The sequence below is a fragment of the Chaetodon trifascialis genome, chromosome 6, assembly GCF_039877785.1.
Source record: "Chaetodon trifascialis isolate fChaTrf1 chromosome 6, fChaTrf1.hap1, whole genome shotgun sequence".
NCBI classification, from domain to species: domain Eukaryota; kingdom Metazoa; phylum Chordata; class Actinopteri; order Chaetodontiformes; family Chaetodontidae; genus Chaetodon; species Chaetodon trifascialis.
In genome coordinates this window covers 26,852,372-26,978,439 of record NC_092061.1, presented here as the reverse complement: position 1 = coordinate 26,978,439, position 126,068 = coordinate 26,852,372, and the positions used below count along the sequence as shown (strand labels likewise).

General features: G+C 41.1%; 5 protein-coding genes across 7 annotated transcripts in view; 3 read left to right on the top strand and 2 right to left on the bottom strand.

Moving 5' to 3' along the window:
* Positions 1-4,434: 4,434 nt before the first annotated feature.
* Positions 4,435-33,145, bottom strand: stxbp1b (syntaxin binding protein 1b). 3 transcript variants are annotated; one of them, XM_070964799.1, is made up of 20 exons: positions 33,050-33,145; positions 26,367-26,416; positions 26,139-26,220; positions 22,639-22,715; positions 22,220-22,298; positions 20,825-20,928; positions 19,659-19,807; positions 19,305-19,389; positions 18,526-18,656; positions 18,105-18,212; positions 17,827-17,887; positions 16,983-17,048; positions 16,647-16,727; positions 14,686-14,824; positions 14,295-14,404; positions 13,249-13,350; positions 11,981-12,066; positions 11,631-11,785; positions 10,715-10,847; positions 4,435-5,454 (listed from the first exon to the last, which is right to left on the bottom strand). In XM_070964799.1, exons 1-19 carry the CDS (start codon positions 33,084-33,086, stop codon positions 10,741-10,743), a joined length of 1,809 nt encoding a protein of 602 aa, XP_070820900.1. In that variant the 5' UTR covers positions 33,087-33,145; the 3' UTR covers positions 4,435-5,454; positions 10,715-10,740. The 3 variants fall into 3 exon arrangements, with proteins under 3 accessions (XP_070820900.1, XP_070820899.1, XP_070820901.1); XM_070964798.1 differs by having other exon boundaries at positions 10,727-10,847; XM_070964800.1 differs by lacking the exon at positions 10,715-10,847.
* A 2,727-nt stretch (positions 33,146-35,872) lies between these two features.
* On the top strand, positions 35,873-72,521 carry niban2b (niban apoptosis regulator 2b). The gene is made up of 14 exons (XM_070965091.1): positions 35,873-36,000; positions 46,871-47,001; positions 48,937-49,065; positions 49,159-49,264; positions 50,428-50,595; positions 59,782-59,897; positions 62,154-62,258; positions 62,760-62,922; positions 63,996-64,183; positions 64,315-64,470; positions 68,376-68,489; positions 69,780-69,887; positions 70,202-70,313; positions 71,543-72,521. Exons 1-14 carry the CDS (start codon positions 35,946-35,948, stop codon positions 72,442-72,444), a joined length of 2,553 nt encoding a protein of 850 aa, XP_070821192.1. The 5' UTR covers positions 35,873-35,945; the 3' UTR covers positions 72,445-72,521.
* Positions 72,522-78,359: 5,838 nt separating this feature from the next.
* On the top strand, positions 78,360-80,878 carry LOC139332811 (alpha-(1,3)-fucosyltransferase 7). Its single transcript, XM_070964920.1, has 2 exons — positions 78,360-78,432; positions 79,494-80,878. The coding sequence occupies exon 2, from the start codon at positions 79,532-79,534 to the stop codon at positions 80,588-80,590; it is 1,059 nt and encodes a 352-aa protein (XP_070821021.1). The 5' UTR covers positions 78,360-78,432; positions 79,494-79,531; the 3' UTR covers positions 80,591-80,878.
* A 6,406-nt stretch (positions 80,879-87,284) lies between these two features.
* On the bottom strand, positions 87,285-112,314 carry npdc1b (neural proliferation, differentiation and control, 1b). The gene is made up of 9 exons (XM_070965092.1): positions 111,915-112,314; positions 99,983-100,150; positions 95,400-95,489; positions 95,117-95,311; positions 93,282-93,348; positions 92,039-92,120; positions 91,505-91,584; positions 91,278-91,377; positions 87,285-88,213 (listed from the first exon to the last, which is right to left on the bottom strand). Exons 1-9 carry the CDS (start codon positions 111,982-111,984, stop codon positions 88,142-88,144), a joined length of 924 nt encoding a protein of 307 aa, XP_070821193.1. The 5' UTR covers positions 111,985-112,314; the 3' UTR covers positions 87,285-88,141.
* Positions 112,315-122,833: 10,519 nt separating this feature from the next.
* abca2 (ATP-binding cassette, sub-family A (ABC1), member 2) overlaps positions 122,834-126,068 on the top strand; it is a 111,299-nt gene continuing 108,064 nt past the window's right edge. Inside the window, exon 1 of the mRNA XM_070965090.1 lies at positions 122,834-123,288. Coding sequence (XP_070821191.1) covers positions 123,223-123,288 — 66 coding nt within the window. The 5' untranslated portion in view covers positions 122,834-123,222. The remainder of the gene's footprint in view (positions 123,289-126,068) is intronic.

Below are 126,068 nucleotides of genomic sequence, written 5' to 3'. Positions count from 1 at the left end.
ACCTGCTGCACCACTGCGTCGCCCTTATGTTGATCAACTAACAGAGCCAGTGGAGACAGCTGCATAGATTAAAAGAGAGCATGTCTGTTATGTAAGACATGCAAGTGAACAATGTGTATGATACAGTTTAGCTGGTCACACAGGTGGGAAAACACACACAAGGGCAGGAAGTGAAGTCACTGAAACTAGAGGAGAGGTGAGTATTTCAAAATAAAATAGGAAACAACAAATGAATGACTTGAAACAAAGGAAAAACATCACCTCAGGAGGAGAGCGGGACATGACAATGACAGAATACTCAATGCACAAAGGTGAAGAGAAGAGGGGGCTGAATAGCTCCTCTGTGCCCAGAGCTCCCCGACAGGTTAATCCAGCCCTGCTCTCTGTGTCAGCTAGTAAATGTTGCACTTGATTTAATAACACAAGTTAATTTGCCTTGGAACAGCTGTGGAGAAAGAGTAATTAGTAAGATAGTACTTTTGCATTTCTCTCATCAACACAGTCAGGGGTAGCAGTGGTCCTCCACATACGCCGGGCTATTGCTCTCTTTTAATGGAGGAGGACAATCGCATCGATATCGAGCTGTCTTACTTTCCTTTTTCCATTAGCAGCATGCTGACTTTGCCAAATACTGACACTGCAGAGTTTCTACAGTACTTCTTTTTTCATCTATGTGGAAAAAATATGAGGGATGATAATAGGAATATTTGTTGAGAATAACTGATTACGTTAGGAAAGCATACATGTCAAATCTGCATTTTACTAACTTTTCTGACCTTTAACAAGATTATGGACTTAGATCTAGTCACATTTTGAGTTTGTGAAATGATGTTCAGAAATGATGTCAAAGCCTGTGGTATGCCACAAACAATCCTTGGAAAAATGTGTTTGTGCTGTTGTTGTAAAATTGAAATTGTTACGATGGCAAGGATTTGAGCACAGATTATATTAACACAGCAATGAATATTGCGGTCACTATTAGGGGAAAAACAGATTAGAGCTTTTGGGATGTGGATGCAAAGCTATTGGTTTCACCAATAAGCACCTAATTAATAGAGACTGTAAAACACTGACAATGAGCTCAGCACTGGAAAATGAGGTTTATGGCTCATTCCTATGGAAATGATATGAAAATTCATCCAGACTCCAGTTGTCATAGTTTGCTGTGTAGGCCTTTATTGCTGTGCTAAGCCAATATTTCATTCAGACCAATACAGTGACACAGTCTGACTCCCAGCTCCAGTTGGGACTCTCTCTGGATGAGATTACGTTTAAGGATCAGCTGTATGTTGCTCTTTATCAGCAGTGGGCAAATTAGCAAGACATGCCTTTGCCAAACTGTCACTATGTCCTCATCCCTGAGGACTATTCTTGTGAACTCCGTTGTGTCTTTGTGGTACTTTTCAAGCTTCTGTTGACATCCTATGACTTAATTCTTGACATCCTATGACTTAATTCACCAAATATTTTAGCTTTTTTTCTCCACATATAATGACTTTTTTCTTGAAATGTTAAGATTTGGTTATCCAAAATCACCCACTGTCTTACTCACAGCAGTGACCCTAACACGCCATATACAATCACAGGCACCCACCATCTAGAGGTTGGAAGAGTAATGAACCTTATTTCAGATTCTACAGAGACTACACTGGAAAGGTACAATCCATTCATTAGGTGCATTCATTGACTAGTTCTGATAAAAAACAAGATTTGAAAGATCAATACAAGACAAAAGAACTTGTTATGAAGGACAGTTAGTACAGTGGCCTCTTGTGAGAAACACCAAATACCTATGAAATCTTAGACTGGAACAACTGCTGCTGACTCTGTCGGGAAACTGCAGTATCTTTACTGCATTCCCACTTCAATATAGCTCATATGTTTAACATACAAACATACGTATATGGCAATTCACGAGAGAAAACAAACCTTTGTTGTCGGGGGAGATTTAGAGAAGAGGAGCAAATAATGAAACTCTAGCATTGTGGAATTCCCCATACATACGTACTTGATAAGATGTCCATGTTATTGTTGCATAAGCTTGTGTTGTGTTCCACACTGTGCTACCTCAGCAGAGGTAGACCTGTTCTTTCTCTGGAAAACATTGGTTTCCATAGCATTAAAATGACTCACAACATCTTATAGTGCCTCTCTGCCTGCGGCCTTGAGCGGACTACAGTGTTGCATAAACAGAGCTTGTACCAGATAGATAGCAGTGCTTTATTCCCACAAGACCTCTGAAAGGAAATGTAATGTCTCATCTGTTGCTGCTTCATCCTCAAGAATAGTATTCACCGGGCTGGTAGAATACAGGTCTGTGAGGATTTCTGTTGTTGAACACTGACTTCTCCAACCACCCTTCACTGGTTAGACATCCAGGCAGCTCGTTGCTTTTTGGTTCTCACTTTTTCCTTCAACAGAGAAATCATTTTGATCAAAACATCAATGCAGCTTTAGTTGGAAATGGCTAAAAATAGTCGACCACAGCTGACTTCAAAGCTTTCATGATCTGTCCCACGCTTCAAACAGCTTTCACCAGCATTTGGCAAAGGCTCCCTCCAGTGGCTTTGTGGGGAATGACAGCTGCATACAGTGTAATTCCATAAAAAGTTCTAACTGTAATATATCAAAGCAAACAAATGCATTACACAGCTAAATGTGACTTAAACAGTATTCATGAGCAGATATGTAATCTAACGGCACTATTGGTGTAAAGTAATCAAGTGTAGTTTCATGCAGTGGTTGAGGTACTAGAATGACTTAACTTGAGCAGCTACTTTATACATGTACTTCACCACATTTCATAGATAAATATTGTGCTGTACTTAAATGACAGCTATAGTTACTGCTTACTATCATGGTCACACTAACCCATGGGGGGCAAGGAACAGATTTTAACTGCAGCCCCTTATTGATACTGTAGGATTCCTGCACTGCATTGTGCATGTATCCTATTGCCCTTAAATTAATAATAATGATGACAGAAAGGATGATGATGATGATGATGATGTGATTAAGATTCCTCCCTCTGGAGGCTATCCAAGCATGTCCAAACACAGGGTAGACCCAGAACCTCAACATCCCCTCAGGAGGGCTGGAAGATGTGGCTGATGAGAGGGAGAAGAAGAAGAAGAAGAAGAAGAAGAAGAAGAAGAAGAAGAAGAAGAAGAAGAAGAAGAAGAAATCCCTTTATTTGTCACAGCACACAGGGAATTACAGGGAACTACACATGCCATGCAAGTGAAATTTGTTCTTTTAACCCATCCTGGAATGTCGTTCCTCTGCGGCAGACCAGGAGCGGTGGGCTGCCAGCCGACTGATGCCCAGGGACCCAGTGTCCTTCCGTGAGCATTGGTCAGGTGGTGATCTTCTTGCATGTTTTTAGTGGGAGTATTTTTATGGAGGACACCCCAGGTGAACACAGTGAGAACATGCAAACTCTACACAGAAAGGCCCCTTTCCTCGAGCAGCAGGCACTGAAGGCATGTTGAAGGACACGCCACCAGCGCCCACAGCGGGAATCAAACTGGGACCTTCTAGCAGTGATGCGACAGAGTTACCACTTGTTCCACCGTGCCAACATCTGACCTGATCTGGACCTGGATAAGCAGCAGAAAATGGATGGATGGATAATTGCTGCACAATGAAAGCAGCATATGCACCAAGCATATCCACACTGTGCCTGATTGGTCATCCAGTCTTGGTCATCCAGGTAATTGTGTGGATCAAAAACACTGACTTGCATTTGGCATATGAATCCATCCATCCATCCATTATCTATACCGCCTATCCCTTTCGGGGTTGCGGGGGGCTGGAGCCTATCCCAGCTACAATGGGCGAGAGGCGGGGTACACCCTGAACCGGTCGCCAGCCGATTGCAGGGCCACATGCAAGGACAAACAACCATTCACACTCACACTCACACCTACGGACAATTTAGAGTCACCAATTAACCTAATGAGCATGTTTTTGGTCTGTGGGAGGAAGCCGGAGTACCCGGAGAGAACCCACGCATGCACGGGAAGAACATGCAAACTTCACACAGAAAGGCCCCGCCTGACCCGGGGATCGAACCGGCAACCTTCTTGCTGTGAGGCACGCGCACTACCTGCTGCACCACCGTGCAGCCGGCATATGAATCATTTTACTTTTTATGCTTTCTTAGTATTTTTCCTATTCATTATTACATTTATTCTATTTGAGGATAGAGGGTGTCACATGCTATAAAGCCCTTTGAGGCATATTTGTGATTGTGCAATATAAAAAAATTAATTTTACTTTAACTTGAGTAAACATTTGAGTCATTTTTTCCACTACTAAAAGTTACTTCTTCCAGTATAGTGTATGTTCAAACCTTGCACTTCAGAGCTCATAACTATTTCATATTCATTTTGACCTCACAGAGGAGACAACAGAGTTAAAGAAAGCTAAATGAAGAGTTTAATGGAAGCCACTTTATTAGCATAATGCCGCAAGTATTGTTCACTGATGTGGACATAAAAGCACAGTCTTGCCATAATACTGACATCTGTCTTCATACACAGTGGATTACTAGGCATAGACAATCACAGTACAACAATAACCAATGACAACATTATGGTCCAACACAGGGAACCAAAAGGAAACTGAATCTCTAAAAGAGAAAAGCACACTGCCAAAAGCAATTTTTACTATTGAGAAAATGCACAAACGACAATCCAACTATACTGTATATTTTTCTTTTAAAATGCTTGATCTACAGCTAACTATCAGAGTGGTTTTATGTTGGCATTTCCAAGGTCAAACACATCATTGTAAATCTGATGATCTGTACAATAAAGCGTGGTTGCAATGTATGGAAAGCACTACATAAAAACTAGCATGGTCCAACAAAATAAAAGAAGAGGAAGGTTATGTATTGGTAGGGGAGATAATACAATAGAAGTGAATACACAGATAATGCATCAAATCCACAATAATTCAATGAGAGAGACTGTGTTGTTGTGTTATAACTGTAAAGCAGTACAATTACTGTACCAGTGTACTCTTTAACCAGTTTTCATTTATAGCCCATAGTCCCTGAATCGCTTCCAGTCACCTAAACTAATTCACATACGTTACTTTTCCAAATAAACATCCCACAATATGCAATAGACAACATTCAACACAATTCCACTCTTTTCCAATAAACGGATCAACATCAACATAGTCATGAAATTCAACACATGATGATGTGATTTAAAACACAATTTGGTTTATGAGTTAACAGCAACTGAGTAATATACAAGATCAAATGTATATTTATTGTGTTGTGTCTGGGGGAGGAGAGGGGGAGGAGGGAGGAGTCAGTTTGGTATTACTGCTGTATGAGGGCTGAGGAGGGAGCTACAGGAGCTTCTTAACTGGTCTGCTCTTCTTTCTCCAAGTCTTTGAGGGCTTTTAGAAGGCGAGATGGGGTGAAGATTTCAGTTGATCCTGAAAGACACAAGAGAATGTATGACAAAGTATTAGTATAGGTTTACTGATATTTTTAGAAATGTTTCATGTTTCACTGACATTACTTTTGCTGCTCAGCTTAGATCAATCTAATATTCGAAATCATCCTTCTTTTTTTCATGGGTTTGGTCATCCTTGCAGTCAGCAATATTATGATTGTAGTAATCAAATTAATTGCTAAAGGAACAGTGACATGACAAAAGATGAGCAGATTTAACCAGCCCAGTATGTCTTGCAAGTACATCCATGTTGGAAATTCCATACCTCATGATTTAAATCCAGTGCCAACGTTTGGTGCCTATAAATGTAGCAAGCCCAAAATGAAGGGCAGTGGAGACTGGAGAGTGCATCCCATCACAGAACTGAAATTAATGTTCCCTGTAAACCTGTGGTCCACACCCTCACAAGTGTTTTCACTTGCGTTGATGTCACTCATGTCACTGGTCCATAAGTTTTGTGACATTACATAAATAATTCCAAGTATAGTTACACTCTGGTAAATAACAAAAGTATTTTTCAAACTGTCTAACATCCATTTCACTTTACTGTGGATGTATTAAGAAAAGTGCATACCATGTTGCATGATGGCACCCCATCCGCTTTAGAGAAAGATGCTCATCAGGAACATATGACAAAAAGCTTTTGAGGATTCTCTGTTTTTGGGGCCCATACAGCATGACCATAATAGTTTCTGAGGGCTTGCAGTTACACACTGATTTCCAGTTTCAACTCTGATCAACTCTACTGTATTGTGAATGCAATTTTCCACTGAGGGATTGTACTCACTTTCAGCTTTAACTCCAATTAAAGTGGCTAAGATAATTTGCGTAAACTGTTGGCTTATTTACAGCATGGCATGTTTCTTCAACTTTGAACAATTGCTCTTACATTTCACTAATTGCCAGATGCTTATATTTTTATATCTACCATAGGCATGGCCTATTCGACATACAGCACATTCAATATTGCATCAATGCATTGTACTATTTTAACAAAATTTTTAGTGTCACTGAAGTTTTGTTCAAATAAATCAAAATCCTAAACTCTCCATGCAGTATTTAAATGATAATGGTGACTGTGCAGCCATGTTGGAAATGTGAGCTTACTTAGGTACTACACAGTGACCATGAAGTAGTTTCCACTTTACATTCATTCAGAAAACCCTGATGATACTGTATACATAAACCTTGGTAAACTAAGAGAGTCATGAAAGATTGCAAGCTATGATTGGTTAGAGGTCCAACATGTAGTGTACCATCATCTAATCTGACCAACTCTAACAGTGTGATCCCATGTGACTGTATTGTCATATGGCCTCTAGTTGGAGCAGGTTTTGTAACCTACCTAATAATCTACCTTTCCACCTCAATGTCAGCAAAACTGTATGTGTGTTGTTTTTCAAAGTCCCAGATGTTAAACTGTTGAAGCAGGAGACTATCAGTAGTGCAAGAGTTTAAATGTTTGGGTATAAATTAATAGATCGACAAGTTAAATTCAAAATGCAAGTTAACAACATTGGGAACAGAATCAAATTTTACACCTATGAGGTACAATCTAACTACCACAGCCTCAGAGTTGCACATCAGTGCCACCACTGCCTCACACATGACCCTCTGTCTTCCCAGCTGGACACAGACAGGTAGGACTAAGTTACAAAATGAAACTGAACGTGAAATTAAACTGGGAAAACATGGGCAAATTTGTCAATGTATGAACTCACCTACTAGACCTAATAGCAGAGGGGATTGTAAAATGCCTTATAGACAAAGTACCTTCAGGCAGTCCGCCTTTTCCTCTGAGCAGCACATACGTGTAACACTACAACCACAGACCTGAGAAACATCACATCTCTCAACTTCTGACACATGGTGCATTTTGCTGTCTTGGCTGATCAATAATAAAGATGACAACAATACAATGTCACAATACTTTCTGTATTAAGACTTTGGGCTCTATTTTCGACTACGCCGCTGGCGCGGGGCAGCGCGGCATTAAGTCAGGTCCGCTGCGCCGATGGGGCGTGGCGGCGCAGACTTTGGTATTTTCGTGAGCTGCGCCGGCGCATCTCCTCCCCCTTCTCATCTCAGTCCCACCCAGCGGCGCAACTCGGAAAGAGGGAGGGGAGAAGGCGTGGAGTGGGTTTGGCACAGCAGCTCCTCGCCTCACCTTTAAGAACGCCGCTGGCCAGGTGCATTTCGAGGACGACTGAGACCCCACAGGAAAGTGTCCGACGCCCAAACTTCTCCCAGGAGGAGACTGACGTCACTCATGTCTCATGACATCCGTTTGTTTTACTTTACACACCCGTTTGTATATAATGTTTATTTCTTATCTGTACATATATATATTGTTTTATACTGTGTTCTATATTTTGTGGTATATTTTGTTTATATATATCTTCTTAATATAAATATTTTGTTTTTATATTTGCTTTTTGTATATATAGTTCTCTCTCTTTTCTTTCTTTTCTAATTTTATTCTAATTCTATTCTTGTAAGGAGCACTGCAACAAAAACTATTTCCCCTCGGGAATAAATAAACGATTTCTGATTCTGATTCTGATTCTGATGTCTAAATATGAGGTCCTTAGATGGTAAATCTTCCTCCTCCTCATCATCCTCCTCAAAGCAATGATGTACTCCATCTTTGTAGATAACGTTAAGCATTACAATGATAACATTTGTATTTGGAATGAAATGACGTGGGTAATAGCGGACAACGATCATCACTTACGTTTTTTCCATGTGTCTGTCTCTCTCTGTCTCTGAGTGCTCTGAGATAGATGCAGTATATATGCTCTGTAGGATGTCACAGCTGTTTCTGGTTGGCACAGCGACGTTAACCAATTAGTTCGCATCCCTGTTTCACCTGTGTACATTCAGTCAGGGTGAGTGACCATTACGCGTGCCGAACGCGCGTGTATGTGCTGACTTAGACAGTTGCATTAAATCGTCGCTGTTGCTAATTATTGATCGCAGTGTGCGTTCGATGACTGACCGAGCACTGCTGAAAACACCGTTAAAACCACACTGCCGTCTTGTTGACGGTGTGATATATGTCGTCATCAACCACGTTTTCAGTGGATAGCTGTTATCACCTAGCAGCCGCCCATCCAGAGGGGTGTCCCTCTGAAAGACTGTAGGGATGCTAGAATTCGCCGGATGAACGAGTCATGTGCCGACCCGGGGAAAGTGGCATATACGTTTGTCACCAGACAATTTGAGTCACAGATCACCAGACATCCCTGTTTCACCTGTGTACATTCGGTCAGGGTGAGTGACCATTACGCGTGCCGAACGCGCTTTCGATGTGATGAGATACAGATCAAAATATACAAATTTAGGTCTGACTGTATGTGCTGACACAGATAGTTGCATTGAATCGCGGCTGTTGCTAATTATTGATCGCAGTGAAATGCCAGACACTGTGGAAACCTGACTGTGAGGTGTTGGTGACGTGAGCGCACGACTCCGCCATTTACGAAATTCCACTTGCGCCGCTGGCGCACAGAGTTGACCAGGTCTGAGGTGGCGAGCTTTCAGCGCACTTTTACGCAGATCGAAATAGTCGAAAATTCCAATGCGCCGGCTCATTATGCCGACACCTCCCCTCTACTGCGCCAACGCCCATCCTGGCGCACCTCTGTACCAAATGCGCCGTGCGCCTGCCTGCGCCGCTCGAAAATACTACTGCGCCGGCGGCGCAGCGGCGGAGTCGAAAATAGAGCCCCATCAGTTTAACTAATCAGCATGCATGACATTCTGAGACAAAGCTACAGTGACATTTCTTCCTGTAAGGTCATGGCTGCACAAGGGGAAAAAGTGCTGGAGATTTGTTTTGGAAAAGGGAATTGTGCTACTATAGATCCAAAAAAGGAAGACAAAGAACAGATCACGATGGCCCTGGAGGTTATGAAAAGGGAGGTGAGGTACAACACGACACCAGTCAGACAGGAAGATACATGAAGAGAAAAGCATAACAATGAAAGGTTTTATTCAAAGACTGAGCAACAAAGATGAAAATCAGAAGTTATGGATTGCTGTTGCATTGAACTGTGGTTTGAGGGAAATTAAACCCCCTGGTTTGATAAAACTTCTTAACAATCTTACTGGATAAAAAAAATGAGTGGATCTCACACTACTGGCAAGGTTTTTTCTTAATTAACAAATTTGACATTCAACATCTAAGACAAATATTTTCTGTTAAATTAGGAATTCACACAATGTCTTTACTCAAGATTAGTAGATGTTTTGACCGACTTAGGTTTTTGGCTTTTTTATTTACTTACCTGTGAAGAGAATATAGTGTTGCACATGTCACAGTTAAATCACTGGCTGCAGTGCTATTGCTATTACACAAGCATATTTCATTTTTCATATTGGCTGACCCTGGGGCCCAAGGGTTCAAGATGCAAAATGACCACAAAGAGATGAATTATTACATGGTTTGTAATGGTTTATAGATCAATTGATTCCACACATGAATTGCACTCTATGGACAAAATGTTTTGTTTTTGTTTTTTTTTTTGTTTTTGTTTATTTTGGTCTGGGGCTGCTTTTCAAATTTTTATCAATTTAGGGATTTCGTATGCCTGAAAATAACTAGTTCATACAGAATGTCGTCCAACTTAAGTCAAAGGTGATTCCACAGTATCTCCTCGCAATGTCCACACTGGAAGTCTGCCTTCACAACCTCTTCTGGTTGCATCCAACCGCCTCCCAAAAACTGTCTTTGCCATCTCTTTGCATCTCTTTTCATTATGCCATGATTTGCACAAATTGGAATCACACTTTCAAACAGTCTCTCTGTCCCGTCCTGTCCTGTCCTCTACTCCAAGACACCTTGGCAATCACAATGTGAAGTGGATGTGAACATGAAGGATTGGTGGTTTTGGAAAATTACTTAATTTTTCAGACACGGTGCCCCTAAATCAAAGGTCAGAAAGCCATTCAGCTACCCTGCAAGAAGTTCTGGAGCACTGACTCAGTTGTCTTGTAGATACAGCAACTTTAGCTTTTCTTCCTGTGCTTTATATAACTGATGGATATGGAACATTCTTCCTGCTAATACCAAGATATGAAATACGAGGACCAGGGTCAGTTTTTTCACAAACTCAGCATTTGAGTGTCATTGAAAATCATGGACAACAAACACTGAGAGGATCAATGGTTCAAAGGTAAGACAATGGGTAGGTGGGTTGTGCTGAGGGAACACGGGGATTCACAAATCACATCTTTACTTGTGTATTTACTTCCAAACGTCTTTTCATTGTGCAGGCGGCTCTGTCTCCTCTGGTGCAGCGTTGGGGTCCAGGAAGTCGGGGTGCTGGAGTTCCTTTAGGTACTTAGGCGGGGTGAGAATGTGAGTGGAACCTACCAGGGACAAAGGCCTAGAAGGTCAGCAAGGACTGAATTCTTGCTTATAACAAAAGATACACTTTGGACTGGTCACAGTAAAAAAAAAATAAATAAATAAAAAAAAAATCACAGGGGTCTTTACTGAATAGTTCCAAAATGCTGCCAGATAAGAGGTCAGTACGACTACGGGCTTAAAGAAAGGTGAAGTGCTGATGAGTTTGCAGGTTCACTTCACTCTCTCTTCCTGTTCCTGACACTGCATCCATTCACTGAGAGTCACAACAACATATCAGCTCTCGCAGAGAATGCGATTAATGCCATTTCACAGGAGTCAAGCTCTGCTCAGTCAGCAGCACAGAGAGCATAAATAGAAGATTTCAAAACAGATGCATCAGCAAGATCCGAAACATTTATCCAGTTTTTATCCAGCTATGGCAGGACACCACCAAGTCATGCTGAATCAAACATGCAATTGCCATTGAATATAAGAAATATGTTATAAATACTAGATCACAGAGAAATACTAGAGAAAAACCTGTCGAATTCAGCAGTTCAAGATGAAGCAGAAATTACCCTTTAAATAAAAACGTTGTTATGTTACGGATGTTAACACTTTACTAGTCAAAACCCTTCTTCAAAATTGAGAATAATAATGCATTTTGACTATTTTAAATTTTTTTCAGCAGCATGACAAAATATGAAGAGGTACTCAACTTGACTTAATGTAGTATTTAACTTCTGTAGGACTTCAGGGACTTGCGAAAAGACAGCTTTACTCTTTCTGTCTAATGAACTCACCAATCAGAGCCTCCCACTTGCCATTGGCCTGGGTGACCTCATACACACAGCGCATCTCACTGTACATCATCCCTCCAATAATAAAGACGATGATCCTGGGCCCTGTCTTCATCTCTGTGGGGCCCCTGTTCTTGTGCCAGTTACCATAGCGAGCACTGCAAGGTGGAGAAACAAGGATATAGATAAACATTTTCTCCAAACATTGAACAGTAGTGATTTTTCCCTTGAGTCAATATTGTAAGACTCTTATTTAATAAATACTTTACAAATAAAAACAATATTGATGGAGCCATTTATTGAAGCAGTGTGTTACCTGAAGTGTGGCCAAAATGCACTTAATGACTACAAACCTGGATGGAGCGCTGGCTTTGGCAGATACTTGTCGCTGGGAAATGTATGGGTACTGCTTATGGTCAAGTTTGTCCTCAATGGCATCCTGCAGGAACACATTCAAGTTACAGTTTCAGCTAGCATCAGAAACAGCCTCACTTCTACTTCTCTCACCAAAAAGACAGCCTAAAGCCATGTTCAGACATTAGTAAGATTAGATGAATAATGATTAAATGATTACATGATTCACTGCGCTAGTCTGTGATTTAACTCATTGTTCCAGACAACATTCTAACCACCGTGAAAATATAGGAAAAAGCCAAAGGAAATAGCAGCGTCTGCCAGTAGCTGACATTACAGCAACACATTTGATGAGCCCTTGTTCTCATCTTACCCTGCTAAGCAGCTGGATTTGCCAGATCACAAGATCACATGAGATCACACAAGCAAAGAATCCAAGCTTCAAGTAATGCATTTGTGGCCAAACCACAGTTGTTCAGACCAATCAGCATCCTATGCAGGGTGTGTGTTGACAGCACCTGCTGTTGATTTGAGCAGCACAACAACAATGTTCCTAAAGAGGTTATATGTTGTATCAACACTGGAGAGAGAGATTTCTTCACTCAAAGAAGAGCAAAGAACAGCACTACAGGCTTCTCTCAATGGAAATGATTGATTCGTAAACTGCAGTCTTCACCCATCAGATTAGGAAGAACATTTTGGACTGCAAAATACAGGGACGTCACTCCGGACTGGATTTAAATAAAATGAGGATCAGCAAAAAAAATGGTAGGTAATTATGTCTGAAACTATTATTGGGGTGGGGGGTGAAAATGTACTCACATGCACTCATATGCATGCAGATAATGTTGAAATCATTCAACCTCCCATATAGGAATAAATCCTGTTCCAATAGGGCTTAAGCCTCATGTACGGGAGGGGGACTTATGAACATAAACATCACAAACATTCATCTTACTGAATATGTAATGATTTTTAAAATGTAGTCTTTCAGTTTGAGAGCAAAGTACAATAAGTAATAATCATCAATACCAAGGAAGTAATGCATGCTTCAAGAAAAGAGTTTGTCTTATGAAATGAATAAAGGATTTCACAAAAATGACATTTTAAGAATCAGCACTTACAGTAGAAATGTTTAATAATATTATATCACACTAAAATGTTGTTACTGTAAAATGTAATGATACTGCACTAATCCCTGATATTAGCATGTAGTCATACTGCATGCCGTATGGTAATGCTTGGACATGTAACACATGAGAAGTACCTCAATGAGATCCTTTACGAGGGGAGTCCACCTGGAGAGCTGGTAGGTCTGCTCACTGATTCGCTCCTTACGATCAGGCTTCTTGGCTTTCTTTGGGGCGCCCTGTGAAGAAATGACAGTGATCCCTCGTGCTCTCACGGTTTACACATCAGCAGATCGAGTCACTGACACAGTTAAGCAGTGTTTCAGTGGTTTAGTAACAAATGAGTGTCAGAGACACACATCCAGGCTCAAACCATGCTTTGACAGAGAAAGTTCAGGTTGCTGCTAGAATGTCATCTGGAATCAGTTTTGATGAACATGCTAAGAAAACATGCTTACAGGAGTCCAAGGGTTTACTGTGCCCACCACGAAATCACACCGCAGTGTGTTTTTTCTGTGGGCAGTGCACAGTTTGGCTTGCCTACTATTAGGGAGCATGTGAGTACAGCTGATTAGCAGGGTCCATAGCAGGTTTTCCATTTTGAGCATGTGTGGGTTTCAATCCAGAGAATCAGATCTGTTTAGGATACATTTTTAACCAACTTAAACACTGAAAGAAAGAAACAACACAGACAATCAAAGTTGGGTAAAGTTTCCCACTTATAAATGGACACAATGTTAAAAAAATACTGATACTTGGTGATATTTGATATTTTCTTGTTCTTTGAAAAGACCAAAACAACAGTGAATGTATCCTAATAACAAGTTTTGTGTCTGTATCAAAGCCACAGAGGTCCACTGTCGTCAAAAACATCAATGAGTCACACTGTTGCACTGGGTGACATGTTCTGTCATTACCACTAAATCCCACATATACTGTCCTGCTTCTCCAAATACTCAGTAATGCACAAAAAGTGGATTAATCCACCTTCTGTGCTGCCAGGTTGAAGATGTGTGTGAAGCATGCACGTTTTACAACTTCTTTGCAGCAACATCTGTATTTGAAGCAAACTTTTAGATTGATAAATCTTTAACAAGCTTTCCATTTGGAACAGCACCTGCTCGTGATTAAGGTTCATATGGTTCATGAGAAGACATTGAGGTCCTGGGCCAGGACGGCTCACCTCTGCGACAATGGGAACGCCCATGTGGGCCATGTTGGAAATGATGTCACTGTCCTCTGGTGGGATGTTGGCATGCTGAAGGAGCTTACACAGGTTCTCCTCAGTCACGCCTGACACACACATAAACACATACAAATAAATGCAGCATAGACTTTCAGTTCATACAACACACACATGCATGAGAGCATGCAGTTACAAATACGGTATAATGCATACAAGCAGGAGGAGATTGGAGGATGGATTAGGACTAAAGAAACAAAAGAACAAAATATGAATGCATACATATTAAAGATTCTATAGAAAGATCTGAGTGGGATTTTCTGCATTTTAGTGTAGAATTATCCTAATATAATTAGGTGAAATGACAGGAAGAGGGCAGTGGATATCTGACCGTTCTTAAGGAAGATGTAGAGCAGGATGATGCGGATCTTGTCAGACACACTGACATTGGCATCCAGCAGAACAGGAACAATGAGCCTCATGGGATCCTTGATCTTCTCTCCCTCTGCATCTATGCCCATTGCCAGATCCTTAAAAACAATGGAGGACAGAAGAGGTCAAAGCTGTTCAAAGCAGTTCAGTTTTAACAGTACATTGCAGTGGAGGCTTCTGTGTAGAAATCACGTGTAGAGGAGAGCCAAAATAAACTCTCAATGCTGGTCTGAATTTAATTCATTTATCCATTTTAAATACTTCTTTACAAACATGCTCTACACAAACAGCCATGCAGATGAATGGACCTTACTGACAAGAAACTGGAAACTGTCACTTTTACTTTTCTGCTTGTGTAAACATTTGATACCATGGGCTCTATTTTTGATTCCGCCACCGGTGTGGCGTGGCGCAGGCGCGGCGCAAAGTCAGGTCCTCTTCATCATCTTCTCATCTCATCATCAGAAGGTGTGGTGTGGGTTTCACACAGCTGAGTCAAATTTTCACCAATCACAGCAGCTCCTCGCCTCACCTTTAAGAACACCTGGCCAGGTGCATGACAAGTTTCAAGGACAACTGAGACCCCACAGGATGGTGTCCGACGCCCAACTTCTCCCAGGAGGAGACTGACGTCACTCATGTCTCATGACATCCGTTTGTATTACTTTACACACCCGTTTGTATATAATGTTTATTTCTTATCTGTATACTGTATATATATATTGTTTTATATTCTGTTCTATATTCTGTGTTATATTTTGTTTATATATATATTCTCAATATAAATATTTTGTTTTTATATTTGCTTTTTATATATATAGTTCTCTCTCTTTTCTTTCTTTTCTAATTTTATTCTAATTCTATTCTTGTAAGGAGCACTGCAACAAAAACAATTTCCCCTCGAGGATAAATAAACGATTTCTGATTCTGATTCTGATGTCTAAATCTGAGGTCCTTAGATGGTAAATCCTCGGCCTCCTCCTCCTCCTCCTCCTCAAAGCAATGATGTACTCCATCTTTGTAGATAACATTAAGCATTACAATGATAACATTTGTATTTGGAATGAAATGACGTGGGTAACAGCAGACAACGATCATCACTTACGTTTTTTCCATGTGTCTGTCTCTCTCTGTCTCTCGAGTGCTCTGAGATAGATGCAGTATATATGCTCTGTAGGATGCCACGGCTGTTTCTGGTTGGCACAGCGACGTTAACCGATTAGTTCGCATCCCTGTTTCACCTGTGTACATTCAGTCAGGGTGAGTGACCATTACGCGTGCCGAACGCGTTTGCGATGTCATCAGATGAGATACTGATCAAAATATATAAATTTAGGTCTGACTGTATGTGCTGACACAGATAGTTGCATTGAATTGCGGCTGTTGCTAATTATTGATCGCAGTGAAATGCCAGTCACTGTGGAAACCTGACTGTGAGGTGTTGGTGACGTGAGCGCACGACTCCGCCAGTTTACGAATATCCACTTGCGCCGCTGGCGCACAGAGTTGACCAGTCTGAGGTGGCGAGCCTTCAACGCACTTTTACTGCGCCGTGCGCCTGCCTACGCTGCTCGAAAATACTAGTGCGCCGGCGCTGCATCCTGCGCCGCGCTGGCGGCGGAGTCGAAAATAGAGCCCCATGTATTAATGTGAGTGAGCTTAAGATGTGAACTTACACGCGTTTATTTGTGATGTCTCACTGAACCTAAAAAGATGTGCATCATGTCTATTAACACATAGACACGAGATTGATATCAGTCTTGTGGAAAAAAAGCAAAGAATCATATTACCATACCTACCATGCTGCCACTGGTTGCTTACACTGGAATGTCCCATTGAGGTAGGTTCCCTCACTTTCCACATGATTACACATTGTAGAGAGGGATCTAACTCTATAACAGAGGTGCCTGTGTGACTTACTTGTTCTACACGACAGAGTTTGTCTACAGTGCCTTGGTAGCGGTTCATACAGTCCTCAGCCAGGTGGAGATGGGTTGAATACTGAGGTCAGAGAGGAGAGATGCTGTTAGTGAGTTTCACACAGAGAATCAGATGCAATCGGATGAAAAAAACATTAAAAGAAACATGTTTTTTAGTTTTCATATAAACACTGGAAATCTGCAAAATAAATTTCTGAACCTCTGCACTCAAAGTATTAACACCTGTTTAGCATCACATGTCACAGATTGCGTCATTTCCTGTTCTTGTGGATTGTTGAAACAGTGTATAGATCTACAGTAACACTTAGGCTCCTACCTTGCTGAGTTCTTTCTGATACTGAGGCATCTTCTTCAGCATTTGAGACAGTTCCTTCATGGTGGTCTGAAAGATCAGCATTAATTAGTATTCAGGTTTATGAGTTTGTGATTTCATATCACCACAATTTGATGTGAAACTTAATTTCTGTGAGTGTGTCAGACATGGCCTTCAGCAGGTTCGATGTTTGTCATGATGAACATTTTAAGGCACAAGATACAAGACATTCAAGCAAATAACTGCTATTCTTCCATTTTTCATGTAATTATGACACATCAAAGGTGTATTTAAATGATAGTGCCATGCATAGTTCTTTGTTGGACTTCATGTCACGTCATGTTTGTATCCACATGATGAATGTCTAAAAATTCACTCTCACTCTCTTTGAGCTCTGCGTTTGGTCCCCACCAGCTCCTGGGAAATATCTTGCTCTGTGTTCACCAACTAGTTTCTGTGTCTGTCTGCTGAACAGGTAGTGTTCAGTGGGTTTTTAGACCTTTTTCTCTGAGGGGAGCAACAGTTCCAGGTGATAATTCTCTATCAGTTCATCACTTCAAGCAAGCCCTTTCACATTGTCACATTGTTTTCACATTATCACTTGGTACATTGTTAGCTGAACATATCGATGGTAGACACACAGTATATTTTACAATAAATGTTTTCCTTCCTATTGATTGAGTGTCTTAACAAATGTGTTTTCTTTTCTTTTACAAAGTACAGTACAGTACTTCTCTATGATACTTTATCTCTACTTGCACCACTGTGTGACTGTCTGAAGGACAGTCAGAGCTGAAACACAGTAACAGATCCTGAAACCAGAGCAGAGCGTCAGTGTGTCCTCTACCTTTTCTCCAGTATTCATCTTTTTGCTGGAAGAGAATTCTTTCAGAGAACGAGTCACAGCCCTGTGCAGATGAATGAGACAGAGACAGAAAAGGACAAGGAAAGTCAGGAGGAATGAGTTGAAAACTGAGAGGGCTGTCTCTATGGAGGAGGAGAGGAGCAACGCTCTGCAACAGCTTTGTGACAGAGCTGTAGGTTTGTGACAGAGGATGTTCCTCCTGTGGTTGTTTATCCATTCCATGACTGCGTATGTGTGATTAGAGACTCAAAGTCACTTACGTTGACACCTCAGCGATGTGTTTGTGTCTCAGAGTCAGCCACAGGTCGTCATCCTCATCCAGCACTACCTCCTTTGTTCTTGTCTCTCCCATCCCACTGGTCTCAAAACTGACAGAGAAGGCAGGAGACATTTACGGACTATATGTTTACATCTAAGAGAGTCTGTTAAAGCAAATACAAGAATATGTCAGTTGGACTGAAATGTTTCTCCAGTGAAAACTGGCACACAGGCTTAATGTGATTTTGGGAGTGAGGCTGAAGGCAGGGACAGCCTGGCCACCACTAAAATATATAACCCTTAAACAAAGGGACAATCAACAAAATATGAAAAAAAAAAAAAAAAAAGACAAATTAAAATGAGAGTTGCACTGAGCCCAGTGACTCCCTGCAGCTGTCAGACCTCCATCAGTAGCATCTTTACCTGTAGACGTCGTTGTCGATACCCAGCAGGTCATAGGACATAGCCTGCAATGTGAGCTCATGCAGGAGAGGTGACACAGGATCAAAACCACGATCCAGAATGAGCAGCTGGGTACGAGACTTGTCCGGACCCTGAAGGAATCAGAACAGACACAAAACGCTGATATTTTATTCTCTTTAGTTGCTGCTCATCATTCAATATTGCTAAATTCCACACAATCCAGTTAACTGTAGTGTGATCATTTTGCTAACCACACACTTCAGGTATCTACACTACTTCCCATCCTTTACATATAACATAACATTACAGCTGCTGAGTGAAAACACAACATCTGCAAAGTATCAGTTATTAAGAAATATGAGGACAACCCAAGTTTTAACCGGAGGACTGTTGTTCCATTTGAAAGGCTCTGTAAACCAGTAGAGGACCATACAATCTTTCAGATGAAGTTGACACACAAAACCCACAAAATATGGAGCACATGGGATTTATTTAGTGTTAGACTAACAGACATACAGAGTCGAGTATTTATGCTTGAAAAATCCATTAGGAGTGGATCAATGTAACCTGCTTGTTGTACCAGGTTTGCTGGGGTGGTGTTGGTCTGGATATGACATTATGAGTGCTGATAAATGTACACTGTCACATTGAAAGTGTATTTCCTGCACTTTTATTTCATTTTAGAATTACTAGACAAACCCCATGATCCAAAATGCCCTACCATGGTGAACCCTCAGTGATGTGTCTCGTTCTAACCAGTAGTAGTCATTTAACCCTACCTCTCCCATGGTGGGGTCATCAGCCTTGTAGCCGTCCAGCTTCTCCTGAAGCATCTGGGCCAGAACTGCACAGTCTTTGTACTCTCTGAACCAACACACAAAAGAAGTTGTAAGTTTACATTAACAAGTACGGTCTCCATATTTAACCAGTTCAAAATAAAGGCTGATTTCACCCAGCAGTTTAATTAAGGTCAATTCAGCCACTCTTTGGGAATGCACAGTGGTGTCTTGTACATGCGAGTTACTGTGTAATGGGGTGGGGGTGGGGGGGCATTCACAAAATATATCTCAATACAGTTCAATGTGTGGTCCTGAAAACTATACTATTGAAATGGTTGGCCTTGATGGTCTCACCCTCTGTAACGGACTCCAGGGTACTCTTTGAGAGTGGCACAGAGGGTGGCAAGCTGCTCAGCACAACGCTCCAGCATGTTGTTCTTCACGTCAGCCTTGAAGGGGCTGTAGAAGTCCTGAAAGGCATCCACTTTATCCAGGGAGAAGACCTGGCAGGCCACACCAGGCCAGAAAGAGAACATGAGAGACAACATGAGGCACATCCCTCCTTCATCCTTTCGACTCTCTTGCAATAAACGATTCTAAATCCATATATGTTGCCATGGTCTTTATTAGTGAATAGATTTTATTATACTCTGCTTTGAAAAAGGATTTTTAGTGTTCTGCTCTAAATGGTGCTTTATCTTGTCACACATCTTATCTGTACTCCCATTGGCTGCAGAGTATGAGCTTTGGTTCCATCATCCAATGAGGTAACAGGAAGAGTGGAAAGCAGGGGGCAGGGCTGGTAAAATGTGTTTCTCCCTCTTTGGATTAAGACTGCAGGACAACAGCAGAGGATTGAAGGCTAATGCTGATCCCACACAAAACACTGTTGGTGTGGTCTTCTCCTCCACTGTCCCTCCCTCTGTTGTGGAACTATTTCAATATCAGGCTCGTGGTGGGGAGGGGTCATCAATATTCTCTCATTTTGCATTAGAGGAGAATATTTTCTTCAGCACAGGTGGGGGGCCTGCGGTTCCCCCATCTTTATATTTTAATTTAGCCTTTTCTTTCAAAGTTGCCAGTCCACAACCAACAGAACATTGGTCCTGGACAATTCTGCTACAGAATACTTTCAAAAATTCTCATAAATGCCGTCTTTGATGTCGGGCTACTCATGCCACATGCTATGGGCCCGGTTTTCAAAAGGCAAGTGACTGGTGAACGGTATTGCCAAATCTCTACCAGTGGACACATTTCTATCTTTTCAAGATATATGCTGTTATACTGCCCAAACCCTAGTTCACACAGAGGATTCAAGTCATGGAAGAAGAATACTCTACACACAACATCTCACCATGAAAACAAACTCCAATCAAAGCAAAAAGAAAGAGCCAGGTTCCTCTACAGGATTTATTATATACACAGTTGACTGAAATCCTTCCAAACCACATCCACCATATCTGAGGTAGATGATTATGAGTAGTTGACGTGGTCTGATCCCAATCTAGACAGTGTTTTACCTGAGATTCATAGGGCAGAAAGGCGACGTGGATCTCAGTCAAGGCCTTCATGGCTTTGGAGGCGCGGGACTTGGTCAGCAGTCCAAACAATGAGTCTGGGATCGCTGCAGATTGACAAAAAAACAAACATGGTGACTGACTGAGAGAGACAGTTGCTAGATAAAAGACTACTACAGTAAAGTAGTAAGTAAGACTACTTCAATAGTCACAGGGAGTACTCCACACCCTGTGTCACTTCTATGGAACGAGAGGGATTTTGTCAAGTCTGAGAAAAACATAACCCTGATGATGGACAGTAATCTCAGGGCTTTTAACAAAAGCCTTTAAAGTTGGACATGGAGTTTGACAGAAGGTATCTATGAGGAGTTGCATTAGGGGAAAAGTAGGAGTAGCATCACTTGATCAAAGTCACCTTGAGGTGTTTGAGGGCTCTCACTATTCCCGGTACGAATGGAATGTGTTAGTAACATGTATCTTAAGGTAAATTGAGACATGAAGTAAAATCTACAGATCCAGTTTAAATAACAGCTTGAAGAGTTAGAAGGGTTATTATCAGGAACCAAACCACCACACAATGTTTTGTAATACTGTGAGGAAGGACTTTACAACTCTGAAAAGTTATCACAGATGCAATAACTTCATCGTTCATCACAAGTATTCAAAGTAAATAGTATTATATACTATATATTTTTCATGCAGACCTGATGTCAGACTGAAAATGGTCTAATTCCCAAGTGGATATGAGCAGAGTCATGATCGGCTCTGGTTGAGTTGCCCACTGTAATCATGGCAGGAGAAGAATGTTTTTGAGGCATGCAGAGAGTGTTAACTGTGAAGTACAAGAAAACTTGAGTGCTTGTTAATTTGTGGAGCTTCATGGTGCTTCCAGTGTTTGGGTCCACCATATTTTGCATAGGGTCAATTCCTGGGTTTACTGAAACTAGGTCTAACTGTCCTTGGGTCAATTGGGTTTATTTTTTGAAAAATTAAATTAAGATTGTTGGATTCTGCACGCTTTTCATTTGTCCATTTCTGATGGGGTCCCAAAATTTAATCTTGCGACTCATCCAATTACAGCACAGCCACACACTCCAGCTGTGCCCAGCTGTCAACAAAGAAAAGCCAACACGTGTGGATTCTGACATGGCAGAATTTATAATTAGTAGTCTTCCTGCAGGGATCAAGTTGTTGCCTTAGCTTTCTTCCACTGCTATAAGCTATACAGTATGTTTTATTTCAGTGGGATAAACATTCAGTGTGGTTTAAGCACAAGACTCTCCAAACATGATTTTCATATTTCAAAGGAGAAAACATACATGTTCAAGAAGTCTCAAGATTGAATTTGAGTTTAAATGTTCCATCTATATTTTGTGGGTGTGGAAAGGATTTACTCACTATCGGTGAAGAAGACGTGAGCTGCTCGGTACCTTGGAGACTGTGGGTCTCTGAAGTCATCAATCAGACCCTCGACAGACTGACAGAGCAGAGGACACTGTTTTAGTTACAACTGTGCATGTGAAAGGGAACAGTTTAGACATTTTTTATCTATGTCCAAAAGTTTGTGGAAGAAATATTGAACACAAATCCAGAGTGCTGACATGACATTTAAAAGAACAAGAAAGGAATCTTTATTACTGCCAACTAACCATAACACCCTTAGGAACTGCATTTTGAAGTATTCAATTGACAATAAAGTGGCATTTCTCAGTGGCTGGACAAAACGGCAAAATGCTTTAGAATGAAGAAAACGAATGAGACATCAACAGCTGTATGTACTGTACCATACAATATAAACAAGGAGCTATACCATTTACCTCATCTGAGGGTGTGAGCAGGTAGATGGCCTCCATGCTGGGCAGGGGCTCACGCCGCTTGGTTATATCTTCTACAACTGAAGAGCACAGGCAAGTTCTCATGCATCAGCTTGATTTGGCAACAGCTGTGTTCTCTGACTTGAAGTTTGTAGGAACATCGCTGCTCTCAGAATACTCAGTGTTAATGCAGAACAGGGACTGATCTGTCTTTGACTCACAGCAAGTGTTGTAAGGTTTTCATTTCTCAAAGCACAAAAGAACGCTGGAGGGATACTACAGTATCACTCTCGCTGTCAAATGTCAGATCAAGTTTTGAAACATAATTTCTTTGTTGAGTCCTTTGAAAAGTAGGCTTAATACTTGTGTATATCAGTGCCAGTAATGTATGTAAATGTGAAACATGTTGGCATTGAGGGGTGTAGTGATTCAACCTTTAGTTTAGCAGTTGCTTGGGGCTGGGCTCTGGTCTCTTAAATATGCTTTCTGGAGCATCACACTCCTTTATTAATGACACATTTCTGTTGCTAAGAGACCCTGAAATGAAACAAAATAATTTACATTCTTTGTTTTCAGAAAAGTTTAGTGGAACCCCTCTCACCCCTGCATGAGGCAGCGGGGGCTGCTGCATCCAGTGTGTAAGAAAGAACACTACCACAGGTCCTTCATTCCAACAGCTGTCAGACTAACTCCAACATCATGTAAAGTACTATTGTTATTTATGTTAACATTTGCTAAAATCCATTACATCTGTGTAAATATCTGTGCAATATTACATATTTTTTAGTGTGTTGTGTATTTTTCTTCCATGTGTAATTCAAAATTTTTCATTTGAGAAACTGAGCTATCTTTCTCAAGACAATAGTCCTTTTATACTCTTCTTTTTCTATGTCACTCTTTTATTTTTGCTGTCTGTAACAATTTAAATTCCCCAGTGTGGGATCAAGAAAGTTTTATCTTATCATATCTTATCTCATCTTATCTTATCTTTACAATTTCGTATAGGCGTAGCCCTGCAAGAGCTGTCGCTTAGGGTTAGGGGTGAAGCTGAGTCAATGGCCCACTGCTACAAGTCCTACAAGCAGACAACACACACAGTTCACCACCCCGTAAGTGAGAAGCACAATAAGGCAGGGAGGTATGGGCTGTGTCATGGTCATGTCAGGCTGTGTGTGGAAAAAAAGTGAAATTCACACTCCCTTCACACAACACACCTGTTGCTGTAAGAGAGGGCAGCATTGCAGATTACTGACATCATGATGGCATTAGAGGACCCTCCAGCACATGCGTAAAAGTGCTAGATTCGACAACATGTCAGGTGCCGTCTATCACATTAAAAACTGAATGAGTCAGGGAGGACTCAGACACATCATGCGGACGGAAACTGTTGAAAGGTCTAAGATGCCGCTACACAGATCATCATCCCTCTGAGGAGGGCTGTAGAAGAGCATGAGGCTCTCGTGGACTGTGCCTGGACTCCTGCTGACAGACGCTATTTTTAGTCACGCATTGTGAGTGCCCTTTGTAATGAAGGTGCTGTGTTGACAAAGTCTGCACTGGCCAGAGATGGTGAGATGGTTTTCCCTGTTAAGTTGCTGTACTCCCATCCTCTCTAAGAGAAAGGCAGGCCAATGATAAGGACAGCGTGCATGGGTCACTCACTTTCTTAGCTGACGTCAGGACTAGCAGGAGCACTGTTTAAATGGATGCCTCGTGGCTTATCAACAGGAAGTGGACGACTGTATCCACATCCAGCCTGGCTGGGGACAGCTTTGCTCTCATGGTGGAGTTCAATCCCACACCCAGTTAAATTAATCACTAGGTGGGGGTGCAGAGAGCTCTTTTGCCAATTTACAGTGAAAAACAGTGTTTGCAAATGCTTTGCGACTTCCATAGTGTGAAACAAAGCTTTCTCTTGGAAGGGGGTCATAAGGATTAGATCATCTAAACTGAACAAAACCCTTGTTCTCTTCTTCTGGAGGGACACAGGACATCAAATTCCCAGAAGCTCTGTCAGTTCTGCTATCAGGGCTGTTATATCTGTCCTGTTTTGTGTGGGGACCATGTGTCTATGTGAAAGAACTCATAAAATGCTCAATGGGAGCATCAGTGGAGTGGCTGAGAGGAAACTGTTCTTTAAACAAAAGGTTCCCCTCATTGCCCCTGATGCCAGCATTTGTGAGATGGCTTGGCAGGCCAAGAGGACACTGGTTGCTGGCTCTTGCCGACCGTACAGAGCTTGTTGGGCCACAGCCAGAAGAGGATATCACGGCAGAGGAAACAGGGTGATTCAAAATAAAGTTACAAAGTGCACATCATTGTAAACTAGGACTCAGGCTATAGTGCAGTTAAACCATGGCTTAAACTTTCCTTTCTTCAGTTTCCTTTGAACATAATAGCATCCATATGCCTCTGTCGAAAGCCATCCATTGTCGCCTGGTTTTGACAAGGAGGCGGCGGAGAATTCGCATTAGCCGCGCGTTTGGCCATCAGGTGGTATTTCAGGCTGGATGTTCTACCTTGATAATTCAGTTCACATCGACAATACACACAGACAACTTTGGTCTTGTCAGTCGACCCATCTGGAAACTTTTTGAAACGAAACTTTCCATTTAGAATCTTGTTCGCATCCATTTCGGCATTTTGCGCTTGACATCCACACAAACCGGTAGCTTACTCTTTGACAGCTAGCGAGCAGACAAGACCAAACACGTGCGTGGGCGTACCTATTGTTTTGTTTCCGGTTTGTAACCGGATCCTGTAGTTGTTGGCCACAGCTTATAAAAAACTACAAGTTCACTAGTCACAAAGAGTGTTAATCTCATGATAAAAAAAAATGACGCCGTTAAAATTGATATATATATACATATATATATATATATATATATATATATAGAGAGAGAGAGAGAGAGAGAGAGAGAGAGAGAGAGAGAGAGAGAGAGAGAGAGAGAGAGAGAGAGAAGGAGTTACTCAAACAACACTCACCAATAAAGAAAAAGAGGTAGAAGGCACAATACCACAAGTTAGAATTTTTACATTTCTGTTTGAATACAGATAAAATATAGATACATTTGAGCTTTAAGGTGTTGGTAAATATCTTTGCATTTTGGAGTTTGTTCTGTATGCTTAGGTGGGCTAACCACATCCTAACTCCAGCTCCGTACTAAGCAGATATGAGATATTAATCTTAACAACTCACTCTTGGAAATGATATGAACAAAGTATGCCTTTAAAGCAACAACTTCATAAATACACATTACATTAAAAATTATAGATTGACTCTATATGAGTTAATGTGACCCACTGTTTCAACACAGCGTCCACTATTATTCCATTTTCCTTGCGTGAATATCTGTAAATATTTCAACTGAATTCATTCTAGAAATCAATCATCCAATATAGATCATTTCAGCTGAACTGAATTTTACCCTGACTGAACTTTATTAAACTGACTTCAAAACTACAACTGCAGGTACATAACATGACAGGGTTGTTGTACTTACTGGTGATTCCCTCTGACATGATGTCTGTCATCTTACAGCAGGAGGAAACCATCCTCATACTCAGCTTGTCCACCACCAGCACCTGTAACACAGCCACATGCAGCAGGAGCCTTTATAAGGGTTTTATTTTGATATCTTTAGTGATTTTACTCATATTCAGTGTCAAGATCACAGGGAATGATGTCAAACTTTAGCAAAATAACAAGATCGGAATAACAAGACCATTACCTTCCATTTTCCTTTTTCTCTTGCTTTCTTGATGACATCATTCATTATCTCTGCACAGAAGGAAAAATGTAATTACAGTTCAGTAAGGACGTATTATAAAACCCAGACTTCACAAAATCACGCTGAACAGTTTTCAACAAGTACTACATGTATGAAAACAAAAATAGATATATGAAAATGCAAACTTGATAACAACGATAGCAATGATAACTTGATAACAATTTTCTTTCTGCAGGTACATATCAAACTACGACGGAGAAAACAAAAGAACTAAGCAGTAGTCAGTGACACAGTGAGCATAATCACTGACATCGCTCGTTGTGGTTGACTTTTTCAAAAGATCTCCACAAATAAAGCTATCTTCATTTGACCACAGCTCCATGTGTGATGACCCCTGAGCAGAGCCCGTTGCTGGTTGGCATGGGGAGAATAAGCAAGTGGGGACAGAAGAGCAGGGGGAGAGAGAGGACAGGAGAGAGAGAGAAAGAAAGAGAGAGAGAGAGAGAGAGAGAGAGAGAGAGAGAGAGAGAGAGAGAGAAACATCCTGTCTGTATTCCACATGGATTCAAGCACATGGAGTAAGGTACTGTCTGACATTTTTTACTTTCAGCAAACCTCCAAACTACACCTCCTCTGACCGGTCAAAATAAATTCTGTCAGATGAGTTATCGCAGGGAGTTCTCAGTTTAGGTGCCCTCTCTCATAGTATTTGCAGTTGTGGCATTATTAAAAACTTACTAAACGGATCCATTGTCAGATCTCACCGAAGGCTACCTATAGGCTAAAGCTGGCATTGCACCTGAGCCAGCTCCACTTGCTGAAAAAGTCAAGGGGAGTCGAAGACTCCAAAAAGCTTAAGCAAGTGGACATTTGAGCTTAGATTATTTTATTAGGAAACACGGAGGTGCTGTGCCAGAAAAGCAAAAGTACCAACACTGATTGATTTTAACATGGACTCTTGTCCAGAGTCCATGTCCAAAAACCTTCAATTGTCTTCTTAGGAGTTCTAAATTCTCTCATTTAATAAGAGAGTGTGAGAGCTACTGAAAATGTCCTGTAAATTTAAATTTATTTGGCAAAAAATGTGATTCTGATTCTGATGCTGACTGTTTTAAAGTTCACTTTAGCACAGCCTAATTAACCCAGGATCTGCCCATTTCTCTCAACCTCTACACACTTTGTCTGAATTAGTTAGTGAGAAGCCATTAGTTTGTGGGGACTTGCACCGTGGAAGAACAGTACATAATTTGACTTTGTGATGTTACAGCAAAGAAAGCTGGAATAATTATTGCAAGTTTCTGTAAAAATGTAATCATTTTCTTTACATAATGTAGCAGGAGGATTAGAAGCATGGATAATTCTCTCTGTATTGCTAAAAAAACCCAAAACCAAACGATATTTCTGAAACATCTGTATGTTTGTAAAGTACATCCAAAAATCATCTCGCCCCTGAGCACTGAGCTGACACAAGCACAGAATCTCATGACAACCTGATTGTGCAAATCCTTTTCCACAAGCAGCTGGGAAACAGAGGGACAGATGAATAACATGATCTCTCACGAGGAAACTGGACCGTCACAGCAGGGAATAATACCACGTCCACTGTAACATAATCAATAATGGATGGCTGAACTTATTAGAGATGAGTCAGTTCCTGAGGTGTGAATCAGCCTGATGTTTTTATGACAGATTCCAGCACTTCACAACTTCCTGTCACTTGTGTTGATGAACAGCGTCCCAGTTTCCCCACTGGAGGTTTAAGCCTCTGTCCAGTTTGTCAGGCTGAGCACGACGGGACTCGGTGCTAGGAGGGACAGGCCCACTGCAATCACTGCCTCTAATCTGCTCCCAATCCTCTTACCCCATCCACCACTCCCCACCGCTATTTCTGGGCTGTTTCTGTGTCAGCGGACGTGACGTCACAGGAAAGCAGCGTCATTCGCTCACACACAACACACACAAAGATAAATACACAGACAAGCAAATAAGTCAACATGTCCTGTTTCCACAGATGGCCGGGGTGACATTTCACTCGAAGAGTCAAAGGCTTCAAGAAATATTTATAGAATTTTTCACAAAATATTTACATGAAGGTGGATCAGACATTTCTAATTCCACACAGTCAGCCAGACCTGCCTGTCCGAGGAAAGCTAGCAATGACAGTAAATGATGTATGAATCAATGAATGGTCCTGTTTATCCAATTATTCAACAGGATTAAGTGGGAGTGCCCATGAAAGCGTGGGACGCCTGACAAGCAGATTTCACAGGCGGGATAAACAACAACAGGCTGCTGCTGCTGCTGTTGATGTGTCTAATACAGCTTTATAATGTGTTATGACAGTAACTAGCAGTAACTACGTAGGCCAGCAGCTCCTCTCCTCTGGCCTACACGATGTCCACTTTGCTACATACTGCAGGAAAAGCAGATGATGGAGGAGGAGGATGCACTGTCCAATGAGACATTATTTAAAAGACTGTCTGTATTACTGTCACCCCTCCAACCCTGCCACAAGCACTGCTGTGTTCTTTGGACATGTGCACAAACTGATACACATGACATCTACAATCATTTTTCTGTATTATTTCATGGAACCTGCAGTCATGTGAAGGCCCATTTGTGCCAGAGAAAGACAGAAAAGATGAAAAGAAATGCACTTTGAACCAACAAATACTCCGTCTTATTGGTTTGACTTACTCTAACGATCCACTGGATTTGAAATCCTGTTCAACCAGCTGTCCAGTAACGATTGTACATCTCTGATAAAGACAGATTAGTGTTGAAACATCGGTCTATTTGCACTATTAAAGACAACAAATCAATCAGTGCGCACCAGCTCCTTTTTTCCCTTTGAGATGAAAAAGGTTTGCAGTGATCACTGTGAAGATCCATCAAAAAAAAAAGTTTCTTTGTTTTACTGCTAAAATGTAATCCAGACAGCATTGTACTTCTTATGAAATGTATTTGCAAATTAGATGTATAGAAACATAAAACATCTAAAGATACATTAACACATGTACACAGGGTACATACTATATATTGCTAAACTCATAATCAGACTGCATTATGGAAGTTCATTTAGGATTTCTTCAGCTTTCAGATATATCTTGAACAACTTCAGAGAAATGAGGTCCTGAAGGATCAGTAAGATCCTGAACTCCATGGTAGCTTTAGGCCTTTGTATTCAGACCAGTGTGTCGGTGAGATTTTTTTAGTGACAGATCAAAGGATGAAAAAAATCTCCTCTTGCTGTCATATTCCTCCATCAGGGTACATTTTAAAAATAGTTCCACCATCATCTGTCCTTGTGTGACATTGATCAGGTTCAGCATCATTAAGTATGCTCTAGTTCTCTTACTTGTGTGCTGAAGCCCGCAGAGGACTCCTCTCATTAGAGCTCTGTCAGTGACAGGATGCTGCAAAGCAGGCTGCACTCAAACCTGTTTGCTGAGCATCCGTATGTGACTGTCAAACTGTTATCAACGATGACTATGTTCCTGACTATGACCTGTTTTGTTGTTGTTTTAATATTCTTTGATTATTTTACCGAGCTCCATGCAGGCACAGGGGCATGCTGATCCTGATCAGTGAGAGAACTGATTATTGTATCATGTCACTTCTGAGGCAACACACTCCCTGAGATGTATTGTTTGGTCATATAAATGTAGTGCCATTCTAAGAAACACAACTGAGGACTCAGTGATCTTTGGGTTACTGGGTTGCCTGTTTGTGTACTAAAAAATCCAACAAGCCCTAAACAGACAACAGAAATTTCTGTCTTTATGTGTGCTTGACTGAACCAGAGTCAGTGTTGATACTGATCCCAAAAAAGTTGGGATGATGTGCAAAACATGAATAAAAACAGAATGCAATCTGCGTCTTTTCAGGTTATAATATAAATAATAACAAATTTGTAATTATGTTCATGGCAGAAAATGAAAGGCAATCATAACTGTTTTGTGGTGTCAAAACTGGGATTTACTTACCTGAGAGTTAATATCACCCAAACTATTAAAAACGTCATCCCAGCTTATTACTACAACCTCCTCTCAGAGGCAGTTATGCAGCTCATAAATAGGTTGACAAAATAATCAATATCCTTAATTGGATGCATCAACGTTGTAAAAATGACAATTTGACCTAAGTTTTTGAATGTGTTTTGATAAATTGTATTTTCCCACCTTTCTTCCTATTTTTAGCTGTTCAAGAAAACCTTTTCAAAGCTCATCTGGAACAGCAGCTGTCTGAGGCCCAGACCAGACTTTCCTTGTTGTATTTACCAAATAGCAGGGCTGGACTACAACTAACAAATCTGATATGGTACTTCTGGGCCTCTAAAACCAGAGAAGGTATGTTTTACGTTGTTAAGAATCATCCCCAGCAAGGGTCACAATGGAATCCCAGTCAATTACAGTCCCTATTAACTTCTGTATGTACTCAGATAGAAAGTAAGAAAACATTAATCAAACAGAATAAAAATCACTTCCTGAAAAACACAATAATAATTTGGCACCTTTCATATTTGGGGGGAATACAACAGTTATCTCAAGTTCGTCAGTTTCTGGTAACAAAAACTTTTGGTCAGGCAGACTGAGACTTTAAACCCTGGACTATCAAAGGTATAGCTAAGGTGTCTGACCTTGGTAATGGAAATGAATCTGTGCCATTTGAAGAACTTAAAGCGTAATACAGAATTCCTACAAAGTAAATATCTTCAGCTCCAAAGGTTTATTATGTCCAGGCGACACAGCAGTTCCAAGCTTCCCCTCTGTCGACCCCAGAAGACAGGCATGGCGAAGACAAGGGACATGTGTCTTTACTATGAAATCTGTTTGTAAACAAGTGCAAAGAATTTGAAGGTATAGAAAGCAGATCTGAAAGAGAACGTCACAGAGGAGGAACAGTCAGAGGCTCACTCCTTAGCTCAAACCCAAGCAAGAGACACACACTCCAAATTATTACAATTTAAATGGCTAAGCAGACAGGACATCACTCTGGCAAGGTTACACCACTTTAATCCGAATATTCTTGACACATGCATCAAATATTACTACCACAAGGGGTCTCTGTTTCATTGTATGTGTGAGCATCCACAGATCATGCGTTTGGAAAAAGGTGCTGGATCTGATCAGTCCAGATTGGTCCAGAGGTGCTGCTTAATCCAGAATGATGAATTATGAATATTACCCACTTCAAAAAACATAAAGTCCCTACACAATGTCTGTTTTTTGGGAGGCCAAATGATGAATTGTCTGCTCGTGGGAAAGGCAACCAGCGGATGAAAGGAATGTTTTTTACTTTGCATGGAAAAGTTTCTATTTTACTTTTTTTTTTTTTTTTTTTTTCACCATTTCCGGGAGCCTAATGCCACAGAAAGTGATGGCTGAAATGATTAACTGACCTCACTGCTAACAGGACGGTGTTTTTCTCTCTCTCTTATTTATTTAGTGAATATTGTTGTTAAGTTTAACATTGTTTAAACAGATGATGAGAGTGCTGTGACTGAAACAGTAAAACTGCTGGCCAAAAAAACAAAACAGTAATCTGAAGATAGTGAAATGCTCCGTATAGCTGAGGAGAAGTGCACAGTTGGTGATAACTCTCTGTGGGTCAGTCACTATGAGCCACTCCTGTCACATGACATGTAGTTATTTGATGTATGGAAATATAAAAATACTGATTAATGCTCTTTAAATATCAATGCTTTCACCACAGGCCATCTGTCATGAGTGTGTGACAGACAATGACTGAACCTTCACCTGCTGTCACCAAGACACATAACCTTAGCTCAAGCTTTCATGATGTGTTATTCATTGAAAATGAAATGTGTGTTAAAGGTGCAAACAGAATGAGCACGATCTCGTTTGTTTTAGCAGATATTCATTTGTTTACAAAGTTTTGTGGAGCTGCACCTATGGGAGTAGCTTTTTCATCTGACAGACAGCTGCAGCAAGGCTGGATTACCACCCTGGCAACGTGGCCAGTTTCTTCCACAGATGCCTTTGAATTTAAGAAACCCTGTAGCAAACCTTTGCGTGTTATTATCAACGTATGATTCAGTGCCATGTTAGCTTATTACCATATCTACAGTGCTGGAGGAAATCCCATTTGCCTTTAGTTCTCGTTCTCTTAAGTCTCGCCTTGCCAGAGCTGTCTCCACAGCACCGAGGACACGTCTTCTTACAATGACTACAAATGTTTAGTTTAACAATGGACCACTGTGTCCTGATGTTGATATACAGGTGATATCAAAGCAAAAGGAAATTTATTTGTTAGTGAGGCAGTCACAATCCGATCGGACCTCCTCCTCTGAGGATGATGTCAAAGCACTTAATCCGCACAGACAAAGATTAGCGAGGTAGGATTTGCACCAAACCAGGACTCCATGCTCTTGTACTGTATTTCATACAAACAATAATAACGGCTCAATGAACGATAGAAACTTCCATCAAAGTCTAACAGAACATCACCCAACAAGTCCACCCCATAGCTGCATAACTCATCTCACTGACAGCGCAGTCTGGAGAAATGAGCAGGTATCGAGCGGTGCGGCTCAGATGCGCCTGTGCGTCTTTGGCGCATCGAGCGTCCCAAAATAACAAGTCTGACCAAGAGCTGCATTGACCTCTATTAGCATCAATAATGAGGAAAATAAACTTATTAATAAAATAAACAGTTCTTACTCTCTCCAACAATGGCTTTTAGTCCAAGTGGTGCCATGACGAGCCCTCTGCTGCGTGTCCACCTCTCCACAGACAACTGACCGGTGCTACAACTGATGTCAAATTTACAACAATAAGCAACACACTCCCATTTTAGTTATTTACAAAATAAAAGCCTTCCGTTTGGAATAGAGGACAGTGCCACTGACAAAAGAAGTAAATAATATTCAATAAAATGTAAAAAGTAAAATACATTAGCACAGTATTTGAGTGAAAAGCCTGTTGAGTGTTTCAACAGTGAGACATGAACATTTTGACGTTTTGAAGTATGTTCATTCTTAAACCTTGGGCAGGTGTGACAAAATAATGTCAACTCAAGCTCTGCTTTGAGGCTTTTCCTGAGGTTTCAGCCACATCTCAGTCTTCATCTCACAACTGTCATGATATGACCTTATTATAGAACTTGAGTTACATGACAACAGGTTGCCATATATGGAGTCGTACACTGACTGCTGGGCCATGTCCTGACTATATTCAGTAGGTACTTAACACAAATCATTCAATGGCCAAGATCTCTGCTGGTACAACTGCAGCTCTCCTGAGAGGAAGACTTCATGAACAAGACAAGACTTCCTGGACAAAAGACTGAACAAACAGCAGAAACACACAAAAGTCAAATTTGAAATACCTGTTCACAATTCTTCAAGAGTTTTGGTGGCTTTACATTAGTAGATCTTAGATGTGTCTTTCTGAGGCTCCAGTTCTGCTGGAGGCCAATACAGGCCAACAGGCTTTTATTCTGAAGACAACATGTCAAAGCCGGAAGCATAGTGTGTGTTATTCAAGTCTGACTTGCTGTGCCAAAAGCTATTTTATGGAGCACAAATAAAAGTGTGTGTGTGTGTGTGTGTGTGTGTGTGTGTGTGTGTGTGTGTGTGTGTGTGTGTGTGTGTGTGTGTGTGTGTGTGTGTGTGTGTGTTTACCATTTCATATTTAAACACAATATATAATGATTCCACGGTGCACCTGCTGGAAGTTGATGAAGTTTCGTGAAAACCAGGGCTTAGTAATGCATGAGAGAAAGGTACGGAGCAGAGTGGGTCATTAAAACTTCTGCCTGGTGTCCACAGTTACGACAGGAGTCTTTCATGAAGGAGCGCGTTTCACTGGAGAAAAGTGACAGTTGGGTTGGTGTCCATGAGAGGGCAGCAGAGGAGAAGTAAAAAGCACATCAGCTCTTCGATGAGAGGAGGAGAAAAGCAAAGACCCCCTACTCTTTCAAAGGGGGGAAAAATGTGTCCACAATGTTTCTCCAAGCAATGTTTGGTTTCACAGATTCCTGTGCGGACACATGATTAATGACTTCAGGAGAAACATCCAGAACACAGAAATAAGGTGCTAACACATCTGGAGTTTTCAGAGAAGCCTGGTGGGCTGTATCAATGCACTGATGCTGGAGGGAATTACAGTGTTTGAATTTGATTGAAATTTCAGGGCCAGATTACTGTAACCCATAAACTTGGGGGTCCAGGGCAAAAATGAGCCGTGGGTCCCTAATGAGCACCTTCTGGAGTCAAGAGTTTTAAAATGTAGTGATTCATCTTCTTATGCTGACATCTTAATCTGTCTGTGAAACTTCTGGATAACTGTCAAGGCCTGCATTTAGTTCTCTAATTTCTGTGTCTGTTTATGTGGATAAAACACCTCTTTTTATTTAAACAAATACATTTCTACAACACGGGTTGCACGGTGGAGCAGCAGGTAGTGTGCGTGCCTCACAGCAAGAAGGTCGCCGGGTCGGGCCTTTCTGTGTGAAGTTTGCATGTTCTTCCCGTGCATGCGTGGGTTCTCCCCGGGTACTCCGGCTTCCTCCCACAGACCAAAATTTGATTGGTGACTCTATTTCCCCTATAGGTGTGAGTGTGAGTGTGAATGGTTGTGTGTTTGTGCCCTGCGATCGGCTGGCGACCGGTCCAGGGTGTACCCCGCCTCTCGCCCGTTGACAGCCGAGATAGGCTCCAGCCCCGAAAGGGATAAGCAGCATAGAAAATGGATGGATGGATGGCATTTCTACACACTAAGCTCTCCAGCCAACAAATCATTGATAACAGCTGGAAAATAGTCACCTCTAAAAATCCATTTTATGGTCCTGCAGGTAGGCCTGGGTTATCTGCCAGAAATGTCCTACTGATCACTATGAGGATTTTCTTGCTGGTGACATTAGTGAAGTAGAAAATTGCCATGGCAAACACCCCATGTTAGGTAGTGCTTTAGCAACCTGGTAATGTATGTCATACATCATGAGTATCTCATATGTAGAATCCAGTCATTTTAACTGAATAAATAGAAAACTTCTGCCAAAGAAAGAAATGGTTATGAAGGATTCAGCGATTCTCCATCAGAACTGTGTTCCTGGCAGGGTCACCATGAATCACCATTTAAAAATTTGTGTTGAGACATAAAGTTGACAGAAAGTAGCTAGCAGTAACAGTAAACTGAAAAAATAATTCCTGAAAAAGTCAAGTAGTTCAACTCAGACTTAGGACGTCAGTATTTCAGGTTTGGCTGCAGTCCTGGTAGAGGAGCATTTTCGAATCTAAAGCTCGTATCTGCCATTTTCCCAATATGACCTGAACGCACCACCCTGGAAGGTGGGAGTTCTCCTATTTTAAAGAGGGTGTGTCTCTCCGAGAAACTGCCGTCAGTTTGCTACTCTGCTGAAGTTTTTTCATGCCCATACCTCCTCGGCCTGAGTGCTTTCTACCGCCCGTCTTTTCAAACTTCAGTGAGTTCAGGTTCATGTTGGAGAGGAGGTGAGAGGAGTCTACAGCTCTGAACGGATTTCCTGCGTTTGTCTCAAGCGCTAGTTGTAGACCACACCAGTAGAGTCACTCTGGGACGTTGAGTTTCATCCACCATGGGGGACGTGATTTCCAGTCACCTGGATGAAGCCAAGCGGGAGATTATCACAGGTGAGGAGCGTTTTGTGGAGGTGTGTTTGGTGCGTGCTGTTATGGCCTTTTGGCACATGTGCGTTTTTACGCAGCGGGCTGTGTGAACTGTTCTACACAGCCCACATGAGAATGAGATCATTTTACCAGGATGTTAGTGTGACTCTGGCATTTCTTAATGTTTTTTTCCACGTTAAAGATTTCTTGTGTAGGCTTCTTTAATCGCTTGTGGAGTCAGTATCGATCTGCTGTTGCAGTAAACGCGAGGTTCAGAGGCAGCAGAGCAGGGGACAGCATTTTGAAACACTGGGACTTAAATGTGATCAATTTTGAAGGATCCTGGACACAGACATATAATCAATGTTTTCTGACTTAAACAGTCCAAAACAATGATTCAATTATTCAACATTTCCCTGTTCATGTCATTCATCTGTTTTTGTGACTATTTGTGATTTTTTTTTTTTTTTAACTGTCCCAGTACAAACCCTTGTTGGACTGTCCCAGAGTCTCCCCTACATGATAGCCAAAAGCTGTTTTCTCAGTGCTTTCCTGTGTCAGTAATGTTTCTTTTTTTTTTTCTTGTGAGGAGCAAAATTGGATTTCTTAATTTTTCTTGGCCTGGAAATTGCCTCGTTTTTTAACCTGAGTTGTGGAACTGTGTTACCTAAATATGAAAAGTAAGTGGCAGCCACAGTGATTAGCAGTCTCTAACCATTTTCATTCGTTCACTTATCAAAGTAAGAACCATGGAAAGATAGAAGCTGCGCCCATATCAGCCCCAGCTCTTATAAATGAGCATTTGACCTTGTTATTTGGCCTGTTTGAACCTGCTCAGTTTCAGGTGAAGTCAGATCCTGAGCAGAGTTGACTGTAGCAGATTAGGAACCGTACAGTGTGTGCAGGAGAGCTCATGGCAGCCAGGCCGCAATCAGCTGATAATTCTGAAATTTTAAACTGAATCTAGGATCTTAAAAAAATCTCAGATGTACTTTTCCTATACTCACTGTTTGGGTGGAGTGTCATTTCAAGTTTTTCAATACTAGTGCTGATATGATACTTCTACTGTGAATACTGTGACATTTGACCATGACTGAAAGAGCTCTACAAACAGGACGTGAGTTGCCATGAAGTGAATGGTCCCCAGAGGTTGAATCTTGCTGACTTTGGAGAGGATCAGATCAGATTGTCCAGATACCTGCTAAACCAATGACGTTTGAATAAGCTTCTTCTTGAACTTTGTGTGTGGTGCTAATTGGCATTTTTAGTTTAGCAGGCTATCAAACGGATGGTGAGCATTAAACATTGAATCTACTATGCTAAATGTTCAGACTGTGAGCTTGTTGCCATCTCCATTTAGCTGCTGACTTGGCTTTAAACTGTTCTTATCTTGTTTCCAGTTTACAAAAAAAGCCCATTCATGCTTAATTCAAGCAGCCATGCAATACGTTTTCCTAAATCAAATCATGTTATAATGGCAAAATGCTGATTCAGATCAGAAACTCTTATATCAAAGAACACATAAAGAAGACAACTTATTTTCAAGACATTAGATGTCAGCTTTTGGTACTTGACACCCAACCCCAATACACAGAGAATGAGAGGAACGGGGGGTCAGTAGGGGCCCAAAGCCCAATTTTGTTAGTCCCAAGGGTTGTTCTGACACTGGCCAGGCCTATGTACTGTAGATTTCTATAGTTTAACACTTTCAAAATAATTACTTTATCCCATTGTCACTGCCTGTTGGCCCGTTTACTCTTCAGATCCACTGACTTTTCTGTGTTAAATTGACTTTCTTGGTTTCTTCAGAAAGTTTTACGACACATACAGCTGACTACTTCTCAGGAAGAAGAGGAGAGAGAAAGCTATGTTACAGGCCAAGCAGCATCTTTTTCTTCTAATGCTCTGAGTGGCCAATGCAGAGTGAGGTGCGCGCGCATGTATCAGATGTGGAATCTGAGGAATGCATGAAAAAGCGTGTGTGTCTATGTGGCTGCATGGAAACCTCCTCCAGACCTTGAGCTGCACAGCAAGCACCACACAGTCTCTGCAGCCAAGACGAGCCCAGTGCCTGGCTGCCTTCAAGGGAAGTGCCTGGATTAGTCATTAAAGCACTCCACAAATATCCACATATTCACTCACTTTGTTCATTCCTGGTGCCTTCAGAATGCAATAAAACACTGTGCAAGAGAGGATTTTGGTAAAATACATATTGAGGACATGACTCCCTGTTAATATGTAGCTTCGCAGCACCATTGTATAAAGGTGTTTATGGCCAGCTGATAAAAGTGGCACACCGTACTGACTTAGATAAGCCTTGCCTGATTTCTGATAAGAATAACAGGGGGAGTCCCTGAGCGGAGTCATACAGACCCAACTAACAGCATGTTCCACTTCCCTCACTGACCTCCAGCATGAGGTCAGCTTTGGGAGGCGGGGTGTGGGGGGGTGTTGAGCGTGGAAATGACCAAGATCACATGGCTAACCTCTCATTTCCTCTTTGGAAACTGACGTGAGCGCACATGTGTGCTCCAGACAGGCTTCTGTGGGAACTTCTAATTTTTGTATTTTTCAGAATGCTTTCATCTGAAAATGGTCAAATATTCACTAGCTGCTAAAAAGAGCAAAATTTGGGGTAATGTCACTTTTATTGCTCTTTTTGACATTCACAACAACAAATGATCAAATTCGCAGTATGAGTAAATATTTAAATCTAATTAAGAGAAACCATTCATTTAACATTTCAACACCCCTTGAACACGGAACACAATTTCCTTCAGTCTTTTTTCTCGTTTTTTAAATCTAACATGGGACCACAAACTTCATAAATTAATTAATTTCTGTTTAATTATACATTACATTTTTATATTGATTAACTCATAACACATTCTAGCTATTATTAAGACAAAACATCGTTGATAAGGGGTGGAAGTTTAGAGACATCCTTCAAAAACAATAAACAGTGTTGCATGAGTTCATGTGCTCCAGTTCTTAAAGTCAGAGTTTCAATACGGACATGACAAAAGCACATCTAATTCCCACTTTCACACAGAGTTTCTTTATGTAGTCATACACAGAGCAATGCAAGCTTGGTCAGTGGGTGAGGGGCCAGGAAACAGGAAATCCTAACACAGAGTGTTTTTCCCTGGCTCTGGTTTATCTTCGGGCTCTGGAGGGAGTGTTAAGTGGTCAACAGGGTGGCTCTCTGTGGCCTGGCGAGGTGTGGCACTCTCACCTTCAACACACGCTGCTCAGCACAGAGAAGCTTGTTGGAAACAGGTTCAGGTGGCGGAAATACCTGTTGCTGGGACCCCACAGTATACACTTTGTTGGAGCCAGAGCAGGTATGAAGGCAGGAATGATCTCATGAGGTAAAACTCAACAAGCAGAACCACAGAATGTTTGTGGTGACGTAACAACACAGTGAAAGCCAGAGAAAAGGGATAAATTATAGAGCAGTTAGCTTCATGAAACCTAACTTGCTGCTTCAAAAAATAAAAGCTACCTTCACTAATCTTTCAAGTTGGAGTCAACTAAACTAGCCTCTAACTATCATGTTGAGTTAGCCAGTGGTCTGACTTTCCAAGATCAGGAAACAAATATGTCATTCTTAATGCTTCCTGTATCATGATATGTCGTACTGTTCAGGTTTCATTACAGTGACAGCACAGTCAGCCAAACAGTCCTGCACAGGAAATGTTGTTCCCCCAGGCAAATTTCACATGGACATTACAAAAAGATGCATGAAAATCAGTTACCATTGAATTTTGACAATGTGTTATTGTCCTTGAATGCTGTTGCAGCTACAGCTGAGTCAGTGGTTCAGGCTTTTTCCTGAGGACTGAGTGTTGTGGTGGACAAGTTTTAGGCTGCTTGAACAAGACTGGCCCACTTTGAAGCTGCATTATACATGTATTTATTTTGGCTACTTGGGAGACACACGATAAGATGTGAACAAAACACTGACATATTATCACCTCATAAAGATCATATCTCTAATGCGCTGCTAACAGTTGATTATGTAAGCTATTTGGAGTTGCCTCTTAGCAAAATACTCTGAGGGAATTTAAGTTTCATTCTCGTAAGCAGTGTATATGTCAAGGGATTTCACTGTGAAAGGTGAGAGCAGAAGGCACTGATTCTGTAATGTTGATAATGCATGCAGGAAACAGGTGATGTCTTGGGTACAGACTGCAGCGCCTGTTATTTTATAATGCTAATGTAGGCCTGTAGGTACAGCTCATAAATGCCAGCTACACTTATTTACACTCTTATTCGCACATTAAACAGGCATGAAGCAAAGTGAGCATTCAGAGTCATGTTTCTGTCCACCTGACGCCCAACACTCATTCCCCTTTTAGTTTTGTTTTTGTTACCACTCCTGAGGAAAGGTTCTGTCCGTTTGGCAGCTAAATGCTCTTCTTTGTTCACAGTGGGTTTATCAGAGCTGCTTTTTTGTTTGTTTTTTACTGAAAACAGCTGCCTGTTGCTGCTGCTGCTGGAAACAAGGTTAATGAGAGTGGAGTTTGTGGGCAGGAAAACCAAAATGATTTGCGAAATAAGGCTGAAAAAAGTTCAGCAGAGCCAGAGCTGTAATAATTCAGGCCTGGAATCTAAAGTTATCCCAGGCCAATTTCCACGCATTCATAACCACCACATACTGAGTGAACTGCACTAACATAATTAAGGCTGCAAGAATACTTATTTATACAGATCATTGTGCACTTTTGGAGTGTTTGTTCCTCAGAGCTCTGAGTGGACTTGTTGATCACTGTGAGGCTCTGGGAGCTCTGAGTAACTGGAGCTCTTCCACCAGACAGAAAAGAGCATTCAGGTCTTTCTTTACAGTATTATTTCCATGCATACACGTCTCCTGCTTTCCTGCAAAGGTTGATGATAGTTGTGGCATTATGATGTGCTGAGGCTGGTCCTGCTAGCCTTTTTTTTTTTTTTTTTTTTTTAACCAACACTGGCATGATTCTCCCCACCACCAGGAGGCTGCACGACCAAATCCTCACACCACAAAAACAGCTTCTTCCCAGAAGCTGGCTGCACCAACAAGGCCCACTGACAGACTCCTACCCCCACACCTTTCATTTTCAAAACAAAATGTACATACTTTTTAATAATATGCAGTACTTTTTTTTTTTTTTTAAGTTTCTCTTTCTATGTTTAGTGTTATGCAGCAAAATACAATGGTGAGTTCCTTGTAAGAGGAAACCTGATTCTGATTGTGTTATCAATAGTATATGTACATCGTGTGCCACAGAGTTTCGTTCATTTGACTCCGAGGACTGTTGTCATAAGTTAGCGACATCAGGGCAAATTATTTGTTCGACTCATGCAAGTATCTCCAAGAGAAATAACTGAGTCCATGCTGATCAGCAGTGATGGTCCACTGTTGTGAGCCAGGAAAAAGCCTTGGATGAGCATTAAAGTTTGCCTGTTGGCTGATGTGAATTCTGAAAAAGTTCTAAACTGAACATATCTCCTGCCCTGCCTGTAATTACCTCAGTAAACATGTTTAAACCAAACTAAATCTGCTTTTATTTGGCGCCCCAGATCCTTGCACAAGAATCACTGCTGCTCTGTTGCTTCAGCTCTGATGGGAACACAGTCTAAATTTATGAGTCAGACTGTGGGTCTGTCTCAGTGGAATGTTTTTGTTAAGGCACCGTGGAGAAATGGGGAGGAGGGGGATTCCTCTTATGGGTCTATTAAATTAAAGTCTCTGAACTCTTGAGTCAGGTTTCTATGATCAAGATGTGCTGGAACTGTTGAGCTGACATCAGTTAAGATGAGCTGCCATGTAAATTAATTGCATGTGGTGTTGGTTGGTTGGATTAGATTACCACAGCGATTGAAGACAACACCATAGTCATCATCATTAGAGCTGATAGCTGGCCTCAGCACTGCAGAGCCCCCTGGACAATTAGTCTGGTAGTTGGCTGCAACAGAACAAAGACTCAGCGAGACTCACAGCAGCAGTTCATACAGCTCCCTGATATGTTCTTACAGCCTCTAAATCTGACATATTCTTAATGAAACATGATTTTCTGGGTCTGTGAATTGGGAGAAGTTGTTGGCCCAGACACACTGTAAATTTCAGTCACTGAGTTTTAGTGATATCTTCAATGTTCCAAAACATGAAAACAATGTAGTATCCTGGGTCATTGAAAGCATAATAGGGTTTGTTATTGCCATCCGTTGTTGTTGTTTCCACTGTTCCTGAGAAAGCATGTCTTTTCCTGCAATTTTTATGGCTTGGCGCTGAAAATTACATTACCCATGAGCATCAGTGGAAAGTAGCTAAGTACATTTACTCAAGAGCTGTACTTAAGTAAACGTTTGTGGTACTTGCACTTGACTTGAATATATCAATTTCATACTACTCTATACTTCTATTCTGCTGCAATTCAGACATCATCGACCCAAGTACAGGAAATCTGCACCACAGATTGGTGATTGGCTGTATCTTACCAAAATCCTCCTTGGGAGTCCTGTCTCTGTCCTTTGAATTTTTATGTAAACAGACTTGTAACTTTGACTTTTACCAAAAAAAACCCAAAAAAAACAGCTATTTTCTAAGATGCATCACATTGCATTTGTAGAGTCTGCATGTTTGGGTTTAGCTTTAGGCCTCCTGATTGGACCCGACCAGCACTGCCCAGAAACAAATGCCTCAAATAGACATCACAAATCCTCACACTGTTGTGAGCAGACACATTTTTGCAGCTTCTCTCTTTTGGCCATGAAATGTGCTTAATCAGGAATGCTCTCAGTTGGGAAGTGGATGGTCAGTGGAAATACTGAAAAGTTTGCTGGCGTTTACTAATGTAACTAGGACAGTCAAATAAGGGCAACATAATCTTTAAGTGTATCTCCTCCTGTCTCCAATTGTTTGAAAAGAATGAGGTTTTTGATTCCCCTCAGCTGTCTGATGCGGTCTGGTTGTCATGTGATTACGCTGAGTGGCTTTTCCAAAAGAAGCATGTCAACCGTGGTGTGTTTCAAAGAAACCTCTTTGAGGCAGCTGCTGTTAGTCTTGCCAGATGGATGAAACTGAAGATCAAGGTTCAGCTGATGAGTTTTTAAAGGCTGGTACTTGTTACAAATATTAGTACTGGTGTAAATATCTGTTTTGACCGAATCAACTATTAGTCTGGTCAGGGAACAGTCTGAAAAAGCATTTGAAACAGGACTTGAACAATAATAAAGACACGAAAGGTCTACTGTTGGAATTTCCCCTCGCCGGACTAATAAAGGAATATTGAATTGAATTCTTATAACAGTACCTTTCAGGTGTAATGTTATGGCCAGATTTTTGGTTTAAAATACTAAAAAAATGAACTAACGTTATCAAAAGAATGTGAAGAAGATCTCTGCATTATGTTGCAGATGTCCACTGAAGTCATCTGTCTCGTAATACTACTGTGTACCTCAAGAGGTGATTGTCTGCTAGCTAACTATACTCAAAAAAATGTCAAGAGAAGAAATATTCTTACACACATTTTCCTTATTAAACAGAAAAATACAACTGTACATCTTCTAAATTCAAGTTTCTCTCTTCTACCGAACATCTTTTACCAAAATTAACTTGACTGCCTCATTAACTCATCATAAACACACTTCATTCAAACTCAACACAAACACTATCAAATTCACCAAAACTGTCTTGTCTTTGCACTTTTCGGTGCCAACTCTAGTTGGTGATTGTTAGAAATAAACCCTTTTTCACATAGTTAGATGTGAAAATCCACACTGCTGATGCCCATCCATCCTCTCGCTCCTCTCCTGATTCACGCCTCTCTCTGTCCTGCTGTGTCTTCATCATCTCTGGAGTCAGAGTGCTGGCTTTGGTTGCTGTAAATCACCTCAGCATTGTAATCCCTGTCATCAAACGGTCCTCCATCGGCCTTGGAGGCTGTGCTCGGGCCCAGTCTGACCGTGTGCGCTGGGAGGCTGCTGAGCCTCATTCTGTTGTATGCAATGTGAACACCAACACTACCTGAGTGCTGGAGTTCAAGTCTGGACATACTCAATCAGTTAATAGGGCCTTTACCTGCATGGCTAACTGACTTAATTAGCTAATGGCAGTTTGTAGCTCCAGCCAAAGGTAGCTACAACAAAGTGCATATTGAGCAGCAGTAAGCAGTTGCTCTGGTGGCTTGCTGCCCTCTATTTGTTTAGAGTGAGCTTTGACGGGTGGCCAATTCTTGCACACTGCACCTTTAAATCTGGGGGGGGAGTAAGTTCACACAGCCTTTCTCATGGGTAGTCATGATCATATGGAGCTTAGTGCTGTGTGACTAAGATGAGTGTCAAACACTTACAAATGATTGCATTGTTTCTGTGTGCTGTGGGCATTTCGTGAGTCAGCACTGACTCTGTTTTCTGGTTTGCCACCCATGATGCACTGACCCTGCAGTGCCCCAGCCCATCCCACCTAAAAGGTGGAAGTAAATTAAAAGTGCACTTATGTTTGAGAGGTACAGTACTCAAAATCACTGTCGCGATGGAATTTAATGTTGATAATAGATGAATACCGTTTTGCTGCTGATTGAAATGTGTCTGTCTCATAACACTCCTCTGGTGATGCATTTTTTGTGGTAGGGGCAGAGCATGTGATGTCTGATTCGTGCCAACAGAATACGTGAGAGAAGTAGTTCACTTTCTTTGGTTACCAGGATGTTTATTCAACGTAGTTTGCCTTAATCATCACACTTCAAACAATGATGTCAGGCACATTTCAAATGTATTCATCAAGTGAGACCAATTCTGTCCAGCAGTGACTCGCGTCACATGTGAGAACTCCTAATGGAACAGTTGTTGATGAAGCAAAATGACACATTTTCTGAGGCATTTCCCTTATCATATCTAGACTCACTCATAATGCTGCAAGGCTGCCTTCTTAATGCCTTTAAAAGACAGTTTAATATACATCCTGCATCACCCCAAATGCATTTCATAGCCATAGTGCAGAGCTAGTCGAATCAAGCAGTTTATACATCTTCCAACTGCAGTTGCAACTGTTGGACAGATTTCCCATCAAACCCAGATGGAATTCCGTTTTGCCAATTAACTTCCTGTTTCATGGCAAAACATAGAAATTCGAAGCCATGCCACAGACACAGCATTCAGTGAAGACTCAAGCTTGATTACACTCACCTAACTTGAAGTTCATCTGTTTAACTCCGTAGGAGGACTTTGTTTAAGGACACCTGGAAATGGTAAAACCTGTACAAAAATTGCACAGTAAATTAAAAATCACTGATTTTGAACATGTGTTTGAAATGTACCACAATGGCTGTTTTGTTGAAATTTTGTAGGGTGTGCTAACAAATCGTGGGACCCATATCAGATATCAATCAGCACCAATTCTGACATGTATGCCAGGTTTTGTGAGTTTTCAAGTGTTCCTGGTTCATTCCTGTTACTTCCTGTTTCATGGCAAAACATCAGAATTCACGTGCTGCCAGTGCAACATCGGTCAATGAAAACACAAGTTTCACAATAATGCGTTAGCAAGGTCTTAAGGCTTAACGTCTTAATTGAGCAATTTTAACATATCCAAGTGCAAGATCCATAAAATCTAGAATTTTTCACAGCTTCTGATGCAAAGTTTTGTGAGTTTTGGGACATCTTAAGCCTCTCAAAAATGTGATTCATGTCAGCATGAATAAAAAACAATCATTTGTGGCAGTACAATGGAGCCCTTGGACCAGTGTTCTTGGGCCGCAATTACAACTGCTTCATATCTTATGATCTTCATGTTACCTGAACCATTTTATTGCTATCAAAATCATGCAAGGTTCCGTGACACATTTTTTGAAGACTTTTTTTTTAAACAGTAGTTAAAGGAAAACCTCCTAAAGGGAAGCAAATACAGAAGGGGTATGCCGTGACTCTTGTCCCAGACTTGTGACTTACCAGTCACGAATGCTGTCTGCTTATGCAAAGGTGTGGTTGTCAAACATAACTAAATTGCCTGACAAAGTTTGATGTCAGCCTTCTTTATGTAAAAGGAAGACTGTACAAGTTACCATATTTTTTTTCTTCATTTGATAATGACAGTGGCTGCTGTTAACCAAAAGTTACATAGTCTCTTTTTAAGAGTTATGCCATCCAAGCAGATAATATTAAAGGACTCACCTGTGGGTCCGGGCAGATCAGTTGATTGGGATTCACCTACAGTAGCCATAACATGTACCTTCATCATTAACTGTATCTGTGGACACACAAAGGCTCAGCAGTGCAAATCTTCCTTTTACAAATGTAGAGTGTAAGAGGTTAGATATGTGAAGGCCAACTAGAACTCCAAGCAAACATCAATGATGTGGACTCATTGATGAAGCTCAAAAACAGCAGTGTGAACTGCCATTCTTTACCCTCTGAAGTCTGTGTTTGACTTTCTGCTTAACATTTTCCCACATGAATTTCTCTTGCCTTTAAGGTCAGATGACTTTGACATACGCCCCTAATTTCACTGTGTGTGTGTGTGTGTGTGTGTGTGTGTGTGTGTGTGTGTGTGTGTGTGTGTGTGTGTGTGAATTTCATATTCAAGTGTTAACACAATACATTTGGACCATACGCATTGGTCAGATCTGTGAAGCATTTTCCTGGACTGTGGAAATATTCTCATTTTTTGAGTCACTGTAATTGTTGATCTTTCCTGAATTGATTGATAAGACCCAGATTAAAATCGACACTGACATGTCGGCTCAATGTTAGCAGACCCTGAAGCTAAATGCTCATTGTGCTCATTGTTTCAAAAACAATGTGAAACACAATAAGCATTACAATCATTGTAGAGTTATTGTGTAAATATGAAAAATGCCTAAAACTGCAATGTAGAATATTTCCTTACACTGTGTGTGTGTTTTGTGTGTTTCAGTTCGGACCAGGGAGGTGATGGGGGAGTTTGGACATCTGTATGAGCAGCAGTATGCAGTGGCTCTCTTTAACAAAGTTCGCTTTGACATAGAAGGAGGAGGTGGCCCTCAACCCCAGCTACTGCACCGTAAGGTAAAATAATATTTTACCTTACATTATTTTACCTTACGCTCCCATCACTCTGCAGGACTCTGAGCACAGAGTCCACTCTGCGTTAAGTCAATAGTAGAATCTCCAATGCGACCTCTTTCCTGACTTTTTTAAAATACACAACTGTATGTGAGGCCTGTTATTCTAGAAGAAGTAGGAGAAAACTATGAGATATTGAGAGTTACTAAATCAAAATTATGCCACAGTAAGTAATTTTTTTTCAAAATAATTTCACTTCATTATTCAAATGAATAAACAATTCCTAACAGCTGTCCCTGCCTGCCCTCCCAGCAAAAGTTCAGTTTAGTGTGTGTACCTGCGCGCCATGTGATACTATCTTCATGTCTAACAGCTGAGTTGGTTTTCCCTTTCTTGTTGACCAAAGGCTCTCTTTCTGTGTTGGATCGAGCTGAACTGAACATGCCACAGCCTGGCTTCGAGTGACTTTGAGGTTTTAGGGAGGGGCGAAAGCACACCGCTGTAAAGGAAAGGGGTGTGCTGGATTTCTGACACAAGACAAAACAAGAGCATCATTGCGAAACAGAATTCAGCACAATAGTTGTTTTAGCTAGATTTTCTTGTTTTCACAATGGTTGGAAGCCAAAATTGTATTTGTAAATAAAATTTAATTAAACGAATCACGTTTTTTGAAATGGATTTATTAGTTGAGCAATCCCCACATCAGTCACACCTTGACAACTATATTTATGAATAAACAGTACAAAATACATCAGCAAATTTTACAGTACATAACATGAAAACAAATGAAAATACAAACACGGAGTGTGAACATGAAACAAAAGGTAATGCAGATGAAACAAAATACCTTGTTGGCCACTTGTCATGAAAGAGGTTCTTGAGTCCTTGAAAGTCTTTCCAAAGTCTCTTTGACTTCAGACATCAATGAGTGGAACTTTGAATGCAACATAGCCTTGTGAGACTTTTGCTCATGCTGAATTGTGTACAGTCCCTCAGTGAATTTCAGCATAGTAGTACTCAAACAGGGAACGTTAGTTCCAGAACACAAACATGAAAACATAAAGAGGGAACTAATGCAATAGCAGCCTTTCTGTATGTTATACATCAACATAGTCATCAACATAGTCCTTTGCTGTGCATGACAAATGAGTTTGATCAGATCAGATTTGAACTTTTCATCAAATCAATCATTTCTTTACTCATGAAACTATGGAATCAATGATGAATCAGTTCACAGTCTTGCATCATGCACATAGAGCATTTCTGCTACAGTACCCACTCTTGTAGAAACCAGCTGGGAGAAGAGTGAGAACAGTTCAGTGCTCTTCTTTCAACGAAGAAAAACTCTCCAGTTGTGTTGTAACCGATGCTATAGCAATGCTAATGTGTTTAGGGGCCTCCATTGTTGTTTTCAAATGAAGTGGCTTCTCTCACTGTCATAACACATAAAGCACGCTCGTGTCTGTCAGTAGTTCCTCATAAGACGCTGATTTGTCCAGACGACTTTGGTTTGGCTGCAAACGCATTACTTGAAACCTGGCCAGATGGATTCTCGGCTCACATGATCTCATGTGATCTTATGGTCATTAAAGTGTGTCATGCATGTATATAGCTGTGTCTGCTTTTTACAGTCTTTTGACACACACCTAGCACACAGACACTTACACACAAGTTGGGTCAGGAGTCTCATAATGGTCTTGTTTAAGAGTGTAGTGAGGAATGCAGTTGGCTCTTTGGGAAAACAATGCTAACTGGTGGTCTTGGAATTAAGCCACAGCCCCTTATGGACTCATTTTAGATGTGTGTTTTTATTAAAAGCAAACATAGGCTAGCTTTTTCCCTGCTGCTCTAGCAATTAAAACACTCTTAAACTTACTTGTGCATTGTACTGCCTTTGTGATGTGTAAGGTTTGACTTGAAATGTGTTTTCACCCACAGATTCCTCTGGAGAACAAGTCCATCTTCTCTGGATCACTCTTTCAGTACCTGGAGGAGAACAAGAAATGGAGAAACCGCTTCCTCTTTGTTCCAGACTCCTACAACATCAACTATTATGACAATAAAGCGGTGAGTAGAAATAAAATTGGCTGTACAATCCATTTCAGATGATGCTGGTTTGAGGCACTGTTTAACATTTTAACTCTCTGTCTTCACGACCAGTCCCATGACCGACACCTCAATCCCAAAGGAACCATCAACTGTGCTGGGTACAAAGTGCTGACATCTATTGAGCAATATCTGGATCTGATCAGCAACAGCCTGCCTGGTGAGGAGGAGGAGGAGGATGGGAGGGGAGGTGGGAGAGGGGAGCAGAGCCTCAAGCTGCAACAAATCTGTGCTGATAATTTTATGCAGGTTCACCTTTTCCATGGCCAGGGGTCTCTTTAAGAAATCTAATGATAATTGTTGTACTCGTGGAAAAGCTTCTAATCATATCACCAATCAAATACAGGGCAATACAATTCACTACAGTATCCAGGATTGTAATAATTAACATTTAATCATGATGAGATTATTAAGTTAAAGTTCTCACATCTGGAGCCTTTCTGCTGATTGCCAGTCTAGTCCTGATTCGTCTGTATGTGTGTATACTGTGTAAAACTCATTGGTTAGAACGAAGAAGTTACGTGTGACTTGAAACATTGGAAGGAATGATCAATGGAAAGAGGACTAGAACTGTAGTGTTTGTAGGGCAGAGGGGCCCACAGCGAGGCTGCTGCTCATCTAAATGTCATATTTAATCCTTTAAACATGAGAGCAAACGAGTTGTGTTTGAACCTGCCAGAGGCTGCTAAGCAGGCTGCTGAGTTAAACTACCTGAACGTTCTTTGTGTTAATCAATTAGGCTTAGGTGGAAGTCTTACGCAGTAGAAAAGCACACTATCAGGTGAATAGAATGAGACAAGGGATGGCCTGTAATATGATTTTTTTTAATCAGATTATTATTGGCATCACTTAAACCTTTTTGTTGCTGCACCTGTACATCAAACGGAAAACTTAAGGAGACTCTTGAAGGGCTGCCATGACATGCAGGGCCAGGGTCATGTGGCTGATGTGTAGGTTTAAAGATGTTTTAATTTTAATAGTTTTAAATGTTTTAAGCATTTTCATTAAAAAATGTCACAGTGGTCACATATCTAAATTGAAAATTGAAGATGTGTTGTGCATCATTTTATATCCATAGAACAGAAGTTAGCCTGACATACTGGGAATTAATGGAGCTCGACTATTTGAAATAATTTGTTTGATTAATGCTTGACTGCACAACATGCATTAGTAATGCTGAAGACATTACATTAACCTCTTCAAATGCATGTAAAGACATTCTGCATTCATCAGAGGAGCTGTAATATGCTGTGTGCTTTAGCAGGCACCCAGAAAGTTCAGAATAATTGCTCAGCGTTTTTAGGTTGTGTTCATTTTTTCCAGGTGTGAAAGCCAAGTCGGGAAGTTCACCCTTCCTAAAGTGTGCTACCCAGTTCCCTCTGATCCTCTGGCACCCTTACGCCCGTCACTACTACTTCTGTGTGGTGACGGAGAAAGAACAGCAGAAGTGGCACGCTGTCCTCCAGGACTGTGTCAGACACACTAATGATGGTGAGTGCCAACTAATAATCAGCACAAATTCCTGCATCACACATGCTTATCAATGCACTGTTGGACACAAAACGACTAAACACCATGATCTCAGGAGTTTATATAACTAGTGGCAGTCTATCTTCTTATTTTGGTCATTATACTGATGCTCCCAATTAGCAGAAAATTTTACTGACACATAACACTTTCTTAAATGAGAAGGTAAGCAATGTTATAATTTGTTAAAACAAATAGAGACAGATTAGACAGACTGATAAGACAGATTAGCCTCCTCTGATGCTCAGGGGCAGGTTTATGGGATAAATATGGACTTCCTGGAGTTCTTTGATCTAGACTGTGGCTGCCCAGGGTTGCAAGCTCAAGGGAGTGGATGAAAGTCTCCCCACAAGTGGCCTCTATGAGACTGAACCTCTGTGACTTAAAGATATTGGGCAATTTGCTCTGTTCACTCGCCTTATTTGCCGCAGAGACATTTTGAGGAAAAATGGAGATTGCAGTGAGAGAATGTATGTTCTCATTCTGCATCAGTTCCTTCATGGTTCTGTTTTTAGCACAGCAGATTTCTCGTGTTGGAAAGAGCTTCATGGAAGTGCAAGGTCCACCTTTTTAAGCTCTTCCAGAAACCTTTAATTTTATCTCAAGTGAAATACCTGCTGATGCAACAAGCCCCTTGAACTCCGCAGTATTGTTTCACTTTTATTCAGTGCAATTTCTTTATGTTTTTATTTGTTTTTTCAGAGTAGGGGATTCTGGCACAACTTCACCTACTTCCAAGGTTAATGGAGAAAGAAAAAAACTCTTAAGAGGTCAAAACTCTAGTAACACTTGCAGTATATAAAACAACTTAATCGTTAGACCAGCGTGTTTCAGTGGCTAAGCCTCGCTCTCAGTGAAGCAGCAGAGGAGAGGGGCTGAAATGAAAATCCTCCAAACCAAAGCCAAATATTATTTACTGCACTACATTCATCCTTGAAACTAAGAACAAGGACATCATTTTAAAACTAGGCAGTTTCTTCAAAATGAGCCATCCCCTCAAGAAACCTTTAAATATCTTCCTATGGTAACTTTTCTAGGAGGACGAAACATAAGGAACAGGGTTGTTAGAGCATGTCAGCATTGTGAAGCTCAGAACAGTAAGCTCATAACTAAACCTCTTCAAGGCAACTTTGAGTGTGGACCAAAAACCATAAGTCTTTTAAACACCCTACCAATGAAAAGAACATTAACATTAAGGACTTTATTACGTGTTAAACAAAAATATTGCCTATATGATTCAGTGTCCATGTGGTGAAACATGTACATATAGGTGAGGCATGCCATTCCCTTAAAGAGCCTATCAGTGCACAAACGAGCTCCAGTAAGAGGAATGATGACCAGTCATGTTACAAGACATTTGAATGAAAAGCAACATCATTATTTCAACATCACAGTTTTCATCTCTATTTTTATAGCCATAGAAGTGATTAAGTCCAGCCAAGAGGTGGTATTAACCGTTTTCACAGGAAAAAGAGAGAAGCATTTCAGTTTATTTTTAGGGGGCATGATTGAGGACAATTATGAGCTTTTATTGTGGTTCTTAAACATCTCTCATTGATGTGGTTTTGTTGCAGCTTTTATGATTTTTCGTGATGCTTGTTGCTCTTCTTACTCTTCCTGTATGTATAAGTGTTCTTAAAGTCTGCCACATCAAATAGGCATATTCTGAGTTTAGGCCTCTTCTGTACAAATTTAAGTACCACCCCTTAGTAGAACTTCTCCTGTTTATGGCCCAGATGGTCCCACATGTTCCTTATTGGACACACACTCCTCTCTGCCAGTCCAGGACAATGATTGGCCACATGACCATATACCCATCCCAGCTCGTGTGTAGTTGTTAGATGATCGGTCTTTTTTTTTCTTGTTTTTTTTTTTTACTTTTCACTTTTCATACCTACCCTATTTAGATGTGGATTGTTTGCTTTTTTCAACTCAACTCAATTCCAGTATTTTATCCAGGCCCTCTCCAACAGCCATGTATTTTGGGATTCATTCCTGAATGCAATATTTTGGATGCACTTTTGTTTGCACTCAGTATCTTGCATCAGAACTGATGAGCTGAGTGTATTGCCCAAATATGGTTAGAAAGCAAGAACACCCTCTGCAGTCATCCTTCTACTGAGTTGGAGCCCATTGTACATAAGTGTCTCTATCAGAGGTCATAGCTGGTTTCCATAGTCCTTTTATAATTGCTTTTAACTACTATATGCATTCACATATGCTGGAAGGCTACTCCTTGCATCCTGCATTCCTTTGGCACATTGGTTGCAATGAAGTACGTAAGCAGTGGTGGCAGCATAATTGGTCATGAAGTAAGGCCAGTAGCAGCCTTGCCAGCAGATATCAGACGTAGCCTTGGTTGTATTTGATAGGCTGCTTAAAGATGAAGTGATTCTAAAGGTGTAGTCAACACTGAAGAAAGTATGCAAACAGATCAACCTTTAGGATCCTTATTTGTCCTCTTCCACTGTGGTTTGCTGTATGTGTGCTGTAGGCTAATTCTGGCTAGCTACCAACTCAAAATCAGAAAATAAAGTACAATGTCTGACATAATGGTTTAATTTGTTTACAAGCGACCTAACTGCTGCAGAGATGAGGTAGATTTTTTTTTAAAATTTGGTTTTGGCATGTTTCATCTAGCCTTGGTATCTGCAGGTGTCACAATCAGAGTTAAATGTAAAACTGGCACAGGACTGAAACTGGAAATAAGAGTAGCATCATGGCATCATGCCACAACATATTTACCAGGTTGCCATGGTGCTCAGCTCCAATTGAGCACAGTGCAAGAGGTAGGACCCAGGAGGAACCTGTCACTTACAACAGGAGCTTTGTTCTAACTTCGCCTCTGCTGTTTACTTCAGCAGAGGCTTCATTAACTGACAGGTGCTATAGTTTATCCACCAGACCTGCACTTACATTCTCAGACACACAGTTTGTAGTGATTGTAGGGTGGAAACAGAAATGGACAAATAGGTGTTTGGGACAGTGTGTGGTGTGTGTGAATAAATTAACACAGAGTGTTTAAGACCAGGTACAGCTTCTCAGCAATGCGAAGTGTTTATGTGAGGTACATACAGACAAAGCCAGTTGAGCTGCATAAGTAGCATTCTGTTCTCTTTCCTAAAATAAGAGACTTTGATTCAGGAAGGTTACACATCCAACATTCAAGGCACTTGTATACAATATAGAATCCTCGATAGAGAACAGTCACACTACAAATCACAGTCCTGTATAACCATTTCACACGACCAAGGCATTAAAGTCACTCAGGTTTTCATAAAAGTGGTTACAGCTAACAGGCTTGAAAATATGCATGGTGGGCAAACTTCTTTGGGACTTGTGTGTCTTACATTGTAAAGCAATATAAGGCTGGTGTCAAGTGACAAAAAACACATGCAACACTTATTCTGACAGTTATCTTCTACTGAAGCCAGCATAAGCCATGTGAAATGAAAGATTTCACAGGGTTTCTTTCTCACTCACCAACTGGGGTGTGACTGTCTTTTGACCACAAAGGCTGTCACAATCATGAAATGTTAGCTGACAACTAATTGTCAAACTAATAATTGTGTAACTGTGTAAAAGTTAGAGGGATCTGTGTCAACAGAAAAGGAATACAATGTTCAGAAGTATCTTTTCATTAGTGTGTAATCACCTGAAAGTAAGCATGCGTAGTTGTTTTTGTTGCCTTGTTGGCATGTTCTTCTGTCATGTTCTAGATCAGCCCAGAACAGACAAATCTAACACTGGTTCTAGATTTGACTTTTTTGCATTTTTAGTGACTGTCTTAAGTTCTCCTACACGCTAGGAGAGGGTAGAGCTGATATTCAGTTGGTTGCAATGTGCAACCCTCACCCCTATATTCCACAAAATCCCACACACTGGACCTTTAAATGCCATTTTCTAGTCACATAAAATCTGGGGTTCAAATAGCCATGAACCAATAAAGATCCATCCCTAACACAGAGCAGGATAAAGAACAAGGTTGGATAAACTCCTGGTGCCTGTTATACATGTATGCCAACTATGCATAATGTGCATTTCCATTGCTTTCATTCAGTATATTTGTTATATAATTGTTATTTTCAACAATTTGTTATTCTGGATTCGTAATCATAAGTGTTATTGTCTGATTTCTGTCACTGCAGGTGTGCGTGTGTTAATGTCTCAGCAGAACTGCATTTTGTAGTAATGTACAAGATCCACAAGATGGCAGTAGCTGTGAAGTACCGTGATGGTATCTTACCAATCAGATTTTTCACAATAAAAGCCTTGTTAAGAAATGATGGGACTAGAGGGTTTTTAAATCAGGAATTGGAGCTAGGAAGTGTTGACCTTGTATTAACACAGCATAATGCAGTAACAAACATTTAACAGGCAACAGGATTAATAATGAAATTTGACAAAATATTCTTTTGAGAGAGGGAGTTTGAAATTAAGGCCTGTCTCTAATACAATCCTACTTCAAATGCATTTGTCAAATAAAGAATGATGACAGATGAGCTGCTTGCTACTTGCTGCTTGCTACAGAACAGAAGCAGCAGATGATCTCCAGCGTGATCACTGTCATCATCTTTCTTCAGACGGCAAGAAATTGGTTCTCAAACAAAAAACCTGACCAAAAGCAGTAATCCCTAGACAGCCAACCTCTTTTTTGTTTGTTTGTTTGTTTGTTTGTTTGTTTGTTTGGCACAGACAGCCACAGCTGGAGGCATTAAGTTTCCAGGTTGTCCATCCATCTGTTTGTCTGTTGTCCCATTCTCAAGAACGCAATATCTTAAGAACACCTTGAGGCAATGTCATCAGGAACAAATGTCCCCTTCGACTCCATTATGAAATGATTAGATTTTGGTGGTCAAAGGTCACTGTGACCTCACAACATGTATTTGGCCATAACTCAAGAATTCTTTCAGTAATTCTGAAAAAAATCATACAAATGTCTAATAGGATAAAATGATCATGTGATGACCTTTTAGATCCAAAAGTTTACAGGTTAACTTCAGTGTGACATCATAAAGTTCTGCAGAAACACTTTTCTGGTCATTATTCAACAATGTAACTCAGGAATAAAAGGAGAGATTGTGGCCATATTTCACATTTGGTTTGATACTGAATTGGTGAGACTAATGTTGAATGCCCAAACTGAAACTGTTGCAATATTGTTAATGTCAGGGAAATTGGATTGGAGTCTTAATTGCATATCTGTGATGGAGTAAACTCCAATCTGCTGCATGAAATTCAAGACACACCACACGCTCATCGACCTCCCTGACCTCCACACCTTTACTGCTAAAATGATAAACTCATCAGTATATTAACAGTTCTGTGTCAGAGAGGAAAATAAAAAAGAGGGAAAAAAAAGATAATAATAATAATTGTAATAGTAATAATAATAATAATTTGGAGAAAAAGTAATAAAGTTGCGACCATGAGAAAAATGGATGCTGATAATACTAACAATGTCTATAAATAGATCATTGATAACAGATACTACAATGGTGTTCATGTGGTGTGTATGTGCATTTGCATGTGTGTGTCTGTGAGTATCTGTGTGTGTGTGTTTTGTTTGTGTGTGTGTGTTTGTATATGAGTGTATGTATCTGTGATCGTATGGCATTGATGGTGTCAGGAGGAGTTGGGGGAGCAAGAGGGGGAAGCAAGTTAAGGAAAAGTAAATAATTGGAGGAGCAAACACGAATGAGGCTGCAGTCGAGTGAGACTGTCAGGGATTCGTGTCGTGGTTGTGTTTTCAATGACACACAGCTCCCCGGGCCTCTGCTTGTTTTTCCCCCTGTTCACTGAAACTTATGATTTTAGAGCCATCACAGTTGCTCTCCAGAGCAGCTTGGTGCTCTGACAGCTTTAACACGACTTTGTCATGTTCATGCCATGAATCAGTGTGCAGTTTACGCAAAATGTTACACAGCTATGGCTGTAAGTCAGCGTGGCACTTCATCTGATGTACCACTCAGTGTTACACAGTGACATGTATATCTTACTTGGTAATTGAGAGATTTGATGGCGGTGCCGGAGGCAGTGAGAGGCCTGTGGCTTAACAAAAGGACTTTGTTTAAAGTTCACTGTGTCCAAGTCTTCTCTTTATTAGTATTGAATTTCTTTTAACTCCTATAGTCTGTCTAGCTCTGACTCTTTCTGTTTATTTCGGTGTGTTTCTCTTCATGTCTCATAAACATAATCATTCTGTGATCTTTCACATAACATAGGGACACAGCGCCTCGACCTTTAAACTTCTTCAGTTTCATTAGCTGTAATTTCAGTCATAAAACATGAATATGAAAACCAGAAAAACATATGTATTTGTACAGCTTAGTAAAGCAAAATAACTCATTAGAAGCAGATTTTTATTTGCTGCTTAACAGCATTGCAAAGAATTAATTGGAAACCTGTGTGAGTTGTGAGAGCTGGGGCTGTGAGGAACCTGAAAGAGGAAATGGCAACAATAGTTAACATACCAGAGCCATGACACAGACCAGCTGCATGCCGTCTGAGTGGCTGAATGACCATGTGTGCCACACACAGCAGAGACCTGCACTGACTTTTTAGTAGCTCTGTTAAAAAGTCAAGGTGTGGGTGTACTGGCCTCACCTAGGCATCAACAAGCCATTCTTCTTCACACAGAGAGTTCTGTCAGGTTCTAATGTTGTAATGCAGGTCAGCTTAACTGTGGCTAATTTTTTCCACAGTACGATATTTGCAGTCACGTGATGTTAAATTCAGACGGAGGGCTGGAAGTGAATACTGCAGTGGAGATGATGGAAAGTTCTCGCTGGGCTAGGTTAAATGAAATTGTGAGAGAAAGGTATAAACAGAAAATCAGAACATATGTCGGATGTGGCCCTTATGTTATGAAGAGGAGCGATTTTTCAACTGAATCGAAAGATTTGCTGTTATTGAGGCAGCAGATATGACAACTACCTGCTCATCCAGATGTGGTTCTACTCTAGAAACCAAATGAAAACAGACAAAAGCATGGAGGTCTTGGAACTCGGCACCAAAGTGCTACTGGATGACTGTTGTTTTGTTTTTGCTATGGTGCGTATGTTTTTTTTTATCCTGTGCATTAACTGAGCAACAAACTTTCAGCACCATGACGCTGAACGTTGTTTACGTAACGGTAGGTTAACCGCTTGCAAAGGTCCAGTGAAAGCAGTTTGCGCCGCAACAAAAGAGCAACGTGACTCAAACAACCTATTAACAATTTTTGATAATCCTTTAATCATTTTGGTCATTCATCAAGCTAGAATTTCAATCATTCACAGGCTCCAGCTCATCAAAAGTGAAGGTTTTCTGTCTTAAATTTTCTGTTTTTGTCGAGGAAGTAGAAGCAGGTACCATGACATTAAGGTGTTCCAGAAATCCTTTTTTTCCTCCCAAAATATCCGTATATTAAAGTATCACTAGGATTTTGTTAAGGCCAGTCATTTGGTGTGAGCTGCATTGAACAGTAGTTTGACATAAGCCTGAGTCACTCTTGAAAAAAACATCAGCTAATCTAGAAGATGTGACTGATGTCTTTTGCGGGCCGTTAAGATGGAAGAAGAGAGAAATTCCAATTTTTATTTGTTTGAAATTCCTTCATAAGCAGAGGCTGGGTCAAAATAATAACGCCATCTTCCTGTCCCTGCTACTGTAAGAAAGTCAGTTCCTGTCACTGCCCTCCCCCGGCATAGTATTTCAGCACTCTGTGTTATCAGGCTCTTCTGGTTTTGAGCAGATTTTCATTTTCTTCAGATGCCAGACAACTTGAGGAATGTTGAAAAGTTACCCTTTTTCTAGAGGCTCCATCTTTGACACACACCATTTGACTCTAGTATTGACTACTGCAAGTCGAGCTAAAACAGCACATGCACACACACACACACACACTCTCTCTCTCTCGCTCTCTCTCATACACACACGTATAGATTCATTTAAATAAAGATGAATATGCTCTTTGTATTCAAGCTGCGAATAGCAGGTCTTGAAACTTAAAGGAAAACATTCAAAATCTGCTTAGTTATAGTCATATTGCTTCAGTGACAGACACTAGGATACAACAAAGAAATGTAGACTATGGGAACAATGCAACACAATTAATCATCAAGTTATGTTGAAATATGAATGACAGTGTGGCATTTGTGGCAAAAGGTGAGACATTAAAGGGGAGGTTGCTAATCTCATGAACACTACCGTCTGAGAACATGTAGTCCATCTGCACCCATGGACCAATTATCACGAACATGGATTCTGGGCATAAACCCTCAGCTGCACATGTATCAATGTGCATGATTTTTCTTTTTCATTAAAAATTGGAAAAATCAAAAAAACCAAATCTAATGTTGAAGGAGTCCTTGCAATGACAAACCTACAGAGAATGATTAACTCTGCTGTTCTTCTCAGCTTTACTAAGCTTTTCGCCTCTTTCACCCCATTTGCTTTGGTTTTACGGCCCACAGCTTTACTGTTTAGGTTCAGTCTCAGTGCTCTCATCAACATCATTTCAGGCAGCAGCAGGTAGCTCTTTTCAGTGAAAGAGCTCTGATGATCCCGCTGTACACCTGCTCAGCACTAAACAACAGACAGACACAGTTCGCAGCTGCTGGTGAAGAGACAGACATGTGTCTAGAGTTGGTGGAGATCCAATTAGAGCTAATGTCGATGTTCTGTCAGTGTTCACAGCCTTATCCCCTGCCCCCTAGTGGCCAAAAAAATCCATTCATGCAATTTTAAGGAAACGCACACATTGTGAATTGACTGTAATCCACAATTCAACTTTGTTTTTGTTTCAGGACTTTTTCTAAATCAGAAGAAAATGCTGAAATATTGGCCCTGGCATTTGCCTGCAACACTGTATTATTCTGACTGTAGCCTGCATCTCTACTCTCCTCTAACTTTTTTGACTAGGAGTTTGTTTCTCCATCATAAAATCACAGTTGACTCTTGACATCACAGCATTTTTTCTTGTTCACTTTATTTAATGGCTGCTTTTCCATTTTCACTCGTTTGCCTACTTTCATGCTTTTTTTAAACAAATCCTTTCCACATATTACACATAAAAAATGAAAGTCACTGCTTTTTCTGGGGGGGGGGGGTTCTGCCAGATCGATAGTGTGTTTAGATGCTAACTACCAACAAATCTCCCCATCCTAGGTTTGTCAGAGGAGAATAAAGTCCAAACACCGGCCTTTACTGATGCAGTACGACTCTACCGCCAAGCTCAAGGGCACTATGGTACCTGGGAGATGATGTGTGGTGTACCGTCACAGGTAAGCATGGCAGTACTGACGTCTATCACTGTCCTCTTGTCTCCTGAGCTCTGCCTTTTCTTCTCACACTGGAGTGACATCATTTAATGTATCATTGCTAAAATATTGTAGACTGTAAAGCAGGAATCTGCCTCCTGACCTGCTTCATGTGAACCTGGCCATTAATCAGGTCATATCAGCACATGTAAACACATTCTCCAAATTCTTGCCTTAACCTGATTACTCTCAGTAACCTGATTTCTTGTGTGCATCAGAGACTATTTACTGTCTGCTTAATGTTTTCACTTAAGAGCTTTTCATTCATTTAATGCCCTTAAAGGTCATCTCTCCACCCTAAAATTCCTTTCCCATGGTTAGTCAAGTGACTTTTGAGTGTTCTCCAGTCATTCTTTTTATGAGTCAGCATGTGATGTAATGAATGTTTTTATGAGAACATATTCACAAAATCATCAATTGGCCAGATGTGGATGCATGTGGTTACGCTACAGTCAGGCAATAAATTGACTGTAATATAGTCGATATGTGAACACATTGAAAAATTTTTCTGAGTCCATAAGGCCATGAAACAGTTCAGCCATAGGATAGTGTTGTTAATGAAATGTGTGGTCAACACATTCACATTATAAATGATTTTAGAATTGGATTCTAAACTTCCAGTACCCCTGCGTTATATTATTATGCATATAGTGGTATTGAGGTATTTATTTTAACCACCCACCCCACCCCTAGTACTTATCATGTTTTCAACCATGGGAAGTGGCTGCTCATCCAGCACAAGAACTTCCACAAAGTTGTTTCTTTTAGAAGAGAGTTTCAGGCTATGTATTTTTTCTGATATCCAATCCAGTGCTTTCAGCGCTAGTATCAAGTTTAGATAAAGCATGGGATTGGATCCACTGTGGTCAATGTCCTTCTGACAATATAGAGGTCTATACATGTCAGAAGGCAGCAGTTAGCTGTTAGAAAGCCCACACTTTCACCTTGAAGTGATGCTGCTCTTTCCCAACAGTCTCTGAGGTAAAATCAAGTGCTGTCTCCACTTTTCTTTTAGAGCTGCCTCAGGACAGTCTTGTAATTAGCCGATGCAAATTACCTTTATTTATGTAGTTTTTGAAAGAATCAGCAGGACTATGACAAGGCTTTCTGATTAAAAAAAATCTGGATTTTAATTGATTAAAAGGGGCTTTCTGCATGCTGCACATGAAATATGCATATATACATTTATTTATATAATACTTCACAAAAACATATTTAACAAAACCTGTTTAGGTTGTCCATCCATCCATCCATCCATCCATTTTCTATACCGCCTATCCCTTTTGGGGTTGCGGGGGGGGCTGGAGCCTATCCCAGCTGTCAACGGGTGAGAGGCGGGGTACACCCTGAACCGGTCGCCAGTCGATCGCAGGGCAACATATACAGACATAAAACCATTCACACTCACACTCACACCTAGGGGCAATTTTAGAGTCACCAATTAACCTAATGAGCATGTTTTTGGTCTGTGTGAGGAAGCCGGAGTACCCGGAGAGAACCCACGCATGCACGGGAAGAACATGCAAACTTCACACAGAAAGGCCCCGTGAGGGGCGCATGAGGCACGCGCACTACCTGCTGCACCACCGTGCCGCCCTGTTTAGGTTGTCATATTGCTCAATCATTTTACAGAGCACTGTCTCCACCATAACCAAAATGTACACACAAAACTTTATGGGGGAACTGTGCCAATGTAACACCTCAGAATCTGTCTCCAGGTGTTGTGGAGCACTACTGCATTTGTGGAAAAAAAGTTGTATGAAACCTTTTATGGCTCCAGAGGGAGGCGTGCAGAGTCTGCTAAACTGCCTCAGTGATTCCGTTTGAGTCTGTGTCATTTGAGACTGAAGACTACAAGTTTGAAATGAAAAAAATGGGGTGTGAAGTCGGTAAGAACTGAGCCTGCCAGACTTCTGTAGCCCACTCCTCATCTCTGCTGCAGGCTAGAACCTCAAGGTTATATTAGCTGCTATTAGCGTAACACGCATGAATACCCAGACCAAACTGTTGACGGTTGAGTTGCATTTTGGGTGACAGGCTACGTGCCAGGTTTTGACGAGGAAGAGGAATGCATGGAATATAACAGATGTCTCTCTGGTTCTGCTGCATTTGAATTCATTATTTTTTTTGGGAGAAGTAGCATTAGACTGTCAGTTTATCTAGTTGAATGTCCATGTGTGCTGAGTGAGGTGGTTGTGTTGTGTCTTGTTATCCTTGTAGATCATCTCTAACCTGGTGATGGAGGGCCTCCTCCCTGTGCTGAGGGAGCTTATCTCTCCCCGTCTCAAAGGCAAACTACAGGAGAGGCAGAGGAACTGGATGCTGGTGAGAAACCACTCCACACACATCCCATTTATGTGTATTTTTCATTCAGAGCCTCAGCAGCTGATGCTTTGTATTTCAAGTTGTTACTCATGTTGATGCCAAAAAATATGAAATTATGAATACTGTTATATTAAATTGCAAATAGATTTAGTTTTCATGGGAGATTTAGGTCACTGGACAGAAAGTAATACTATCCATAATAGTGAAAAACAGTCATGCATACATGTGTGTTCAGCTGTATGCGTTTAATCAAATAACTGGGTCGTGACTGATATAAGAGGACGTCACCAAAATGCTGATGCCTCTTATTGAATTTTACCCACCAGTGGTGGTACCAGCTGTTCTTTGTGCCTCATTGCGGCCTGCTGAGACAGCTAGGATGATGGGGATATAATGTGCCTCTGAAAATATAAAGACCAAGGTCTAAGTGTGGTTCGTTTAAACTGAGCAGCTGAGTAAAACGGGAGGTTCTGCCTTCAAACGTGTTTCCTGTGTGTGTAGATTAGTGATGCAGTGTACAGCCTGGTGCAGGGCCAGTGCCAGGCCCAGTATGAGGCGGTGTTGCAGAAGTGTGAGGCAGCCCGCTCGTCTCTAGAGGCCTCCATACGAACAGACATGGACCAGATCATCACCTCCAAGGAGCACGTCACCAACAAGATCAAAGGTTAGCAAGAGAGCGGCCATGATTATGTACAGAAATACTGTCATTTGCTGACCTTTTCTTCAGTCCCTCTTTTATCATTTTTTTAACCATTCTATGATGGTCTGATGAAGCACATGGAGTGTGTCATCATAGTGATAACACATTAATGCGTAATTTAATGTCAAAATAAAGACATTTTATTAATTGGGTTTTACATTGAGTTCATTGCTTAAACGAATTAGCCAATTTACACTTGCATCTTTAAATGGATCGTCTTATTAAATACAATCCATTGAATGGCTTACATTTTGATTAGCCTTTCATGAAGAACTGTGCATACTGCTGCATACTGATATTTTCCTGTTCCACTATGTTCTTGTAAAAAATATCTTCTGACAACATACTGCATCAATTAGTTATCTCCAATCATTTTGGGGTACCACTGCAAATTCTAGCAAGTAATGCCTGTACAGCAGAAGGGTCGCCTGCTGGCAAACACTCAGTGGAGGAACATTTGCACACAGACTTCTCTTACAACTCCCTGTGAGCCATTGACACTTAACACTCAATTGAACCTACATTTTCTACATTTGTCAAGTGTTTACTGTAGTCTGACAGCTTCCCATCATTATCACACGGTGGAGACAAGGCAGCCAATCAGCATTCCTCACACTGTTTATGCATTTCAGCTGCTTCTGTGTTGCAATGACAATGTGGAAGGAGTCCATGAGACTAGTAAACAGTAGCAGCATCATTTTAAGTAACATCAAAGCCAAGAGAGGGATACGCCACCAAATACAGCACTACAACATATAAACTAAAAGTGCTATTTTCAAATTATATAATAATATCTGATGTATAATCTGACCTATACGATTTATATTTTGTAATATTATGGTCCATACAGTCACAAACCATTGCAGTGTGGCTGCAATGCATTTTATATGCCATTTTACTGCTTATGTATTCAACATGTCATTTAGAAATCTTCTTCAATAGTCTTGCTTTAATTACCAGCATTTTCAAAGAAACTCAACAATGAGAGAGGTTTGTCTGAAACGATGATCTCCCCTCTCTTGTGTTTCTCCCCACAGAGGTGGTTCTCCACAAGGCTGAGAAGCTGCTGAAGGTGAGCATCCAGCCCTACATCAGTTCCATCCTGGACGCCCTGATGGAGCCGACCAGTCGCGGCTTCTCTGAGGTCCGCGACGTGTTCTTCAGAGAGTTGGTTGACATGAGCAAGAACACCCTGAATGAGGGCACCAAGGAGGCCGTGGCACAGGTGAGGACGTTACAGGAGGAGGCTAAGGATAAGCTGTAATTATGAAATCAAAACCATTCAGTAGTCCAGAATGGTTTGTGAAACAGAAGTAGTATAAACAAAATATACTTTGTACAAATAACCCCCCACAGCACATGGAAAAGATCTCCATGCTGGCCTTCCATCCAGTCAAGATGCAGATCTGCTATGAGAAGGTGGAGCAGCTGAGTCTGGAGGGTCTGCAGCAGAGGTTTGATGTCTCCAGCCCCTCAGTGTTCGTCCAGAGGGCCCAGATTCTCATGAGAGAGGTGACGCGCTAACACTGCTACTACCTACCTCACTTTGCCTCTGTGACTGGGTTTAGTCTAGTTTACAGTAAAAGGTTTTAAGTCAAAGTCGGCTTTATTGTCAATTTCTTCACATGTACCAGACATATAAAGACATCGAAATTACGTTTCCCACTATCCCACGGTGTGACGATTTCAAGTAAACATTGAAGTGCACAGGCACAAAGAATAAAGACAGACATGTCCTAACAACTACAGTAAACATCCATCCATCCATCCATCCATCCATCCATCCATCCATCCATCCATCCATCCATCCATTTTCTATGCCGCTTATCCCTTTCGGGGGGGCCGGAGCCTATCTCGGCTGTCAACGGGCGGGAGGTGGGGTACACCCTGGACCGGTCGCCAGCCGATCGCAGGGCACATACACACAACCATTCACACTCACACTCACACCTAGAGGCAATTTTAGAGTCACCAATCAACCTAATGAGCATGTTTTTGGTCTGTGGGAGGAAGCCGGAGTACCCGGAGAGAACCCACGCTTGCACGGGAAGAACATGCAAACTTTGCAATAACAATAAACAATAAACTGAAAATAAATACTAAAAATAAACAATAGAGTGTAAATGTAAATGTACAAATAGCAGCAAAAACTTTAAGTTCGAGGACTGTAATAGTGCAAAGACAGTCAGTAATAGCAGCAGAAGTTTTCTGTTTGACAGAAGTGTGCAAGTGGCATAGTAGTGCAAAGACAGTCATTATGTGGGTCAGTGGGTTCAGAGTCCAGAGTGTCCAGCGGGGGGGCAGTTGTTAGCTACCTGACAGCCTGTTGGATGGAGCTGAGGATAGGGAGGGGAGAGAGTTTAACATCCTAACAGCCTGATGGATAAAGCTGCTGGTGAGTCTGGTAGTGCGGGAACGGAGGCTCCTATACCTCCTCCCAGAGGGCAGGAGGCTGAACAGATTGTGTGCAGGGTGGCTTGCATCGCTCACAATTGTGGTCGCTTTGCCGGTGGGGTGGGTGGTGTATATGTTGTGCAGGGAGGGGATTGGGGCTCCAATGATTCTTCCAGCTGTGTTCACTATGCGCTGCAGGGCTTTCCTGTTGCAGTCAGTGCAGCTCCCACCCCACACAGTGATGCAGCTGGAAAGGATGCTCTCAATGGTGCCTCATAGAATGTGCTCATGATGGGTGGTGGAGCACTAGCCCGCTTGAGTTTGCACAGGAAGTAGAGGCGCCGCTGGGCTTTCTTCACCAGTGATGTGGTGTTGGTGGTCCAGGAGAGGTCCTCACTGATGTGCACCCCCAGGAATTTGGTGCTGCTCACTCTCTCCACAGCAGCACCGTCGATGGTCAGTGGTGGGTGTTGGGTGTGGCCTCTCTGGAAGTCAACAACAATCTCCTTGGTCTTGCTGATATTCAGCAGTTGGTTGCTGTTTCTGCACCACGTGGCCAGAAGGTTCACTTTCTTCCCGTAGTGGGTCTCATCGCCCTTGGTGACGAGACCCACTACTACAGGAACTTCACTATGTGATTGGTGCTGTAGGTTGTTGTGCAGTCGTGTGTCAGCAGGGTGACGAGCAGGGGACTGAGCACACAGCCTTGGGGGGGCCCTGTGCTCATTGTGATGCTGTTTGAGGTGTTGTTTCCGACCCGTACTGCTTGTGACCTCTGACTGAGGAAGTCCAGCAGCCAGTTAGAGGGAGGTGCTGAGCCCCAGTTTGTCAAGATTGCAGATGAGTTGTTGTGGTTTTAAATTGGAAACTGTGTATGTCCACATTTACAGTTTCTAGTATTAAAGCATTTCTTATTATTTTATTTACATACTTTTGTCCATCATTTCAATCAGTTATGATGATGTTCTCACCAAGTTAATAGCTGAGATTGGCTGAACCCCTTCTTTGAGCAGTGGTAGTCTAATAATACCTGAGCAATAGTAACAGCACATTATGCAGAATCCAGATGCAGGTTTCTGTATTTCATATGACAGTGCTAGAAACATTAAAGGTCAGCTGGAGGCCAAATTCACAGCCTACTTACCTGCTGTTGTTGGCTTTACTAAGGACCTCAAAAGTAAATCTGTCCCTCTTATCACATGTGCTGTGTGGGGACAGAGAGCTTAACAAAGAGTCACAAAGGGCGAAGTTTTAAAACTGGAGTTCTCATATTATACTTTTTGATCTATTATATACTTTCACCTCGCAGATTTCACAAAGATATTCCCATTTAATCTGCATGTATCTGCTTCTGCTGTGGGGCGTTTGAGCAAGGCATTTACCCCAACTGCTCCGAAGCCACCTGTCTGACTGTGTGAATGTGGTGCAGAGTCAATGTCTGTTAAGCTCCTCTAAGCCATTCCAATAAGACAAAACAGGAATTTAGTCTCATTTTGCAACAATCTGAAATGTGAACTAATGCCAGAAGCTGCCCTCAGGACAGTCTTGAGGTGTGTGTCACCACTGTTTTGACTGCAGTTCTTCAGAATCGCAGTGTTCTTGTCTGTTGTGGCTAGAAGTCTAAACACTTGCTGATTTGTACGCTTACAATCATTATTCAATGCCAAACGTGTCTCTTCAGAGTTTTTCTTCTCTTGTTTAGTCAAGTTTATTTGTCACTCGACAGTTTTCAGTGGAACTGTTCGACCAAAGAAATAGTCCCTTTTCATGTTCAGTGGATTATAACTAATAACACTGTTTCTGGAAAGTGTTGATTTTTTGTTGATTTTGTGTTTCATTGCTGAGATACCACAAACTAAATTCCCTTTACCACCATTGTGTTGGGGTCAGTGCAGACAAATACAACCATAATCTACATAGACAGATACCATTGAAGCGTGTTTTTGTGATTTAGTATAACCAACCCTTTAAAAACGGTTTTACTGTCTTGGCCTGAGAAAAGCCTGTATTTTTTTCATACATTTTTTTGTAGTTTTATTTTGTTCCTTGTTCAGATACAAGTAAAATTGGGATGTTGAGTGAAGAATAAGACAGTCCACAAGAATCAAAAGACATGCCCACCCACCCCCAATGATTCTTCTTCTCTAAAGCCCAGGGCCTTGAAATAATTGCATTAATCTCCCATGTGTCCAGACTTGCACAAGAACTCAGTCTCAGGGAAGAGATCCAAGAAGCAGGCATTCTTTCATTCAACCCCCCCATGGAGAAATCACTTATCATGACCTCCTCAGTGGGGTTCGGGGGCCAGTGAGGGTGGGGGCTTCTACACTTTAACTCAAGGTCCTTCAGAGTTCAAGTAGTGATTAGAAACTGCAGTACATGTATTCAAGCTGTAAAGCCTGTGCTTAAGTTCTACATTTTACACTTGAATGTACACATAGCCATGTCATTCTGACATTACATAGTGCTGTAATTGTGCTGAACAGATGCTACTTTCAAATTCTGTCAGAAATTGTATCTTTACAGCCAGATTATTCTATGTGTTTGAACTACTGTATGCTGGTGAACAGAAGAAGAATTTCCAGTGGTGTGAGATAATTTCATTTGTCTCCAAGTCATTTTACTATTTCAAAACATGGGACAGTGACGCTGTAGCTTCCTTTTGCTCAGAGTTTGTGGAGGGGTTGGACACAGTTCAACTTTTATTAACAGCTGCAAACACAGTAGAACTGTAGGAAATGAGTGCCCTCTAATGGTGATTCTGTAACTCCAGAGAACAGCAAATCAAGCAGAAGTTTGAATACAGGTTCCGCATCGTGGGACAGAGTCAGCAGGACTGGGGGCGGTGTATTTAAACTTTGAATGCATGAATATTTCACCAGACATTCCCACAAACACCAGTCAGTTATGTTACACAGTTTGAGCTACAGACTGTAATATTACTTAAATATGATAAAACTTACTGATGTATTTTAACACCGTCTCAGTAACACGTTTGCATCCCTCTGTATGTATGTCCACAGCAAATGGACAATGCAGTGTATACGTTTGAGCAGATCCTTCACCAGAGTCTGGAGTCTCAGGGTACAGAGGAGCTCTGTAAGACCATCCAGCGCTGCCAGGACAGAGTCATTAAGGTAAAACCTACAGTACACACACACACACACACACACACACACACACACACACACACACACACACACACACACACACACACACAGCAGGCTAGTAGATCATCACTCTAAACCCCAAAAACACATGGGGGAACGGAGCAGGAAGATTTCACTCGACAATACAGTTGAAATAAAAATTAAATCACTCCTTTTTTATTTGAATTTCTGAATTCTGTGTATTTTTTTTCACTATATTGTTCCCTCAAAAATGTCCAAGTAAAAGTCCTGCAGTCTATTGTCACATACGAAATGGAGAAGCAGAAAATCGTCACAGCTGAGGAGCCTGAACCAACAAATGTTTGACATTTAGGATTGCTAAGCAATTAATAGATTATTAAAATAGTTGGCCAGTTGCCTATTTTCCTGGTGATCACCTAATTGATTGATTGACTCACTATCTCAGCTCTGATCAGTAGATTGTTCATTCTGATGCATCAGTGCACATGTAGCATTTTACTGCTGTAGTTGGTTGAGGTGGAGCCAGTGATGGACTGGGGGCTATAATTTATATAAAATGCTTTTATTTTATGTTATTTCATCAGCCTATCACATCTGTCTGCCTGGTGCGTTTGTCAGGTCACTCCTTGTCTGTGGCTGTCTGCACTGTACATTGTTAAGAAAAAAACCACAACAGCCTTAACGCATTAGGCACCAGACTTTTAATAATAATAAAAAAAATGCTTAGCAGTAACAGCTGTGGAGGAGGTGGTGGAGAGCCAGACCAGAAGAGCAGCACCAGAATAATATTTCACAACAGTCAGTGTTTGAGGTTTTATTAAGGCTTTAGTCTAATTTTTCAGACAAACAGGACAGGATTTGGGATTCAGGACACCTGCTTGTAATTTGGGACGTCTGGAAACCTTCGTCTCCTGGCGGTCCAAAGCTCCCGTGCAACACTCCATGTGCTCCGAGCTCCCACTCTGATCTGGACTGAGTCTGCTAGCTGCACAGCTACAGTTAATATCAGTTAGCAGTTACTTTAGCGACAAGTAGAGCGATCTGTCCATCAGGAAACTCCACAGTCACAGAGAGAGTCAGAGCAGCCAGAGGACATCAGAGGGGAAACCAGCAGATGTTTTCTCCATAAAACATGGTACAGCTTTACCAAAGTCAGAGACTTACAGTAGTTGGTGGAGTGTGACGTTGTGCCATAAAGCATGACACACTGCTCACACTGTTCAGGGCATCCTCACTATTACGAGTCTTGATATGCTTTTTCTTGATTTTTCTTTTTTTATTGTTTCCTGTTTTCAGAAATTTGACTATGACAGCAGCACAGTCAGGAAGCGTTTCTTTCGCGAGGCTCTTCTCCAGATCTTCATCCCCTACATGCTGAAGCAGCTCAGCCCTTCCTGTGCCTCGGTGAGCCTCAGAGCATTCTGTCACCAAACACCAGCTACATTGATGGGAATACTGTTTATCCTTTCATTCATTTATGTGTGAAAGTCATGAAGAAAATCCCCAAAATGTGTTGGCAATTATGTTTTGTTTTATGTGCTTATCTACATACAATACTGTCCCAGCACTTTTGGTAACTTTCAAAACGCTGTCACTAAAACATGACTCACTCCCTGAGTGAGACAAGTGACATCCTGAAACGTGGATGTTTAGAAAGTAGTAAAGAGACGTTGACTTGAGATGTTGAAAGGTTTTGACTGTTGTTTCGTGAACATCAGGAGCTGCCGCGCTTCCAGGAGCTCATCTTTGAGGACTTTTCCCGTTTCATCCTGGTGGGGAACATCTTTGAGGAGGTGGTGCTGAACTCTGTCATGAAGGACATCATGATGGGTCAGTCTTCTACACTGTTATTCATCCTTTCCATTTCTATACATGCGTTGTTCATTATAGATAAGGATGCGTTTCTGCCGAATGGAGAATCTCACTGTGCGAAAAGGATTGTTTGCAGATTGGCTAAATATTTCTCTGAATATATTCTGAGTACCTCCTAAATGAAACTACGTCTTTTGATGTTAACTATAGTGTAAATGGAAGCAGTACTCATAAATACTGCACACAATAATTACACAGTTAGTATCACTGTCTTACCAGGAAATGGCTCATTCAAATGCCATATTCATTTTATTGTGAAGAAAATAAGTTGTGGTTTTACTGTTTATCAGTTTGTTATTTACTACTAGACAGAAGCTTGTGTTATAACTCGTTTTACCAATATTGGAAAATTGCTGATGTTGTGTATCAGGCTGCATCCAAAACAAATCTTCCTTCTCTCAATGTAGATTAGAATGGAGATTTTTTCCTTGGCTCCTTTCAAAACTCATTTTACAATGAATGAAACACTCAATTTGGCCTCTCCCATCACCAGAAGACATCAACACTGGCTGCAGTTTAGTATTTTATTATTAAAAGTATACATTTCAGTTTTACTGAGTGCTCCTGAGCCCACAATGTAATCCTTTATACAATCATGTGTTTCACAAAGTGGTGAACCTCTTTGTGAAAGTATATATTTACAAAATCAGTGAAGTTGATGAGGTATTTTCTACAGTATCTATCTATCTATCTATCTATCTATCTATCTATCTATCTATCTATCTATCTATCTATCTATCTATCTATCTATCTATCTATCTATCTATCTATCTATCTATCTATCTATTACACAGCATCCCAAATTGTTTGGAATCAGAACGTATGAACTAATAATCCAGTTTCATGCTCTGCTTGGAGAATCATTTCTTTATTTACTTAACATTTGATATTTATTCTTTTATGTTGTTGTTGTCTAATTTGATATTGTTTAATTACCATGTTGTTATTTCACTTTTATAATTGTTTTATATGGAATTGGATCCCCCTGAAAACAAGGTGCTACATCTCAAGGGAGTATTCCTGATAAAGAATTTCCAATAATATGCACATGTTATAGCGCTGCAGTAGTTATTGAGTTTATAAGCAATAGTTGAAACCTTTATGACTGAGACTGAGATCTGTTTAATTAGTTTTCTTGATTGCTCATCATGTCAAAGCATTTGCAAACCTCTACTCTCTGTTTGTAGCTGTGAAGGAGGCAGCAGTCCAGAGGAGGCACAACCTGTACAGGGACAGCATTGTCCTAAGCAACAGCGACCCCAGCTTGCACCTACTGGGAGAAAACCCCTCCATCGACTGGGCCGGGGAGTACGGAGGAGCCCAGGAGGAGGTGGATGGTACAGGGGAGGATGCTGAGGGTGACGCTGAAGGTCAAGGTGGGGAGTCCCATAAGAGAAGGAGGATGAAGCAAGTCGTGTCCATGATTCAGGTGGAAGGCTCACCAGTCCTGCCCGGTGAGTCATGCATAGAGGTGCCCAGCGTCAACGACATCCCAGAAGAGAATGGAGAGGAAGAGGATGAGGAGGAGGAAGACGGGGATGGGCATGAAAACACAGATGGTAAAGCTTCTCCGGAGCGGAATGGATCCGCAAGCCCCAAAGCATTAGAGAACCCTCCAGACCTGTCAAATAGTTCTGTCTCAAAGGAGGAGGAAGCCAAAGCAGAGGAGCAGGGTGAAGAGGAGGTCTCTTTGAAGGTGGAAACTGCTACACTAAGTGCTTCAGACTCAGAGGAGAAGGGTAGGGAAGAAGACAGCCAGCTGACGGTGGAAAAACAACCACTCTGCAACCAGGAGGTGTCAGAGGAGGCGCTGCCACCACCACCACCTTCTTCTGAGGAAATCCCATCTGCAGCTACAGACGTGGCCCCAGAGAGCCCCCCAGAGGCTACATCTGACTTCCCCCCACCTCCACATGATGACAGCGGCTTCCAGTCTCCCATCAGTGAAGGGGTGGAGGCAGAGGAGGAGGCCTCCAGCACAGTGGCCCCACAGCCCGCCGAGGAGCACCCTGAGGTGAGGGAGGAGAGTGTTGCTGTGGCACCAGAAGCAGAGACCAAAACCAGTGACTCTGAGAGCAGTGACCAGTGATGAAATGGTTTCCATTTGTTTGACCTAAACTGAATCCTGCCTTTTGTTTGTTTGTTTTGTCTTTGTTTTGTTTTTTTGTTGTTGTTGTTGGGTTTTTTTTTTGACAAAGATTGAAAGAGCCTTCGTGCTGCTGTTTTACCCACATCACTTTTCAGCAGCTTCCACACCAGTTTCAGGCCTCATAATCATTCAGCAGATCATCTTCACTGAGCAGGGCTCATGTGCTGGCGGCATTTTTTTAAACATTGTTTTTTCTGTATTATTTCCACAACTTTACATCTGACAGACATATGCACACAGTTCCACGCCTTGTTTTCTTTTCACCTGGTAAGAAAGTGGTGTGTTATAAACGTTGAGGTGCCTTTGGTGAAATGCATGTCAGTTGATTTAGCTCTCAAATCTCTCTTCTTTAACTACTGTGTGGCCGTCAGTAAACTTCTGCAATTGGATTTATTTATGACGTTTGTTGGTGTGAATGCAGTTTGTGCTATTGGAAACTCACTTGTTTATTATTGGACCTTATTATTGGCCAACAGAAAATACTCTTAAGTCTCTAAGGTGATTTTTTTTTTTTTTTTTTTTTTTCCTGTCTCAAACATTAGAATTCCTTAATTGTACACACTGATGTCTAAAGACTTGACAATTTCTTTTTCTTGGTGGGAATAACACTATTTTATGAGTTCATCCTTTAATAAAGAAAGTTTGTGTATATTGTGAATAAATACTTGTATGGACCAGTGAAATACCAAACTGTCATTTTACATAATTTTATATCACTTGATCGGTGCTTTAGCTGATCTCTCCACACCTATTTTATTTATTATTTTCATTCTCTTTTTTTGACCAGTGTACTTTTAGATTTATTTTACTCTTGTGTGATACAAATGACTGTAATTGATAATAAATCATTATTGATTAATTATTATCGGTTTGTCTTGGTCATGGTCTTTGTAGTCACTACTCGAGGGATTGTCGGTATATCATCCATTGCTGCATTCCATGTAGTTGTACCAGTGCAGAGGTTATGGTGTGGTGTGCATGCTGGTTCAGTGGTATGGGCTAAAGTGGTACCTAAATGGAATGGAAATAGTAAAGTTACTTACACATGTCCAAATGTCCACCATGATTCCATTCTGGTAAATTTAATAAACATCTCTTGCTGCCTGATAAGTAAGTCTGACACAGTAAACTGAGTATCAATCATCATGTGATGTCACTGCTATTTTCCTTTTAGACATATCAAAAATGTGTGAAATTGAATGCTGTACTATATGATCCACTTCACAGATAACTATACTGATCCTAAATTATGTTTTGGAAGAATGCTTAGAGAAGGGCATTTAAATATTATTATATTATTAAATATTATACATTTTTTTTAAGTAACGATTATCAGTGTGTCTGTCACAGATGTGTACAGATTTCTTCTGCATGTTGTAGAAGTTTTAAGTAAACAACTGGGAGCTTTTACCTGTTAACACAACCTGAACAGTTCTGTGCCAAAGAAGAAAATGAAAAATCTGAAAATATGATCACATTTTGGGGCATTTCAGACACGAGCAAAACAAACCTCCATATTATTCTTCCATTTTTTTAAATCTTATTTTTATGCAGTGTGTGAATCTTAATTAAAATAGGTGTGTCACATTTCTATTCTAATATACGTACAATGATGGCAAAGTTAGCTTTTTTCCTCTGCACATCTTTTCCTTTGTGTCCCTGCTGCACTCTGGTCATTCTGCCACTGGATGGCAACCCAGGACAGCTGTTGCTTGGTAACATGTCAAGACTGCAAAAAGATGCCAGAGCTCAGTCAGCACAATGATATCTTAAAATTAAACAGATTTAATTCCAGATTTTTGTTTTTATGAATGTACATATGCCATGACTAATAGTACTATATATTTAAAAGTTGGTATTATTAAAAAGAAGAACCTATTTATTTGTACATTGTAGGCCTGTTTACTCTCATTTAGTTCATAGCCCGAACATTCTGGAAACATACCTCAAAAATCCTCATATCACTCCTGCATCACGCAAGGTCGCCAGAACTGTTTCCAAAATGGGACTTACTTGAAATGGGACTGTTGAGATGTGTCCCTGCCTGTCAGAGTCATGTGATGTGTGACAAATGGTTTCTTAGTATTATTATGCTGACTATGACGTGATATCACTGGACAAATGCTGAAAGTGGTTCATGTAATAATTCTTAGTACTATAGGCTATTTCCCCACAACTGAGCTCTGTGGATGGCAGTGTTGGTCTGTCCACCCACCGCTTTGACCCATAAATATCTCAACAGCTCCTTCATGGATTGCAATGACAGTTAGTACTGACCTTCATGCTCCCCAGAGGATAAATCCACTGACTTTGATTAATCTCTGACTCTTTAGTTGGAGGGCACCAACTTCATTCCCTCAGTAAAGTAATAATGGTGTGCATGCATACTCTCTCTGACATTTGTGGGCCTCAGGCCTTCTCATCGATCATTCCAAGCCTTCCTTCCTTGCTGTTGGTGAAAACATCCTGTCAGGAGAATGACCGAAGTTAGCGTAATAATTGATATTCTTTGGCTGTTACCTGTTGGAGAGTTTATTTTGGCAGACCTTTCACAGTGTTTTGAGCAACCCAAAAGCACAAAGATGACGGTGCAGTCGGTAGCGCAAAGGAATTATCTGTCCCACGTAAGTGTCAGTGCGGGCGCAGTTAGGGACCGTCGTAAAAGTGCAACATGATCCATTTCCAGCTTCAATAACTTTTTTCAACATAGAAATGTTAAACAACTGACATTATACAGCGTAATAGCCGTTAAACATTTCATGTCTATAAATCTGTAAAGAATAAATAACAAAACAAAAAACAGCAAATTATGGTTATCAATTAACTATTTATTTAATTATGGACATTTCAAGCTTTCTCTTTCAATACCTTGTTCATTTATGACATCATTTATTGACATCAAACCAATTCTCTTGTCCTGCTCATCCTCTCACAACTTTCACAGCTGCTTGTTTGTGAAAATCACCATTATCAGTGAAATCCCTCACCACCATTATCACCCCTGATGCCTTTTGCATGTCTTTATATGTGTGTAGTTGGATAATAGATTACTTATACCTGTAGTATGAGATATTCTATGGGTTTTTTTTTTTTTTTCACAAACTAATCACCGTGAGAGGATTGTGATAGGATGAGGATGAGCAAGAGACATATAAAGTGTTTCAATGTCAATATATTCATAAATTTGCATAATTAAGGATTGATAACCATAATTCAGTTTATTTTTAGTAATTTTTCTTTACAAATTTACAGGTGTGAAATGTTTAATGGCTGTCTCTCCATATAATGTCAGTGGTTGTGGTTTTCCAAGTGGAAAAAACAAAAAGTTATTGAAGCTTGAAATGAATCACATTGCATTTTCATATTGCTTTAATGGCGGTCCCTAACTCCCCACTGCCAGTGAGTGGGACAGACGTCTCTCCGGCATCGTCATCTTTGGTCAGCTTGAGTTGACAAAAACTGTGAAACGTCAGTCAAAATATGCGTTCCAGCTTGTTCGAAAATTGAAAGTCGTCGAGGCTTTGACACGGAACTATTGAAGGTAACAAAGAAACGACGAATAACAAAGATTAAACTAACTTCACCCCGACATCATAGCGACGCACTGGCTGTTTGGAGATCCTGTGGAGAGCTTTCCACAGATGAACCAGCGCACAGAGCTTGGAATATGAGCACAGCAGCTCAGTGACATTGCCAAGAGCAGATGGTGCCTCTTTTAAAATTTCCTTCACGGTTTTGGACAACATGTTGTACATGCGTAAAAGTGCGCAATTTTATGTCCATACAATCAGAGTCAGAGTACTTTATTGATCTCCGAGGGGAGATCGGGACAGTTACAGTTGTTCTCGTTGTAGAAAATAGTTAATCTGTCCTACAATTTGTTAATGATTGTGCATCATCCATCTGCAGTTCAATAAATATAAACATAATACAATACTTTTTATTTATTTAACAATACTAATTCAGTTACATTTGATCGTTTCACTTATAAAAAATAGTTGCCTGTTTAATTTCCATATTGCGATCCTATAATCGATCCTATAACGATCCTGGCATTTTTAAAATGACACTTTAGTTTCTAGGAACCCCGCCATTACTTTTGCCCCAAAGAATCTCTGTGACATCATGTTCTTCATCATAACAACACGTCTACTTGTAATCAAAATTGTTGCGCTCCAGGCAACACTCGTTAAAAAGGAGGTGATGCGCCCAGTCGGTGCCTCAGACACCCGGTGTTGTGTGTGGAGACACCAAATGCTGAAGCCGTTCCCGGGTGGAGTTATAGTGGGCAGAGAAGTTTTCATTTAACGCTACGATTTGTCAGATGACTGTGTCATCACTTTTCAATGCGTCCGTCTGTAACACGCCTCGATGAACAACACTTGTAGAATAATTAATCAAAACAACATGATGGATGTTCTCGTAAGCACGGACATGTCTGTGGTTATTTTGCAACAGTCTGATGCTGGTTGAGCAAAATGTAACCGGCGGATCCACCGTGCGTTGCTGTGGTTTGACGTTGCGCAACATCGCTCCAGTTAGAGACTGCAGATGGAACAGAGGCAGTGCCAGCTGCCCTCACATGGCTGTTCAGAGAATGGGAGGAAAGAAAAGATAGGCTTCTGAACGGCGTTTGAGTGTTTTTAAAGAGTTTTTAAATGGGTGTGCGTTCACCAACATAAGTTGTGTCGCTGAGCTGTCGACCTGCTCTGAGCGTTCTTGACAGTGCGCGCGCTGGCAATGCCACATCCTCTGCCGCGCCTTTCCTCCCACTGGGGCGCATAGCAAAGTAACCAAGATGACGAACGGGTACAGACGAGGAAATACGCTCAGTGCGCCCCAGGAAAAAACCAGTTTCGACGGTGTGACACAAAAATAAAGGTCACAGCTCACCGCACTTGTGTTCAATGATAGTATGGTGTTGCGTTTGGACAAGAGTGGGTGATGGCGTTCACATGAGACAGCCTGCAGACATTGGGACAGATACTGCTGTTGAGCCTGAGCAGACAAAATGTAGACATGAGGTCGGATCACGCTGGGTATATTCGCATGGATGAAAGTATGGTGAAAAGCAGATAAAGAACGTTAGGTGAAAGAAAGAAAGAAAGAAAGAAAGAAAGAAAGAAAGAAAGAAAGAAAGAAAGAAAGAAAGAAAACTGTGAGTTACAGCAGTGCAGCGGGGTAAATCAAAGATTAGAGTGTAGGTGTATGGAGTTGGAGCAGGTTTGCATCAGTTTATGCATTAAAAACCAAATGTGAACTGGGAGGCCAAGGGTGGGACAGCTTGTTGAGACGGTTATGATGTGCCAACAGGAGCTGTTACCCTGTGCCCGTTTCTTCTACAGCTGCAAGAACAGGAACAGGAAGACCAGCTTGTGGTTTACAAATCTAAAATCAGCAACAAAGTTTTTTACTGCCACCCTCCGATGTGCTAATTCTGCAAACAGCATATGCATGAGCAGTTTAACAAGTAAATAAATGAGTGTGAAGCAGAGTTGCACAGTGATAGGTGGCTGTGGTCACAGGCAACGGTTTTTGCTACCTCTAACCATGACACTAAGCGTAAACGCGCCCAAAACCTCATATACCAACTAAGAGGGTTAAGTGAATCTTGATGATATTACTTCATAAGTCAGTTTGCATGAAAATAGCCTTTAAAACTTCTTGCTGTGAAATTACTGAATTATTATTGAATTACAATTTTGGTTGCCATTTGTTTCTTCCTGCTGGCCACTGATTAAGGCTGTAAATCAACCGTCACACCCTGCCCTGAGAGGCTGGGTGTGTGCATGTGTGTGTGTCTGTGTGTCTGTGTGTGTGTGTGATAGTCAAAAATTTGAGGGGGGCAGGATTTCCTTTAGAATTTAGGATGTGTTAAGTAGGATAAAACTCTACGGGCAACAGACATTCTGATCTCAGGTCACCCAGGTAAGTTCCAACATCTCTGCCAACCAATTTTATTTCATTTAAATCCACCTGCTAAGTTGGTTTCAGGGTGTTTACTGCTGATTCATAGAGTGCAGACTGCTGTATGTGTCCCCAGGGTGATGGAAACTGTGTAAAAATCAGGTCTTTTTTTGAGAGTTTTTATTCCGAATATTTTTTCTCCTAAAATGTTCTGTTCTTAAAATAATGTGGAGATTGTGGTGTAGCCAGCATCAGAGGGAAACATCTGTAGAAAACCTCTCTCTGTCAGTTTCATTGCCTCATCATCAACCCACACAAAAACATAATATAGAATAATACTAGAATATGCTTATCAGAAAGTGACTTTGTACAAAAACATACTGATATATCTGTGCTTCACTATTGTCAGAAATGATTTTGATCTGCCAACTGGTTGAAGTATTTGATGATTCCCATAATGTTCAAGTTGTGGTGTGGGGGTGTTAGGAAGTAAAGTTTATACAAATAAGTCCAAAGAATTAGGATGTATTTTTTGAGTAGTGCAAAACCAATGATGAAATCCTAAACAGAGAAAACCTCCAGCAGAAGCAGAACTTACTTTTCTTACTGAAAACTCTGAACACTGACAGGAAGACATTGTGCAGATTTCACCATAATGTTCTGCTTGAGTTTTATCCCTTTGTAAAAACAAATATTCCATTTATTGACTGTCTTTTCTCAAGAACTTTCTAAAAAAAATAAAAAATAAAAAAATTGGCCATATCATAACAAATACACAGTGGTTACTGTACTTTTCTTAAAGTGTTTTATTATTTATTTATTTATGTCTGTGACACATTAGATGTCACAGACATCAAATACTTGCAATAAAAGACATAAAGACATAAAAACACTTGTAATTAACCCATAACAAAATTAGCTAGCTAATGAATGTTGTCTAACACTTGTCTGGAGAAGAATAAGACAGAATTAGATGTGTTCTGCTGTAAAAAATGTTTTTGTTTTTAACACCTCGTCTCCTGCAGTTCCTGCACTGATGAAAACAACATAATATCTCTGATCTACCCTTCCTTCCTCTTAAGGAGTTCCATACCAGTGATCTGTGCCCTTTTGACCTGGAATGCACCTGGCAAGCATGACAACATCTGGATCTCAAGCCTTCCTCTTCCTCCTCCTCCTCCTCCTCAGTTCCTTCTCATCCCTGCTTTATTTCAGGTTCTTGGGCCAGAAGGTTTATCAACAGAAATATCATCCAGATGTTTTTCAGAGAAATATCAGCATCCTGCTTTGGCACTGGCCATTTGGCCTCTCCTACAAGCTCCGTGGAAACAAATGCCTTGAGATGTACAACATCAGCCGCTGTTTCCTCACTGATAACAAATCTGCTTACTCCACTGCAGATGTGGTTGTCTTCCACCATCAGGAGCTAAGCAGAGGACTGTCCTCACTGCCCCTGCACCAGGATCGGCCAGCCTCCCAGCACTGGGTGTGGCTGTCTCTGGAGCCCCCTGCCAACAATGCAAACCTTACACAGCTCAATGGTCTCTTCAACTGGACGATGAGCTACAGACGTGATGCAGACATATACATCCCTTATGGAATGACCATGTTAGGAGGTGATGAGAGAGACTTCCAGGCTGTTCCAAACCGCACCTGCCTTGTCAGCTGGGTGGTCAGCAAATATAGGCCTCACCAGGCTCGGTCTCATGTTTACCAAAGTCTAAAGAAGCATATTCCCATTGAGGTGTATGGCAAGTGGAACAAGAGACCCCTGTCAAGGAGGAAGCTGTTGCCCACTATTGCAAACTGTAATTTTTACCTGTCTTTTGAGAACTCTGAGGCGAAGGACTATATCAGTGAGAAGCTCTGGAGGAACGCTTTTCAAACAGGAGCCGTGCCCGTGGTTCTTGGCCCAAGCAGGGCCACCTATGAGGCCCTGGCTCCCCCTCGTTCCTTTATCCATGTGGCTGATTTCAAGAGCACAGCAGATCTGGGTGCCTATCTGAAGCATGTGGCTGCAGACAGGCAGGCCTATGAAAAGTACTTCCAGTGGCACCGAACTCACAGAATAAAAATCTACACTGACTGGAGAGAAAGGCTGTGTCAGATCTGTGTTCAGTATCCCAGTTTACCAGCACACAGAGTCTATCATGACCTGGAGAGCTGGGTTGACAGCTAAGATTTTTATCCCTATGTGCTTTCAGGTCAGTGAGGCGTTGCTGCTGGGTTACCACATACAAATTCAATACCATACAGTGACAATTCTCTGTTGTAGTACACTTACCTCAGTCAGCCATACACTTATGGTAAACCGTGAGGAACTACACACCACAGAAACAAATCTCAAGTGGTTGGTTGTGCTGGTTGTGTGTTTTTTGAAAAAGTGGAAGTAGAAGCTTGCAAAACCATAAATAAGCATGTTCCATTTCATGTAACCACAGAGGAGAGATTCTCTTCACGACAATGGAAAAAATGAGGGGTATTTCAATATTCTTCTCCTAAAATGTCTGCTCATGAAAAAAGAAAAAAATATTTAATAAAAAGGCATTTTGTTTTCCTTGTTTGATGGTTACTTTTTCTCAGGGCCCCAGTGTGTTTTAAAGCACTTTTTAGATCATCTTCTCCGATTTGATGGCTAACGTTTGGTTAGGTTTAAACAACCAAAAGTACATGTTTTCAGTTGTTTTTATTAACATTTTACAAAGTGTTTTTTCAAAGGACATGAGAGACAGTAATCAAATTATACAGTAAAAAGTAAAACCAGATAAATGACAAGCATATATTGTTAGTGTATGCCATGACAATGAATACAGTCTCTTGCAGCTGCATTATGGACAAGTTGCAGATGATTTAGTGCTTTTCCACTGAATAATAAACAGCCCAAAATCTGCTTCTGACAATTTGTGTCATCAGCACACATAAAATGAGACTCATGTCCATGAATTTATTGCTCCAGTGCATGCTGGGAGTGTTCCCAATACACCTACCTCATGTAATTTCAATCATGTGATCAGCACTCAAAAAAAGGGTGCAGGGTTACTAACTACAGCCTGGATTAATAAATGAATTCTCAAATTGCTTTCAAAGAATCAAATTAGCTGGATGAAAATAAACAGGATTATTTTGAAAGCTGCGTGTTATTCTGAATTAGCTAGACGGCATTTGAAGAACAGGCTGCTGGAGTTCTTGGAGACAGACTGGGAAGTGAAGTGGGATTTGACAATTCAAAACTTTTGCCATTAGACAAGGAACTTGTGTAAAACAAGAGCTTTGATCACACTGATTATTTTTCCACATATGACAATGACTTTTTTCCTCGTACCTTCACAAGTCATTTTTGCATCATGACCTGCAAGAGTGTTCCTTTACATCAGCCAGTTTGCCCCCCATCCTCCAGACTGGACTTTAAAAAATGTCTTTAAGTCTGAAGTCAATGTGGAGTATTCACTTCCTTGCTGCTCTGGCTTACTGACAATCACCTTTACATGCTTAGAGCTTCTGCAAATTCTGCTAAGTTATCTGATTTCTTATTGCATCATTGCTCTCATGAGTCAATGTGATTGCATGTGAGTTCTTCCTGACTAAATTCTGACTCATTCTGTGACACATCACACTGACAGCCATACACTCTGCTCTGCCTTGTCTGGAGCAATGGCTTCCTCCAGTTCCCCAGATATCTGGAGGCCACATTTTTTACTTAAAAACCCTAATCCTTAATAAGAGAAGCATATTATGCTGCACTGAAAAACAAGACTGTACTGTAATTCATTGTGAAGAGCATGTGGGTCTAAGGAAGTCCATCTCTATGTAGTATATACATAAACTACTTACTTGAATTGCTCACATGGAGGCTGTGTGTGGTTTTTTGAGAAAATAGAGACTGAGTTATACACTGTTAGCAAGCTTATACAGTGTTTAAACAGACAAATCTCAATGCGTTCGTTCTCATTACATCTTCTTTTACATTGATAATCCTGTACATATGCTGTGGATATGGATCATTTCCAGCACTCCACACATTCTCTTTTTTCTGTGAGCATAACAATTGAATTGGGGAAATACTACAGCATAATTACAGCTTGTTTTCCTATTTTTAGCCGTGCTTAATTAGCATCCATTTTGGATCAGTCTATTCAGATTCCTGCTGTACCCCTTGTTTTGACTGTGTAAAGCATACATATGTGAGAAGACAAGGCAAGAGGGTTCCACTTCCAAATGTGAATAATAATAATAATAATAATAATAATAATAATAATAATAATAATAATAAGAAGAAGAAGAAGAAGAAGAAGAAGAATAAATGTTATTTCAATAAATGAATAATAAAAATGATCAAAAACCTCAATAAAAGCCTGTTAAATAAATGAGATATTAATGATTGTCAGCACTGTATTCTGTGACATTACCTGATATCAAATGGACGCTATATATGCAGAATCTGTCGCTTGTGGGGTTTGCTTCTAGCCCGTTTTATGGCAGTAATCCATCTATGTCAACTTCCAGGATCTTTAAGGACGTGCTCAAGTGCTCTCCCCTTAGCTTGTCCCCCATTGTTCTGATAACCCAACCAACCACAGCTATTCACCATGTTCCCTCTATAAATACAACAGAGATCAGCTGCTAGCAGTAATTTGCCCTGCAATACTCCCACTTTCCTGCCAATATGGTGACATTTTTGGGGGCTTGGAGGCAGAGCATGAGTGCAGAGAGGGAGGGGGATGACGTAGAACTTGTGTTGGTTCTTATCTGCAACTTTAAGTATAATTTTGACAGCAAGATATTAACTTGACACTGCCGACAGATATCACTCTGAAGGGGCTGGTCAACGTAGGTGCCCTGGTTTGTCCATCAAACATGCTGCCAATTGTTATATTTGGAACTACTTTCTACCAAAGAAAGAGTCCCTGTCAACAGTGTGATGTGTCTTTGGGTGAATGAAGCCTTTAAAACATGACAGAAATGTTCCCCATTGACCTCTAAACAACGTGATTAGTTATTTTCTGAAAAAAAAAAAAAAAAAAAAAAGACTCCACAACAGAGCATGTTTCACTTCAGATTATATAAATATTTATTTCCTTCATTTCAGCTGTGGTATATCCACATGCATGCTAAACATGGTGGGAAAGAAGTTTTCCTTGTGTATAGAACTCAATAGAATTATATGTAGTCTCAAAACAGTCTGTATCAAAGCTAGCTAGCCTAGGTAGTTGCTCTAGATTCACAAGACCAAATATCATCAGAGAGAGAATGATGAAAACAAGACAACCTGCTTGGTTTTTGTTTAGCTCTCAGCAGTGATGAAGGGAAAGCAGAGCTATGTAGCGTTTAAAAAAGGCAAACATGAGAATTTTATCTTTTCTGGTAATCCCTCATCCTACAAACCAACACACTGTCCTTCATTTTGTTCCACAAGCTCAGTAGGTTTGAATAAAACAGTCTTTACAACACAGTTAAAGATCTCCAGTGTTAACACTCCCTGGTATCTTGATGCAGATATATCTTTTTACATATTGACACTCATGTATGTGTATGTGTGCAGGTCAAGTACAGTATACTGGCTCCTCCACTGTGGGAGGGCTGAGAGGCTGAGATAGTGGCAGCAGGCTGAGGAGAGGAGCCACAGAGAGCGGCTTTCCTGAGAGACAACAGCGAGAGGCCACAGTTGCATCAAGGGTTCCTGCACTGTTTTCCTGCCAAACATCTGTCACTGGAACTGAAGAACCATCCTAGGCGTGTAGTGTAATCTATGATCTATGCAGTGGGGCATGATGACTGTACAAAATACAGAAAGGGAGTTGTGCACATCCAGTCCTGTGCAGTTATTATGCTGGGCGAGGAGAGCAGCTTCAGTAAAGGAAAAAGCAGGGAATATCCATTAGGAATACACCAGTCCAATCCACCATATGGGCATGGGCAGATGCCATAATTATAAAAATTCAATGTTTCTAATATTGTCTATGTTCACTCAGTCATTACAGACCAAAGTTGGTATCTTGGTACCAGGAAAGACAAACATGGATTGGTGCATTCCTCATAGCTGTACACTGTCAATGTTTTAATTAAAGGACTTATCTGTTGAAAATTTTCAACTTGAAAATGAAATTGTAAATTGGGCTTCTATATTTGAAATTAGCAAATGGACCCAGTTCCACTGCTCTGGTTTCTGGTCAGGGTTGCCATATCTGCTTGGTTCTTAACAAATCTGCGTGTTTTTCAAGGAAGTATCATTTCAAAATTGGCAGATTCCACATTTAAGGGTCCCAGACTTCACTCAGAAATGTAGCAGCTTCTCCTGTAACTGTAGGGATTATATGTCCCATTTTGGGGGAATTTTCCTTCCATTTACCTTTTTTTTCTAGCCAGTGAGGTATTTTCAATAGCATTTTTTTAACAGTCCCCTTTGCTGCTGAATCACTGCACCACTGCGGGCTTAATAAAGAATTATCTTACCTTATGTATATATTTTTTGTGATTTCTATGACACTGATTTGTTTTTCAACAATGTCTTCATCTACTCCCATCATCTGAGGAAGTGAAGACGCAGTGGAACTTGATGGAAATGTCTCCACAACAACTGGAAAACTCTGAGGCTATATGTGCATGCTAATGATTTTCCATTGGACTGCTTTAAGGACCAACACAAAGCCAATCATCATATGAAGCCAATTAAATAACCAGAATATACGGGCTGGGCATGGAAAGCTATTTTTTCACATTGCTTTATGTCTAGTCTCACATAGCCAGACCTAAGGTTATCTCAACACTTCATTCTGTAACACAAGCTCAGATAGTTTTTTTGTTGTTACAGTGTGCTGTGTCAGTATGCGTGTCTGTCGCTGCTGTATATAAATATACTTGAGACATTCACTGTGGTACACAGACTGTTCTACTTATATAATATACTTTGGGTTTTCTGCCAAATAAATGTTGTTGAGATGCCTCATCCTAACCCTTGTCTAACTCTGTATGAATGAATGAAATTAAATTTACTAACTAACCTTTATTATGGGGCAAGCTACACCTCCCAAAACACATGTAGGCCAATGCCTCATTTCCATTCCTGCTTGGAGCCAATAAACACATCTGTGCTCCCTTACACTGTGAATGGAGTGAAACGAGGTAGAAATATGTTTTGAGTGGAGTATCCCTTTTATGTTTGTAATTCCGAAATCTAATGCAACCAAAAAAAAAAAAAAAGTTTCAATAAATTTTAAGTCATGTCACCCACCCCGAGTTATAGTGATAAGTGATAGACCTTGCAAATTTGGCAAGTTTTGTCTGTTAAAGACTTGGTAGGATTGAAATATTGCCTATTCCCATCTAAAGAAAGTTTGGGAGTTCTGTTTTAATATGCAGATACTCTGAGCTTTCCCTTTAATCTATAAAACTATGACACTTCAGTTAAAAATTATGATGCACAATAATCCTTTCCACATGTGTAGGAACCCTGCAAATGCTGTATAGTCAAAGATAAGGAGACAGATAACAGTTCAATATTAGACACTGCACTCAGGAATCTAGTGGAGCATTTTTACACACAAACTGAGTGAGAGGTAAGATCTCTTTCCTGTACAGGTTAGCAGCTATTTACAGATCACTAAACCATGGTGACAAGCCATGGCAGTCAGATACCATATATACAGGATGGACTCGCTCTGTTTCAGAGTTCTAAGTAGTTTTCAAATTCCTTTGAAATCATTCATGTATATTCATATAGATATCTATATGAACATATATATAGATATAGACATGTATGTATGTACACACACACACACACACACACACACACACACACACACACACACACACACACACACACAGAAAGGAAAGGAGCACAATGCAAAAGTTTGGGCAAATTTAGCTCTCAGTTGCCCTGAAGGTCTCAGACCAATCAGCTTGCTATTAAGGGCAAAGTGAACAAGTTGTGGATTGTTCACAGTCATCATTATGAACGGCCATGCAAAGTTCAAAACTTTATACTCCTTAGACCTTGTTCCAATAGTCAGCAGCATGGACTCCTCTACGCAGCTGCTCAGCACCCTGACAATTAAAATAATTGAACCCCATGCAAAGTGTAGTTGTTGCTCCAGTTTGTAATGTAATTAAAAAAACTTCCCCCACGTTTGACTGAAAAAGAGCTTCATGACTCTGGAGTGGTGGCAGACTGTTGTACACCTGCACAAATATGACCTTCATGGAAGAGTCATCAGAAGAAAACTGTGTCATGCAGCATCAGATGTTTGCAATGCCTGATTCATTCTGGAAAAAAGTCCTGTGGACTGATGGAGTTAAAACAGAACTTTTGGCGCTCAATGATCAAACGTATGTTTGCAGGAAACAAGGTGCAAAATGTCATGAAAAGAACAACTCTCCAACTCAAGCATACAGTGCCTTGGGTTTGTGTTGCAGCCAGTGTCAGGGGAACATGTCACTGGAAGAGGGAAGAATGGAAGCAAACATCACACCGTCTATAAAAAAGCTGATGATGAAAACAGGATGGCTTCTACAACAGGATAAAGATATTGATCCTCAACACATTCAAATCCAAAATCCACAATGGACTACCTCAAGCGGCACAAGCTGAAGAGTTTGCAGTGGTCCTCACAGTCCCCTGACCTAAACATCATCAACAATCTGGGGATAGTAAAAATGCTGCAAACAAGAATAAAAAGACTGTCAGCTGGCTACAAAACTGTCTGCAAGCCGTGATACGTCCCAAAAGAGGTGTTACTAAAAGCTGAGCAAGCCCAAACCTTTGCATCGGACCTTTTCCTTTTTTGTTCCTTTGAAACTATAAAAGATGGAGATAAAATAAAGCTAAACATGGCACCTTTCTTTCACATTTAAAAAAAATGTCATCTTCAACTTTTTTTGATCAGTCCACTTTGTACAATTTTTACTATTCACAGAAACAGAAATTTTTGACCGGGGTGCGCGCGCGCGCGTGTGTGTGTGTGTGTGTGTGTGTGTGTGTGTGTGTGTGTGTGTGTGTGTGTGTGTGTGTGTATACTGTGTGTATATATCAGTAGCAAGTTTGCACAAGAAACTTGTAAGGACTGTGAATGCATATTGACTTTCGTAACACAGCATAATCAATTCATGCATAGAGGAACTAGACTGAGAACACAATGGCTACATAACACATACTGATAAAGATCACGGTGCTGCATGGAGGCAGGAAAAATTAAAATCCCATTTTTTTTTTAAAAAGTACTTAAATGAAAAGGAAAAAAACCTGCAGTGAGAACTCAATGAATTAAGGACTGTTTACTGATTAATAAACATGGATATTCATGAAAATCTATCAATGAACTAATAGAAATACTTGTGGTACCTCAGTGGCATCGGAGCTGTCCTTGTACAGGAATCTGCTCTTTTAGTAAAGGATATTATATTCAATATGCATGTCCACCACCTGACAGAGGTCATTTTGAGTTATTGGATATTGGCTACTGTAATTTGTGAGCAAAAATAGGAAGAAAGAGTGATGGCATAAAAAAGAACGGCTACAGAATGGGAGAATTTGGTCCCAGATTCAGTCCTGCTTCAAACAAGAAATCAGCCCTGTCCTTTAAATGTCCATGAATGTGTCACTCCTCATCCTCTTCCTCCTCCATGTACCTTACACTCTTCATCCAGTCAATTAAAATGCTGGACTGAGCACAGGAGTGTATGTAAAGTATGTGTATGTATGTAAATTCAAGAGTGTCAAACTTCTCAATGTCCATGTTTACTTGTGGAACCTCTGAAAGTAAAGGGTGGAGTCGTCAAAGAGTGGGTTCTTCACCTCCATTTCCCCTGTCTAAACAGACAAGAGAAAACAGAAAGGAACAGACCGTGAGTAACATTGTTCATTAGCAGAAATGAAATGATTTCTCTGTCAGGCCAATGATTGTGTTCAGGTGTTTGCAAACTGGAGTTAGATTTCGTGGATTAATAGTACATGTTAAATGTAACAAAAATCACAGTACATGATCTTCAAACTGGAAGCAGCACTCCAACACACAGTGTAAATATCTGTAATTCTTAGCATCGCTGAACAATTTGCCAAAAACCCTGTGTAATTTCTGTGATCTGACTGTTAAGTACCCACTGAAGTGGCTACATATATAACTACATATTCATTGGCTATATGAAGCGCCAGTCTGCTCAATTGACTGCAATTAGCTCAAACTTTACATGAAAGACAAGCAGGAGGCACTTCCTTCATTGTAGGCTGTGGGCATGAGATCCTAATTGGTCAAGTGAGGTACAAATACAGCAGTTGTGTACATAAACAGGCAGAGTAGCCTGTGGGCTGGCTGTCAGTGTTCAAGAGGCCGTGGTATGCTCTTCAGGTTTTCCCCTTTCCTTCTGTGTTTTATATAGTTTTTTTTTTTTGTGCATGGAAAATGTCTGCAAAATTACACAAAGCCCAAAGTCCACGCCAAAGGGAGTCATTCTCTCCCACAGAAAACACTGCTCCTGAACACAGCACTGACTACAGCTCAGTGACCATCCTCTGCCTCCTAACTCTCTGCTGTTGCAATATGAAGACGTGGACGGAAACGTTATGAGCAAAGCAGCCGATATCTCCAGTGTCGTCTGCAAGAACCAACAAGTCCTCATGTACTGTCACCATCTGAGGATGTCCCAGTGGACTGACTTTATTTTTCATGGAAATGTGATGGAAATCTCCCTGCAAGGACCAAAAAAAATGTGTGTGCTAATCACTTTACTTCAGACTAGGGTTGGGCGGTAATCCAGTAATAAGGTATCCTGCGGTATCTAAAAATAGCAATGGTATCAGTCATAACAAAAAAAGTCCACTCCGTTCAATGTATCTTGTTGAATTTTTACTCAAGAAAAAGGTGACTGTGTGAAAGTACATGCTAAAAAAATGAACCTGAGCAGTTTTACAGATGTTTTAACACAGGTATGTCCAGGCGCTCATTCAGGCGCATCTGGTCAGAGTACTCAACTCAACTCAACTCAACTCAACTCAACTCAACTCAACTCAACTCAACTCAACTCAACTCAACTTTATTTATAAAGCACTTTAAAAAACAACCACAGCTGTGACAAAGTGCTGCACATAGGAACATAAATAAATAAATAAAATGAATAAACCTAAAATATAAGACAAACAATAAAAACAATAGACACAATAAAACAGGAGCAAGGTCTCAAGCTTGGTCGAAAGCCAAGGAATAAAAATGTGTTTTAAGACGAGTTTTAAAAATGGACAATGAGGGGGCCTGTCTAATGCACAAAGGTAGGTCATTCCATAATCTTGGGGCAGCGACAGAAAAGGAACGATCCCCTCTGAGCTTCAACTTTGACCTCGGTACCTCCAGGAGCAGCTGATCAGCTGACCTGAGGCACCGAGCAGGAGCGTAAAGATGAAGCAGCTCAGAGAGGTAAGGCGGGACGAGACCATTTAAAGATTTAAAAACAAATAAAAGAATCTTAAAGTGAACTCTAAAATGCACAGGCAGCCAGTGGACGGAGGCCAGGATGGGCGTTATGTGTTCCCTCTTACGTGTTCCAGTCAGGAGACGAGCAGCAGCGTTCTGGACCAACTGGAGACGTGAGAGGGAAGACTGGCTGACTCCAAAATAAAGCGCGTTACAGTAATCCAGTGTTGACTTTGGAGAATAGGCTTCACCTTTGCCAACTGCCTGAGATGGAAGAAGCTCGATTTGACCACTACCGTTATCTCGTCCAAGCACACGGAGAAACTCCTGTTGAAAACACTTTTTCAGCCATTTTTCTGCTTGCTGTTGTTCTTAGCTCTCATAAAAGGATGAAATGCAAATAAAACAGTAAAATAACACTTCGGGCTGCTCAGCAGGGTCCTCTGTGAGCGCTCTGCTCATTCATGTGTAAATGAGACCGAGCGATGAAACTAACTGCGTACAGTAGTTACACTGGTCAATCGCTCAGCGACCCATTGGTCTGTTTTGATGACCGACACCTCAATCGACCAGTCAGAGTCAAGAGAATCGAGGGGCAGCACCCAAATTCACCACAGTAACACCAATGATGATCGAGAAGGAAGTAAGCCCAGAGATAGGTTATTGCATGAAGAGCACTCCCTCCACTCTAGAAACCCCCTCCTCTTTATGTCAACAACCAGGACCTTCAAGATTGATCTCAAACTAACACAGAGTCATAGGAGGAGACGTTAGCAGCGTTTTTACGGGCTGGAATATAACTTTTGACCACAAAAAAGCAAAAAGCAAAAGTAAAACATACTTTATGATTTAGCAAAGTTTTTTCTGCTACTCTTTGGCCGCTAGCTCGCCGAGTTTCCGTCGCACAGTGTGGAGGCAGACATCTTCGTGGTCATCAAACTCTCTGCTTTCATATGATACTGGGCTTTTGTGGTTTGCCTGAAGTGGTGAAATCAGCAGATGCCGTACCTCTGACGTGCACTATTTTCGTGTTTGGGGTATGAATTATGTTTCATTTGGGTGGCAATGCTTGGTAGAGGCTTTTAGCTGGGTTTCACCCCATCATTCTGGTATGCTGTTATATATATATATATATATATATATATATATATATATATATATATATATATATATATATATATATATATATATATATATATATATATATATATATATATATATATATATATAGTGTCACCTTTCAAAAGATACCCTGTCCAAGTTTTGGGCCTTTTTGACTTATAATTGTAGGAAAGGCACACATGTAACACATGTGACACAATAACACAATGACATCTTAGTTCCATTACAACTGTATTAAGCTGTATCTGATTAAGGGCTTTCTACTGACAACATATATTATACTGAGCTGATGATATACACAGTAATGTCTAACTTTTATTACAAGATAATAATGCAGGGTTTACTCACAGGTGCCAATCCAGGACACTCATACACTGTGAAATCTCCATCCTCGTTCTCCTCATCTGTTGACGCTCCTGAGTCTGGAACTTTTGGGTCATCCCTGTGTCTGCAGAGGTCACACAGAAAGACACACACAGTCATAAAATATTTAGAGGATAGGATAGAGACAAGGGACAGGAGACGCACGCATGCCCAGGAAAGATGAGCGTGTCTGGGTTTGGAGGGTGACTCACTTCTCCAGGGAGAGCATCTGCTGCTTCTGGTGCTGGTAGTGGTACATTTGGGCACTGTGGGCCAGCTTCTTGTCCCCAGGCTGGAGAAAAGCGAGGGGCAGAGGGGACATGAGAAAGTCATTGGTATTCATCCAGATCTAGTCACACTGTTAAGCTGACATTCTCTTCACAGCATGTCTGTACTGCACATGTTCAAGCTGAAAGGAAAGGTGTGTTTGTCTTTTTGGGGTGCTACCCAGAAAGAAACTGCTGGAGAACAGTGTTAAGGAGTTATTTAACATTAACCCAACAAAGCAGTGAATCAAGGAAATAAAACTGTATTCTCTGATTGTTTCATGGCGGTTACCTTCTAAAACACAAATAAACACACCTACACCTCCACACAACCCTGCAGCATGGTGTCACATTGCTGGGTTTTGTGTAAATGCAGCCAAAGCACATGCTTCACCCTGTCCACTGCGTCTCTGCTGTGTGTGTGCATGTATTTGTGTGTGAAGTCCTTGTAGTGAAACAATATAGACATTTTCTACTCACCAAACTGTCAAAGGTTTGGGCTCTCATCAGTCCATACACAGGGTAGTCCACCTTCTGAGTTAGACGTACCCCTTTCTGCAGTCTGTGAAAAAGTCACGGTACAGTACTTGATTCTGATTCTGAACAAGCATTGCTGTGTTTTTGTGAAATTACCACCGACAGATGGACAATTAGGACTTCTTAAAACGGTGCAAACTAGAAACTCTCAACATCATTCTCAAAATCGAAAATCAATCATTTTCTTCCAAGATACGTCAGGAAGAAAGCAGATCATTTCAAGCATCAACTTCTTATTTGTCATTTACAAAATCGTTCCATCCATTAAGGTTTGGGACGTGTATTCACCTGACTTACATCCAGGTGTTCTTATTTCTTATGGGAGCAAATAAGGGTCATTAGTTGCTCACAAATCATTTCTCAGGCTGCAGTGGTATATCACCTTTTGCATGCATGTGAAAACACTGCATGCACGTCGCTGAACGTGTGAATTTGTAAATAGAAAAAAATAAGTTTGTGCACATGTAATAAAGTTTTGCAGATGCAGAAAAACTGCAAAAGTTTTGTGCACATATGTATAATTTGGTAAACTGTCCAATCAGGAGGCCAATGCTTCCCAGGTTGACTCCAGCATACTCAAGAAGGAAAACGTTACCAGAATGAACCCAATAGAAACTTGTAGCTTGTAGATTGTACACTTCAGTGTCACATGCACACCCTTTACACAAAATCACTGAATACAACTTCATTTAACAACAAAGGTTTTTGTTAGCAGACATCAATAACAGCATTTTTTTTGACTGGAGTAGAGCTGAAACAGTTGGTGGCTTAATTAATTAGTTGATTGAAGATGTTAATTTAAGTTGTTTAATTGTTTTAAGCAAAAATTCAAAGAATTATCTGGTTCCAACCTTGAGAACCGGATAATTCTTCAAATCAAATATGAATATTTACCTGTTTTCTTAGAAACTGAATATTTTTAAGTTTTAGACTGCTGATCAGACAAACAAGAAACTTTAAGATGTCTCTTTAGCCTCTGATGTTTACAAAAGGCTTCTTTTTTTTTTTTTTTTTTTTTTTACATTTTATACATCAAATAATCACTTTAATTGATAAAATAATCAACAGATTAATCAAGATGAAATAGAGTAATTCTATATGCTATATCGTTAAATCCTGAAATGGGACAGAGATGACATTTGAAGTCTCATGCAGGAGTTCAGAAAGGGAGGAAAGAATATCTTACCTGACCCAACAGGCTCCTGCTACGATCAAAGCCAGCGAACCGGCTACAACGAAGACGCTGCTTATGACTGAGAACAGATACATACAGACAGTTAGAGGGAGAGAGCGCAGTGCAGGTCTGTAGGTGTCAGAGGAAGACATGATCCCTGACTGAAAGCTCTGGAAATACGTTTGAAGCAGAGTGCAGAGCTCACAGAAGAGACCAGCTGCTGAAACTAACAGCTGCTGAGTGTCAGGGTGGTGGTAAGGCCTTTCAGTGTCTGCAGTGAAAACAGCATTGATGACATAATGGACTGAGACAGAACTAATTGGCAGTAATGAACTAGTTTTGTTCTATGCTTGCCCATATTAAATTTGTGGTCAGTCCCGAGATTTCAGAACATTTCTTTAGAACAAAGGAGGTCATTTATGACCCTGATCCAAATATTTTGCACTCTGAACATCTCTGAATGCGTGCTCACGTCAAGATGGGCGTCGTTCAAAAGATGTTTTTTCCTTCATCTTTATTTCCGTGATTGAAAATGAGGGCAGTTTAAGTTGAATCCTCCTGGCTGCTTCTGCGGGTTGTTTACTGGAAAATGAGATTCTGGTATTTCCCACTAATCTTTGCCATCTCTAGTCCCAATGGGAAAAAATGCTGCAGGTCATGTGTGCGCCTGTGTCTTAAGGTACTGATTTTATGGGACGACAAAAACCTGACCAGACAACAACCATGGATTAGTGCTGAAATCCAGCCTTCACATGTCACTGTTTTGATGATATTACTGAATGAAAAACACAGTGAACAATATGCTGAAAAACAAATTCAAACCAGTCTGAGTGGCTGACTGTTTTTCCCCCGTGTCAAAGAAAAGCATGCTTGCATCAGGAACTGTTGCTTGCTAATGTTTCCTGACAAAACAGCAATACGTTTCTGGAAATATCTCATTTTAAAATCATAGGAAATCCTTCCTCCCTGGCGTTGACAATTTGGTGTGTTGTACCACTGGCTCCCTAGTCACAACAGCTGGTCACTTTCCATATTCTTACATTCATCTTGAGACCAGTTGGTGCAGCACAATACTCACAACATCTAGACTTTAAGGGATACTGACACAGAGGATTTTGCTGAAATTCTGTGTAAATAAGACACCAACATTAAAGCTCAGATGTACCTGCTTCATTTTTTGCAATCAAGACCTAAATATTGCTTACAGGAATTTAAATGTGTGAAACTGAAATCACCTGGGCACTAGTGTCAAAAAATCACCCATGAGCTGTCTTCCTTGTCTGCGATATTTAGGTGACAAATCACATTGAGAGTCTAATCTATCTGTAACTCTATTTATTTATGCAACTTTGTCTTTTTAGCATTTAAACAATGTTGAATAGGAGATCATCATTACTTTGCTGCTCTTTTTAATGGCAGCTGCTTGTTCAGTGTCATGCTTTATTGAAGTCTCATCTTAGCCCTTTTCTTTCTGTTGCAGTCTGTCTTAGCTTTTATCACATAAATCTCTTACTATATTCTGTATTGTGTGTATAGTACAAGTGTTTTAATGTCTCCTTGTCCTCTTATGGGACAATACTGATGTTAACTGAAATTGAGCTGTTTTAGTCAAACTTGACAACACCAAATCACAATGGAAACTTCCTGAACATCGCTTTTTGTGTTTTTGAATAAATGTTATTTAAATAAATGTTATTTAAATAAATAACCTGTGAATATGGTCCATCAAACCAAATCCACCTCACAACAGCACTCAGGTCAGTTTCTTCTTCAAGCTCAAGAAGTACAAGCAGAAAGAGGAAAGAAACAAGAAACTAAGTCATGGCTAAAGGACGGAAGACACTTACTGATGAAGATGTGGTCATTCGATGGGTAGGGGAGGATGATGGGATCGCTGAGCCTTGCAGGGGTGTGGTTTGTGGTGGTGGTGGGTGGAGCCATGCTGGTGAACTGGATGCTCTGGCTCGTGGGCTGCCCTGTGGTAGATGTGGGCACGCTGAGCTGCTTAGATTTTGGATTAGAGGCGTCCTGGACGGGCGGAGCTGAGATAAAGGAATTAAAGGAGTCATTATGTCAGCAGCGATGTGGTGATAAATACATATATGGGTAAATCAGTGGCCTATCCAGTACCTGGTAGCCTGGACTCAGTTCTCTGTTCACTGATGATGGCAGACAGGAAATCAATCTCCTCATCCAGTTCAGGGTAAGTGCTCGTCTTACCTGGAAGGACACAAAACCAGAACCAGTCACTGCCTTTAACATTTAGCAATAGAACTGCTAGAACCCTGTTATCAGTCCTTCGAACACCCATCATGGTCAAAATCTAGTCCTTTAACATTGAGGTAAAATCATGTTATTCCCTTGTATAGGTCAAACTCATCCATTTCCCATCATACAGCCAGTTACGGAGATCTGAAGATCTGATCTTTGAGTTTTAGCTTAGCTCAGGTGGAAGCCAACAGGGTGTAGCAGCTAGCTTCTAACTGGGACCAGCACAGTTGTTGCAGTCTGTGTTACCATTACTATGGGACACATAGTTTTAATGCAGATTATAAATCAGAGCACTGGACATACAATTCACACATGACTTGCTTGCTAATGTCTATCGTGTTTCTTTATTCCTCTTACTTTACCTTGAGACTAGACAGTTTTTGCATAAAGTCAAGTAAAATCTTCTGGCACTCAAATCACACAGTATTTAAGACCAAGTCATGTCTTTTGTCTGAGTCCAGTCAATGCTGGGGCCAACCAAGACTTGAAAAATACATTCTTAAATATTTAAAATGTGACATTCAGAATGCCCTTTCTTCTTAAAAATAAATAAATAAATAAAAAATCACACAGATTAACTGATATCGACTCTTTGCTTCTGCTGCTACTGGAAATTATATGTCCTGCCCATTTGGATACGACTGAGGGTTGCAGCAGTGGATTCAAAGAAAAAACGATAACACCGCCCTCATGTGGCATAACAAATAACTGCAGTCTTGATTGTTTTAATGAGTTCACTGAGCGTTCATGCCCCTTCCACCTCCTGTGATCGTGTGCTGCACTGCAGAGCAACATCACACTGCCTGGCAGTTCAAAACACTGACGAGTGGGAGGAAGTCACACAGGCGTGAGAGCTGAGAGCGACGCTGTGTGTGCATGCGTGGGTGGGCGAGGTGTGTGTCTTGTAAAAAACAACAGCAGGGAGTGTGTAGGCATGCATGCAGCACATGTGGGTGAATTCTGTGTGTGTGTTTGTGTGTGTGTGTGTGTGTGTGGGCAGATGAATATGTGTTTGTTAGCAGAGGTTGTAAATGTGTCAAATATTTTTCATCTACTGTATGTGTTTAATATATCTATATCTATATCTATATCTATATCTATATCTATATCTATATCTATATCTATATCTATATCCATCCATTGTCTATACCCGACTATCCCTTGCAGGGTTGCGGGGGGGGCTGGAGCCTATCCCAGCTGTCATTGGGCGAAAGGCGGGGTACCCTGAACCGGTCGCCAGTCGATCGCAGGGCAACAAATAGAGACATACAATTAGTCATCAATTAACCTAATGAGCATGTTTTTGGTCTGTGGGAGAGTGCCCAGAGAGAACCCACGCATGCACGGGAAGAACATGGAACCTTCACACAGAAAGGCCCTGCCTGACCCGGGGATCGAACTGCCGACCTTCTTGCTGTGAGGGATGCGCACTACCTGCTGCGCCACCGTGCTGCCCTCTATATCTATCTATCTATCTATCTATCTATCTATCTATCTATCTATCTATCTATCTATCTATCTATCTATCTATCTATCTATCTATCTATAGAGAGAGAGATACATAGTGAGCAAATGCATAGATGTGGTGCACTGTCTGTGTGTGTGTGTGTGTGTGTGTGTGTGTGTGTGTGTGTGTGTGTGTGTGTGTGTGTGTGTGTGTGGGTGTGTGTGTGGGTGGGTGGCTTGGTGCTCTATTGTCAAGCCCAGCTGTTCAAAGTGTGGGTTGATGGCAACATGGAGAAAGAGAATGTGGGAGGTTAGGGTGTGAGAATCAAGAATGAAAAGCATCACTACGGCAACAAGGAGGAGAGAAATGAGAAGAGAAACGTGAGGATACTGTGTGTATGCTGCCTCACAGACTATCGCTATGGTCAGTGGATTTTAAAGGGTCAGCTGACCCAAAATACAAAAAACAGTTTCTCCATTACCACTAGTGGTATGTAGCCATGCAGATAAGTCTCTGAGATTTTCACAGTCTGCACATGGAATTTACTGCCAATAAGAAAAACATAGATTATCTACAGACTTCTCCTTCAATTCAAGGCCAGGTTCGGCTAACCCATATACTGGTACAGTGTGAGGCTAATAAACAGTTCATTTGGCCTGAATGTTCGATATGACACTGGCAGGCAATATCAACACACAGTGTAAAGCATATGGCTAATGACTGGATCTAAAGAACATCTGTACACTTGTTACTGGCTTTTTGCATGTTAACCGCAGTCTTTCATGTATGGAAAATATCCAATTAGTTTTTCTGTTCTTTTTGAAACATTTCATAGCAGAGCATTAACCCTCTGAGAGGAGCAAAGAGAGGATACAGGAGGAAGAATCCAGAGAGAGGTGGGAGAGTGGGCTAGTGACAAAGAGGAGAGGACTGTGGCTCATGAGGCGCTGAACACAGTCACTGTGTCCTTTACTGCAGTGGGTTACTCAGCTGGCAGCAGGGCGGTCAGGACAGAAGTCATTCGATCAGTCAGTCAGTGAGACTGACAGGTAAATCCAGCTTGGCAGTAGCCTTTCTGAACTTGAGCAGTGCGCGTTCAAAACCATGCCCGATCATCTGGCCTGCTTACAGCTTTCTCAAGAACCACTAATCCAAACGGCTTCACGCTCAACACTGCACTTCTTCGCATCCTCAGCAAAACACAGGCCAGTCAGTCAGATGGACAGCGGCTGAGAAACGCAGAGGACAGACGGAGTCTTCTTCAGTTATAGTCAGACTAGTGCAGTGCCCATTCAAAACGTGCCTGCTCAGAATGGGTCGACTGCTTGGCCTTCGGTTTTGCTGATTGCACTTTTCTCAATATCATCAATCTGCAGAGCTGAGGCCCCAAAGTTCCTGTCAGACCCACAGCTTCAGACCGACGCACGCACCACCAGCTCTGTTCCCCTTTTTGAAAACTATTGAGCTGTTGCCAAAACCTGAGCCATACCTAAAACAAACAAATGTAGTTGTAAAAATAAAAGCACTTATGGAAAAAACACAACAAAAGGACACATTATAACACATTTTTCAAAGCAAGTACATCCCATGTATTTTAATAACCACTATCTTATGAAATGTTTTTTTCTGATGATGTAGCCATCTCTGAAAGAGGCTTGTTAATCTTTACATTTTTAAGATTAAAAATGGATCAATTGAAACTGTAATGCAAAACAGTCCTCTTGTGGTGACAAACCCACAGAGAATTATCCCCAACTCAGCAGTCCCTCTTGGCTCTTTTAGCTCATTATTTTGGTTTCACTTTTCAGTCTCACTGCACTCTCATAAACCTGTTCCCAGCAACAGCAGTTCCACTGCCTCTACGTGGCAAATAATATAGAATAAAACAAACTAACTAACTAATCAGATTGAAATTGGTTGCATCTGTGCTATACCTTGATATCTGCAAAACAACACTTTTTTGGTGCCATACTTGTTTTCCGTAAAACCTTTTTTTAACATCACAAAAGCAGCCAGCTGCAAAAACCTACTAAAATAAGCAAAATCACTGCTGAAATTTGGCACTATGTGATCTAATAATCAGTGAACTACAATGATTCTGACAAGACATTTAATGTGCTACGCAAATATTTCACTCTATACAAAGAAAGTATTGAGGGTCAATATCTAGCCCCAATCATCGCTCTGAACGGATGAGCTTTCAGTCTGTGATGGAAGACGTACAGTTTCTGCTGTCCTGATGTTCATGGGCAGCGCCTTCACCACTGTGGAACCAGGGCAGCAAACAGTGGCAGTAGAAGAGCGTAGCATATGGGCTGGAATGAATGCTTTGACCATGTCCTGAATGTAGGATGTTGAAGGCTGGTCAGGCTGTATTCTAGATGAGCTGCAGTCACTGGGTGGCCCGTGCAGGCACCAGCAGCCAGCTGCTGTAGTCTGCAACTGTTCATTTTGGGGTATTGTTGCTGAATTGTTCCAGAAAATGTCCATGTTTTGGACAAAGCAGCTCTGCCCCTGATACAGGCACCCTGACTCTTCATATGGTTGTGTGTTCATATTTGTGCTCTATAGTCTCATTGATACTTCTTCTAATTTATTTCTAGGGTTCATTGTTTATGCTTTTGGATATAATTACAGGGGACCGCTCCTCTTCTTATTTTACACACTCCAGAAGCCACTAGAACTGAAAGTCCACTTCCTTCAATAAGTGAACACAGTTGATCAACAAAGCGGACTCTGATTCTGAGAAGACATTCAGGGGGGTGGTCTACTGTTCATCTCTGTAAATGAGAGAAAATAGCCTTGATGATGTCTTCAGGGTTACCTCAGCTGTGCTCTAAACACAAAATCTAAGAAGAGGCAGATGACATTTTCTATATTGTTTTGTAATTTGGATAATAACAAATGATGCAGGGCTCTAGTTTTTGCCTTGTTAATAAAAGACCAGACACTGAATATACTGACTATCTCGCCACAGTGCAGACCCACCACCAACCTTTATTGGACTGAGCAGAGTGAGGAGCATGCCTCCTCTTGACCACACAGCGGCCATGGGAGTTCTCCACCAGAGGGTGCAGGCAAGGGCCACAGTGTGAGCTGCCCGGCTGGCAGAAGTGTCGTCCGGCCCGGGCACAGTCTAAACTCCGAGGGCACAGATGAGATCCTGTGGAGGAAGACACAACACAGAAGCACTTCTTATGCTGTCCTGAAATGAAACTGCTCACATGTTTTACTGTCATATTTTGTCATTTTCAAGCAACCAGTCCAAAATATTGTGATCTTGGTTTTGTAATTTCACAAAATTCACTTACATTTTCTGTTTTTTTCTCCCTAATTGACATTTGGGAAATGCACTATTTCTTCTTACAGAGAGTTAGATAATAAGATCACTACCACCATATGAAACATCCAGCTAGCTCTGCTTGGCACAATCAGCTAATTTGGCTCTTTCCAACCAGACTCAGCCACAACCCATAAAACCACCACATGTTGTTTTCTACTTTTGTTTGGTACTGATTAAACAAACAAGGCACAGCATGTCTGTAGCTTTAGGGGAGCTGGTAGGCGGATCAGGCGACATGTTTGCACCTGTTTCTAGTCTTTGTGCTATGATAAGGTACACTAAGCTAACTGGCTGCTGTATATTTAATGCTGTAACACTGATCATGTCTAACTCTCAGCAAGAAAACAAATGAGCATATTTCTAAAAATGTTATGGAAAATTAAACTGATGAATGTTACATGGCCATAACATCAGTTGTCCAAAGCTTATTACTATTAGTTACTACCACTATCTTATGTTGTCAGACAATAAACTTGGAACAATTAGCAACTGTTGAATTCAATTCAACACAAACACACACTGACTGTGAGTCATCTTCCTGTGAATGACATTTATTTTTGACTGAACCACCCATCATTCCTGTATACTGTGAAGAACATGGTCACATTTTTTACATTTTGTCTTAGGCATCCAATTTCTAATTTAGCTTTCAGTGTCAACTGTTGATTTTTGTGGATAAGGGCTCAGCAGTTAATGTACTTACTTGATAAATAAATGTGGATGCGGAAAAGTCACAGACTGCATTTTTATGTTTCATTTTTCTAAAGCAGAGTTTGTGTTTGTGTCATATCTGAATCAACAATTACAGCCAGTATCTCTAACTAAGCAAGTCACAGCTTATCAAAAACCACAGCATTCATTTCACCACAAAACTAGAAATCTTTCTCTGGAGTGACACAAAAGTCAAAGCAGTCTACTCAAATCTCAATAAAAATGGTGCATTTGAAGGTCAGAGACGACAGCCAAGCTTTATTCCAACATGTCCCAAGGAAAATGCCAGCTTTGAAAATGTCCCTGTAACTTGAGGACAGATGAGAGTTGGCAGCCTGACCTCATCTGGGCTGCTGCTGTGATTTTGTTTTGTTACGGGTGGAGGCCAGGCGGTGTATTTGTGGGCAATGATGTTGTGGTGAATGCCAAACTAAGACAACCGCCAGGAAGTCTACAGGAGAGAAAACGGGAAAGAAAGAGACACTCAAGGCTCAAGGCAACAGTGCATGAAGTACTGCACATGGTCTAGCACTTTCATATTGAGTTGAATGCCTTCTTTACTCCAACTGCTGAGTCAGGTCATTGAGCGTTACGGCAAAAGGACAGAGAAGAATGGAGAGGCATTACATACAGAAACTATGGGATGGCCGGTTCGTGAATACCCAACATGCAACTTCTATCAAGTGGAACCACTGTTCAGTTTCAGTATGGAGAGCAGACCCCATCTCTGTGTTTAAGAGTAGGCTTAAAATGTTCCTCATTGGTAAATCTCACAGTGAGGGCTGGCTCAGGCTTGCCTGTTTATGCTGTTATAGGCTTAGACTACCAGGGCACATCCCATCATACACTGAGCTCCTCTCCCCCCCCGCGCCTCGATTGTGGATGATAGTTGCGCCTCCTGCCACGTTTCTGCTTAATGCCCACCACCACTGTTACCACTATTAGTCTTATTATTATTGTGATTATTATTAGTCAACATTCTATTTTTGCTATTAGTGTTGTTGCTGTGCATCTCTCTCTGTCTCTCTCTAAGCCCAACTGGTCGCGGCAGATGTCCGCCTACCCACAGCCTGGTTCTGCTTGAGGTTTCTGCTGGAGGCCCTTAGTAGGGCAATGTTCCAGTTGACCACACTAGCCATCTATTTAACTGTGAATGCTGTGTTGTTTTGCATGCAAGACTGTGGGTTAATGTCATGTTAGCATACATAGACATTATTCAACAACATCTCGTCTAACTCTCTGAAAAAAGCAGGTACGAATATTTAAGTTAAACTTAAATCTAAAGTCAAATCTTGCTATTAACTATTGGAATTTTGGTTTTGTACTTCAATAATTTCTGAATTTTTTTTTTAACCACTCATTTCTTTTCATCTTAAACTGAGCTATACAATAAAGATTAGTGTCATCATGAAATGCAATGGTAATTATACTTTAAATAATAAATCATCAGAGAGCAAACAACTAGGAATATGCATCATACATTATAACATTCTCATCCTTTTTGTATAACTTCAATACTTTGATGTATATGTATGAAAGCAGCGAATAACAGGTGAATAAAATGGGGTTCGTTGGGTTTATCCTCCGTTACACCCCTACAGTACTCTCAGTGAGAATCACACTGCTGCATATGCTCCCCCAAAGGGAGTATCTATTGCACTTGTTGTTTTGGTGTGAAAGTGCATCCATTTACTGCTCACAGCGTTTTCTTCATTACCTCAAGACATCTGAGCCCAACCCCAGTGTGCAGCAGATAAGAATAAAGCTGGCCTCTTCATCCTGCAGAGCCTCTGGAAGCCTTCCCTGTGCCACATGGAAAATAATTAGATCCAGCTATCAATATTAACCCCTTTAGCTTCTTCGTCAGAATCGCTCTCGTCTCCACTACGGGAACCTAGACAGCGGTTGCCATGACAACTGCCATGGCAACTGAGGAGATGTGACATCATCAGGCAGTGAGTCACCGCACAGATGCACAAGTCAAGGATGGAAGGTTTGTCTCAGTCTGGTGTGTCAAGCAGAAAAAAGGCAGGGACCGCAAAAGCACGGGAAAATCTGAAAGACTGCTATGATCAATATGTTCTTTTCAGAGTGTCAATGAAACTGTAATTTTAAACTCTTAACTGAGAGCAGATCAAGTGAAAATTTCTATGGAATCAGAGACTTTATCACTTCTCTGCAGCATAAGATGCTTCCAAAACAGCATCTCATTTGCAGAGCACATCAGTTCCCAGCATTCACAGCTATTTCCAGACATTTTTTAGAATGTGACACATGTGCTTTTGCACAATGAAATTTGCAAATGCCTTTCTGAAATATTTAATACTTTTTATTACTTACCACTTTGCAACGGCATATGTTGCTGCACTATGATCAATGCCACGGCTGAAGCAGCTATCAAAATGTATACCTCATTCATACATACAATGGCCTGCCCGCGGAGACTACAACAGCAGTGGCTAATCTATGCAAAGCTTTACAGCTGGACGATGGAGAGTAGAATGCACTGGGATAATATGCTCCTCTGTTTCTCTCAGCCACAGTATAGACCACATTGATACTGTGTGAGAAGATGAACTTGCTGCATGCAGTCAGTTCATTTCCAGAACCAAATTCAGAAACAAAAAAGCTGAAACATATAGCTGTCTAAAGGCTTAAGATAACACCTCAGTGAGCATAATGAAAGAACACTTTGCATTCATCTACTGCAGACATGTAAGCACAAGTGACATGCAAGATAGTGAAATGCGTGAGTAGCATTTGCAAGACACTGCATCATGAGAAAACACTAACACGGTGGGGGTGAAAACAGGGTGTGGAGATGCTAGAATCTAAACAATAACTTGATAATAATCCAAAAAATCTAGAGATTTTTTACTGTTTAATGCCACGCATAGAGCATGCACAATAGAAAATCCTCACTGTTTAAATGTCAATGAGCCAACATGAATAAATAAAAGTCAGTTCTGCGTGCACCTGTTGCACTAACTTAACAGTGACTGTGGAAACTGCACTGCTCTGAACAAATCCACAGTCTGATAGAACTGACTGCAGAGCAGCTTCATTAAGACAATGTGAAAACGGCTGTTAAATGCATCAGAGCATGTGTTATATTAGGCGTCGCATACTATCAGCAGAGTCTCTGAGCACCCACAGTGTGGGTGTCATTCCCACAGTGTCAAATGCACTTTCTTCTAAAGTCACAGTATCCTAGCAACCCCATGTCCTGTGTTTGGTCAGAGAAAAGGAAATATGTTCATGCTCTCTTTCCCTTCATCTCAAGGCTGTACTGAATGTCACGTCCTCAGAGGTTGTGAATAGGGTTTGGCAGCTGCAGGCTTTTTAAGGCCACTACTGTTGCATTTATTCCACATCTGACTCTTGTATTTGACTCCTGTCGGCTCAGATGGGCAGCACTGCGGGCGGGAACGGTGTTTAGAAATGCCCTGTATTACATTACATCTGAATACTGTAATGATACATAAGTTGAAACCTGGATTTGAACACATCTTCACATGAAACAATTTGTTAAAAGGTTTCTTTCCTCATCCTAAAGCTGCACTAATCAATATGTTTATGTTAACAATTTAACTTATACTAAACATGATGACAAGCACAAAAACTGCTGATTTTTTTTTTATACAAACCAATCAGCACGGAATATTTGTCCAGCCGGCATCAATGTCAGTCAGCACAGAAGCTGCCGTAGAGCTTGCATGGAGCAACGTTTGTCACACTGATTGAAGAAATGTGCAAATTTAAGAGCTGCTATTTCTGTATTTAACAACAACATGCACAGCTGCGTCAATGCCATCCACACTTTTTGCCATTTTTTGTGGCAGTTTTTCTGTTTATCTCTCTAGGTCTGACACATGAGGACAGCATCCCAGCTCTTAATCCTCCTTATTGAGCTCTGAATGGCTTGTTTTTTTCCAACTGGTAGAGAGAGAGGTCACACTGAGAAAAATGAGCAGGTATCATTCTCTTCACTTCACATCGTGTGAAATGACATAGCGAATGTGAAACAATGTGAAATGGACCTCAAACTTTGTAAAATGTAGTCACTGTATAACTATAAAATGGCTGCATCAGAGTTGTATTTATTTATTTGGAATTCTAAACAGAAAAGAAGATCTACTTTTCATTTTTTCACACTTGCTGTTTGGTGTATGTTCGACCATCAGAAGATATTTTTTCTGATGCCCTTCAACATGGAAACAAATTCCCAACCGGCAACATAAAGACTGTTGGTGTCAGACAGGTCAGCTTCACCTGAAGGACACACCTCTGCCTTGCACTCAGTCTGGATGAGTCCATGCACAATTATTACCCAAGAAATTCAAATAATACTGTGTTCTATTTCTGATTCACATCCTGTCTTAAAATAGATGGCTACGAGTAAATTCAGATGCAGAGATAGAAACCTTATTGTAGCATTAGCGAGAACTCTCTGATCAATGACCACTAAAAGGACTGAATCCGAGCCACTCTTCGTCTTTTTAAATAACAGGGTCCTGGGTGTCAGTGGATGGTTATGATGAAGTGTATTTTAATGAATCATCTTTATTAGTGTGCTGCTGCCTACTGAACCTATTGAGTGTTTTAGGCATTACAATAATTTCAAACCTGTCCTGATCTGGGTGGAGTCTCAGCCATCTGAATGCAAAAGTATCATCAACATTGTCCATTTGTCTGCTGCACTGAGGAAGTGAAATTCAGCCGTTACTGAGTGCAGAGGCTGCTTCACTGAGATGGAAATGTCAGCTTTGATGCTGGGTATGTTCTCACAGCCCGACACTGCTGGCACTCATACAGAGGCTGCAGAGTGCAGCTGCAATGCATGTGATTATGTTATAGCGCACTGCAACTACCATGCACGGGATAATTTCACACAATTTACATACATGATATAATGAATATGAAAGAATATAATCAGAAAATCAAATAAACATATTTGTATGGTTAATAATCTGCAGATCTCTCTTGAAAATTGAAATGTTATTCATGGTAAAAACTCAGGGGAAATGTAGAGAAAGAGTGGTTTACTCCAAGGAAAGAATTATTCTAAAATCACAGTTTAAGCTTCAACCCAAACTGCGCGACTCCTAAAACTGCATTAATAAAACCTAAACAGCTGGGCAGGGGGCATGGCTTCTATCATGATTTATGTAATCAGGGCTCAACACTAACTTTTAAAAGTGGCTGCCAGGCTGGCAACCAGGCGTCATCTTATATTTTGAGTAATTAAGATATTGTTACACATCAGCTTCATTCCAACAATGTGACATAAAAGAATGTTAACCGGTACCCGGGGACCCAATCTCTTTCATCACGTTGGTCAGGTGGTGATCTTCTTGCATGTTTTTAGTGGGGGTATTTTTAAGGAGGAAACCCCTGATGAGCACGGGGAGAACATGCAAACATGCCCCCTTTTTTTTCTCGAGCAGCAGGCACCAAAGGCATGGTGGAGGACACGCCACCAGCGCCCACAGCAGGATTTGAACCGGGACCTTCTAGCAGTGAGGCGACAGTGTTAGCACTTGGTCCACCGTACCATCCAAGCTTTGTTAAGTAACCAAACCAAACTCACAGAACTGAAATCTTAAATGTTCATTTAACATGACCACTCTCAATTCCTTGTACATAAAATACCAACGGTGCAGCTGTTGTCTTGCTCTTGACAGATCCAGAAACCCTAACCTGCACATGCCACCGGGCACGGTGGTACTAGAGGTCAAGACTGTGAACCCCAAATTACAACCGACGGATAAAAGTTCGATATAATGCAGCCATTAACCTTTTAACATTAGCCATGCACACACAGGAACATTATGGACATTGTTTCCGCTCATCACTCATTGTTTTTAAAGCTAAAATAACAACATGTACGACAATCTATGATATTCAGCTGTTATGTTGGCATTTGTTAATATGGCATCACTGTAAGAAATGCAGGAACACATAACTTGAATAAATGAGACTGACAAGGAATGAACTGTGTGAATGTCATTTCAGCGCTCTATTGGTAAAAAAAACCCCACAGTAATAACATCTGGGTAATCCACCCTGAAAGCACAATCCCTTTCCAGTGGATATGACAGCCTGCCATATTCTATCCTGAGTTACTAATGGGCACAAGTAGTTTTGATTATACAAAGTGTATCTCCTTTTCTCAGTGACTCAAAAAATGTTCCTATAATAACTGGAATATCTAAATATATTCTAAAAAACTGTATTTTCATTTGGATACATTTTTCCTATAAAAAAAATAATAAAACATGATATAGAAATATAGAAATTTGCTGCTGAATGGAGAATGGAACTGCACTGATTGTACCCAGACACACTAACATGCAGGGCACTCGCCTGCTCATCGGGAGCAATCTGATGTCCAGCGTCCTTGTGCTCAAGGACACACAAACAGCAGCATAAACACCAAAACCAGCTCTATGAATAATGGACGTCCTGTTCTGCTACCTGAGCCACAGCTAACATGTTGAGTTAAAAAAAGACAGACACTTAAAAAAACAACAAAAATGAAACAAAACGACAGGATTACTGGCCCCTGAGAGGCCCTGAGAGGCCCTGAGAGGCCCTGAGAGGCCCTGAGAGGCCCTGTGCATCATTTGCACAGTCAGTTCTGCAGAGATGAACCAAACTTGGATCTCTGGACAGATATATGACTGCTGAGAGGGCTCACAAGAGAAAATAATAAGACAACTAAATGAACTGTGCAGATGTACAGTGAGTCATATTTGACTGAACTGACGCCTGAAAACACCAGATCAAAAGTAAGATTCATTCTCTGGGGACTATGAATGTCTACAAAATTTCATGGCAGCCCATCAAGGGAACCAAAGTGGTGGACCAACAGACTGACAGATCCACGCTGCCATCTCTACAGCCATGCTGCTAGCATGGCTAAAAACAAGGAACGCTTCAGCTACGAGGTGACTGTGTTTTAAATGGGAAACTTAACATTTTTTCACAGGTTTCGCAATTTTCAGTTCACCAGCAAAGGCAACCAGTCAGATGCAGAGTCGACGTTTCTTGCAAAGAAAAGCAGTGGGGTCCATAATAAGACCCTCATGTAAACATGTGAACAAAGGCATATTCACTGCTGCCACATTAGTCTTCAATGAGGACCTCTGCGTGCTCCCCAGGCCATTGAGGGCATGGCTCCTGTGTTGTCCCTGCCAGATGGACAGATGGACAGACAGCTTGACACACAGCCATGTCTGAGTGCAGGGCCGTGTGAGGCTTACTGTCAGTCACAGGCGGTTTATGGGTGACCTCAGGGGCAACAGAGGATCACTGCTAATAGGTGAGATGTGCAAAGTGAGAGTCACACTGCTTGATAGAGGTGTGCTGACAATGCTGATCTGTGTCCCAGACACACACTGCAGTGTGTGAAGCTCAGAGCAGCTGCAGTTCAGAAGTCAGACTGAGAGAGACATAAACCATCTGTCCTCCACTACACAAAATGTACAATCAGCAAAGAGCCTAAATATCAAACTGCTGTGTGAGCTCACCATCACACAATATGAAACTGAATGCCTTATCTTTTTACACTAAAACTCCATGTATATCACCAATAATGATGATGATGATGATGATGATGATGATGATGATGATGATGATGATGATGATGATTAGAGAGTGGGATTTATGATAAATAATGTATAAATGAATGTGTTGTAATATATCATGTATTTTTAATGTGTCAAAGCAAAAAGGCCAAGGAGCAAAGGGCCCTAGTTTGTCAATGAAGGTGAAAATTCAGTGACGGCTCTCACAAAATTTGGTAAGTTTTCAGGGGTTTTACTCCATTAAAAGCCCTTAACTCACACAGACAATCCACTGAAATGTATCTATCTCTAAATTAAAATTCCCTCTGATACCTGTAGTACCTGTAATGCCAAGACATTTCACTCAAAAGCACAAACGCAAACCTGCTCGTGACAGACAGACAAGTGGACATTACCACTGAGCTCCGCTGCCAGTGTGGCGAATAAAGAGCTGAGGATCTTTTCCAAATGTAAATCTGAGTGTTATTCTAAAAGCTTACTGCTGCTTTGACAGCTGATTCTGCCAAATCTCTAGCAAGCTCACACTAACACAACCAAGGTGCTGAACACGCTGTCAGACTTGTCAACACATAAACTGTTATGTTAAACTTTTCACTTCCAAACATGATTATTCAATTCTTTTTCTTTCTTAGCCACAAGTCATCCTGTGAAAGGCCTTTTGATAAGCAGAGCATTCTTATCTTCTTGAAGCCATGCAGAGCAGCAGTACACAGTGTCCAGGAGACTGAGTCAACAGCAGCAGTGGCCTCCTTTACACAACACGGGCCATAATCAGGTTATGTGGGGTTTAATAGCCGAGTGGAAGCATGATTTCAGCTCATCAGGGACCACGGCCAAGCCAGAGGCCCAGACCTCCACCGCAAACCCAATGAGCTGAATTAAAGTAAAAAAGCCTGACTAACGCTCCAGACTCATCTTAGAGACTGTGCTTGTTGGTCAGTGTAGCTATTACATATGGACCCAAATCCCTCAGGAGCCACCAGCTGACTGTCAGTTCCTCATTAGAGACCAAGCAGCCAGGTTATTTTTGGATCCACTTCTTGTGAATATATTCATCCATCATGTGCTGATGTGATGATAAACCTGCCCTATCAAAGCACTTTCCCTAAGCGGGTTGGCATAGAGATCCACTGCTGTGTGAAAACTATTAAAAACACATTCACGAGCTGCACTGTGGCACTGTGGGACGGCTCACCATGACACACTGGCAGGTGTTAATGTCCAGCTCAGAGAGCAGAAATGAGTCACAGTGATGGGGAATCTGAGGTCAAGCTGGTTTATCGAATATCAGTCATCATCCGGGAGTCTTGGCTGTTTGTTTCTGACCACAGAAAGCTGCTGTGGATTATTTTCATATGAACTCATTTTCTGCTAATTAAACCACAGTTTATCCCTGAATCTGTATGACAGCAGTTCTAAATGAACAATGCTTACATTTAAGTTCAACCTTTACAGAAAAGACTGATGAGGGCGTTCTTATATCATCATCAACAACTTAATTTCCTCTCAGGAATGGACAATGTTGCTTTCATGCTTTATAGAACTTGAACTGTCATTCACTTCAAAGTGTCCTTTAAATCATGACTTGAGAAACCGGTTAATTAATAGACTTGATTAAAAGATTGTGACTGAGCTGGAAGGTTCATTCTTGACTTTGGAAACAATCTATTCATAATTCATATTTCATATACTGCTCATTCTGATTACTATGTTCAATGAATAAATACAATAAATGTAACCACAGTGGTGGACAGGCAACTGGACTCTGGACGGGGTACACATGAAATGTACTGTGTGATTTCCGTTGGGGCTGACTGACTGCTCACGTACCAAGGTCTTTGCAAACTTCTTCATCTGTTTTCCAGCAGACTCCGTGCAGGAATTGTATTGTGGCCTCCTGCCTGTCAGCTAATAACCAGGATGTGTCACCCTGTATTAAAGAATGTAATGATCCGTGTTTCAGTAGAGACGTACAGTAGCGTGACATGACGCTAGTGACAACACAAGAAGTGTGTGTGTGTTTGCATCATGATGTGATGGTCCTCCAGCTGTTTTCATGCTCAATAAAATAACAGAGCAGTTTGTGTACACCTCAGAATAAAGTGTGTGATGTTAAATGGTCGTCCGGGACAATGAGGGAGAGCTCTTCAGCTCTGACAGCTGGAATGTGTTTCTGAGAACAAGCAGACCACAGCCGACTCTGCTATGATAACTCAGGCTATGACACCAGCATGTCCACTGACACGCCCTGAAAACACTGTGTTCCATCCATTCCTCTGTCACTGAATCATCCATTTCCCACCTCACAGCCTAATATCATTGGTACTGTGTGGTCTCCCAGCGCACGTCACTGCACGGAAAAGCCTGGAGCCACCGTGGCACCAATCTGTGCGTACTGGTCATGACTACACTGACACACAGGCACCACAGCTTCAGCCTGAAAAGGCGTCTAAAAGCAACTCATTCAAAAATCAAATCAGCTTAATGCAACTCATCCTCACGTAGTCTCAGTTAGCTAAGTCCTATAACATACATTTTATTATGTGGTATACATGACCAGTATAACTAATGATTGCTTTCACATCAGTTCAGCGAGCATCAAAATGATTCACTGATTAAGCAATCAGTAGAACATTAACAAGCAAAACAAGCAGTGCGAGGATCACAAAAACAGAGTAGTCTCAGTTTCAACTTCAGTTTCAATTCATCTCAGATGAAATGAATAATGGTGATTAAAGTCACTTGCTTTGTCAGAACTTTCTGTTGGTTGAGGACTGCTCAGTCATTTCAGCTCTATTCTCTGGAACAATTTCGGATACATCCATTACAAACTTGGCTACATAACAACTTTCTACATAAATATTACACAATTATGGTACACATAACAAAAGAGATCCAAAAAAACACAACCAGTCATGATAAGGTCATCATACACTGGCTGTGCTGTGCCATAAACAGACTAACCCGCTGAAATACACTGAAGGCTCCAACCATGACAAACAAGAAATATTTTAATAAATTAGTCTGGGTCAATTAGTAGTGCCATGAACTCTGAAGGGCCCTCGGGGAATATTGAAATATATAGAATAGAGCCACATCACAGAAGATGAATGAGTGCCTAAGGTCACTGTAGACTCCTCACTGGACAGAGACATCATCGTCATCTGAGGAGTGGGCACCATGCATGTTAGGGTATCGGGTGATGCACGATGGTCCTTTGGCCGCTTGCAGCTTTACAGCAGCAGTCTGTGTATGAATGACAGCAGGTGGCTGCAGCTCCTTACCTGTCAAGCAGGTGCTCAGCGCCAACAGGGCCGCAAACACCGCAGCCTGGCCGAGCAGCGGGGCCCGCATCCTGGCCTCAGCTCCGACGACTGACAGGGGACACGGAGACCGACTGAAGGAGGCGCAGGAGGAGGAAGAGGAGGAGGCGGCAGCGGCGGAGGGGAGTCGGTGCTGCTCATTCCCCCATCCCCCGGTGCTCAGGGAGGAGAGGACTCAGAAAAACGAAATAAATAACGACAACAGTCAGGAAACCAAATGAGTTTAGGAAACGATGCAGGCAGCGGGAGCGATCATCCGGAGCCTCCTGTGTCTTTGCCGCAGGGTGTCTGTTCTCCAACGCTGAGTAGCAACATGGATGCACACCGATGACTGGATGATTATGCTCTCCTCTGCTGAGCTGTAGCACAGGCACGTAAGTCTGTGACGTCAACACGCTGCGCTCCCTGCGTGGTGCCTTCAGGTGCCGCTAAAGATCACAGACAACCACGTTTAAAATGATACCACTGCGTAGTAAAAAGTAAAGATAGACATAAACCAGGCCCTGAGTGTCCTCCTCCATACAGTCAATTCTATGATGCTAGATTTGCATTGGGTTTAGGATACATCTGTAGCAATCGCAGGGTTTGACAGTAACACATAACAATTGAGACACTGAAATCTTTTACGTCATCAATAAGGTGAGGGTGGGGCAGAAAATAGTGTGGGTAGGGTTGTAAACCTCCTAGAACCAGTCCACAATGCCAGACATCAGCACACCTAGGTCACAACCTTTGTCTGCCATCGAGCTGACAACGAACCTGACCCCAATGCCCATCCCTGTGGGTGACACAATGTTGTGCTTTCAGACTGTGCCCAACTGGGCCCCAGATCAAGGCTTGACCCTCAGACGCTCACCCTTGAGCTTCCTTCCTGGTTTTGCTCCACAAGGGGGCCCTAGGGCTCTAGCTTCAAGTAAGGCACCACAGCTCCTTCTCTGCTGATTCATTGCTCTTAGCCTGATCACTCTTTGACTTGGGAGACCCTACAAGGGCTACGCTCATCCTTAAAGACAGTGTAAGGAGCTCAGACATCTGGAGGGCCCTCAGAGTAGAGCCGCTGCTCCTTTGCGTCAAAAAGAACCAGATGAGGTGTTTCAGGCCTCTTATCAGGATGCCTCCAGGGTGCCTTCGTTCGGAGTTTTTCTTGGCATATCCAGCTGGTGGAAAAACCATAACATGCTGAAGAGATTATATATCTCATCTGGTTTAGGAACACCTCAGGACTACCTTGCTTAGCCTGCTGCCACCACAACAAGGCGTAGATAAGGGGCAGAAAATGGATGCATAGATGGACGGATTATGAAACTCACATGACATCACAACTCGCATCAGTTATATCGCATTTTATCAAACATCTTACTGTGAGTAAGCTCCACTACTGTCTTTGTACTCATTACAGACTATCAGCATACCCTCTTTTCTGCTGTTTGCATTATTTTGCTGTCATTTTTAAAATGAGAAAGTAAAGGAACAGTATTTGCTGAATAAAAGGTCAAACCCACCCCTTGTCTCAGACATTGGAGAGTCTCACAATTTTGCGTGGCAAAGTTCAGTCACATCAAACTCTGCAAAGGATTCAGGTCAATTTCATGTTACAGACCCAATGAATGAATAACCTGCCGCAAAGTTCACCCCATTCACTTTAAAGGCATTGTGGGATATGCAGCACGGAACTGACCAGCAACAGGGAAGACTTCATTTGCATGTTACTTTATGCAAATTAGGTTGAAATTTGCCAGGGACCTATTATAATTAAAAGTGACACAGTAGGACAGGAAGTTTAGTGCTTACCTGCAGTGGATGAACGTCTATGGAGGAGAGAATTTTTCTTGTACTTGCCTCCAGGATTACAGATGCAAACAGAAAGTGTTGCTTAGCACAAATGACATAAATTGTGGGAAAAAGAGCTGATTGCTTCTTTATACAATGTGTGCTAACAATAAATAAAAAATCCAAAATATTTCAGAAAACCAAAAATGGCTGTGCCGAAAAATACATACCTGTCGTTGTGAAGACGGTGCCAGTGCAACACTGTGAGCAAAATCACTAAATTTTGCTCACAAACTGCATCCCCCTGCTTTCAGTGTATTTCAGTATCTTTCATTGATGATTTAATCATCATTAAAGTGCACAGGGTCATATTTCTGGGTCAAAATTAAACTATTCAACCAGGCAGATTCCAGTTATTCTGGGGACTGAGAGCAGAATAAGCAGCATTTACTGAACCTGACGTGTGTTTATTCATCTTCTCTGGTGTCACAAAGAGCTATCAAAAGAAAACTGATTATGAAATTTACTACTGCAACTGCATCTTACGTATCATAAATGACAAACAGAAACAGGATGAAAAAGAGCCATCTTCTTCTGTAGTATTACAGTGAGGATAATTACTGTGATCACTATGTTTTCATTAACTCTATAATGAGGAATTGATCAAAACACAAACACCTCTGTTTGAAATCTTCACTTTCTAATTGATCAGGGAAAATCCCCATACAAATGAGAGAATGCATCCATGTCACTGTCACTGGAAAAGAGATCCTGCAGCAGAAGGCACACACACACCTGCACAGATGCAAACACTGGTAGGTTGCACTGTAATGCCCCATAGTGGTACAATATGGTCAGTGCAACATCACTCAAAACTCTGTGTGTGTGTGTGTGTGTGTGTGTGTGTGTGTGTGTGTGTGTGTGTGTGTGTGTGTGTGTGTGTGTGTGTGTGTGTGTGTGTGAACAGGTATTTATTACGTTGTGGGGACAAAAATCTGTTTACACAGTCACATTGTGAGGACTGACCTCCCTTATGGGGACAAAATGCAGGTCCCCTTAATGTAAATCGTTAAATTTTAGAGTGCAGACTGAGGATAGGGTGAAAACACTTTCTCTGCATGCAACGTACAGTGACTTCCCAACACACAATGCACCAAACTGTTGACATTGTAGACATTTGCTTGAAGGTGACAGAAACAATCATGCATTAGCATTAGCATTACCCGTGCTTATGGCGGAGGAGTGGTGAGGGAGCTTGAGTGGTTCATCAGAGCCTGTAAAGTACTGGAAGATCCAAATGCATTCATGAAGATTGGCATTAACAAACCATTAAAATGACATCAGGTCTTGCACAGGTCTGTACACACCGACATGAGAGTTGAACTAATACTCTCATCTCTCAATAACCATATTTCTCCAAATGTTGGACCATTCCTTTAATGTGGTAATGGTTTGTCACTGCCAGTATATTTTAATATAGTTTTCTTTTAATACTGTAATGAGCTCTTTTTAAAAGTGCTGCTTGGTCTATTTGGATCTTCCAGTACTTCACAGGCTCCGATGAACCACTCAAGCTCCCTCACCACTCTTTAGCCACAAGCACAGGTAACTGCCAGCTATGCAGCCTTTGCTGATGCATGATTGTTTCTGTCACCTCCAAGAAAAGAACATTGTGTGTTGGGAAGTCACTGTATGTTGCATGCAGAGAAAGTGTTTTCACGAATCCTTCTCTCTCTATCTCTCTCTCACACACACACACACACACACACACACACACACACACACACACACACACACACACACACACACACACACACACAGTTTTGAGTAATGTTGCACTGACCATATTGTACCACTATGGGGCATTACAGTACCAGTGTTTGCATCTGTGCAGGTGTGTGTGTGTGCCTTCTGCTGCAGGACCTCTTTTCCAGTGACAGTGACAGATGTGCATATGTGTGTCTTTGACTACCAGCAGTTAAGACCAATCCACTCCCACAAGTGAAACTGCATCAGCAGGTACAGATAAGTTAAATATGTTTGTATTTGTGTGCGATACTATTATACAATAGTATACTATTGTTAATAATAATAGTACATTGTTTTTTGACTGTCTGTTATTGAGATTTTGTTTTTCAGTTATTTATTTTGTGTAACTTGAAATAAAATTGAACATGAGTCACTAGAGCGCTTTGTTTTGGTCTGCTTTAGAGCATGATCACAGCTGGAGTGCATCCTCCCCAGTACAGTACTGTGAGTCCTAGGTCCCTGCAGGAGAGTAGCAAGATGCATGCAGAGACGCATACACACATACAGTACAATAGCATGTATGCAGACACAGAATTGTAGTTTTGCTTTTAGTTTTTTTCTACCAATAGCTTTTTACATTATTACTGTCATCCAGTTCTTGATGTTGTCTCAAATGTGGCTTTTTGAAACCTGCTCTGGAACAATGTCTTAATTGCTGAGCTGTCTGTGGTCTTTCAGCCTCTGGCTTTGTGTCCACACTCCAAAGGGTCCATGGTTGTATTTGAGCAGCACATCAGGATGGCTCAGGAGTACCTCAAAGTTAGTTAGAGGAAACAAGTGAATATATAAATGAGGTTTTGAGCATGAATTCAAAAACTTCACTGCTATTAAATTCAGCTGCTGATCATAAACTGACATGGACGCATTCTCTCAAGTGACACATTGGTATGGGGATTTGGACTGAAAGCTTATTGTAAACCAAAATAACAAGAATCTGGCTGGTAGAATACTTTAATTTTGACTCAGAAATGCGACCGTGTGTAGCTTTAATCATCAAGAATAAAATATTCTGAAATAGACATTTTCAAGGACATCTACTGCTGCTGCCTCCCCTGTTATTCTAATTCTGCATTTAAAGGAACAGGTCAACATTTTGGAAAAGAGGCTTATTCATTTACTTTCTGAGAGCGAGATGAGAAGATCAATATCAAGTGTGTTAAGTACAGAGCAGAAGTCATGAAACTTTGTTAGCCTAGCTTAGCATAAAGACTGGAAGCATGGGGATCTGTCTGATTAACATGTTGTCTCTAGTTTGTCTAATGTTGATACAACAATTTGGTCTTGGAGGGAGAAACGCGCTGGGATTAGTTCTTGGTGAACAACCATGTATCTACCCACTCAACAAATGTGTGCAGCTGGTTTCTTATGTACCAGCATGATGGTACCAAACCTTACATTGTCACTGTGATGACAAGCGGCACACAGTCACTGCACCCAGTTGGTATCAGGTGAGCTGTTTCCTCCTCTGACTTGTCATTTCACTGAGATGAAGAAATGCCCATTTCAAGCATGGAATCAGTTAACACCAATGGCTTCCTCTGTTTGTTAAAGGGATCTGGGGATCTCTCACACCTGGAGTGTGAGAGAAGGAACAGCATTGAGTTTGAAAAGTTCTGACAGCGAGGGAGAAGACAGCTTTCTATTCCTTCACAGGCTGCATCATTGATGAATGTTAAAATGGATATTTCTGCTGAAGCCTTAATGACCATAAGTGTGAAGGACATTTGTCACTGCCTCTAACAGTGACACAACAGATGAATTTTCATTTCATCATTTCATGTTGTTTGATAGTGGATTCTGTTGCCTGCTGTACAGTACAGTGTACTGAATGACCGGACGTAGTGACTCTTGTTTAAGTAATGAAGAAATTGCTGTACAGAAATACCAAAGATATGCTGGAAGATCATTTAGAAATAGACAAACCTGTTACACAGTTTGTCCTCCACAGTGTTTTTTGCACTCAAAAATGTCATTCTCAATAGACATGGTCACAATTCTCTAAAAAATGAATTTTGTCCTTTTTTTGAATGCAACTTACACTTCCTATTTGTCAATGTCCGCTAATGTCTGCTGCACTGGTCCAATCTGGTTGATTGCTGAGACCTGCTGGACAGCAGTAATGACAGGAGGTTCAGCACTGGGGGTCACAATCAGCAGGAACCACAGCAGAGTCTGTCTCTGGGCTGTGTGCTGGTTGTTCATCTGCTTCATGCAAACTACTGTTCAAGCCATTGTGGATGGCAGTGTGGGCAGGAGGTCCAGCATTGGAGCACCTCTGCATCATCCACCACTGCTGCATGTAAACATCTTAACACCTTATTTTTCAGTCTGTGAACACCCCAGATAAAACCCTGCTCACCTCCACAGTTTCCATGGATAATGCTTTGGTGCCCTCTAGCTGCATGAAGGTAAACTGCAAAATGTGAGTCAGAAATAATACACAGAACATGTGCACTGTTTCAAAATCCTAACACACTCGATTACACTATTGTGTAACACATTTACAGTACAATTTACCCAGCTGTTTGCCGATGCTCTCCAGCACTAGGCCAATGATCTCTTTGGCAATGGTGTAGCATCCACTGGTGTAGCTCTCAGCAGCATCCTCTTTGCCAGTGATCGGTTGCTCAGGGTAGGACAGCTGGCACTGGGTCCCAGTGCACATCTCAAGAGCCATGTTTCCAGCTCCAGAGTCAATGAAGAAGATGTTGAGAGAATTGTCCCCTCCTCCAATGGTCTTGTTACTGGTCATCTGTCCATCTGGCAGAGTGACCTCTGGATCCCTGGCACGTCATTAATTTTTTCCAACCAAAGTTGAGATGAAACCACGGCCAGTGCCAGTGCTGATTCAATGGATTGTGAGCTGTACTGTCCTCAGTAAACACACCAACCTCTTCAGCTATTGCAGCTGCATCTCTGGGCTAAGACGTGGAGGGGGCAGCCTGGCATGTCTGCTTCACCTATCCCAGAGCCAGCAGTAAAGAGAAGCCCTGGAAGCAGCAGGCTGGCAGGAGGGAAAACGTTAGCCCAAGAGGTCTGTACGATTACTGGAAACTACAGCTCACAATGTGCTGTATGAGCACCACCATGGATTGTTTGCTTTACAGACCAACTGAAAGAAGAACAGACACAAGCAGAGCTACACATAATAAAACCTCTATGCTGGAACTCAAACGTTTCCCATTACAGCTCCAGAGGAGGAGTGATCCACATGAGTATAGTTTCCATGGGAATGAACCTGCTGAGGCTTTCGTCACATGGAAGTGCACATGATTTCTTCAAAACTGGATTCGATGAACAACAGACTCATCCCAGGGTCCAGGCAGTAAAGCTCCTGGCAGACATTGCCAATCTGCACTCCAGCAATGGGCAGTGATACAGACTCACACTACAGGAAAACAAAGTTACATCAATGTTCTGTTATCATAATTCTGTTTTGCCAAAACATATCTGTTGTAAGAGTTTGCATACTAAATGCTTATTCAGTAAAGCTCAGTAAAGTATTAGATTGACTTGCTCCCCCCCCCAGCTAACCTGTCTTATTTAATTAATTCCCTGCTTTATTTGACAGGGACAATCCTCACTGATCAACAGACAAAACAGATTGCATTGATAGCTAATCTGTTGTCCTTGGCCAGATGTTAAAAAGGCATCCCCAAAATATATTCACAACAAATGTGTGACACAGAAATAGCAGATCCACCTTTAAATAAAGCCAGTTAATTATAACTGGCTGGGTACAAATCTGATTTGAAAATGTGTTTCTGTTTCATTAGGCCTATTAAAATAAACATCAGTCAAATAAACTGAGTGGAGGGAATGTGCTAAAGATTTTAGCGTGAAAAAATAATGAGACATTACAAGAAAGACATGGTTCTACTTTAGTTCTTTCAAGAAAAGTCCTTAAAAACTAAAATTTTGACAGCTGATCAAGGCCAAGTGACTTACTTGCTAACTGTCTAGTTTTAGGTCTGTCTGTCTGTCTGTCTGTCTGTCTGTCTGTCTGTCTGTCTGTCTGTCTGTCTGTCACACTCAGGTGGCCTTGGCACAGGAGAGTGATTCACATTAATAGGTTGTAGGGCTCCTCCTGTCCACATGTGAGTGTTTTTAAGCAAGACACTGGACACCTAGTTGCTTCTACTGACCTGTCCAGGGTGTATCCTGCCTCTCACCAGTGTCAGCTGGAATTGGCTCCAATGGAATCCAGCAAACAGCAGATTATATTACAATATGCTAGCAGTTTTAAACATATTATTGAGGTGTTCCCATGACATGAGCCTCATACCAAAATCATGAAAAATAATACTCATTCTTACTATTTCTGCCCCTTTGTTAAATGACATTTAATTGACTCGATGTAGGCCAGAGACACATTGCATACACGAAAAGCAAAAAGAAAAATGTAGGCTATACTCCAACAGTATAAGAATAGACTAGCTGATAGTTATCTGACATGGTACTAGTTATTACTGCCACTGGTTGAAATTTAGAAAAAAAAAAGAAAAAGAAAAAGCTGTAACTGGAGTGGTGTCTACTGACGCCACAGTAACAGTCTACAATCAGAAAAAGTCAACAAAGACCACAAGAACAGCACAGAGTTTAGACTAAGTTGTTGACGAGTACAGCAGACAGAGCATGATCAAACAGAGCCAAGCTCCAGTGGTCTTCAGTAAAATGCACACTTTGTTGATAATGTTTTTTCCAAACCATGATCATTTATGTGCTGCTCTCCATTCTCTCTCTCTCTTAAAAATAATGATATAATTCAATGCTAAATAAAGATATAGTCACATAACAAAATGCTTAAATAACAGACTAAATAACTACTTTTGTAATTTGATTCTTAATTGTACCATAAATTGCACCATAAATAAATCACAAATTAAATTCCATACATTAGATATTTATTATTATTATTTATTTATAATTTCATTTGCTTATTTATACTGTTCTTCTTAGTGTCACTTGCTGCAGTGAAATACATTTGTCAACTTCCATCAAAAGTCAGGGGATGAACTCTGCTCTAATGGGTGATAGAACTTGGAACTACTGCACCGCCCAGTGCAGCTCTTAATCATTCTTATATAATATAAATGATAATGAAAAACAATAAATGTGTTCCATGTTCAAAATGCCAATTCATTTCCAACAACCCACCATAGTCCATGGAAATATGATTAAGAGAACAAGGAAATATTCAGATTTTCCCTTGCCAAAATTTAGGCCCCTTCCTGACAGGCTAGCATGACATGGTTACTAATGGATGCCTCAGGTCGTTTAGTTTCATAAGCTGCAGCTTCAACACTCAGCGTGCTGCAGCCTCTGAAGGACAGGAATGCATTAATTGTGTTAATCTTTTAGTACAGTAAGTATTTCAAATTAATTAAAAAATTAACACAACATTTTGACAGCACTAATAAATACATAGACCTGGCTTGCCCTTTACTGCTGCATCGCGTGTGCGAGAAAGAACAGTACTGCAGGTCCTTCATCCCAGCAGCTGTCAGACTGTTTAACTCCAGCATCATGTAATGCAGCTGTCTTTTGATGTTGTCTTTCACAGTTCTACATCATAGACCCACTTTTGTTTGGCACTACTGTTTCAATGCTAATATATGCTCAAATTATCCATTTCATCTAGTGCAATTTCGTTTATTTCTCTCAATAGTGTAATAGCACTATTTATTATTCATATTGGCAACAGTATTTTTAGAAACTGCATATATTGTGCATATACATAGACCAAGTATTTCTAAAGCGTGATACAACATTAGTAGTTTTTGCATAAGAATATTGTTAATGGTAGTTTTTATGGCGGTGGGATAATTTACATAATGCACACATACATAGTTATTTTTCTATTCTATTTCTGGTACACTTTATTTATCTTCACCCTTTCATGCCACTGTGTTTGCTTTGTAATACTTGCTGGCTATAATGACTGAATTTCCCTGGTGTGGGATCAGTAAAGTCTTATCTTATCTTATCTTATCTTATCTTATCTTATCTTATCTTATCTTATCTTATCTTATCTTATCTTATCTTATGATAGTTGATATTGCACATCAGCTGCTAGTGAGGTGGTTACCTTACTGGTTCTCAGTTCTACACTACTGCAAAATGGTTATCCAACTCAAATTTAATATCAAATTTAATTCATGCTGCTCTGCTCCATTATGCCAAACATCTTTGGATTATCAGACTACACAACATGTTATGTTCAATTGTGTCAGCCAGTAAATCAAAAGAAAGATGACCAGGTTGACTAGTGTTGCTGTAACAGCCCTTCATCACCCTTCAATTATTTATTTATTTATATATTCAGTTTTGGTCCTTAAAACCCTACTTTCTCTTCTGGTTTCAGTCTTTCCACCACATGTTGGAAACTGGCTGCAGGGATTTGCTCCCATTCAGGCACAAGAGCATTAGTGAAGTCCAACACTGATGTTGGGTGATAAACTCTGGCTCAGAGTTCTAGTTCATTCTGCAGGTGTAGGCTGGGGTTGACATCATGGCTCTTGCAGGTCACTTAAGCCCTTCCATTTCTTTATGGAGTTGGCTTGTGTACAGAGGCCTTGTCATGTAATAAGAGGAGAGGGCCAAACACAAGCTGCTGACACTAACTTGGAAACACATTGTTGTGTAAAGACATGTCTTCCCACATACCTTTGGCCACATAGTGTATAGTACTCAACCACACAGAGTACGCCTAATTACATCTCAAACCTGCAACAAAGAACTGAGTTCAGAGTCTGGCTGGATTGACACTGATTGTGGCTTTACAGCTTCTTACAGTTGCCTTCAGGTATTTCCCAATACCTTTTCAAAACTCTCCCCACAGTCAGCACAACAGCAGTTAGAGTGGACTAAACTGTGGTTTCTTTCTCTCAATACACTATTTATAGTCCATTTTCCACGTTTACAAACTACTTTAAAATCCTTGCAATTTACGTTAAAAACCCATCAGTCCAGTAAATAAAGACAGCATTTAGCTGCCTATTTCTGCAACACTTTAACTCCGACAGGATGGAGAGGGCCGGAGAAAAAAATGTACAGTAAATATAATTTAACCGTTCCTTTAGTATAATCAAATATAAAAAATATAACTAACATAGTATGAAAAAAAAATCTATGAATTTATAGTGTCAAGTCAAAATCCTCTGAGGGAGGTCGGGGGGCTTGGACTCCTGGTCATACCTCTGATCACCGAGTGAACAGCTTCCTTTTTAGCAAATGTAAAGTATGAAGTGCACCTTGCAAACTGGGTGGGCTTTTGTTTTTAAAGGCAAGGCCGGAAGTGTGCGTGTTGCTGCGGTCAGCTTTACACCAGACTATCTCCTCTGGTTTCCTGCTCCAGCTCAGATCATTGCACTCACTGACTCCGCCGGAGAGGCTGGCCGGTGCCCCACCGACAGACGGAGGATGACAGACGGAACACAAACAGTCCCGTTACGACTTTTGCCGTCAGGCACTGGCAAATAAGCATCCTTCGGCCCAAAAGACTGAGTAAACAAGCTTACTGTTTTTCAATATCAGCCAAGGCCGACACATTTCAGCACCGTGACAGGCTCGGACGGGATGCCTGGGAACCGGATAGAAATTCCCCGGTTATTTAAATGCAGTCACAGGCCACCGTCGGTATGCTAATTTGGTAAATTTAGGACATACTGAAGCAGAAGCGGGAGGCAAAATGGGATTCCTGCACCAGCTCCATCTCCTGCTGTGGAAGAACATCTCTCTGAAGAGGAGGGGACCGGTAAGACAAGGCATTTGTTCATATGACAGTCTGTGAAATTATGTAAAAAAAAAAAAAAAAAAAAGCGCAAAACAGTCGTGTTTGGTCGTTCGTGCCTTTGGAAGGCAGACGGGCGTCGGTTCAGGCTGCTCCTCTGCTCCACTGGCCGCTAACACTGAGACTTGGGCCAATTCTACCAGCATCCGTCTCTGTCTGCAAATGTTCCCATCAGACGGTACAATAACACCGCAGCCAGTGAGCTCAATCAGGAGGCTGATGATGGTGTACAGGAAGCTGGAACCTGCTCTCTGTCTGTGTCCACACTGTCAAACAGGTTGTTGTTCGGGGATGAACAACAGTTGTGTAATCCTAGTTTATGTTAAACCTCATTTTTGAAAAGGCCTATGCATTGCACATACACTCAGGATATGTTGTCATGAAGTAATCAAGTTTTTATTCTGTCATATGCTTAAGATGCAAAAAATGCTAAACTAGGCCTGACTGATGCAATCACACGATGACAACATGAAACGGTATCAAATGAAATGATTCACATTAATATCACTGATATCAATGTCAAACTGAGACTAAACTGAGCACCACCTGATGAAAAACACTCCACAGAGAGCATGAATATCTAATGTAATCTGTCATTTTTACAGAACTAGAAATCCTATACAGACTGTTTTTTGTTGATGCCACTTGGGTTGTGAGTACAGGATTTCGGTTACTGTCAGATAGGATGGTAATAGCTGTATTGTTTTTAGAATGCATGATCATGTGACAGTGTCAGAAATTTAATTGTGGGGTCCTCTCATAATTCACTTTTGTGCTTCCATAATGTAAGAGACAGATATTTCAGAAGATGTAGAGTATGAAGCAGTGGAGATCCTTACTTTTAGTCCCAAATACGTGTCAAGATCAAGAAACACTGGGTCCTACATTTCCCATAATGCGTCTTGTCATTGGACTGCCCCTGTCTAGTAAATGCCTGTAACTTTTTAAATCCACACATTAGATCAGCTTACTAGATTTTCACAGTGCTTTCAGTCCCGTTCAGAGTTTCCTCAGCTGATGAATTTGCTTAGTTGTCATGGAGATGGTAGAATAGTCTTCATGCGATGGATGATTTCAACTCACAGTAACAGGTGGTTAGTGGTGAGAAGGTCTGCACGATGCCGATGAAAGCTCTAGAAGAGATGAAGGCCAATTCTTACTGGACTAGTTTAGATGAAATTGTGAGAGAAAGGTACAGACATAAATTCAGAACATATGTTGGATGTGACCCTTATGTTATGAAGAGGAGCGGCTGAACTGAAAGATTTGCTGTTATTGAGGCCGCAAATATAAGAACAACCTGCTCATTCAGACGTCGTTCTACTCTAGAAACCAAATGAAAACAGACAAACATTGTTAATGGTTGGGTCCATGACCTCAGACCAAAGTGCTCTGGGATGACTGTTGTTTGTTTTTTTTATTGTCCTGTGCTATTACTTCTACTGCTATCTATCATAGATCATAGATTTAAAACAATAGTTAATGTTACACCATTTCCACCATTATCAGACTTGGCTCAGACGGTTGACAAGCCTTTTTTTCGTGGTTTCTTGGTTTGATTGATCTGAGCAACCGTAAATGATGCGAAACACAATTTGACTGTGTGTTATAATACTCCCTGTGCAGAAAATCACTTCTGGCCCCCCATCTGCAGTTCGCCCCACAACAAAAGAGTGACGTGACGTCATCTGCAACAACCCATTGACCCTTCTCTAAGCCCCACCCTCCTTAGTTACTGTTGCTACGCATGTAAAGCTTTTCCATTCTCACATTGCACACACAATGTACAGTAATTTTTGAACCACTTGGTCTTCAATTCGTCGCAGAAGTAAATAAAAGCAGGCTTCCCATTTCTAACTGACCATATTTGGCTTTTGTTGGCTAAAACAATGACTCTCGCTAACAGATAATATAAGTGTAGCTAGCTAATGGAGCTAATGCTAAATGCAAAGTGTAAAATGAGAACGATGTTAAAAGGTCTTAGATATGTACTTGATGGTTGCATACATGATGAAATACTAAAAGACTGAGGTTAAAGCTACATGTCGCTGACATAGCTGTTCAGAGGAACAGTATTGTTTGTGTAGTAGTATTGTAGAGTAATAGTTTGTGCAGTAGATAGTCGTACAGTATTATTAATAAAAGGCAAAAAGAAGAACTTGGAGGGTAATTAAGATTGTATTTGTTCTAACAAAACCCTTGAGTTGTTTGGATGTTTACTGTGGAAGATAAACACATTTGGACAAGCAATGCAGTGGTTAGGGTCATGGTTAGGGTTGCTATGCTTTATTTTTTTGTATTTTTAAACAGTTTGCTTTTCTTTTACAAGAGAGAAGGGTTTGAGGATATGAGGAATCATCCATGAGCTTGGTTTATGTAAATGTAGTGTGAATATGCCCAAAACAAGCAAAGAGCAGGACTGAGCTGCTATCATTTCTTTGAATTCTGACATAATTGCATCTTGGCTGACACACTGACATTTCCACAAACAGCATTTTCATAATGCAACCTCTCACCCCACAAAATAATGTAGAAAGCTAATAGCATGCCCATTGCCTTTGGACATCATTTTTTCCTTGCCACTGTTGCCAAGTGCTTGCTCATGAGGGAATTATTGTAGTCTGTAGATAAAGGGTTTGGTCTGTACCAGCTCTATAGAGGAAGTGTCCTGATACAACATCTGTTGTGATTTGGTGCTATATAAATAAAACTGAAGCGAATTGAATTGAATACTGTTGGAAGTA

Excerpts from the sequence above, each read along its gene's own strand:
- niban2b (XM_070965091.1), top strand. The coding sequence starts at position 35,946 with ATGGGGGACGTGATTTCCAGTCACCTGGATGAAGCCAAGCGGGAGATT. Across the intron at positions 62,923-63,995 it reads CGTCACCAACAAGATCAAAG|AGGTGGTTCTCCACAAGGCT; the intron begins GTTAGCAAGAGA and ends TTCTCCCCACAG. Across the intron at positions 64,471-68,375 it reads CCCAGATTCTCATGAGAGAG|CAAATGGACAATGCAGTGTA; the intron begins GTGACGCGCTAA and ends GTATGTCCACAG.
- LOC139332811 (XM_070964920.1), top strand. The coding sequence starts at position 79,532 with ATGCACCTGGCAAGCATGACAACATCTGGATCTCAAGCCTTCCTCTTC.
- stxbp1b (XM_070964799.1), bottom strand. The coding sequence starts at position 33,086 with ATGGCACCACTTGGACTAAAAGCCATTGTTGGAGAGA. Across the intron at positions 20,929-22,219 it reads TCACGTCTTCTTCACCGATA|CGATCCCAGACTCATTGTTT; the intron begins GTGAGTAAATCC and ends GTCAATCTGCAG. Across the intron at positions 19,808-20,824 it reads TTCTGCCCTATGAATCTCAG|GTCTTCTCCCTGGATAAAGT; the intron begins GTAAAACACTGT and ends GTGGCCTGCCAG.
- npdc1b (XM_070965092.1), bottom strand. The coding sequence starts at position 111,984 with ATGCGGGCCCCGCTGCTCGGCCAGGCTGCGGTGTTTGCGGCCCTGTTG. Across the intron at positions 95,490-99,982 it reads CTCTGCTCAGTCCAATAAAG|GTAAGACGAGCACTTACCCT; the intron begins GTTGGTGGTGGG and ends GTGTCCTTCCAG. Across the intron at positions 95,312-95,399 it reads AACTGAGTCCAGGCTACCAG|CTCCGCCCGTCCAGGACGCC; the intron begins GTACTGGATAGG and ends CCTTTATCTCAG.